Source organism: Brachionichthys hirsutus, chromosome 23, assembly GCF_040956055.1.
Source record: "Brachionichthys hirsutus isolate HB-005 chromosome 23, CSIRO-AGI_Bhir_v1, whole genome shotgun sequence".
Lineage (NCBI taxonomy): Eukaryota > Metazoa > Chordata > Actinopteri > Lophiiformes > Brachionichthyidae > Brachionichthys > Brachionichthys hirsutus.
Genome location: NC_090919.1, coordinates 4,467,393 through 4,591,154, shown reverse-complemented (window position 1 = coordinate 4,591,154; position 123,762 = coordinate 4,467,393). Strand labels below are relative to the sequence as shown.

The window sequence follows — 123,762 nt, the reverse complement described above, 5'->3', positions numbered from 1 at the left end:
GGTAGCGGGGTAGGCCCAGGGCCGCCTGGGCGGGGTGAAGTGGACCGGTCCAGTTCACCCCGCCCAGGCAAGGCCCCAGGCCTACCCTGCTACCCCCACTCTACCCCACTCCCACAGCGGGACTCGAACCCAGGGCCTCCGACACGGCAGTTGGTAACAATACCAACCACCCCCCAGTGCGGGGTAGGAAACTCGAGGCATTAACAAAGTCATACTCGTCAGATAATGAGGTGCTATTTCAGACCACGGCGTGTTGCACTGGAGCTGTGCTTTTTCCTTATGTGACGTCGTACTGCATTCTCAGTGGTGCAGTGGGTAGCACGCTTGACTCCCAGCCGGAAGGTCCTGGGTTCGAAACCAAGGGGTGCGGCGTGTAGTTTTTTTTTTACAAGAATTTGAGGTTTGTTGTTTGGTCCTCGGCAGCTGTGTTGGATCAGTCGTTCTTCGCCTCTGCACTTTGTGATGATGCTGGAGAGACACTGATTTTGGGTGTGAGAGTTATTATTGCGTGTGGATTTTGGTTCATGGGTTAATGTGGCTTCCAGTGTGTGTGTCTCTAGTTCAGCTTTTCCCAACCGGTGTGCCGCGAGAGATCGTCAGGTGTGCCGTGAGAAATTTTCCAAAAATATATATATATATATTTTTTTTTTATAATATCACGTAATTAACATTGTCGGGTGTCCGCGCTGTAATAAAGTGTGTGTGCCGCCCGTAGATCGCTCTTCAGACTTTGAAGTGAACGACAAGAGCTGGTTTCCGTCATTGTGAGCCCAAAAAAAAGTCTGTTAAAGTCTAACGTGATTGGTCGAGATGTGTGTGTGGGCGTGTGCGTGTCCACAACGAGCAGGGGGTGGGGGGTGTTTACGCACACGCAGCGCAGCGAGCGGACGAAACGAAAGGGAGGCAGGGAGAGAGAGAACTTTAGACCAGAGACAAACGAAACGTAGAAATCTGGACACATTTTAATGCGGTTGACACAAAGGCAAAATTAAATAAAGTAAGATCGTATCTTGAGGAGCCGCTTATCCAAAGAAGTGCAGACCCGCTGAGCTGGTGGGAGTCCAGGTGTTCAGTCTACCCACGACTTACACACGGAGATTGAGACTGTATCGTGGCAACATCTGTCCCCTCAGAGAGAATCTTCTCCAGAACAGGACAGATGATAACAGAAAGGAGAAACAGGATCAGCCCCTCCAAGCTGAGCCACTTGGTTTCCTTTGATGCCAATCTTCAGTAAAACAGTAGAACTGTTACCTGATGCTGCTTTATCTTTTGCACTTTTTAATTTATTTGTTTTCTTGTTGTGTTGTTTGAGATTTAAATGCAGAGATTTGACCTTGTTCTCTGTGAGATGTGTTTGGTTTGGTTTTGTATTTTATATTATATAATATGTTTTTTGTAGCTCGCAGTGCAAAAAGGATTTAAATAAATACATTTAATAAGCATTTGATACATTGTATGTTTTTACATTAGTAGCTCATGTTAAACAATGCACATGATTTGGTATTAAAATAATTTTGTCAAAAACAACAACAACAAAAAATCTGAGGAGCCACTTGGGAGCCAAAAGAACCGGATCTCTGAAAAGAGCCGGAATGCCCATCACTAATGTCGGCTGCTATTTGAAAAAGTTAAGTCATTTCTTTCGCTTCTGCTCGATTCCCTCCCTTTCCCGGAGCAGTCATTAAATGTTGCATTCTATAATGTGGGTGCAAAGCGTTGATTAATATAAAAAAATTATAATAAATAATATTTATTATGCAAATGATGCAGAAACACCACTGCTCTATTCGGGGTTTCTCACTGGTCCTGTCGCTCCCTCATGCTTTTCTAACCAACACTCGTGCTCTGAAGACAGACAGCCTTTTACAGTTGGGCCTGGAAAGAAACAGCAAAGAGCAAATGTTTAATTTGGACGTTTACTGTCATGCTGTCACGCATGATCTGCTTCTCTGACACTGTTTTTTTCCATGTCCTGCAGTGTAGGCGTGGCTGCGGGAGAGTTGGCGGAACACCTGGAGACACCTGTTGGTCTTTTTCAAAAATAGAATTGTTTGTTACTTAAACCGTGCCCTGCTGATGCTGCTACCGGATTATGATAGTTTGTTTTTTGCCTTCTCTTCTGCGACCATAAGATTGTATATTATGTATTTTGTTTTGGCAGTGTTTTGTGTTTTTTTTTTTTTTTTTTTTCTGGTACCTCGGTGAATCCAAGCCTCCGTGATATATATGTACGTTAGAAGAAACTCTAGTGGACTTAACTTTGTTTATGTTATATAATGTAAAAAAGAAAGAAAGAAAAAACTGAGTCTAAGCTTATTTACAGTAATTTAACTGGTTTTCAGAAGCCTGCGGGAGACCAACGTTTTTCCATCTCCCTGAAAAGTGATAGTTTATCCTGCTTTTCTTTTTTTTAAAACCATTTCATGATGTAAAACTGTCTCTTACTGTGTCAAATAAAAATTTGTTCTACAAGGCCTCTCCTCAGAAGCAGCTCATCATTTCATGTGTCGGGTGAATTACATTTTAAGGCCTTAACTCCAGTTAAAAGCGACCTTCAACTCCCTTTGGGGGTCTTTAATTCTCTTAACTCAGGCGTGACTCCTCAGAGAGAATTGGATGACTTTGTTTTATTGGTGTTTCCCCCACATCCGGACTGAGTTTAAGAAAATAATGACATTAAAATAATGATGAGAAAAGCTTGAAGGCAATTATCATTAGTAAAATCCAATGGAAGCTGGTTGCTTTGGCTCAGACCTCATGCAGTACTTCTAAAGTCAACGTTCAACTTTTAAATTTTCATATTGAAGCTCCCCTCCAGTGTAAATAATAAAATGTAAAGCAAACTTGTGACCATTTCTGAAACAGGAAAACACACATGTATCCCTGGTCACTGTATCCATCCATGTCAGGGATGGGGGTAAGAATGTAAAAGCAATTGCAGTGAATAATATGCAAATAATACTGGAATGAAAAGGATCTGCTGAACAGATGAAATGATAAACTACCGATTTTACTAGATTCAATGAGTTGTTTGTACAATCTCTGGTCAAATCATCCGCACAGATGGCTATAACTGATGCAAAGATGATATTCAAAAAAGTCACTTGACCTCTCTTGTCGCACGGTAGTATGAATACTACATCTACCGGCTGTGATTTATTGCAAGAAAAAGAAAATGTTTATAGAAATCTGAATTGCAAATAGAAACCACAGCCTGGCGTCACCCACACAGACACAAATCCACCGGTTCATGTGATGATATAATTCACATCAGACACCAGTGAGGCAGAGTTTGGAGACACCGGAGGAAGATGATGAGCGAGAAACACTGAGGTTAGTTTTGTTCAAACCCATTAGTTGAAGATTGAATTAGACAGTGCTCTTTATTTATGAACTTTCTTTTGATAATAAAAAAAATAGTTCCATGGTGAATTTAAACTTGTGAGTCATGTAGAGCATTTTACAAACTACCTTTTCTAATCATTTCTTCTTTTGCTTCAAATTCATGAAATTTTGAATAAAATATTTTTTTTTTATTAACTATTGGTTAATTTTCTCCCAAAATTAATCTGTGATGAGTGATTTCTGAACAATCTTTCATCTTTGTTTTTCTCCTTTTCTCCCCACCCCCCCCTCTCTATCACTCTTCACCTCCTTTGTTCTCTCTGACTCTTCACCTCTTCAGACCTCCCTATCTCCAGTATAAACATGCCACTTAACTCCTCTTCACTCTCTGACACTTTCACTCATCCTTTGAGCGTCTCCTCCTTTAATACCTCCTTACAAATTCTCCCAAACTCATGTTTCACGTCTGAAATTGCCATCTCGATCTTCTTTACTATTTCCGCCATCTACATCCTCATGCTACCTTTTCCCATCCTAGTCCTCTGCCTGGGTTTCCGACAGCGGAGGAAACGTCCCTCCGCATCCACGTCTGCAGCGAATCTCTCCCAGCTCTTCGTCTATCACTCCGTCCTCATGCAAACGATTGAGATCTTGGGGTTCGTCGTCTACTTTTGTGGCGGCTACGTGGATCTTCCACAGATGATGAATGCGGGGATCTGCGCCTGGTCTGTCACCTCTGTCGGACATAGTGCGTTCCACCTCTTGACCTGCATGGAGCGCTACGTGGCTGTCGTTCACCCCATCACCTACCTGAACCTCAGGCAGACACGTGGGCTCATGCTGAGAAACGTCAGCACCGGATGCGTTTGGGTCCTCAGCTTTGGGTGGCTGGCTGTGTATTTTCTATGCAGCCAGCAGTTCAATTTGATTTTATATTTCTGCTTTATGGCTGTGGCTTTGACTGTCATCTCATTTTTTAGCATTTCGGTTCTCTGTGCCCTCAAGCGTCCAGGGCCAGGAGAGGCGGGTGGGAACAGGGAGCGGGTCGACCAATCAAAACAGAAGGCTTTCCACGCCATCATGGCTATAATGGTAATAATCATGTTTAGGTTAATGGGAAATCTGCTTAACACAGTAGTAGAATATGTCTATGCAATGAATGAGCTCTGTGTGGTGACTCTGTCCTCAATGTGGTTCGCTCTGCCCAGCAGCTTCGTGCTGCCTCTGCTTTTTCTACACCGTGAAGGAAAATTCAAATGTTGTGTATGAAACAACTGAATCATTGTGAGGATTAGATTTCACTGTGTGTGTGAGAGAATCGTTTGGTAAGCTCTAAATGAAAAAAAAAAAAAAAAAAACATTTCAAATTAATTAGAGTCACTGATAGAAATTCTGCAATCAAATTGCGTGCCAGCCTGAATCCGTTCTAGATTGCGTGATGTATAGTTGCAGACTTTGTAATTTGTGAGGGGAATTTAATGTCAAGGGATGCAAAACAGTGATTTTGTATTTGTATTTATATATTTTTGTTATGCACATCATTATTTTTTTCAAACAATAAAAAGAGTCAAAATGAAAACAGAAATTAAACCACTTAAAATTATGAAATGATGCGCACATTGATCTGTACACTTACAGTATATTTTCATGTTTCTACTGTAATGTAGTATCCTGCGTCTCTTGTGTGTGTGTGTGTGCAACCACTGTTCAGGTGATGTACACCTATGACAAACGGATGAAAAGTTATTTGATTTGGCATTCAAATTGTGGTGCGGCTGACCTCCGTTCTGACCTCCCTTGGGCACAATCTCACAAGTGCTACGTTTACCTGATGTCATTTACAGGCACAAATTATCATAAAGAAAATCTGAATTGCAAAACATTTTGGATCTCTGCATGTGTTGTCAAGCTCCAGGGAAGCATGAGAAGTTGAGGAGCCGGTGTATTTTACTATTCACTGCCACATCAGCCTAATGTGGGATGCATGGAAGGAGATGGATGGATGTTTGATGGAGATTTATACTAGTGTAATTAATTTGTAATCTCTCCTCTATCCGATTGGAAAAGAAATTGGGCCGAGATATCTGACTGGTCGCACTTCAACAAGCTCAATCCAGGAATCTGTGACACAAGATCATTCTATTTACTTACTTGTGGTGCTAATGAATGTCATTTTTCAATTATTCATTGCAGGGAAAATGGAATAACACAAATTTCTTCAGACACTGCCTTGTTTATGAGGTTTTTTTTAAAGATTGTATTATTTACAAAGTCTCTAAGTTCTCCATTACTGGCCTCAATGCAAACACTGCATCTGTGAGGGGCCTGACATTTCATAAGTACACAAAACGTGTTTGCATTGGAGGTTGAATCTCTGTAAATGGTGAAACCCCGCCCTCATGTGGCTTTAAAAGGATCGAGCATCAAGTTAGAATGAACAAAAAGTGAATTCCATAAAGCCTTCGAGAAACCACATGGGGGTTTGTTTCTTGATTTAGTCAAAAGAGTTGAAATTTCTCCCTCTAATGTCCTTTACCATTGAAGAAAACAGAGTTCAAACTTGTATGATCGACATAAATAATAATAATTGGTCAATAATTAAAAGTCATCAATAATCAAAGTATGAATAGATGAGGCAGAGGGGAAACAGAAGTTGGAAAACAGAAGAAATAGCAAACATTTCCATTGGAGAACATCTTGGAAGGAGATTTATTTTGCCAGATCGACAATATCGAGTGATTCTCTTTCAGAAGAAGAATGTTTGAGACAGAGTTGGTGAAAAAAGAGACTCAGTGAAGAAGAGCTACAAAACAGGAGCAAGAACGTGCACTTCTTCTCACATAAAATTAATTTCAATATGCAATTCTTGTTGATTGTCTTTGTTCTTAACTAAAATGTCATCTGATGATATTGGCAGGACATCAGCAGGTCTTCAGGGCACGACCGTTAGCTGAAAATGTGAGAGAACGAGCCCTCAGAGGAGCAGTGAGTTGCTTTTCCTTTCTGCCTCTTTTATATGATACAAATAATAATATATTGCATTATTACATTATTATATTAAGATGCTGCATCTGATCTCATTTATTTGATCACTTAATTCCCCCTCTGGCTTCCAGGTCCGTAGTGCTGTCAGAGTTATTGATCCCTGAGTCATGCGTCCTGCTGTGGGAGCTGCTGCCCTGCTGTAGGTGTGCTGTCTGGCCACCGTGAGAGGTAGACTCATGGATGCAGATATGATCAATGATCAATGATCAATAGAAACAAAATCTGTTTATGAGACCATTATTATTATTGTTTCCACAGCCGGGTACGACAATGGCATATGTAACCCACCTGAGGCATGCAGAGACGGATGGAGCCGCATTGATATGAATCGCTGCGCTAAATTCGTCAAAGAGCTGCACACCTTCAGTGAGGCAGAGGTGAGACAAACACTAACAAACATCAGGGAAGGATAATGAATATTAATTTGTACAAATGTGATGAAGTAAAGCTGAAGACTATAATTCTGGCTTCTCCTTTTTTTTTCAGGACCACTGTCACGCCTTAGAAAGCGACCTGGTGTCCGTGCACAACAATGATGAGATGTTCAATGTCCTTTGTTTGACCTTCACTATGAACAGGGCTCCCAATCCTATTTGGATTGGAGCAAAATTATCAAGCGATCAGGTAAGTCTGGCAGGAAGCAGGCGAGAGGGTTGGGATCGTATGCGTAATGGTGGATGGGTTTTTTGTTTTGTTTTTTAGACTGAATGAACATGTATCACTTCATGTTTTTTAGAGACAGATCCAATGGACTGATGGCTCATTATTTGATTACACCTCCTGGCATGAAGGTTTTTCTTTTTTGCACATTTTCAGGCTATGGAAAATGGAAGGATGCCAAATGCTCAAAGGAGAATTATTTTGTGTGTGCAAAGGAGATGTGATCATCACCAGCTGATTGCCTTAACAATAATAGCAGGTGGAGCAGTGTGTTTGAGGATCTCTTTTTTTTTTTTTGCATCACAGAAATGCTTCTTAATCTCTGGCAATAAATGCTTCAGACACTGCTTCGTTTGTGAGTTGTTGTTTTTTAGTTCTGTTAAAGGCTCAAAAGAAGCTGTGAAAGAACGACTGATCTCAAACATGATGATAGCATTCAGTTAGCATTATCATTATTGTATTATTTACAAAGTCTCTAAGTTCTCCATTACTGGCCTCAATGCAAACACTGCATCTGTGAGGGGCCTGACATTTCATAAGTACACAAAACGTGTTTGCATTGGAGGTGGAATCTCTGTAAACGGTGAAACCCCGCCCTCATGTGGCTTTAAAAGGATCGAGCATCAAGTTAGAATGAACAAAAAGTGAATTCCATAAAGCCTTCGAGGAACCACATGGGGGTTTGTTTGTTAATTTAGTCAAAAGAGTTGAAATTTCTCCCTCTAATGTCCTTTACCATTGAAGAAAACAGAGTTCAAACTTGTATGATCGACATAAATAATCATAATTGGTCAATAATTAAAAGTCATCAATAATCAAAGTATGAATAGATGAGGCAGAGGGGAAACAGAAGTTGGAAAACAGAAGAAATAGCAAACATTTCCATTGGAGAACATCTTGGAAGGCGTGTTTTTTTTCCAGATCGATCATATTGAGAATAATGAAAAAAGAGACTCTGTGATTAGATGAGCTAAAAAAAGAAGCTAAAATTAAATAAGAAGAGCTACAAAACAGGAGCAAGAAAGTGCACTTCTTCTCACATGAAATTAATTTCAATATGCAATTCTTGTTGTTTGTCTTAGTCCTTAACTAAAAAGTCATCTGATGATATTGGCAGGACATCAGCAGGTCTTCAGGGCACGACCGTTTGCTTTAAATGTGAGAGAACGAGCCCTCAGATCATCAGTCAGAGGAGCAGTGAGAAACAGAACACACCAGCGGTGAGTTGCTTTTCCTTTCTGCCTCTTTTATATGATACAAATAATAATACATTGCATTATTACATTATTATATGAAGATGCTGCATCTGATCTCATTTATTTGATCACTTAATTCTCCCTCTGGCTTCCAGGTCGGTAGTGCTGTCCGAGTTATTGATCCCTGAGCCATGCGTCCTGCTGTGGGAGCTGCTGCCCTGCTGTTGGTGTGCTGTCTGGCCACCGTGAGAGGTAGACTCATGGATGCAGATATGATCAATGATCAATGAGCTATAGAAAAGAAATCTGTTCACGAGACATGTTTTCACAGCCGACAGTTGTAAACGACCACCTAAGGAATGCGGAGACGGATGGAGACGCATTGATATGAATCGCTGCGCTAAATTCTTCAAAGAGCTGCACACCTTCAGTGAGGCAGAGGTGAGACAAACGCTCACAAACATCAGGGAAGGATAATGAATATTAATTTGTACAAATGTGATGAAGTAAAGCTGAAGACTATAATTCTGGCTTCTCCTTTTCTTTTCAGAACCGCTGTCACGCCTTAGAAAGCGACCTGGTGTCCGTGCACAACATTTATGAGCTGGTCAATGTCCTTTGTTTGACCATCATTTCCAAGAAGCCTCGCAGGCCTATTTGGATTGGAGCCAAATTATCAAGCGATCAGGTAAGTCTGGCAGGAAGCAGGCGAGAGGGTTGGGATCGTATGCGTCATGATGGATGGTGTTTTTTATTTTTGCTTGCAAATGCAAGTTTCGAGTTCAGACTGAATGCACAGTAGACGTTTTGTCCACTTAAAACAGATACGAGAGAAACTCGAGGGAGTCTATACTTCTGCATGTGCCATTGTTATTAAAACCTGTATGCTTGGAAGGAAGATCGTTTTGTGAATTGTCCATGCCTTTTGCCTCGTAGCATATTTTGGACGATACCAGACGCAAAGACGTAAACGGTCTTCATCATTAGCGCAGACATGATCTTTAGAGAATACACAAAAAACCATAAAGCATGTTAAATGGTGGAGTATGCGTCACATGTATCACTTCATGTTTTTCAGAGACAGATCCAATGGACTGATGGCTCTTTGTTTGATTACGCCTTCTGGGATAAAGGTGAACCAAACAATGTTGATAACATGGAAGAATGCATTGAAATGAGCGTCAAAAGTAAATCAAAAGAAAAAGCTGGAAGAGGTAACGGTTGATAAACTACCGACAGGCTGTTTCCATAGTAACTTCTGACACTAATGAGTCCCGTTTTTCTTTTTTGCACATTTTCAGGATATGGACGATGGAAGAATGCAAAATGCTCAAAGGAGAATTATTTTGTGTGTGCAAAGGAGATGTGATCATCACCAGCTGATTGCCTTAACAATAATAGCAGGTGGAGCAGTGTGTTTGAGCATCTCTTTTTTTTTTTGTTGCATCACAGAAATGCTTCTTAATCTCTGGCAATAAATGCTTCAGACACTGCTTCGTTTGTGAGTTGTTGTTTTTTAGTTCTGTTAAAGGCTCAAAAGAAGCTGTGAAAGAACGACTGATCTCAAACATGATGATAGCATTCAGTTAGCATTATCATTATTGTATTATTTACAAAGTCTCTAAGTTCTCCATTACTGGCCTCAATGCAAACACTGCATCTGTGAGGGGCCTGACATTTCATAAGTACACAAAACATGTTTGCATTGGAGGTTGAATCTCTGTAAATGGTGAAACCCCGCCCTCATGTGGCTTTAAAAGGATCGAGCATCAAGTTATAATGAACAAAAAGTGAATTCCATAAAGCCTTCGAGGAACCACATGGGGGTTTGTTTGTTAATTTAGTCAAAAGAGTTGACATTTCTCCCTCTAATGTCCTTTACCGTTGAAGAAAACAGAGTTCAAACTTGTATGATCGACATAAATAATAATAATTGGTCAATAATTAAAAGTCATCAATAATCAAAGTATGAATAGATGAGGCAGAGGGGAAACAGAAGTTGGAAAACAGAAGAAATAGCAAACATTTCCATTGGAGAACATCTTGGAAGGCGGTTTTTTTTTCCAGATCGATCATATTGAGAATAATGAAAAAAGAGACTCTGTGATTAGATGAGCTAAAAAAATAAGCTAAAATTAAATAAGAAGAGCTACAAAACAGGAGCAAGAACGTGCACTTCTTCTCACATAAAATTAATTTCAATATGCAATTCTTGTTGTTTGTCTTAGTCCTTAACTAAAAAGTCATCTGATGATATTGGCAGGACATCAGCAGGTCTTCAGGGCACGACCGTTTGCTTTAAATGTGAGAGAACGAGCCCTCAGATCATCAGTCAGAGGAGCAGTGAGAAACAGAACACACCAGCGGTGAGTTGCTTTTCCTTTCTGCCTCTTTTATATAATACAAATAATAATATATTGCATTATTACATTATTATATGAAGATGCTGCATCTGATCTCATTTATTTGATCACTTAATTCTCCCTCTGGCTTCCAGGTCCGTAGTGCTGTCCGAGTTATTGATCCCTGAGCCATGCGTCCTGCTGTGGGAGCTGCTGCCCTGCTGTTGGTGTGCTGTCTGGCCACCGTGAGAGGTAGACTCATGGATGGAGATATGATCAATGATCAATGAGCTATAGAAAAGAAATCTGTTCACGAGACATGTTTTCACAGCCAACATATGTAACCAACCTGACGAATGCGGAGACGGATGGATCCGCATTGCTCAGAATCGCTGCGCTAAATACTTCAAAGAGCTGCACACCTTCAGTGAGGCAGAGGTGAGACAAACACTAACAAACATCAGGGAAGGATAATGAATATTAATTTGTACAAATGTGATGAAGTAAAGCTGAAGACTATAATTCTGGCTTCTCCTTTTTTTTCAGGACCGCTGTCACGCCTTAGAAAGCGACCTGGTGTCCGTGCACAACATTGATGAGATGTTCAATGTCCTTTGTTTGACCTTCATTTTCAACAAGCTTCGCAGGCCTATTTGGATTGGAGCAAAATTATCAAGCGATCAGGTAAGTCTGGCAGGAAGCAGGCGAGAGGGTTGGGATCGTATGCGTAATGATGGATGGTGTTTTTTATTTTTGCTTGCAAATGCAAGTTTCGAGTTTAGACTGAATGAACAGTAGACGTTTTGTCCACTTAAAACAGATACGAGAGAAACTCGAGGGAGTCTATACTTCTGCATGTGCCATTGTTATTAAAACCTGTATGCTTGGAAGGAAGATCGTTTTGTGAATTGTCCATGCCTTTTGCCTCGTAGCATATTTTGGACGATACCAGACGCAAAGACGTAAACGGTCTTCATCATTAGCGCAGACATGATCTTTAGAGAATACACAAAAAACCATAAAGCATGTTAAATGGTGGAGTATGCGTCACATGTATCACTTCATGTTTTTCAGAGACAGTTCCAATGGACTGATGGCTCTTTGTTTGATTACGCCTTCTGGGATAAAGGTGAACCAAACAATGTTGATAACATGGAAGAATGCATTGAAATGGACGTCAAAAGTAAGTCAAAAGAAAAAGCTGGAAGAGGTAACGGTTGATAAACTACCGACAGGCTGTTTCCATAGTAACTTGTGACACTAATGAGTCCCGTTTTTCTTTTTTGCACATTTTCAGGATATGGACAATGGAATAATGCAAAATGCTCAAAGGAGAATTATTTTGTGTGTGAAAAGGAGATGTGATCATCACCAGCTGATTGCCTTAACAATAATAGCAGGTGGAGCAGTGTGTTTGAGCATCTCTTTTTTTTTTTTTGCATCACAGAAATGCTTCTTAATCTCTGGCAATAAATGCTTCAGACACTGCTTCGTTTGTGAGTTGTTGTTTTTTAGTTCTGTTAAAGGCTCAAAAGAAGCTGTGAAAGAACGACTGATCTCAAACATGATGATAGCATTCAGTTAGCATTATCATTATTGTATTATTTACAAAGTCTCTAAGTTCTCCATTACTGGCCTCAATGCAAACACTGCATCTGTGAGGGGCCTGACATTTCATAAGTACACAAAACGTGTTTGCATTGGAGGTTGAATCTCTGTAAATGGTGAAACCCCGCCCTCATGTGGCTTTAAAAGGATCGAGCATCAAGCTAGAATGAACAAAAAGTGAATTCCATAAAGCCTTCGAGGAACCACATGGGGGTTTGTTTGTTAATTTAGTCAAAATAGTTGAAATTTCTCCCTCTAATGTCCTTTACCGTTGAAGAAAACAGAGTTCAAACTTGTATGATCGACATAAATAATCATAATTGGTCAATAATTAAAAGTCATCAATAATCAAAGTATGAATAGATGAGGCAGAGGGGAAACAGAAGTTGGAAAACAGAAGAAATAGCAAACATTTCCATTGGAGAACATCTTGGAAGGAGATTTATTTTGCCAGATCGACCATATCGAGTGATTCTCTTTCAGAAGAAGAATGTTTGAGACAGAGTTGGTGAAAAAAGAGACTCAGTGAAGAAGAGCTACAAAACAGGAGCAAGAAAGTGCACTTCTTCTCACATAAAATTAATTTCAATATGCAATTCTTGTTGATTGTCTTTGTTCTTAACTAAAATGTCATCTGATGATATTGGCAGGACATCAGCAGGTCTTCAGGGCACGACCGTTTGCTTTAAATGTGAGAGAACGAGCCCTCAGATCATCAGTCAGAGGAGCAGTGAGAAACAGAACACACCAGCGGTGAGTTGCTTTTCCTTTCTGCCTCTTTTATATGATACAAATAATAATACATTGCATTATTACATTATTATATGAAGATGCTGCATCTGATCTCATTTATTTGATCACTTAATTCCCCCTCTGGCTTCCAGGTCCGTAGTGCTGTCAGAGTTATTGATCCCTGAGCCATGCGTCCTGCTGTGGGAGCTGCTGCCCTGCTGTTGGTGTGCTGTCTGGCCACCGTGAGAGGTAGACTCATGGATGCAGATATGATCAATGATCAATGAGCTATAGAAAAGAAATCTGTTCACAAGACATGTTTTCACAGCCAACATATGTAACCAACTTCATAAATGCGGAGACGGATGGAGCCGCATTGCTACGAATCGCTGCGCTAAATACTTCAAAGAGCTGCACACCTTCAGTGAGGCAGAGGTGAGACAAACGCTCACAAACATCAGGGAAGGATAATGAATATTAATTTGTACAAATGGGATGAAGTAAAGCTGAAGACTATAATTCTGGCTTCTCCTTTTCTTTTCAGAACCGCTGTCACGCCTTAGAAAGCGACCTGGTGTCCATGCACAACATTGATGAGATGTTCAATGTCTTTTGTTTGACCTTCACTATGGACAGGGCTCCCAATCCTATTTGGATTGGAGCAAAATTATCAAGCGATCAGGTAAGTCTGGCAGGAAGCAGGCGAGAGGGTTGGGATCGTATGCGTCATGGTGGATGGTGTTTTTTATTTTTGCTTGAAAATGCAAGATTCGAGTTTAGACTGAATGAACAGTAGACGTTTTGTCCACTTAAAACAGATACGAGAGAAACTCGGGGGAGTGTATACTTCTGCATGTGCCATTGTTATTAAAACCTGTATGCTTGGAAGGAAGATCGTTTTGTGAATTGTCCATGCCTTTTGCCTCGTAGCATATTTTGGACGATACCAGACGCAAAGACGTAAACGGTCTTCATCATTAGCGCAGACATGATCTTTAGAGAATACACAAAAAACCATAAAGCATGTTAAATGATGGAGTATGCGTCACATGTATCACTTCATGTTTTTCAGAGACAGTTCCAATGGACTCTTGGCTCTTTGTTTGATTACGCCTTCTGGGATAAAGGTGAACCAAACAATGTTGATAACATGGAAGAATGCATTGAAATGGACGTCAAAAGTAAGTCAAAAGAAAAAGCTGGAAGAGGTAACGGTTGATAAACTACCGACAGGCTGTTTCCATAGTAACTTGTGACACTAATGAGTCCCGTTTTTCTTTTTTGCACATTTTCAGGATATGGACAATGGAATAATGCAAAATGCTCAAAGGAGAATTATTTTGTGTGTGAAAAGGAGATGTGATCATCACCAGCTGATTGCCTTAACAATAATAGCAGGTGGAGCAGTGTGTTTGAGCATCTCTTTTTTTTTTTTTGCATCACAGAAATGCTTCTTAATCTCTGGCAATAAATGCTTCAGACACTGCTTCGTTTGTGAGTTGTTGTTTTTTAGTTCTGTTAAAGGCTCAAAAGAAGCTGTGAAAGAACGACTGATCTCAAACATGATGATAGCATTCAGTTAGCATTATCATTATTGTATTATTTACAAAGTCTCTAAGTTCTCCATTACTGGCCTCAATGCAAACACTGCATCTGTGAGGGGCCTGACATTTCATAAGTACACAAAACGTGTTTGCATTGGAGGTTGAATCTCTGTAAATGGTGAAACCCCGCCCTCATGTGGCTTTAAAAGGATCGAGCATCAAGTTAGAATGAACAAAAAGTGAATTCCATAAAGCCTTCGAGGAACCACATGGGGGTTTGTTTGTTAATTTAGTCAAAAGAGTTGAAATTTCTCCCTCTAATGTCCTTTACTGTTGAAGAAAACAGAGTTCAAACTTGTATGATCGACATAAATAATCATAATTGGTCAATAATTAAAAGTCATCAATAATCAAAGTATGAATAGATGAGGCAGAGGGGAAACAGAAGTTGGAAAACAGAAGAAATAGCAAACATTTCCATTGGAGAACATCTTGGAAGGAGATTTATTTTGCCAGATCGACCATATCGAGTGATTCTCTTTCAGAAGAAGAATGTTTGAGACAGAGTTGGTGAAAAAAGAGACTCAGTGAAGAAGAGCTACAAAACAGGAGCAAGAAAGTGCACTTCTTCTCACATAAAATTAATTTCAATATGCAATTCTTGTTGATTGTCTTTGTTCTTAACTAAAATGTCATCTGATGATATTGGCAGGACATCAGCAGGTCTTCAGGGCACGACCGTTAGCTGAAAATGTGAGAGAACGAGCCCTCAGAGGAGCAGTGAGTTGCTTTTCCTTTCTGCCTCTTTTATATGATACAAATAATAATATATTGCATTATTACATTATTATATTAAGATGCTGCATCTGATCTCATTTATTTGATCACTTAATTCCCCCTCTGGCTTCCAGGTCCGTAGTGCTGTCAGAGTTATTGATCCCTGAGCCATGCGTCCTGCTGTGGGAGCTGCTGCCCTGCTGTAGGTGTGCTGTCTGGCCACCGTGAGAGGTCGACTCATGGATGCAGATATGATCAATGATCAATGATCAATAGAAACAAAATCTGTTTATGAGACCATTATTATTATTGTTTCCACAGCCGGGTACGACAATGGCATATGTAACCGACCTGAGAAATGCGAAGACCGATGGATCCGCATTGCTATGAATCGCTGCGCTAAATACTTCAAAGAGCTGCACACCTTCAGTGAGGCAGAGGTGAGACAAACACTAACAAACATCAGGGAAGGATAATTAATATTAATTTGTACAAATGTGATGAAGTAAAGCTGAAGACTATAATTCTGGCTTCTCCTTTTTTTTTCAGGACCGTTGTCACGCCTTAGAAAGCGACCTGGTGTCCCTGCACACCAATGTTGAGATGTTCAATGTCCTTTGTTTGACCTTCACTATGAACAGGGCTCCCAATCCTATTTGGATTGGAGCAAAATTATCAAGCGATCAGGTAAGTCTGGCAAGAAGCAGGCGAGAGGGTTGGGATCGTATGCGTAATGGTGGATGGGTTTTTTGTTTTGTTTTTTAGACTGAATGAACATGTATCACTTCATGTTTTTCAGAGACAGTTCCAATGGACTGATGGCTCTTTGTTTGATTACGCCTTCTGGCATGAAGGTGAACCAAACAATGTTGATAACATGGAAGAATGCATTGAAATGAACTTCAAAAGTAAGTCAAAAGAAAAAGCTGAAAGAGGTAACGGTTGATGAACTACCGACAGGCTGTTTCCATAGTAACTTGTGACACTAATGAGTCCCGTTTTTCTTTTTTGCACATTTTCAGGATATGGAAAATGGAATGATGCCAAATGCTCAAAGGAGAATTATTTTGTGTGTGCAAAGGAGATGTGATCATCACCAGCTGATTGCCTTAACAATAATAGCAGGTGGAGCAGTGTGTTTGAGCATCTCTTTTTTTTTTTTTTGCATCACAGAAATGCTTCTTAATCTCTGGCAATAAATGCTTCAGACACTGCTTCGTTTGTGAGTTGTTGTTTTTTAGTTCTGTTAAAGGCTCAAAAGAAGCTGTGAAAGAACGACTGATCTCAAACATGATGATAGCATTCAGTTAGCATTATCATTATTGTATTATTTACAAAGTCTCTAAGTTCTCCATTACTGGCCTCAATGCAAACACTGCATCTGTGAGGGGCCTGACATTTCATAAGTACACAAAACGTGTTTGCATTGGAGGTGGAATCTCTGTAAACGGTGAAACCCCGCCCTCATGTGGCTTTAAAAGGATCGAGCATCAAGTTAGAATGAACAAAAAGTGAATTCCATAAAGCCTTCGAGGAACCACATGGGGGTTTGTTTGTTAATTTAGTCAAAAGAGTTGAAATTTCTCCCTCTAATGTCCTTTACCATTGAAGAAAACAGAGTTCAAACTTGTATGATCGACATAAATAATCATAATTGGTCAATAATTAAAAGTCATCAATAATCAAAGTATGAATAGATGAGGCAGAGGGGAAACAGAAGTTGGAAAACAGAAGAAATAGCAAACATTTCCATTGGAGAACATCTTGGAAGGCGTGTTTTTTTTCCAGATCGATCATATTGAGAATAATGAAAAAAGAGACTCTGTGATTAGATGAGCTAAAAAAAGAAGCTAAAATTAAATAAGAAGAGCTACAAAACAGGAGCAAGAAAGTGCACTTCTTCTCACATGAAATTAATTTCAATATGCAATTCTTGTTGTTTGTCTTAGTCCTTAACTAAAAAGTCATCTGATGATATTGGCAGGACATCAGCAGGTCTTCAGGGCACGACCGTTTGCTTTAAATGTGAGAGAACGAGCCCTCAGATCATCAGTCAGAGGAGCAGTGAGAAACAGAACACACCACCGGTGAGTTGCTTTTCCTTTCTGCCTCTTTTATATGATACAAATAATAATACATTGCATTATTACATTATTATATGAAGATGCTGCATCTGATCTCATTTATTTGATCACTTAATTCCCCCTCTGGCTTCCAGGTCCGTAGTGCTGTCCGAGTTATTGATCCCTGAGCCATGCGTCCTGCTGTGGGAGCTGCTGCCCTGCTGTTGGTGTGCTGTCTGGCCACCGTGAGAGGTAGACTCATGGATGCAGATATGATCAATGATCAATGAGCTATAGAAAAGAAATCTGTTCACGAGACATGTTTTCACAGCCGACAGATGTAAACGACTTAAGGAATGCGGAGACGGATGGAGCCGCATTGCTCAGAATCGCTGCGCTAAATTCCCCCAAGAGCTGCACACCTTCAGTGAGGCAGAGGTGAGACAAACGCTAACAAACATCAGGGAAGGATAATGAATATTAATTTGTACAAATGTGATGAAGTAAAGCTGAAGACTATAATTCTGGCTTCTCCTTTTCTTTTCAGAACCGCTGTCACGCCTTAGAAAGCGACCTGGTGTCCGTGCACAACATTTATGAGATGGTCAATGTCCTTTGTTTGACCATCATTTTCAAGAAGCTTCGCAGGCCTATTTGGATTGGAGCCAAATTATCAAGCGATCAGGTAAGTCTGGCAGGAAGCAGGCGAGAGGGTTGGGATCGTATGCGAAATGATGGATGGTGTTTTTTATTTTTGCTTGCAAATGCAAGATTCGAGTTTAGACTGAATGAACAGTAGACGTTTTGTCCACTTAAAACAGATACGAGAGAAACTCGAGGGAGTGTATACTTCTGCATGTGCCATTGTTATTAAAACCTGTATGCTTGGAAGGAAGATCGTTTTGTGAATTGTCCATGCCTTTTGCCTCGTAGCATATTTTGGACGATACCAGACGCAAAGACGTAAACGGTCTTCATCATTAGCGCAGACATGATCTTTAGAGAATACACAAAAAACCATAAAGCATGTTAAATGGTGGAGTATGCGTCACATGTATCACTTCATGTTTTTCAGAGACAGTTCCAATGGACTGATGGCTCTTTGTTTGATTACGCCTTCTGGGATGAAGTTGAACCAAACAATGTTGATAACATGGAAGAATGCATTGAAATGAACGTCAAAAGTAAGTCAAAAGAAAAAGCTGGAAGAGGTAACGGTTGATAAACTACCGACAGGCTGTTTCCATAGTAACTTGTGACACTAATGAGTCCCGTTTTTCTTTTTTGCACATTTTCAGGATATGGACGATGGAAAAATGCAAAATGCTCAAAGGAGAATTATTTTGTGTGTGCAAAGGAGATGTGATCATCACCAGCTGATTGCCTTAACAATAATAGCAGGTGGAGCAGTGTGTTTGAGGATCTCTTTTTTTTTTTTTTGCATCACAGAAATGCTTCTTAATCTCTGGCAATAAATGCTTCAGACACTGCTTCGTTTGTGAGTTGTTGTTTTTTAGTTCTGTTAAAGGCTCAAAAGAAGCTGTGAAAGAACGACTGATCTCAAACATGATGATAGCATTCAGTTAGCATTATCATTATTGTATTATTTACAAAGTCTCTAAGTTCTCCATTACTGGCCTCAATGCAAACACTGCAACTGTGAGGGGCCTGACATTTCATAAGTACACAAAACGTGTTTGCATTGGAGGTTGAATCTCTGTAAATGGTGAAACCCCGCCCTCATGTGGCTTTAAAAGGATCTAACATCAAGTTAGAATGAACAAAAAGTGAATTCCATAAAGCCTTCTAGGAACCACATGGGGGTTTGTTTGTTAATTTAGTCAAAAGAGTTGAAATTTCTCCCTCTAATGTCCTTTACCATTGAAGAAAACAGAGTTCAAACTTGTATGATCGACATAAATAATCATAATTGGTCAATAATTAAAAGTCATCAATAATCAAAGTATGAATAGATGAGGCAGAGGGGAAACAGAAGTTGGAAAACAGAAGAAATAGCAAACATTTCCATTGGAGAACATCTTGGAAGGCGGGTTTTTTTTCCAGATCGATCATATTGAGAATAATGAAAAAAGAGACTCTGTGATTAGATGAGCTCAAAAAAGAAGCTAAAATTAAATAAGAAGAGCTACAAAACAGGAGCAAGAAAGTGCACTTCTTCTCACATAAAATTAATTTCAATATGCAATTCTTGTTGATTGTCTTTGTTCTTAACTAAAAAGTCATCTGATGATATTGGCAGGACATCAGCAGGTCTTCAGGGAACGACCGTTAGCTGAAAATGTGAGAGAACGAGCCCTCAGATCATCAGTCAGAGGAGCAGTGAGAAACAGAACACACCAGCGGTGAGTTGCTTTTCCTTTCTGCCTCTTTTACATGATACAAATAATAATACATTGCATTATTACATTATTATATGAAGATGCTGCATCTGATCTCATTTATTTGATCACTTAATTCTCCCTCTGGCTTCCAGGTCCGTAGTGCTGTCCGAGTTATTGATCCCTGAGCCATGCGTCCTGCTGTGGGAGCTGCTGCCCTGCTGTTGGTGTGCTGTCTGGCCACCGTGAGAGGTAGACTCATGGATGCAGATATGATCAATGATCAATGAGCTATAGAAAAGAAATCTGTTCACGAGACATGTTTTCACAGCCAACATATGTAACCAACTTCATAAATGCGAAGGCGGATGGATCCGCATTGCTACGAATCGCTGCGCTAAATACTTCAAAGAGCTGCACACCTTCAGTGAGGCAGAGGTGAGACAAACGCTCACAAACATCAGGGAAGGATAATGAATATTAATTTGTACAAATGTGATGAAGTAAAGCTGAAGACTATAATTCTGGCTTCTCCTTTTCTTTTCAGAACCGCTGTCACGCCTTAGAAAGCGACCTGGTGTCCGTGCACAACATTTATGAGATGTTCAATGTCCTTTGTTTGACCATCATTTCCAAGAAGTTTCGCAGGCCTATTTGGATTGGAGCCAAATTATCAAGCGATCAGGTAAGTCTGGCAGGAAGCAGGCGAGAGGGTTGGGATCGTATGCGTAATGATGGATGGTGTTTTTTATTTTTGCTTGCAAATGCAAGATTCAAGTTTAGACTGAATGAACAGTAGACGTTTTGTCCACTTAAAACAGATACGAGAGAAACTCGAGGGAGTGTATACTTCTGCATGTGCCATTGTTATTAAAACCTGTATGCTTGGAAGGAAGATCGTTTTGTGAATTGTCCATGCCTTTTGCCTCGTAGCATATTTTGGACGATACCAGACGCAAAGACGTAAACGGTCTTCATCATTAGCGCAGACATGATCTTTAGAGAATACACAAAAAACCATAAAGCATGTTAAATGGTGGAGTATGCGTCACATGTATCACTTCATGTTTTTCAGAGACAGTTCCAATGGACTGATGGCTCTTTGTTTGATTACGCCTTCTGGGATGAAGTTGAACCAAACAATGTTGATAACATGGAAGAATGCATTGAAATGAACGTCAAAAGTAAGTCAAAAGAAAAAGCTGGAAGAGGTAACGGTTGATAAACTACCGACAGGCTGTTTCCATAGTAACTTGTGACACTAATGAGTCCCGTTTTTTATTTTTGCACATTTTCAGGATATGGACAATGGAAGAATGCAAAATGCTCAAAGGAGAATTATTTTGTGTGTGCAAAGGAGATGTGATCATCACCAGCTGATTGCCTTAACAATAATAGCAGGTGGAGCAGTGTGTTTGAGGATCTCTTTTTTTTTTTTTTGCATCACAGAAATGCTTCTTAATCTCTGGCAATAAATGCTTCAGACACTGCTTCGTTTGTGAGTTGTTGTTTTTTAGTTCTGTTAAAGGCTCAAAAGAAGCTGTGAAAGAACGACTGATCTCAAACATGATGATAGCATTCAGTTAGCATTATCATTATTGTATTATTTACAAAGTCTCTAAGTTCTCCATTACTGGCCTCAATGCAAACACTGCATCTGTGAGGGGCCTGACATTTCATAAGTACACAAAACGTGTTTGCATTGGAGGTGGAATCTCTGTAAACGGTGAAACCCCGCCCTCATGTGGCTTTAAAAGGATCGAGCATCAAGCTAGAATAAACAAAAAGTGAATTCCATAAAGCCTTCGAGGAACCACATGGGGGTTTGTTTGTTAATTTAGTCAAAAGAGTTGAAATTTCTCCCTCTAATGTCCTTTACCATTGAAGAAAACAGAGTTCAAACTTGTATGATCGACATAAATAATCATAATTGGTCAATAATTAAAAGTCATCAATAATCAAAGTATGAATAGATGAGGCAGAGGGGAAACAGAAGTTGGAAAACAGAAGAAATAGCAAACATTTCCATTGGAGAACATCTTGGAAGGCGGGTTTTTTTTCCAGATCGATCATATTGAGAATAATGAAAAAAGAGACTCTGTGATTAGATGAGCTAAAAAAAGAAGCTAAAATTAAATAAGAAGAGCTACAAAACAGGAGCAAGAAAGTGCACTTCTTCTCACATGAAATTAATTTCAATATGCAATTCTTGTTGTTTGTCTTAGTCCTTAACTAAAAAGTCATCTGATGATATTGGCAGGACATCAGCAGGTCTTCAGGGCACGACCGTTTGCTTTAAATGTGAGAGAACGAGCCCTCAGATCATCAGTCAGAGGAGCAGTGAGAAACAGAACACACCAGCGGTGAGTTGCTTTTCCTTTCTGCCTCTTTTATATGATACAAATAATAATACATTGCATTATTACATTATTATATGAAGATGCTGCATCTGATCTCATTTATTTGATCACTTAATTCCCCCTCTGGCTTCCAGGTCCGTAGTGCTGTCAGAGTTATTGATCCCTGAGCCATGCGTCCTGCTGTGGGAGCTGCTGCCCTGCTGTTGGTGTGCTGTCTGGCCACCGTGAGAGGTAGACTCATGGATGCAGATATGATCAATGATCAATGAGCTATAGAAAAGAAATCTGTTCACGAGACATGTTTTCACAGCCAACATATGTAACCAACTTCATAAATGCGAAGGCGGATGGATCCGCATTGCTACGAATCGCTGCGCTAAATACTTCAAAGAGCTGCACACCTTCAGTGAGGCAGAGGTGAGACAAACGCTCACAAACATCAGGGAAGGATAATGAATATTAATTTGTACAAATGGGATGAAGTAAAGCTGAAGACTATAATTCTGGCTTCTCCTTTTCTTTTCAGAACCGCTGTCACGCCTTAGAAAGCGACCTGGTGTCCATGCACAACATTGATGAGATGTTCAATGTCTTTTGTTTGACCTTCACTATGGACAGGGCTCCCAATCCTATTTGGATTGGAGCAAAATTATCAAGCGATCAGGTAAGTCTGGCAGGAAGCAGGCGAGAGGGTTGGGATCGTATGCGTCATGGTGGATGGTGTTTTTTATTTTTGCTTGAAAATGCAAGATTCGAGTTTAGACTGAATGAACAGTAGACGTTTTGTCCACTTAAAACAGATACGAGAGAAACTCGAGGGAGTGTATACTTCTGCATGTGCCATTGTTATTAAAACCTGTATGCTTGGAAGGAAGATCGTTTTGTGAATTGTCCATGCCTTTTGCCTCGTAGCATATTTTGGACGATACCAGACGCAAAGACGTAAACGGTCTTCATCATTAGCGCAGACATGATCTTTAGAGAATACACAAAAAACCATAAAGCATGTTAAATGATGGAGTATGCGTCACATGTATCACTTCATGTTTTTCAGAGACAGATCCAATGGACTGATGGCTCTTTGTTTGATTACGCCTTCTGGGATAAAGGTGAACCAAACAATGTTGATAACATGGAAGAATGCATTGAAATGGACGTCAAAAGTAAGTCAAAAGAAAAAGCTGGAAGAGGTAACGGTTGATAAACTACCGACAGGCTGTTTCCATAGTAACTTGTGACACTAATGAGTCCCGTTTTTCTTTTTTGCACATTTTCAGGATATGGACAATGGAATAATGCAAAATGCTCAAAGGAGAATTATTTTGTGTGTGAAAAGGAGATGTGATCATCACCAGCTGATTGCCTTAACAATAATAGCAGGTGGAGCAGTGTGTTTGAGCATCTCTTTTTTTTTTTTTGCATCACAGAAATGCTTCTTAATTTCTGGCAATAAATGCTTCAGACACTGCTTCGTTTGTGAGTTGTTGTTTTTTAGTTCTGTTAAAGGCTCAAAAGAAGCTGTGAAAGAACGACTGATCTCAAACATGATGATAGCATTCAGTTAGCATTATCATTATTGTATTATTTACAAAGTCTGTAAGTTCTCCATTACTGGCCTCAATGCAAACACTGCATCTGTGAGGGGCCTGACATTTCATAAGTACACAAAACGTGTTTGCATTGGAGGTTGAATCTCTGTAAATGGTGAAACCCCGCCCTCATGTGGCTTTAAAAGGATCGAGCATCAAGTTAGAATGAACAAAAAGTGAATTCCATAAAGCCTTCGAGGAACCACATGGGGGTTTGTTTGTTAATTTAGTCAAAAGAGTTGAAATTTCTCCCTCTAATGTCCTTTACCGTTGAAGAAAACAGAGTTCAAACTTGTATGATCGACATAAATAATCATAATTGGTCAATAATTAAAAGTCATCAATAATCAAAGTATGAATAGATGAGGCAGAGGGGAAACAGAAGTTGGAAAACAGAAGAAATAGCAAACATTTCCATTGGAGAACATCTTGGAAGGAGATTTATTTTGCCAGATCGACCATATCGAGTGATTCTCTTTCAGAAGAAGAATGTTTGAGACAGAGTTGGTGAAAAAAGACACTCAGTGAAGAAGAGCTACAAAACAGGAGCAAGAAAGTGCACTTCTTCTCACATAAAATTAATTTCAATATGCAATTCTTGTTGATTGTCTTTGTTCTTAACTAAAATGTCATCTGATGATATTGGCAGGACATCAGCAGGTCTTCAGGGCACGACCGTTAGCTGAAAATGTGAGAGAACGAGCCCTCAGAGGAGCAGTGAGTTGCTTTTCCTTTCTGCCTCTTTTATATGATACAAATAATAATACATTGCATTATTACATTATTATATGAAGATGCTGCATCTGATCTCATTTATTTGATCACTTAATTCTCCCTCTGGCTTCCAGATCCGTAGTGCTGTCAGAGTTATTGATCCCTGAGTCATGCGTCCTGCTGTGGGAGCTGCTGCCCTGCTGTAGGTGTGCTGTCTGGCCACCGTGAGAGGTAGACTCATGGATGCAGATATGATCAATGATCAATGATCAATAGAAACAAAATCTGTTTATGAGACCATTATTATTATTGTTTCCACAGCCGGGTACGACAATGGCATATGTAACCCACCTGAGGCATGCAGAGACGGATGGAGCTGCATTGATATGAATCGCTGCGCTATATACTTCAAAGAGCTGCACACCTTCAGTGAGGCAGAGGTGAGACAAACACTAACAAACATCAGGGAAGGATAATGAATATTAATTTGTACAAATGTGATGAAGTAAAGCTGAAGACTATAATTCTGGCTTCTCCTTTTTTTTTCAGGACCACTGTCACGCCTTAGAAAGCGACCTGGTGTCCGTGCACAACAATGATGAGATGTTCAATGTCCTTTGTTTGACCTTCACTATGAACAGGGCTCCCAATCCTATTTGGATTGGAGCAAAATTATCAAGCGATCAGGTAAGTCTGGCAGGAAGCAGGCGAGAGGGTTGGGATCGTATGCGTAATGGTGGATGGGTTTTTTGTTTTGTTTTTTAGACTGAATGAACATGTATCACTTCATGTTTTTTAGAGACAGATCCAATGGACTGATGGCTCATTATTTGATTACACCTCCTGGCATGAAGGTTTTTCTTTTTTGCACATTTTCAGGCTATGGAAAATGGAAGGATGCCAAATGCTCAAAGGAGAATTATTTTGTGTGTGCAAAGGAGATGTGATCATCACCAGCTGATTGCCTTAACAATAATAGCAGGTGGAGAAGTGTGTTTGAGGATCTCTTTTTTTTTTTTTGCATCACAGAAATGCTTCTTAATCTCTGGCAATAAATGCTTCAGACACTGCTTCGTTTGTGAGTTGTTGTTTTTTAGTTCTGTTAAAGGCTCAAAAGAAGCTGTGAAAGAACGACTGATCTCAAACATGATGATAGCATTCAGTTAGCATTATCATTATTGTATTATTTACAAAGTCTCTAAGTTCTCCATTACTGGCCTCAATGCAAACACTGCATCTGTGAGGGGCCTGACATTTCATAAGTACACAAAACGTGTTTGCATTGGAGGTGGAATCTCTGTAAACGGTGAAACCCCGCCCTCATGTGGCTTTAAAAGGATCGAGCATCAAGTTAGAATGAACAAAAAGTGAATTCCATAAAGCCTTCGAGGAACCACATGGGGGTTTGTTTGTTAATTTAGTCAAAAGAGTTGAAATTTCTCCCTCTAATGTCCTTTACCATTGAAGAAAACAGAGTTCAAACTTGTATGATCGACATAAATAATCATAATTGGTCAATAATTAAAAGTCATCAATAATCAAAGTATGAATAGATGAGGCAGAGGGGAAACAGAAGTTGGAAAACAGAAGAAATAGCAAACATTTCCATTGGAGAACATCTTGGAAGGCGTGTTTTTTTTCCAGATCGATCATATTGAGAATAATGAAAAAAGAGACTCTGTGATTAGATGAGCTAAAAAAAGAAGCTAAAATTAAATAAGAAGAGCTACAAAACAGGAGCAAGAAAGTGCACTTCTTCTCACATGAAATTAATTTCAATATGCAATTCTTGTTGTTTGTCTTAGTCCTTAACTAAAAAGTCATCTGATGATATTGGCAGGACATCAGCAGGTCTTCAGGGCATGACCGTTTGCTTTAAATGTGAGAGAACGAGCCCTCAGATCATCAGTCAGAGGAGCAGTGAGAAACAGAACACACCAGCGGTGAGTTGCTTTTCCTTTCTGCCTCTTTTATATGATACAAATAATAATACATTGCATTATTACATTATTATATGAAGATGCTGCATCTGATCTCATTTATTTGATCACTTAATTCTCCCTCTGGCTTCCAGGTCGGTAGTGCTGTCCGAGTTATTGATCCCTGAGCCATGCGTCCTGCTGTGGGAGCTGCTGCCCTGCTGTTGGTGTGCTGTCTGGCCACCGTGAGAGGTAGACTCATGGATGCAGATATGATCAATGATCAATGAGCTATAGAAAAGAAATCTGTTCACGAGACATGTTTTCACAGCCGACAGATGTAACCAACCTGACGAATGCGGAGACGGATGGGGCCGCATTGATATGAATCGCTGCGCTAAATTCTTCAAAGAGCTGCACACCTTCAGTGAGGCAGAGGTGAGACAAACGCTCACAAACATCAGGGAAGGATAATGAATATTAATTTGTACAAATGTGATGAAGTAAAGCTGAAGACTATAATTCTGGCTTCTCCTTTTCTTTTCAGAACCGCTGTCACGCCTTAGAAAGCGACCTGTTGTCCGTGCACAACATTTATGAGATGGTCAATGTCCTTTGTTTGACCATCATTTCCAAGAAGCCTCACAGGCCTATTTGGATTGGAGCCAAATTATCAAGCGATCAGGTAAGTCTGGCAGGAAGCAGGCGAGAGGGTTGGGATCGTATGCGTCATGGTGGATGGTGTTTTTTATTTTTGCTTGCAAATGCAAGTTTCGAGTTCAGACTGAATGAACAGTAGACGTTTTGTCCACTTAAAACAGATACGAGAGAAACTCGAGGGAGTCTATACTTCTGCATGTGCCATTGTTATTAAAACCTGTATGCTTGGAAGGAAGATCGTTTTGTGAATTGTCCATGCCTTTTGCCTCGTAGCATATTTTGGACGATACCAGACGCAAAGACGTAAACGGTCTTCATCATTAGCGCAGACATGATCTTTAGAGAATACACAAAAAACCATAAAGCATGTTAAATGGTGGAGTATGCGTCACATGTATCACTTCATGTTTTTCAGAGACAGATCCAATGGACTGATGGCTCTTTGTTTGATTACGCCTTCTGGGATAAAGGTGAACCAAACAATGTTGATAACATGGAAGAATGCATTGAAATGAACTTCAAAAGTAAGTCAAAAGAAAAAGCTGGAAGAGGTAACGGTTGATGAACTACCGACAGGCTGTTTCCATAGTAACTTGTGACACTAATGAGTCCCGTTTTTCTTTTTTGCACATTTTCAGGATATGGACAATGGAAGAATGCAAAATGCTCAAAGGAGAATTATTTTGTGTGTGCAAAGGAGATGTGATCATCACCAGCTGATTGCCTTAACAATAATAGCGGGTGGAGCAGTGTGTTTGAGCATCTCTTTTTTTTTTTTTGCATCACAGAAATGCTTCTTAATCTCTGGCAATAAATGCTTCAGACACTGCTTCGTTTGTGAGTTGTTGTTTTTTAGTTCTGTTAAAGGCTCAAAAGAAGCTGTGAAAGAACGACTGATCTCAAACATGATGATAGTATTCAGTTAGCATTATCATTATTGTATTATTTACAAAGTCTCTAAGTTCTCCATTACTGGCCTCAATGCAAACACTGCAACTGTGAGGGGCCTGACATTTCATAAGTACACAAAACGTTTTTGCATTGGAGGTTGAATGTCTGTAAATGGTGAAACCCCGCCCTCATGTGGCTTTAAAAGGATCGAGCATCAAGTCAGAATGAACAAAAAGTGAATTCCATAAAGCCTTCGAGGAACCACATGGGGGTTTGTTTGTTAATTTAGTCAAAAGAGTTGAAATTTCTCCCTCTAATGTCCTTTACCATTGAAGAAAACAGAGTTCAAACTTGTATGATCGACATAAATAATCATAATTGGTCAATAATTAAAAGTCATCAATAATCAAAGTATGAATAGATGAGGCAGAGGGGAAAAAGAAGTTGGAAAACAGAAGAAATAGCAAACATTTCCATTGGAGAACATCTTGGAAGGAGATTTATTTTGCCAGATCGAGCATATCGAGTGATTCTCTTTCAGAAGAAGAATGTTTGAGACAGAGTTGGTGAAAAAAGAGACTCAGTGAAGAAGAGCTACAAAACAGGAGCAAGAACGTGCACTTCTTCTCACATAAAATTAATTTCAATATGCAATTCTTGTTGATTGTCTTTGTTCTTAACTAAAATGTCATCTGATGATATTGGCAGGACATCAGCAGGTCTTCAGGGCACGACCGTTTGCTTTAAATGTGAGAGAACGAGCCCTCAGAGGAGCAGTGAGTTGCTTTTCCTTTTTGCCTCTTTTATATGATACAAATAATAATATATTGCATTATTACATTATTATATGAAGATGCTGCATCTGATCTCATTTATTTGATCACTTAATTCCCCCTCTGGCTTCCAGGTCCGTAGTGCTGTCAGAGTTATTGATCCCTGAGCCATGCGTCCTGCTGTGGGAGCTGCTGCCCTGCTGTTGGTGTGCTGTCTGGCCACCGTGAGAGGTAGACTCATGGATGCAGATATGATCAATGATCAATGAGCTATAGAAAAGAAATCTGTTCACGAGACATGTTTTCACAGCCGACATATGTAACCAACCTGACGAATGCGGAGACGGATGGAGCCGCATTGATATGAATCGCTGCGCTAAATACTTCAAAGAGCTGCACACCTTCAGTGAGGCAGAGGTGAGACAAACGCTCACAAACATCAGGGAAGGATAATGAATATTAATTTGTACAAATGTGATGAAGTAAAGCTGAAGACTATAATTCTGGCTTCTCCTTTTTTTTCAGGACCGCTGTCACGCCTTAGAAAGCGACCTGGTGTCCATGCACAACATTGACGAGATGTTCAATGTCCTTTGTTTGACCTTCATTTTCAACAAGCTTCGCAGGCCTATTTGGATTGGAGCCAAATTATCAAGCGATCAGGTAAGTCTGGCAGGAAGCAGGCGAGAGAGTTGGGATCGTATGCGTAATGATGGATGGTGTTTTTTGTTTTGTTTTTTAGACTGAATGAACATGTATCACTTCATGTTTTTTAGAGACAGATCCAATGGACTGATGGCTCATTATTTGATTACACCTCCTGGCATGAAGGTTTTTCTTTTTTGCACATTTTCAGGCTATGGAAAATGGAAGGATGCCAAATGCTCAAAGGAGAATTATTTTGTGTGTGCAAAGGAGATGTGATCATCACCAGCTGATTGCCTTAACAATAATAGCAGGTGGAGCAGTGTGTTTGAGCATCTCTTTTTTTTTTTTTTGCATCACAGAAATGCTTCTTAATCTCTGGCAATAAATGCTTCAGACACTGCTTCGTTTGTGAGTTGTTGTTTTTTAGTTCTGTTAAAGGCTCAAAAGAAGCTGTGAAAGAACGACTGATCTCAAACATGATGATAGCATTCAGTTAGCATTATCATTATTGTATTATTTACAAAGTCTCTAAGTTCTCCATTACTGGCCTCAATGCAAACACTGCATCTGTGAGGGGCCTGACATTTCATAAGTACACAAAACGTGTTTGCATTGGAGGTGGAATCTCTGTAAACGGTGAAACCCCGCCCTCATGTGGCTTTAAAAGGATCGAGCATCAAGTTAGAATGAACAAAAAGTGAATTCCATAAAGCCTTCGAGGAACCACATGGGGGTTTGTTTGTTAATTTAGTCAAAAGAGTTGAAATTTCTCCCTCTAATGTCCTTTACCATTGAAGAAAACAGAGTTCAAACTTGTATGATCGACATAAATAATCATAATTGGTCAATAATTAAAAGTCATCAATAATCAAAGTATGAATAGATGAGGCAGAGGGGAAACAGAAGTTGGAAAACAGAAGAAATAGCAAACATTTCCATTGGAGAACATCTTGGAAGGCGTGTTTTTTTTCCAGATCGATCATATTGAGAATAATGAAAAAAGAGACTCTGTGATTAGATGAGCTAAAAAAAGAAGCTAAAATTAAATAAGAAGAGCTACAAAACAGGAGCAAGAAAGTGCACTTCTTCTCACATGAAATTAATTTCAATATGCAATTCTTGTTGTTTGTCTTAGTCCTTAACTAAAAAGTCATCTGATGATATTGGCAGGACATCAGCAGGTCTTCAGGGCACGACCGTTTGCTTTAAATGTGAGAGAACGAGCCCTCAGATCATCAGTCAGAGGAGCAGTGAGAAACAGAACACACCAGCGGTGAGTTGCTTTTCCTTTCTGCCTCTTTTACATGATACAAATAATAATATATTGCATTATTACATTATTATATGAAGATGCTGCATCTGATCTCATTTATTTGATCACTTAATTCTCCCTCTGGCTTCCAGGTCCGTAGTGCTGTCCGAGTTATTGATCCCTGAGCCATGCGTCCTGCTGTGGGAGCTGCTGCCCTGCTGTTGGTGTGCTGTCTGGCCACCGTGAGAGGTAGACTCATGGATGCAGATATGATCAATGATCAATGAGCTATAGAAAAGAAATCTGTTCACGAGACATGTTTTCACAGCCAACATATGTAACCAACTTCATAAATGCGAAGGCGGATGGATCCGCATTGCTACGAATCGCTGCGCTAAATTCTTCAAAGAGCTGCACACCTTCAGTGAGGCAGAGGTGAGACAAACGCTCACAAACATCAGGGAAGGATAATGAATATTAATTTGTACAAATGTGATGAAGTAAAGCTGAAGACTATAATTCTGGCTTCTCATTTTTTTTCAGGACCGCTGTCACGCCTTAGAAAGCGACCTGGTGTCCGTGCACAACATTTATGAGATGTTCAATGTCCTTTGTTTGACCTTCATTTTCAACAAGCTTCGCAGGCCTATTTGGATTGGAGCCAAATTATCAAGTGATGAGGTAAGTCTGGCAGGAAGCAGGCGAGAGGGTTGGGATCGTATGCTTAATGGTGGATGGTGTTTTTTATTTTTGCTTGCAAATGCAAGTTTCGAGTTCAGACTGAATGCACAGTAGACGTTTTGTCCACTTAAAACAGATACGAGAGAAACTCGAGGGAGTGTATACTTCTGCATGTGCCATTGTTATTAAAACCTGTATGCTTGGAAGGAAGATCGTTTTGTGAATTGTCCATGCCTTTTGCCTCGTAGCATATTTTGGACGATACCAGACGCAAAGACGTAAACGGTCTTCATCATTAGCGCAGACATGATCTTTAGAGAATACACAAAAAACCATAAAGCATGTTAAATGGTGGAGTATGCGTCACATGTATCACTTCATGTTTTCCAGAGACAGTTCCAATGGACTGATGGCTCTTTATTTGATTACACCTACTGGTATGAAGGTGAACCAAACAATGTTGATAACATGGAAGAATGCGTCGAAATGAACTTCAAAAGTAAGTCAAAAGAAAAAGCTGGAAGAGATAACGGTCGATAAACTACCGACAGGCTGTTTCCATAGTAACTTGTGACGTTAATGAATCCCGTTTTATATGCGTGCACATTTTCAGTATTTGGAAGATGGAATGACGCAAGATGCTCAAAGAAGAATTATTTTGTGTGTGCAAAGGAGATGTGATCCTCACCAGCTGATTTTATTTTTTTTTTGCCTTAACAATAATAGCAGGTGGATCAGTGTGTTTGAGGCTCATTCATTCATTGTCCCAACCGCTTAATCCGTTATCGGGTCGCGGGCCAAGCTGGAGCCAATCCCAGCAGTCAATGGGCGAGAGGCGGGGGACACCCTGGACAAGCCGCCAGTTCATCGCAGGGCAACACAGAGACATACAACCAGCCACACACACTCACACCTAGGCTGCATGTGTTTGGTGGCGGGAGGAAGCCGGAGAACCCGGAGAGAACCCACGCAGACACGGGGAGAACATGCAAACTCCTCACAGAATGGCCACAAGTCGGAGACGAACCCACGGCCATCTCGCTGTGAGGCAACAGTGCTGACCACTGCGCCACCGAGCCACTGTTTGAGGCTCTCTTTTTTTATTTTTTTGCATCACAGAAATGCTTCTTAATAGACGGCAATAAATGCTTCAGACACTGCTTCGTTTGTGAATGTGTGTTTTTTTTTTTTTTTGTTCTGCAAAAGGCTCAACAGAAGCCGTGAAAGAACGACTGATCTCAAACATGATGATAGCATTCAGTTAGCATTATCCTTCTAATAACATTAGCCAGATGCTGACAATGCCCAAGTATCCATGTGATTTCAAATTGTGATGTATGAACTTATTTGGAGGCCAGGATCACTGTAAAATGGGTTGGTCTGATTTGTAAGTGTCCCAGATGTGTTGCTGTATAATGTGGACTTTATGCCCCACCCTGTGGATCCCTGCATGGACAGCACTGGGCGTGGTCCCAGACGCGATTCAGGTGTGGGAGCAGACGCACCTGCTGGTAATCACAGAGAGTGAGATAAAGGAGAGTGACGCACCAAAAAAATGAGCCCTTTAAATGCCCCTTATTTGAAAAAAGTGGGGGAAATGAGTTCATTATTTGCCACTTAAGGGTTGCACAATATTGGAAAAACTGTTAATATGATACTTTTTTTCTTTTCTATATATTTAAATATTAGGATTGTCATGCAAATGGGGGCTCGTCCGGGAATCTGAACATGAACTATGAGTCATTGGAACTGTGAATGACGTAACTGTGACGTGGACTGTTTATTTCTCTGTTTTATCTCAACTTTGATGAACTTTGTGGGTGGCCCTTAAGAACATATAAAGAAAGTATTGACTTTCACGTTTTGTCTCCTGCCCCGTTCTTGTTGTGTTACGTTGTGACTTTATCCGTAACAAAATAAAAAATCAAACTGTATTATTTACAAAGTCTCAATTCAGAAAATCCTATTGATCCTGTGTCATCATCACGTAGACGGACATGAGGTCGGTCAAGGAAACACACAGTATTTCTCACATCAATACCGAAAACTACTGGGTAATACTGGATAAGATGAACACAGTTAAAGATGTGCTGCTGATAAAAGAAAAAAAAATCATTGTGTGAATTCACAGAGGATAATAACAATATTCTCACCTTTACAAAGCTGATTCAAAATGCTCGAAGAAGAATTACTTTGTGTGCACAAAGAAAATGTGATCATCATCAGCTGATGTGACGGGACGGGATGTGCGCGTTAGCCTCTTCGAGAGATACGTGGAATGAAGTTAACATGTGCTTGCAATGCTCTAAATATGTGTGGCATCAAATCAGAATTTGACGTTGTAAACACAGGAATGTTTTACCAGATAGATAAGAAGTCTGAATTTATTTAAAGTCTCATTAAATCCAACAAATTATACAATGAATGCATGTTGTGCAAATGGAAGATTGCAAACAGAATAAACACGATTCCAAAAAAAGAAACGGCTCCATGATATTTGTCAAAGCATTGCCATGGTAACAGCAGCCTCGCACGCTACGGCATGACTGTAAAGCATATTTAAATACAGTTTTTAAATTGAACATTGTACAGAGATTGTTTTTCTCTTACAGTTTCATTGGAAACGCATGACCATGCAATCAATTTATACATCCGCCCTTAGAGTTGAAATAACCGAAAAAAAAGATTCTTGGCAAAATGAATAGAACAAACGAGAGGAAGTCCGAGAGTTAGACCGCAGCTTCCGTCACAAGGTGGGTCCTCGTGTGCGTTTTCAGACAGTGGCTCTGAGTAAAGGCTTTGTCGCACAGGACGCACTTGTACGGCCTCTCCCCGTTGTGGGTCCTCATGTGGACCGTCAGGTACGTTTTGCGTGCGCAAGCTTTCCCACAAATCCCGCAAACAAACGGTTTACTGCCCGAGTGCACTCGCATGTGGTTGTCCAAATTGGCCTTGCGCTTGAAGGGCCAGCCGCAGTCCGGGCAGCGGTACGGCGTCTCCCCGGTGTGGACTCGCGTGTGAATGGTCAAAGGCCCTTTGGTGGTGAAGCCCTTGCCGCATTCGCCGCAGTGGTACGGCTTGTCGTCGGTGTGCGTTCTCATGTGGATCTGCAGCTGCTTGCTGGTCAGGAACATTTTGCAGCAAACGTCGCAGAGGTACGATCGCTCCCTGGCTGTGTGAATCTTCTCGTGTTGCCTCAGGGTGCCCGGGAGTTTGAAACGCCTCCCACAAACCTGACAACCGTGCGGCCTTTCCCCAGAGTGGGTCATCTTGTGGCGCGTTAGCGACCTGTAGTTGCTGAGGGATTTGCCGCACACGCCGCAGAGCAACCTCTTGACGCTGCCGCGAGCCCCGCGGTGAGGTTGCTCTCCGGAGTGGGCGGCCACGTGCTCGTTTAAGCCGAGGACGCTGAAGAAGGGCTCTCCGCAGATGTCGCTGGTTTTATGGCGACTCTCGAGATGATCCTTCAACGGCTCCACGGAAATCTCTCCACACAGCCCACAAGCACTTCCTGGGTCGTCCGCGTGATTCCCGGCGTGTTTAGCAAACTCCCGTTCGGATTGCTGAGGCGCGCCGCAGACTTTGCAGGAGAGAGCAGCGCTGCTCTGAGCCTTTGACTGGAGTTCAGGTTCACTTCCTCCCAGCTCATTGCTCTCGTTCGGTTCCCGCTTGTCAGCGCTGATATTCTCCTCTTCTTCCTCCCTGCCAACGCCATGGTTACCCTCAGCCACAGATTCCGACGTCCTCTGATCCTCACCGTCAACGTGCGCCGTTTCTGTGCTGTGGAAACCGAACACATAAAGATTTAGGATTTAGTCAGCCAAAAGGGCACAAATCCCATTTGTTTACAACAGGCTAGCATTTTGGCATCAGTCTGAACAACTCCAGTAGGATTTTCAGACAGTTTCCTCTGTCCTTTAGCTGTCTAATTATATAAAAACTACAGAATAAACATTTCGGTTCACTTTTGTATCACCTTGTTTCGTCACACAGTGCCCCGGCAGAGTCTTCGTTGTGCTTTGACTGATAAATATCTTCCTGATCTTCCTTTGGCGTCTGCAAAAATGAGGAAGGGGGGGGGGGGGGGGGGTATAAGTGATGCAAAACCTGTCAAACAGCAGGAAACTAAACTAATTCGTGATCTTTATAGGCCAGAAAATAAAACAAATTACCCTCACTCTGATGTAGAGCGTCGCCTTCCCCCTCCTCGTGGCGCTGATGCTCCTGTGGATTTCCTCCGGCGTCGTCGTCTTTATGTTCAGCGGCCGTAAACGCCGACTCTTGTCGGCAGCCAGCATGTCGAAATGCTTGTTGCCAGCCAGTTGAGGGAAGGTGGACTTTAGCAAGTCGAGAAACTCTGCCTCCTGCAGGCCTCGAGCGCACTTCAGCCTCAGAGTGGGCCGTTTGTTGAGAACTGACAGGGCAGAACGACAGACAGAATATCATGAAAGTGTGGCGGAACACTTGGATACTACTACTACTACTACTTGGATTCATGAATCCTTCTCACTTTCCAATAATTCATTCACACTTACTACGGTTTGAGAGGACATCACTCTGGGAGTCCGGCAGGATCCGGATCCTGAGATCAAGATGAGTCTGGGTTTCACTGATCTGAGGTCTGGCAGTTCTCATCTTCACACGCTGAGCAGACCTGAAAGAGGAAGATCAACTGCCGCTTAATTAACGAACAACACAATAACGGAATCGCAGTAAAATTCTTTCCACTTGTTGTTAAGGAGAACCTTGGCTGAGTTTGGTCAGTCGAGTCTTCCAGAGTCTGGGCAGACCTCTCCTTATCTTCCTCTTCCTCTTCCTCCTCGGGCTCGAGGCTCATGCGACACGTCACACCTGAAAATGAATGCGTGAGACATCGTGGAAAAAAGATTTAAAGAGCTTCCTTAAAAAGAATCACGATTCAACGGGCCGACAGGAAATTACTCAGCAGCCGTTTTACAATCTGTCTTTTTGGGCAAAATTCTACAATTTATCTGCAGATAAGAACCTTCAACATTTCTAAAACAACACAACCCAAAATTATTGTTTAATCAAAACCCAAGTGGCGACTGTAGCGTTTTTGAGAGCTGAATTATTTTGGAGATTCTCGGTTGGCTTTTTTTTATGTAAAAAATAATACTTGATTAATCCAGAGGGGAATTCTATATGAAAATGTCTTTACTCCATGTAAATATTAAATAGATAGAACAATAGCCGGACTGCCTCCTTGAACCGACCCTCCAGCTGCTTCCTCTGCCGCTCGATCTCCCGTCTGAACCCCAAAGCCTCCTCCTCGTATCCGGCTACGATCCTGTCCACGGCGCCCAAGATGTCCTGCGTGGCGGCAGCGAGTCTCTCCGTGACGAATCCTCTCAGCAACTCACCTTTAGACATTTTATTTTCAACTCGTTTCGCTTTAAAACGATCGCGCTAGTAACAGTTCAAGCAAAGAAGGATCTTGTCATTTTGTTTACGAGTCGCATAAGCGTCCGTGCGTGCATATCGCCCGAGTAGAAACTGAGACCCCAGACAAAGGTTCCGCCCACGTATAATTATTCTTTTTTTAAAACGTGTAAATGCTCAATTGCAAGTAAAACTCAAAATCCTACCAAACTAAAGGTATGACGGAGGTACTTTCAGTTTGTAGCTTTAAAAAAAACTTTTATTACAGCTGTTATTGAGCAAGCATACAAGAAACATGGAGGGGTTTGGTCAACACACATTTATTAATTCAGAGAGAAAGTGATGGTTGGTCAACAGTGATTGTATATAAAATGCACAATTACTGTTGTAATTAAAATTACAATATTAAAGAGCAGAAGAGGAAATACAAGTTACCTAAATTAAACAAACAAACTTTTTGAACATGCAGAGTAAAAAAAAAATATCTTAAGGACAAAATCGTGCATATTTTTAACAGCAGATCTTCAGTCCTCCTCCCCTTCCTTGTTCCCTTCCTCCACCTCCTTCCCCTTTTCAATTTTGACTGGCATGCTTGACTTTCTGGGCTTCTTCTTTGGAATAAGATCATAAAACTCCCACTGCCACTGCTGAGCGGTTGGCGGACTTGAGGAGGCCTCTCCCATGTTTTCATCGGTGACATTCATTGAAACCGGGATATGGCTAGTGCAATGAAGGGAGTCAGGCGCACCTTGTCTGGCCGAAGGCCAAGCAAGCTTTGGCAGGGGTTGGGTTTCTCATTTGCAGGATCTACCAGAGGGACGAGGGAGGGAAGTGAGCCCAGCGAGGAAGCATAGACTGGGATGAGTGAAGGAGCTAAGGCTTGGTTGTGCAGGACAGAGCTGGAGTCGCTCCAGGCGAAGCTCTGGCTGGCGCCTTGACTTGAAGTGGAAGGTAGAGATGGTGGAGAAGGAGCAGGGGCATCAGTTTGAGGCAGTGCCATCTCTTGGGAGTCATAATGAGAGGTTGCATTACCATTAAACCCATTTGTCTGAGTGCGTGCGTGCCCTAGTGTCTGTTCCCTGCCCGCATGCATGTTGTGTATGATTTTGCGAGCACATTTGTCCTTGTGTGTCTGTGTGTCCTCCGGGCGTCGACCTGTGTGCGGATCGCTGTGGGTACGTGCGTCCCTGCCGGCGACCGTGTGCAGCCGCGGGTTTGGGTTAGCGCTGTGTCGGTTCCGGCTGCGCAAGGAGCTGAAGACCACGGCGCAGCCCGCCACCGTGCAGCGATGTTTGATCTTCAGGTGAACAGCATTGTAGTGGATCTTCAGCGTTCCTGCAGGAAAAAGAGAAGCATTGGGATTGTCAAGATGGGCGCCGAATTTACTGACTTTCACAAATCAGGTCCAAAGCAGAGCTGTTAGGACAGGATATTTGAAATGAGGCCTCCGCAGACTGAGCCAAGCTTGATTTGAAAGCTGTCGTACCCCAGATCAGGCCTTAAACTTGTCTCGTGTGTAACAAGACGAGCCCACGTGCACCCGAATGAGGCGTTGGCTCTACAAAGCGGACGTGAAGGCAATAGTCCTACCTTTGTCATAAAAGCTTTTCCCGCAGATGCCGCAACTCACCCTCCCCTTCCGACCTGCGGGTGAGAGAGGGGGGGGAGAGCGGAGGGAAGAAGCGAGAGGACGCAGGGAGGACAAAAAGGGGGACGAGGGAAGAGGACAGATGAAGGAGGAGGAGAAAGAGGGCAGAGAATTGAGGGAGTAGGAAGAGGAGCTTTGCGCCGTCTGGGAAAACTTTGGAGAGGGGAGAGGGGAGGAAGTGAAAGGATGAACGGAGGAAGCCGTGGCGAGCGTGGAGTTTAAGAAAGAAGCGAGGGACGACGGGTTTTCCTGTGGGGCCAGTCCCCTGTGAAGGTCAACCTCCGTGTCTTCGTTGAACCGAGGGTTCTGACGCCACATTGATGGAGCTGGGTTTGGCTTGTCAGGGTCTGCTTTGATTTCTAAAGACAGCTTGGACTCGGACCGAATGGGATCCTTCTCTTGTTCTCTTCTTTTTCTTCTTCTTCTTCCTTCCTGCCGGCGACTCTCAGCCGCCTCGGGTTTCTGTTGAAGCTGCGATGGCATTCTGGAGTGAACAACCTCCTGCTGGGAAAAACAAGAAACCAACAAAGAGGTATAATATCAGATGCAGGACGCTTTCTGTGTTTCCTTTCAATGGTTTACGCTGGAATAAAAGTTCCTTCCATGTACCTTGGCGAGAGGAACCAAAGAGTGGAAGTCAGAGCTGGGAAAGTGAAAAGGCAGAAGCAAAGGCTGTCCATCGGGGACGTTCTCGGCGTGGTGGACCAAACGTGGGCTTCCTTGACGTCCCCCGTGCTGGTCCATGAATGTGCCAGTGTTTGACTGAACGCTCTTTGGCGCAGGGTCTCGGTCGGCATGGGGAAGGTGATTGACAGCTTTCAAAGCCTGGACTGCCATCAGCTCGACGATGGGGCGGGTCTCACCGAAGCGAAGGAACTGTTTGAGGACGAGCAGCTCTTCTTCGCGAGTCGCCATCGCCCAGCAGTCTAACACCTGCCCGCGAGGGCACTGGAGAGAAGTGATGGAACTTGAGTTTTTATTTCAGACAACATGGTGAAATAAAGCAAAATGCAAAAAATATGTCCTTTGGCTTCTACATTGTGGGACGGGACAAAGGGAAGATGAACTTAAACACATTCAGCTTTTTGCTCGTTATAGATTTAGTTAAAATCTTCCTCTTCATATATTCAGCACACATTTGTATTGCCAGAACAGCAAAATTGAAATGCAATGTTATATATGTATGATTTACCTGCAGCATGTACCCTCTAACATAATCCCCCAAACTCCAGCCCAGTGCGTTCAGTATGTGGCTGACCTAAAAGTGACAAACGGTAATATTACAGATCATGTCATTTATAGCTCCATTATTACAACCATGTAGTCAAGTGAACTGCTTATTATGGTTATAGGTTGTCAAATTAATTTACTTAAAAACCTTTCCAGCGGGTCTCGATGTGCCGCACAGACCTGCTCTGAGGAGAGGACGCTGTAGAGACGGTCCAGCAGAATCTTTAGCTGAACAGGAATGGCCTGAGTTCCGTATAAGACCAGGGAGCTCAGCTCGAACACTGGCCCAGGAAGGGCCGCCTCCACTGGCCGGCAGCTGGAGGCCTGCTGCGCTGGACAACGGAGCTTTTCCATGGCTGGAAAGGGAAAGGATGCATTTGCTATTTGATATATGATTTGAAAAAAAAAATGTTTTATTAAAACTAAAAGGAAAACAGGGCTAAAGCCAAAATGTACATTGTAGAATAATGTCTGTGGATGATAGCTGAGTCATGCAAATGAGGTTTGAGCTTCCAGGGGAGGGAACCCAAAACTGCTTTTGAATACAGCTGATGCAGTTGATGCAGATGCAATACAGTCAAATATGTCCTCCTCTGTTAAGGGAGGGCCTTAACAGAGGTTTGACACAGATGTCTTCCTTGACCAAGATGTGAAAACAGATTGTCCCTTAAGTTGCCGATGGACTGCAGAGTCCTCCCCTCAGGGGTTTTACATCTCCAGTGTGGTTTTGTCTCCCCAGTTTACTTGTCTGGGCAGTCCTCACTGTGCTGAACTGACAACAGGCGGGGGCGCATGTGTGCGTGTGCAGACGCTCCCTCCAGATGCTTTTTGGTGATGCCATGACAACGTCAAACGACATCCTGACTTCATGTCACAGCAACACCTGAGCACATCTGCAGCCTCCGTGGCTGAAGTCCAACATCAGCGTCATTATCAGCCATGCAGGAGTGTCTTTATGGCTTCAGGAGTCAGGACCTCAGAGCTACCGGCAAGGCTTTGAACATTTTCACTGTTTGGTTGAGCTTTAAGAAGAAAGCTGTGCGTTGTGTGTCGTAGATGACCCAAGAGTCACAAAGCACCGTTGTACTGTACTGTGTGTACAAATGACACATCGAGAATTCAGTGCTGTCAAAGGTTAGAAGATAAATGTGACATTATCATCAGTTGTATTATTATTAATGTTAGCAATCTAACAAGTTAATTTATTTTATTTGGTTTATTCGATTTATAGTAATTGGCATAATACCAACATTTCCATTCGGGTGAGGAATGCTGGTTCAGTTTTAGCACGTTGAGTCGCCGTGTTGCAAACACCGATTAGCAGCTGTAGCAATCTACCTTGTGTGTGTGGGGGGGGGAGGACAAACTTTGAACGGCATCAGTGGAGGCTTTTTTTAATTTTAATTTTTATGTTTTTAAATATCTTTAAAGACCAAAACCAGCTATGAGTTCAAAGTTGACAAAGCCACGGGGAGAGTCAATCAAAACGACACGCTTGTCTTACCGTGCGCCACCCAGCCATGGCTACAGAGATCACATGATCTGGTTCGGACTCTTCCTGGCTTGAAACACAGACAGCTGCAGCCCGATGCCGTACACCTGACAGACTGGTAAACAAGTTTGCAAAAATATTAGTTCCTATAGTGAGACCGATTATGTGTCTCACACACATACACACACACACACACAAACACACAGACAAAATATAAATGACGTATTGGGTACCTCATCAGGGCCTGGAGTCATCCTCATGTCTCTATCCTGCAGTGAGGACAAAAATATCAACCTGATTGGTCAAATAAAACTACATTTTCCACTGATTGGACTTTTTGAACAGATCATATATGCATGATGGTGATCGCTTGACCAATCAAAACAAAGATAATGATCTGCTGCACGCCTTGTATGAAATCTTTGCAGGTCTGCAGCTGTTTGAATAGTTTGCTTTAACATTTAAGACGTATTTTGTAATATTTCTCATCGTTTTATATTCAATTGTCGAGATGTTAACATGCGATTTCACGCGGCAGCAACTCCTTCTAACGTTACAATTGATAATTACCAGGATTTTTCATCATGAAATAACTGATATGTTCATATTTAGAAAATATGTGTGCTTTATAGTCCTTGTTTTTCATGAATAAATATATAATGCATGTGTTTTGCTGTGTTTATTTAGATGTTGTCCAATACTCCCTATCCATTTCTGAACCCTAACCCTTTCCTCATCCTTTCTCTCACCAGATCTTGTGCGACTCACAGGAGGACAAAAAGGGCTCTTGACATGCTCGACATTTGTAATCCAGTATGCGGATTATTGTGCTCATTCATTGAAAGATTTGTTGAATTTACCATCGTACTCACTTTTCATTCGCCCACATCCATGAAGCAATATTGTGTCAGAACTCAATTTAATATATATATTTTTTTTTTCATTTTCTAACCGCTTATTCCGCTATCGGGTCACGGGCCAAGCTGGAGCCAATCCCAGCAGTCAATGGGCGAGAGGCAGGGGACACCCTGGACAAGCCGCCAGTTCATCGCAGGGCAACACAGAGACAGACAACCAGCCACACACACACTCACACCTACGGACAATTTAGGGTCACCAATCAGCCTAGGCTGCATGTCTTTGGTGGTGGGAGGAAGCCGGAGAACCCGGAGGGAACCCACGCAGGCACGGGGAGAACATGCAAACTCCTCACAGAACGGCCACAAGCCGGAGACGAACCTGCGACCATCTCGCTGTGAGGCAACAGTGCTTACCACTGCGCCACCGAGCCGCCCAATTTAATATTATATTATAGTATTTCTGCAAAAAATAATGTGAGAGATTTATATTTTATTTTATTCTAATATTCTGCCACTTCTATCAGCTTCAGACTTTGTTGAGTCCAAATCAAGAACCAGAACCAATTTATACATATGAACAATAACTGTAAAAGAATTTCACTTTGGAGCAAACTGTCTCTTTTTTCAATACTCTGAGACAAATCTTCAGATTGCTGTGGCTGTGCTGCGATACTTCAGTATCAGGTTCTATATTGGTCTCTGTACCTACTAGTTAGATTGTTTTTAATCTTTATTTCTTGCAGATAAAACAATGATGAGCTGCTGATGGGTCAAATATAAATGTTTAGATTTCAACTTAACCTAATGTTAACATGAAGTAAATGTAATGCTGGAACTTTTCACAATATTTGATTATTATTATTATTATTAATATTATTAATATAAAACCTCACTGACCTGTAGGTTTGCTGTTAAATTCAGATGATTCAGCACAGATGAAGAAAAACTTAATTCTTCACTTCTTCTATCTCCTTTTTTTCTGGATTTCTTCTTTTTTGCCTTGGCTCATCATCCTCGGTCTTCTTGAGCTCTTTTTCATTTCACCATGTTTATTCTTTTTTCCCCAAAAAGATAAAATTGCTTCGCTTGTTTCAATCCATCTCTCATCTCTTTTCCTCCTTTATATATGTTTATGCATATAAATACAAGCAGTGATATTTTTTTTCTTCTCTTCTCAAGATGCGCCATCCTTTGACTCCTCCCTCTAACAAGGGTACATCGATCTGATTGGATGAGCATTAACGTGTGTATGAAGGTTGATGTTCAGTATCTTCCCTTGTTTATTTAATGCCCACATGATCCACTTGTTCTATGAACAAGGAGGAACAACAGGGAAATATTAGAGGGGAGCACATGTTTGCTTTGCTTTATGTGTAAACCTGTTCCTGTCGTGTTTCTCAAAGTTTTAGAAAGTTTTTAAAAGCAGCCAGTTTGACTCCTATATATTTACAGTGATGCAAAAATGTAATTCTAACCAAGAATAAATATTAGTTCTATTATTTACATTGTACATTTGGCTCCTTTTATTTCATTTCATATCATTTTTGGTAAAAATGAAATGACTCTATTTCCATGATGATCACAAAAGATAAATAGATGCTGGATTTAAAAACAACCACAGATTATCCTGTGCAGTGAAGTTTTGTAAACTTGGGAGGCGTGCATTATTGGAACCCTTAGGACAGGGCATTAGAAATTCATGCACAAATCTTCGTGGAGGGGTACGGCATCGGTCGTGCAAGATAAACAAGCAAGTGCTGAGTGCTGCTGAAGGTGAGCGATAACCATTAGGTTTTCCTTTTTTTTAAAAAAATCCACCACCTTCTACGACTGTGTGCAAAAAAAAAAAAAAAAACTTTATGCATTAAGAACAGCCGTGATGTTTCAGAGCACCACTCACTCTGTGAGGAAGGTTCCCCCTCTGAGGGCAATGTCATATCAGGGCGACAGTCGGGCACCTGGCCTGCAGCCACACACACACACACAAAGGAAACACAAGGTTACATGAACGATCGCATCAATCACGTTTTCCATCATGTGGAGGATTAAGGAAATGATCCACAACATTTAAGTGGAGCTGCAGACGGTGTTATTTAGATACCAATTTGATGTGAATTGCCATTTTGGTGACATTTCTATTAATTCCTTGGTGATAAACATCATAGAAATGTGTTTTTAGCTTTTCTAATTTGATATAAGACAGTTGTTGTTGTTTTTGTTGTTGTTCTATGCAAGCGACATAAAAAAAGATGAATTAAAAACTGTGACAGCAGAAGTTGCTCTAAAGGTCTCATGGACAGTCGGCAGTAAAGACTCATAACTGACTTGAAAGGAGAATAAGGCCTCATCGTTTCTGCCGCAGGTTTGATTCCCGACCGCCACTGCCAAAGTGTCTCTGATTGAGCAATGAGCAGTGGGTCCTGATGTCGGAGAAAACTTCCCAGCTTTCTCCCTGAAGCAGGAATGCGAGGTATAGTGTAGGCAGGGCGCTTGGACGGGCTTCGTGTCTGCGGGGAGCTGCTGGTCCTCTTTCCCGTTTTTGATGTTGTACTCATTAGAATATCAGACGATAACGTTCTGTCAGTGTGTGAGATCCTCGCTCGTTGACACACTTCCCCAAAAAGATCGTCTCAGAGGCGTCGTGTTTGGAACGCAGCAGCACTACCACCTCCTCGCTGTCCTGAATATAACTCTGTGTGTGTGTGTGTGTGTGTTCCAGTCCTGAATTGTTTCACGCATGCTCGATTTGCTCATATTTTGGTATGAGTGCTGCTGCAGGAGTTTCCCACAGGTCCTGCCATTGCAGCTTTTAACTGGTTCCCAGTTGACCCTGACCGCAGGTTTGTGTCTCTGTTTGCAGGTTTCACAATCGTTCAATGGCAGCAGAGTGGAATCCCTTTGCAAACGTACCACCAGGAGTATTCCCCCCTCCCTCACTTTTCTGTCATTTGTCATGACAAGCTCTGAGGCTCCAGATGTGAATTTTACATGATACTAAAGTCTCTGAGTGTGCGCCGAATATTATGCATTTAACAGGACATCTGGGGCTCTTAAATGTGTGTCCCCTCACATACGGCTTGACTGAATGTGTGTGTTCTCTCGTTCTACTCTCCCACTCTCCTCATCCTTCCTTCCTTTCAGTGGCTTATCCCACCCTCCCGAGCATCTGTGCGTTCCCGCCCCGCTTCAAATCTGTGTCGTTACCCCAATTCTCTTTGTAGAGAGTCCAACTTGGAGCGTGTTTAAGTGTGTGTTGTCACAGGTACAACTAGGACACCAGGCAGGGAGGAACAAGGACTGAGATGAAACATGAAGTTTTTGACATCCCATCAGCGGTGAATATTCATAAGGGAGAGCAAAAAAAAAATCAGGACACAGGCATTTTAAAATGTTATTCTTTTTGTACTTGTTTTCTTTGGCATTTATTTTTCCATTTCCAAATGATGTCGGAAAACGAGTTTTCCAAGCATCATCGCAGGGACCGTGATGGAAAACTTTCAGCCTGTGTGTCCACTGCTCTGCAGCGGCCTGACTCTCAATGGGGGGATGCCACAGCTATATTAAATCCTGTTAGGATTAACAGCAACAGTATAAAAATGCAATGATGGAATTCTCTTGGTGTCTGAACGCATCACATAAGATTATGTTTTTGCTGCTTTTTTAAACGATGTGGTGTCAAAATCCAGAGTCCACAAGGAGACAATATCCGACGGAGTCGGTGACATTGGTGAAGTTCTTCCTCCGGCTCACTCAGTCCTGCGTCGCAGTCAAAAACGTGGACAGTTCCATTTTATTATAGATTAATTCTGTCTTCAAAGGTGTATAAAATATTCTGATCCCCCCCCCACGACACTGTTGCCATGTTCACATCCATCGTTTTCTGTGCTTATTGAATTTGTCTGAGTCCTAATTTGTTGTACCTTTATCACAACAACCTCATCGCATTCTCACCTGTGAGGCTTGAATTGAAAATCCTTAAAAGCTAGAAGAAAATTTAATTAAACCCTAAAAGTTTAATAAAAAAAAAAAACACACACACACAACAGCAAATATTTAAATATCAGACCAGATCCTAAATACTTATGCAGAATGTAAATATGAGTATCAGCATCAGACACCAGAATTTAACACCAATGGCAACCAGAACTCAGTTCTCTGCTCATTAAACTAAGGCGCATGTCAGCCAACCTGATCAGGGAGAAAACGTTGGGGTATTTTGAAAAGTACATCCAAGAGGCAGCAATCTTGCTGCGACACCGGGTGCTGGAGCTCTTCTTTGTTTTGGGATTATGCATTTTTTATCCCCATCACTTGTCACAGCAGGATGAACAATCTGAGAAGATGCCGATTCAGCATGAATTAAACTTAATCTCTCATTCAAGAGAGGGACAAACTCTTAAGCAGCGGACGTATCCCGTGGACAGAAATGTCATGTATGTGACGCTTGCGCTAAGATCGCTTCCCAAAGTTTCTTAGTTAGAAAATAAATTGCGTTTTATTACATTATTTGTACAAGTTATATTGTGATCAAAATTTAACTGAGGTTTTTGGACTATATGTTGTTTACTTCTGAAAATGTAAAGATTTTACAGCTTCACACAGAAACTGAACACGCTCACTCTCCTGCTTTGTATTTAACCCAGAAAATAAAGGCAATTTGACAGAAATGCAGTTTTAGTGTCGTAAGTGTAAAAGGAAGAGAACAAAAAAAAGCAACTTGAATCGGAAATCTAAAGGAACGAGGGAGGAAAGCGTCTCAGGAGGAAAAAGAAGGATCCGGTGTGCTGAATCAGCAAAAAACATTTTTATAAAAGGGACTTAATCTGCTGTCACACACACACACACACAGGGCCTGAGGGTGTGTGAACACAAGGACGGTTTTCCGATGGAGAAACAGAAATACACACACACATAATGCTGATCCAGCAGTTTTTTAAATGTTTGTCGTGTTTTTCTTCTTCTGGTTGAAAACTTTTCTCACTTTGCTCAGGCATGTTTCTTCAGCTCCACCGACGATTCCCAAGTGTCTCAAAACAATCCACAGCAGATCTCTCTCTCTCTCTCTCTCTCTCTCTCACTCTCACACACACACAAGACAATGATGGGTAAAAGTGGCCTCCTCTTCTAACATGACATCACTTTTTGAAGTGGATATGAACCCTCAGCTTTTGGCTGAAAAGGCCCTTTTTCTGCGTCTCATCGGTCCATCTATCTCCTTCCTCCTCTGTTCTTCCTTGCGTTTTTCTTCTCCTTTGTCCTCGCCTGGGAAGATTTGGCGACGGGCGACAAAGGGACGAGATTCAGCTCAATTGGGGCGGGGTTTGATTGAGGTGGGGTGGCGCTTATACCGAGTGGCGGATCTTTGGGCAAATCAGAAAGCGTATCAGCTTTAGGGATTTCCATGAACAGATCGGGCTCAGGATGGTCAGCCGCCTGAAGGACAAACAAAAAACAAGGCGGGTTTGTTTTGGTCGTTACCGTCTTCTACATTTTTACCTCTATTTTCTTTAGCGATAGCATTCAGCTAATCAGTGAATAGATCAATAAAAATTATCTAAATTCAATATTAATCAGAATGCAGATTTAATATTAAAGCATCTCACAGGGACATAGTTGAAGTTGTCACGGAGACAGACATCCTGCAGCTCATTGCGCAGTGTGGTCACGTGACAACGGAGGGCGGAGACCTCTTGTTCAAGCCAGCCAATCCTGGAGCAGCAGGTCTGATAGAGCTGAGAGAAGGTGAAGAGGAGACTCTGCAGAGATGAAGACAGAGAAGAATTGTTGACGACGATGATCAACTTCAGGATGAGAAGGTCACAGAAACGGAACAGAAACGAGCGGCTCTCCCCAAGAAGGAGGGAAACTTCCTCTCATGCTCTCAGCGTGCGCAGCGGAAAAAAAAGAAAAAAAACAGACACAAAAAGACAGAGAGAAAGAAAGTCGTGTTATGTTACCTGGCAGGCTGCCATCACAGGAGCTCCCATGATGCTCTCTGCTCCACTCGGCTGCAGGTGTTCTTTGGGTACCGGCAGGGGGCGAGGCAGTGCTGATACGGTGTAGTGTGATTGGACTAGAGTTTCTCTGACCTACAGACAACACAGCCTGGTGTGAGTGTGTGTGTGTGTGTGTGTGTGTGTGTGTGTTTGTGTGTGCGAAGGTGTTTGCGGGTCTCGACCTGCTTGTAGCTCGTCTCTGCAGCCCTCATGTTGCTGATCAGGCAATCTTGGCAGCTAGGAATAATAAAATGTGAAATTAAGACCTGATTGTGGTTCGGGTATGTTTAAACTAATCAGAAATCACCTCACAAATGAATCTGAAAGCCAAATAAATCCGTTTCTAGGCCTTAAGATGAATCGGCAAAAGGAACCGGTGTGTGTTACCTGGCAGCGTCCCTCAGCTCAACCACGAGTCGCTGCGATCTCTCCTCCAGCTGCCTCCTATCCCTCTGAACACCCGACAGGTGCTTACCCAGAATCCTCAGCGAGCGCTCCTTCCGACTCACTTCCTGCCGCGCTTCTGTCAGAGACTACAAAGAGAATGTATGAGAACACAGAGACACCCTCAGCAGACTTTCATTAGAGCGCTTGGTATTTCTGATAAGTGAACTGTTTAAGTAATTAAAACACAAGTAAGTACCTTTCTGGTCTGGATCAGCGCATGTTGTCTGCTCATCTGCTCCGTGGTGTGTGTGTTCACACGGAGCTGCAGCGTATGAAGCTCTTTGGCGTGTTCTTGGATTAGAATCTGAGCTTCCTGTTCCCTGCTCAGCGCCTGATGGAGCTCCTCACACACGCTGTGGAATCGCTCCGAAGGCACCTGCAAGCACAAAAAAACATGCGGTCAGGTGTGTGTTCATCAGACACACAGGACTGATGTGTGTGCGTGTGTGTGTGTTGAGCCTCACAGTTCTACAGGTCTCCTCTCTTGTCTGCAGCAGCTCTCTCTTTAGATTAGCCACCTCCACCCTCAGGCTCCGCCTCTCCACCTCAGCCGAGTGCAGCCTCTGGCTGAAGAGCAGGAAGTGCTGCTGGAGGGTGGACACTAGGGCCTAAAGGGGAGGACAAACGTAAAAGGTCGGTCGCTGAAGGTCGACCCAAAATGGTGTATTTGCGCCATTGCAATAGTTCAGTTGAAGTACTCAGAACTCAGCAGTACTCAGTGTGTGTATTGCAGCTACTTCCTACAGAGTTCGCACCTCTGTGTTGGGCCGTGGAGGCGTCAGTCTACTCAGGCCCCGTCTTAGCCGGCTGGTCAACGTCTCCTCATCCAATCTGCTCTCAGACAGACCAGAAGTCGCTTCCGATTGGTCAAGAAGGTGATCCACGAGGCGAGACAAAGCACGAGAGGCTGACGTCATGTCTGAAGGGGAGGGCCCTGGAGAGTGTCAGAGAGGTGTCATGCTGGCAGAACTGACCACGTGTGTGTGTGTGTGTGTGCGTGCGTGCATTCTTCTGTTTACCAGAATGTGCTCGGCTCTCCTGAAGCTCAGACATGGAGGAGAGAATGACGGCGGAAAGACGCTCGGAGCGCAGCCAGTGAGAACTCACATCTTGATCACCATTATCACCATTGCCTTTAATAAAAAACAAAAAACAATCACAATTCACAACACACACAAACACAAGACGAACTAGAAAAAAATGACTGAATAAAATGTGGGTGGTCCCTGATGCTTAATAATATTGGCATTAATAGCATATTGTTGTAGGTGGAGGTGTGGTAGTAGAAATAGAAGCAGCAGTATTAGTACTAGTACTAGTACTAGTGCAGGGATCAGCTTGACACTAAAACTAAATACTTGCTTCGTAGTTCTAAATGTAGCAGTAATATAAGTAGTAACCAGCTAAAAAAAAATATGAATGAACATGAATGGACCCAATCAGAGCAGAGCACACACAGCCAATCAGCATGAGCTGTGTGTAGCTGTATCTGAGGCACACAGAAACGACGACCTTTAAGAACCACTGGAGTAAGAGCGGGCCAAAAAAAAAAACAAATCGGTTTAATGGACTTCCTGTTGCTCTGAGCCTCCCTGAGCCGTGAGTGTCGTATTTCACTTTACCACACACCTGTGCTCAGCGTTGCCGTAGGAGACTCTCCACAGACACACACAGCCGGCCGGTCGCCTCTCATCTCCAGCCGAAACAACACGGTGGTCTCCCTGGCGAGTTCGCGCAGCCTCCCCACCGCCAATACCACACACACACTCCTCCTCCACCGCCGCCTCGCTGCCCTCCCTTTCCCCTCCGTCTCCTCTTCTCCCTCTCCTCCCAGGGCGCCGGCCAGTCTCCGCACCTCCTCCTCCAGCACCTCCCTCCCCGCCAGCCGTCTGGACAGCAGCACTTTCTGTCTGCAGAGCGCCAGCCGGTGGCGGTGAGAGTGCCTCAGTGCCCCCGACAGAAGGGCACATGCTGCGAGGAAGGAGGCCGACTCCCCGCGGGTTTTAGAGAGGAGACCTCGGAGCCGAGAGAGGTCAGAGGTCAGGGATGAACCGCGGCGCTTCAGAGAAGAGACGTCGTCGTCGAGGGCGTCGCGCCGAGAGCGGCACACCTGAAATAGAGAGCAGCGTTACAAACATGGCGTCTTCTATCAGTCTGAAGCCGCCAGTTATGTCTTTAGAATCTTTTAGAAATCCTCTTTACAAGCATCCGGAAGCTCCTTCTGCTAATTCAGCTCTGAGCGTCTGTTGCCTTTAGAAGAAACACCTGATAGAAGTGTGTGTGTGTGTGTGTGTGTGCGCGCATGTACCTGCAGTTCCTTCTGCAGCTGTGTGTGTTGGAGGGTCCAAGCCTCCTCCCTTGTCCTCGCGCTCTCCTCCAGACGAGACAACACGCGCTCCTGTCTGCGCTGCAACTGACGGACACACGCGCTCTTCTTCTCACACGCACTCTGCAGGTGGGCGATCTAAAACAGAACGCACGCACACACACACACACACAAGACTGTGATTAGGGACGGTCGTCATCGACTTGCTGTTGGTGTACAAATATACAGGCCATAGTTTTTTTTATATCTATATTTATATACCGGTAATATTTTATATGTTTTCTACATTTTTTAGAAAACAAGAATCTACTGGTTCTTATTTTACCTTTGGCCATGTGACATCACAGACGCTCACCAACACAGCGGTTACCTTGTCATTGGCCTTCCGGTGGTCGGCGATCACGTTGTCGACGTGCTCGTCGATGACGTCACGCAGCTCCACCCAGGTGAAGTTTCCCACAATGCTTTGGGGCTGGTCAAGGGGGACACAGCCAGCCAGCAGCCGCTGGTAGACGGAGTAGAGGAAGGACAGACGGGCCTGGCGCAGACAAACGCAGGCTCGGTGTGAAGAAACATTTTACAGGATTTACTCAGCATCATTTAAAGTGTTCGATTCAATGTTTCCAACATCATAATAATAAAGAGAAATGTAACCTAATCTTCCAAATCACATTTGTACTACGAGGAACTGTATGTATGACGTACTTATACTACTGTTGTCTTGTTCAGTGAAAGTAAACAAAGGCGGTGCAGAGGCGTGTCTTTTGTGTCTTTGTAAAAAGAACCTGAGACAGTAACAGGACTAAAGAAATTCATCTAATCCACCTTTGACTCCTTCTGGCAGTGCTCAGTCATCTTCTGGACTTCAAGCGTCCTCTCCTTTCTCTCTGCCTCCAACTCAGCCTGCAGACCGCCGCGCTCTGTCGACCAATCAGAGCATGCCTGGCGGAGGCGAGCCACTTCTTCCTCCAGTTTGACCAGCGCTTGCCGCAACTCCTGAACAGGATGGACACAACGGGGATGCGGCTACATTCAAAATAAATGTCCTCTCCCATTGAGCTCTGGTCTGGGATCAGGTGGGTTTACCTCCGTCTGTCTGCTCTGATCTGAGGTCAGCTGTTGAAGAGTCTGGTTATCCTCTAGGAGCTTCTCTGTTGCAAGGAGGAGATCCCGGACCTGGTGGCATGAATGACATGAATATAGTGATAGAAAGAGTGCAGAGTTGTGCGTGTGTGGCTGTGTGTGTGTCTGTGTGTGTGTCTGTGCATGCCTGTTTGTTTGTCGCTTCAAGCCTGTGTTGGCCTGTGTCGAGTGTCGCCTTCAGCAGCTGCAGGACTTCAGCGGGACTCCCATCATCCCCTGCTTGAGAAGCCATTCCTGCACACACACACACACACACACAAGCTGATGAACATGGGCCGGGTGTTGACAGCAAATGCGTTTCGAGTCTAAGCACCTGCGCCGTTGTGTTGATGCAGTGTTTCTCTGAAGCCTTTTACGCAGCTCCCAAAGGCCTCCTCTGCGTCGCGCCGTCTGTTCGCCGCCTGAAACACAGAAGAGACCCAAAGATCACTTCCTTCGCAAACAAACACCCTCACCGATGTTTCCGGTGCATCTACCTGCTCCAGCAGCGTCTGCGAGCTGGCGTGCCTTCGCTTCTCCTCTTCCAGCCTCTCTTTGAGATGAAAGTTTAGCTTTCGCTCCGTTTCCAAGGCGACGCTCAGTCCAGACTTGCACTGCTCATGTTCGTTCTGCAACCTATGCACATTTTTTTTTTTTTTTTTTTAATCAGAATACATTCTGGCTGTAAGCTTTGCTAAAGATAGAAAGTACAGTCGCAAGTTACTAGTGACATATGAAAAACAATAAACATTATTACAAAACGTATAAATATAAAATCAATAGGAAGTGCTACTGCGACCGCACCATAATATTAACTTAAATTAGGGTAACGACACTTTATATTCTCAGTTCAGATTAAATGCGCTTCTTTTAATTTGCATTTCACCACAGAAACGCGACAGCGACTTCCACGCTGCGTTTGCTGGTGTGAACGCACACGAAGCGAACTCTGCTGAGATGGAGACTTTCTCCGAAGACAAATCGCTGATGAATCATCTCACTGCTCCAGAGCGTGCTCAGTGCTGCAGGCCCTCTCTTTCTCCCGGCTGTACGCTCGCTCCGCCTCTCGGAAGTGAGTCCTCAGCAGCTCCAGGCTGCATTGCGCCTCCTGCTGGTCGGAGCGCTCCACTGCCAGCGTTGCCTCCAGGTCCCTCACCTGCAGCTGCTCCAAAGATAACAAGGATGCACTTTTGAGGCGACCTCAATTTTTCTTTGCTTAATTATAACATATACTCTTACAAGCTTGTCAAAACAATGCTATTTACTGTTTTTTTATATAAAGAAAGACAATTAATATTATGCAGAATTGAGTTCAGCCTTTTGGCCCTGCCCTCCAGAATATTTTCTGTTTCTCATGTGGCCCCCATGGAAAAAACAATTGCCCACCCCTGATCTGACGTGTTACCTGGATGACCTCAGAGTTGAACTTGGACTCCAGGTGAGCTGCTCGAGTCTCCTCGATGCTCGCCTCCAGAGACTTCACCCTCTGGTCGGACGCCTACAGAGATAGAGTCACACAGCTGCCGTCTCCTCACCTCCGTCATCTCCTCCCTCTTCTCCTCACCTCCATCTCTCTCCTGTTCCTCTCCTCGTTCTCCATCAGGGTCTTCAGCTGGCATGCTTGCTGTCTGTTTACCTCCGTCTCCTTTTCCCTCTCCCTCAGCACCGCCGCCATCCTCCTTTCTGACTCCTCCAGAGCCGCTTCCCGATTCTGGAGGACAAAAGAACTTCTTATAATCTGCTCGTAACGTGTCCTCCTGCGCATTCAGATGTGCTTGCCTGTGACCTGCAGCAGTCGGTGAAGTCGTTGGGTTTCTGAGCTGAAGCGCTGAATTAACCTATCGCGCTCCTCTCGGTCCTGCTGCAAAGCATGCTGGTCCGCCTCCCTGGCCCGTCGGATGATGTCCAGAGATTTCTGCAGCTCCTGAACCGAGTTCTGGAGCTCTGCAGTTCGCTCTGACAAAAAAAAAAAACACACACAAAATCTTTCACAAACAAAACTACACAATACGCTGGGATGCAATCAAAGATGATCTTAAATCAAGGAAAGAGAGCTAAAGCTAAAGCTAAAGACGGAATTCTTTTTAGTCTGTTTTGTCATAAAGTTATTCTCTGGATGTACACATGTCTAGCACCTGTGAGGATTTGTTTGTCTCTGCAGAGCTCTGCAGCTCGGTCAGCATCTCTCCTGCTCACGGTCAGTTCGTACTCGAGCTCGACCCGCTGGGCTTCTCCTCGCTCTACTGAAGACCTCAGTCGCGTCAGCTGTGCCTGTAGCCCGCACAGCTGAGAGGAAAAATGCAACGAAAGTTCAACAAAACCATGAAACTAGTCCAAAAACAACAACATAAAACCTGCAGACTCAAACTCCACAAACCAACACCCACACATTACGTAGAGCTGAAGCTGAACGGTTCTTCGTTTCTCACCTCCTGGTTGTGGTTAGACATCAGCTCCAGCTTTTCTTTCTCAAGCTGATGGACTCTCCACCTCAGTCTCTCCATCGGCTCACACCCCTCCGACGCCACCCTCCTGCTTCTCCCCTCCCTACTCCGTCCATCCCCTCGGTTTGCCTTCCTATCTCGCTCCCCCTTCCTCTCGTCTTCCCTCTCCACTCTTCTTCCTCGCTCTCCTGCCATCTTCTCCTTTTGCTGCGGGGGGGGGGAAGGGGATGGGGTGAGAGCGAAAGTTTAAAACACAAAAGGTGACCCTGGATGGACCTTTGTGATTTTATCTTAAACATGGACATGTCGGCTGTTTCATTTATCAGTCAAATCTGAACGGTATCAGCAGATGGGAAAAATCCATCTAATTTTAATACTAAAAAGAGGGATCACTACAAATGGTAAGAGGTTAAAAGCTTAAGGTCTGTGTACCTTGATAGTTCCTCCACTGAGCTCTTCCTGGCTGCACCCCCAGCTCTGCGATGGTCTCCTTCCACTCTGCTAGCTGGCTAGAGGAGGCATAAGCTCACAACTGCACAGCCTTTAATGACCCTGGGGATATACATATATATATATGTATATAAATATACAAAAGTGTCCGTGTATAATCTAATCCAAGCAATTGAAAACCAAAATCCTTTCTGGGCTGATAAGCTATTAAAGATTTATAATTATTAGAATGTTTCAGCTTTGTTCGTCTTCAGATGAGAACAATTAGAGGCCGTGCAATTTGTTTGGGAGAACAGGTGCAGCTGGTTGCTAGGCTGCTGGGGTTGCCTTGCCAGCGAACGCACTCGAACCACACGAGGCAAACGCCGCATAGAGAAGATGCTGCAAATTCTCAATTCGATATCACCAGAGCAACAGATTTTGCGACGCGCAAGGTATTAATTTGTAAATCAAATAAATTATACATTATTAAAAACAAAAAATGTCGCATATATCTATATAATTTGCATAAACATTTCACAAAAGGGAGATGTGCAATTAAGAATTTAGTCAGAATTAGAGCACTATGATGGATTCACGATTTGATATATGTACCAGTACCAGCTCGTATTACTGCATTCTGTAAATGGAAGTCTAACACAACCCGAACAAGGACCTGTTTATATTAAACAATAAAATCTCAGTGGTCTCCAAAACGACGACGGCGTGGACGAGACGGTCTAGTTAAACTTTTTAGGGAACAACATTGTAGATAAATATTGGAAATATCTTCTATTGCAGACTTACCGCGACACTTAAGAAAACAAACAAAAACTGTTTGAATCTGACGCCATCTTGAAAGTCCTGACGTCATTTCCGTTCTGCTTTTTTCTTTTTTTTGCACACACTTTATTTTCGAAAATTATTTTATCCTGGAATACCCGAAATTAATTCGAATAATATAATTTCCTAGGAAAATAATTAATTATTGATTTATTTAAGAAGCGGGTGCAATTTTAACGTCACAACCCACGGTCCAGTCCAGTTTTTAGGCGGAAATGCACTAGGTTGTTGTTTATCAACCGCACACGAAGAAGAACAATCAGCGTAGAAGAAGAAGAAAGAACGCAAACAATATGGCAACCACTACAGATCACGCTGAATTGGCATCAACAGATACAGAAATTGATCAAAAAGTAGCTCCCGAGACCGTCAGTGACCCGCACACCTCAGACTCAGAACATGTCGACAATAACTCAGACTCGCATCCGGATGACGATGAAGACGAGTCGCCAGGGCCGCAGATCCGAGACACTCCGGAGGACATAAAACTGGAAGCGATCGCCAACACGGTTGCGCTTCACCCGAGCCGGGACATTCTGGTGTGCGGGGACGTGGACGGGGACGTGTACGCGTACTCCTACTCCCGTACGTTTGGCGAAAACCGGGAGGTGTGGTCGTCCGGACACCACCTGAAGTCTTGTCGCCAGGTGCGCTTCTCTGCTGACGGGCTGAAACTCTACAGCGTCTCTCGGGATAAGGCCGTCCACATGCTGGACGCCGAGCGGGGACAGCTGGTCACCAGGATCCGCGGAGCGCACGGGGCTCCCATTAATAGTCTCCTGCTGGTGGACGAGAACATCCTGGCGACCGGCGACGACCGCGGCACCCTCAAGGTTCGGGCGAGTTGCATCTGGAGCTCGTCATTTCCATTTTTAGAAATTGTATCAGGCTGCTTTTAATTGTCTCATATTCAAAAAATATTGGTCGTAGCTGATCTTTATATGTTCTTAAATTGTATTTTAATGATGACGTTTTTCCTTTGTGATGTACCAATAACCCCTTAATGATTTAATCCTGTTTGTTAATGGTCCAAAACGATTTTAATAGTACGAGCTGGCTCGTTAAGTTTAAGGTAAACTACCTTTTGCCTTAGACTTGAACCGTCTAAGGATGTCTCCCGTAGACTCATCCTGGATCATTCTCATTCCCATTCATATTTTTTTCAGGTTTAAGTCTAGGTTTAAATCTTTTGATGGAATCATATGCGGTCACGTTTCAAAAAATAACACAATGATGATTCTTATTATTTATTGGAAGCAAATAAACACACCCCCACTCCCCCCCTTCCCCTCCAAGCTGTACATTTACTCTTTCATATATTTGTGAAGGTGTGGGATATGAGGAAGGGAGTGGCCGTCATGGACTTGACACACCATGAGGATTACATCAGTGACATTGCTGTGGACCAAGCCAAGCGGATCCTCCTCACTGCCAGGTAATAATAATAATGATGAATAAAAGGTCTGTATTATCATTATGTGGCCAATTAATGCTATAATATCAAGGTTTGTTTTGCGTTAGCCCACAAATCACATTTACTTTAACACTACGTTGACATCATCACTCCCATCGCTGCATTGGTTGGTTTACTTTGTATTTTCTGATCGGTATATTTGCAATTGTCAGATATCTCTAAATCAAAATGAGCATCCAATTGTGTCACGTGATCACCCATAATTATTTTTTTTCGTCAGCTTTATTTTCTGCTCTTTTTTCCAACCAGTAATCCATTCCATATCTGAGCATTCTGGAATCCACTAACAAGTAGATGGTCCAAAAAAAAGGTCTGTTTTTAATCACAAGCTCGACTCCCACTTTCTTAAACCGCAGCGGTGATGGAACCATGGGCATTTTCAACATCAAGCGGCGGCGCTTCGAGCTGCTATCGGAGTATCAGAGTGGCGATCTGACCTCGGTGGCTCTGGTGAAGCGGGGACAGAAGGTAGCTTGCGGTTCCAGCGACGGGACCATCTACCTCTTCAATTGGAATGGCTTCGGAGCGACGAGCGATCGCTTCGCAATCAAGGCCGAGTCGGTGGAATGCCTAATCCCCGTCACTGACAGCATCATGTGCACTGCCTCCATGGACGGATACATAAGGTGAGCTGGTCGCTCATTGTCTGAGGCTGCTTTTGAAAAGGTCAATGCTTGTCTTTTTAAATTCCTAGTTTGATATTTTTGATGTGTTTTGATGTGGTTCAGTCAGATATTTTTGGTTTGAGAGCAATTAAATGAGCATTAAAATGCTATTTTGATGGTCTGGTGTTCGATTGGACAGGACAATGTGGTCTAACGGTTCAAAAATAATTTTTTGGAATGGTTTGTAATTGTTGTAAAAATGGTCCAAGACGATTTTTAATAGTCTCTGATAATCTAAGATAAGTTTTCATTGGTTTTAAAATAATCTTTTCATCACTGAAAATGTCTTTTTGACTGTTTCATCCATCGTAAAATGATCAACCTGGTTCTAATTACCCACGTGTACATAATCTAAGATGAGGCGAGCACGTCAACACGTTTCAAATGTGTTTTTAAGGCCTAATATGTCTGTTCATCAGAGCCGTTAACCTCCTACCCAACCGGGTCATCGGCTGCATCGGGCAGCATGTTGGCGAGCCCATCGAAGACCTTGCCATGTCCTGGGACTCCCGCTTCCTGGCAAGCAGTGCCCATGACCAGCTCATTAAGTTTTGGGACATTTCCAGTTTACCCAGCACAACTGTCAAAGAATACCGCAAGAGGAAGAAGAAAGATGCTCGAATGAAGTCTCTCACCAAGAAAGCCCACGGAGACAATGACTTCTTTTCAGGACTGTTAGAGGAACCAGAAAAGAAAGAGGAGGCTGAGGATGATGAAGATGAAGACAGTGACGGGGACAGTGGCAGTGATTGAAGCAAAGCAGGACTTTGTTTCTTGTTTGAAATGTCTGCACTGTTTTTAGCACATCTCAGTCAATAAACCAACACATTTCATCTTATGGTCTTCATCGGGGTCGTCATAAATCAAATTGATAAATTTGTTCATCATGCTGCAAGTATTGGCTAACATGTTTTCTGTACTGGGACTTGAACCGGTAACTCTTGGTTCCCAACCCACTGAGCCCATTGCTCATTGGAATTATAAAAATATTGAATGTCATTAAGATAAAATAGTCTCAACATAAAGGTAAATGTGGTGACTGTGAGGTCAGGAAAAACTGATAGATCATATAATTGTTTTCTCTGTCAGAAATATGAAAGAATAAAAGCATTTATTTATTTACATTTCTGTGAGGAGTTACCATGTTTTGCTTGTGTCTGCGTGGGTTCTCTGGCTTCCTCCCACCACTAATAATCCATAGGTGTGTGTGTGTGTGTGTGTGTGTGAATGATTGGTTACGGATACAGCGGTTGAAAGATTTTATGGATGAGAAAGACATTTAGAGCAAAAATCTAAGGAGAATAGAAGTACGGGTAAATCTACAAAAATAACTCATAATATACTATCACATTATTTTAAAATAACATTTGATTGGGGCCGGCTATATTATGCTTCATAATATAATTCAGTGGTAATTTAATTTATATTAATGCGATTCACACTCCAGTCCGATAGGTGGCGGGATTGCACCAGTTAGTTGTGGTTCTCACCGACAATTAAATACACGAAGAAGAACGAATTCCTCGTTTGACATGGTGTCTTCTTGCTCCGGGGAATAAACTGCTTCTTTATCGAGGAAGCGTCTCTGCGGACGTCGTAAGCAGGTTTTATAGTTCCCGTTTTCGGTAAGTGTTTACAATCCCGCAAGCGGCGCAGCTGACAAAAGCAACGGAAGCCTCGGGGTGTGAGTTCGCGCAGTTCATCCCATCCATTGTCTCGTTGATGAGACGATCGCCTCAGCTAAGGGACACTTTTCCGCTTTTGCGAGAGTCACGGGAGTTGCTGGGGTTGCTTATCCCGGGTCGCAAACACCGCGCGGATAGGATTCGAACCCGTTACCTACTCGCCGTGAGGCGGCGGCGCTAATCGCTAACGCTCGCACGGTTCACAGGAGATGCTAACGGAGGTTAGCCTGGGTGGTAGCATTCTTGTGTTTATGAAGAGATGCTGCTCAAAACGAGGCTGTTGCATGAAAGACAGTTTTATCGACACGCCGTTCGTTGAGAAGTGCGAGTGAACAACTAGTTAAGTCGTGTCTGATAAATAAAGCTATAGCTGATCGATACTTTGGATCTCTTGACTTCTAAAAATCGATACCAGGGGGGAGATTTGGGTTTGGAGGAATAAACCTTCCTCGGGGTAGTTAGTGTTTAAATTACCTTGATTGATTGATTGATTGGCCTGGATTCTTTACGGCCCTTCATTTGTTCAATAGAGTTACAGAAATGTTCTGTCTATTAGGCCTCTCTGTGACGCAGCAGGATGCCACAAAAAGGCGACAACTTCAAACCGGGAGATCTGGTGTTCGCCAAGATGAAGGGCTTCCCTCACTGGCCGGCCAGGGTATGTTCACAAATCCACACGAGCGTGCCGAGTTCCACCAGTCGCTGCTGTGACAGTTCCATCATGTGCTCTTTTCGTTGTGCATCTTCAGGTCTGTAAGTCAGAGAATGGATACAAGAAGCGGGTACCAGTTTATTTCTTCGGCACCCATCAGATGTATGCACACACACACACACACACACACAAATGGTGACGTCACTCGTTTCATAATCAAATCAACTTGACCGTGAGTTGCGTTCTCTCCACAGAGGTCACCTCCCTCCGAAGAACGTTGTTCCTTACGCTGGAAACAAGATGAAATATGGCAACAGCGTTCGTTTCAACGGTTTCTCGGAGGGCATGTGGGAGATCCAGAACACGCCGGGGATTGGAAGCAAACTCAAAGCAAGTGTCGGGAAGTATAACGGAAAAACGATGTGGAAAGGCACTCGTTGGTTGGACTTTAGAAAAGAGAACCCGCATGCAAATGTGTAAACTGAAGGGGAAAAAGAAAGCATTTCAAGGAGTCTTAAGTTGCACCAACAGAGAATAATGAGATTAAATAGTTCCAAGTTTAAAGTAATGCAATTCGGAATTCATAGAAAAGCCGTGACTGAACAGAACCTGGAGTCAAAAGACTTTTCTTGGCTGTTTTGCCAGATGTGAACATCATAAAACGCATATCTTGCCACTATCAAATCATTCCAGATGTTTTTACAATTGAAGCATCCGCTGATCACCCATAACATCACAACCGCTGACAGGCGGCGTGCTGATGGAAGCAGGAATAATGTTCAAACTTCAGAATCTCAGCGACTTTTAACAAGGGCCAGATTTTGATTTGATTTGAAGTCTGAGAATCCTGTCGGTCTTGTTGGGTGACCTCCGTCCGTGTGCCGCTAGTAGCGGTGCCGAGCCAAAGTAGTACGAGGAGGGACAAATGGTGAGTCATAGATGCCCGGCGCGTTGTTTGGAGAGGCACGCATTAAAATACTCTGACCAAATTCACGCTGCTAAACGAGAATCACGAAGATCTGAATGGTACCAGGCCAAGAGTAATTTCTTGGAATTTGTCTGACTGTGTTAATTCAATGAACTTCTCTGTCTTCAGGTACTGCCCACACCTGCTAAAGTGAAGCCTGCCTCTAAAGCCGTGCTCGCCAAAGCCACACTTGCCCCGAAAGCTACACCTGGCAAGCGGGTGACAAACGGCAAACCCCAAAATCCCGTGACTGCAAGTGAATCTGCTGCTGCGAAGCCCGACGGTAAACCAGCTGCAAGCAGGACGGCTCCAAATGAGAACGAAACTGCGGTCGTGGCAAAGGCTCGGACGACGAGCGCCTCGAGTTCTGCTCCGGAGAAAGTGGCTCGCTCAAGGCGGTCTCGCAAACAAGCCGCGAGGGCGGTTGCTGCAGAGCCTGCTGCGAGTACAAGAAGCAGGACAACCGCCGCGAGTGGGGGTCCGCCTGCCCCCGAGAACGCAGAGGAGGTAAGGGGGATCGGGCTTTCTGTCGAAAAGTCATGCAAGTTGGTCAGAGAGGCAAAGCAAGGGGATTCAAATGGACAGCCTTCCATCCAAGGCGATGTTACTACGACTACTAGTACCCTACTTTCAGCTTGTCCCGTGAGGGGTCACCACAGCGACCTTCTCCACTTCACCCTGTCCTTTCCAATGTCCTCCCCAACACCAGCCACTCTCATGTCCTCCCTCACTACGTCCATGTATCTTCTCCTGGGTCGACCTCTAGCCCTGTTCCCTGGCAGTTCCATCCTCAGCATCCTTCTACCGATATAGTCCCTGTCTCTCCTCTGGACATGTCCAAACCATCAAAGTCTGGTCTCTCTGACCTTGTCTCCAAAACGTCTAACCTTCACTGTCCCTCTTATTGTCTCGTTTCTAATCCTATCCAACCTGGTCGCTCCCAAGGAGAACCTCAGCATCTTCATCTCCTCCACTTCTCCTGTCTTTTCCTTAGAGACACTGTCTCTAAGCCGTCCATCGTGGCTGGCCTCACCCGCGTCTGCTTGGGTTCTCTCCGGGTTCTCCGGGTTCCTCCCGCCATCAAAAAACATGCAAATTGGGTGAATTGGTTACACTAAATTGCCCGTAGGTGTGAATGATTGTCTTGTCTGTCTGTGGCCCTGCGATGAAGTGGCGGCTTTATTTATATTCGTCATTTCACCTTCTCAATGGATTCAACATCTCGTGTGTTTTTCCACAAAGTTTGATCCAGCACAGATATTTCTCCTAGTTCGTTTTAGGGAAGGGAATAAACCGGACACCTCCTCCCAGTCGTTCAGGGTGCCGGCCGTCGCTGTTACACAAGCCGTGACTGCAAAGTTGAACCCTCACTCACCAGAGTAGATGGGTTTGTCTGAGGCAGTGTTTTACCACGAAATGTACACGTGCATGTCTCGACCAGACATGCCGTGTAGCGTAGTGATTGGTCCGCTGAGTCATGTGGACGTGTTTTACGAAAAAAAAGGTAAATTGATGGAGAGAACAGACTCCATATAGAAGCGCGATGATGTTTTTAAAACCAAAACGGCAGCGTCTTTTTAGTAAAGTATACTTGATGTAAAATGAATGTTTGTTTTTTATTCTTAGGGAAAAAGAATAGCAACTGTGTATGACTTCTCTCCTCCTCTTTCGCCTCCTCCTTTTTTTTAATCCTCATTTTGCGTGAATCAATAAATGCCGAAAAAGCAGTTCTAAATCTTTTCACAGGAAATAATGGCATTGCGTCCAGTTCTGCAGACAGCTGTGATGTTTTATCTCATTTCATCTGACTGTTGGGCTGTTTTTGTTCTACCCCTCCTCCTCTCGCTTCTTTTATTTCTCGTCATTAATCTTAAATAGATAAATCTTCAAGCAGCAGTCCCTGGAGAAAAAAAAAACCATGCCGCCACATCCAGTCCTGCAGACAGCAGTAATGTTGTTTTATCTCTTTTATTCTGACTGTAGGGCTGTTTTTGTTCTACCCCTCCTCCTCTCTCTTCTTTTCTTTCTCCTTATTTGTCTTGAATGGATAAATCTTCAAGGGCATCACCTAAAAAAAACAACGCAACCATGTCCAGTCCTGCAGACAGCAGTAATGCTATGTTTTTATCTGAAATTTTGTTCTGCGCCTTCTCCTGATTCTCTCTCTTCCCCGTTCTGTTATTTTATACGGCTTCTTCCTAATCTCGGTTCCCCCTCTTGCCGAGGTGGTCCTTGCATGACGACGGAGTTACGTTCTGAAGACCCCGCGGCTAAACAATTTTGTCGTTTAATCTATTTTAGATGTGCAAACCATGCTGTTCCACTGAAGCTTCTCAGGAGAATGGAGATCATTTAATTATTTTTAATACACTATTGTCCAGTTAAAAATCAGTCTTTGCTGTCCGCCAGGCAACGTCAGTCATTTTTTGGTGTGTTTCAGGTTGTTGCTGAACAGCAGAGAAAGAGACCGGTAGCTAGTCCTGCTGTGGCCACTCCAGGTAACAAACACATGCTGCCAGTCAGCAGTTTTTTTTTTTTTTACCGTTGCAGCGATAAAAATGCAACATTCAAGCTTTGAGGTGTTTTTGTGCCCAACAGTCAGCAAGAAATTGAAGCCCACACCTTCAGCTTCACTGACACAGAAGCCCAAGAGTGAAGAAAAGAAAGAACCGGAGGAAGAAGAGAGCCAGGGAGTGAAAAGGAAGCGAGAAGAGCAGGACCATCAGGATGTTCAGAAAAAGACTTGTCAGGATGGCAGTGAAGGGAAAAAAGTAGTAGTGGAGAAAGACGAGATGGAATCAGAGAGCCAAGAAACAAAAAGAAAGAAAGGGGAAGATGTAAATTCAGAGGAGGAGAAGCGGGAGAATTCAAAGCAAGTTGAAGCTGTAGAAAAAGCAAAAGAAGTGACGACAGAAGTGAAAATGGAAGAGAAGAAGCCAGCAGAGGAAGAGGACCAGAAAGAGAAGAAGCCAACAGAGGAAGAGGACCAGAAAGAGAAGAAGCCAGCAGAGGAAGAGGACCAGAAAGAGAAGAAGCCAGCAGAGGAAGAGGACCAGAAAGAGAAGACTGAACTAAAGCAAGATGTCAGCAAAAAAGGGACAATGAGAGAAAAGGGACGACTGGGCAAAGGTAGAGAGAGAATGAAAAGAAAGGGGGCAGACCTGAAAATAATAGAGGGCACTACTGAAGGAAATAAAGAAGTGACAATGAAAAGACGAGTGCAGGAGAAGATGGGAGAAAAGGCTAAAGATCGAGAGATGCACCCGAGGAAAGCTGGGAAAGAGAAGAAAAACGCAAAGAATGCTGGTGACGATGCAAAATCCGAGGCGATGGCAAAAGAGGATGGCCGAGCAACAAAGAAGAGGAAGGTGAAGGGATGCCAGCGAGAAGAGAGAGAGGAGGAAACGGAAGAGTCCGAGGGTAAATTTACAAACGTCAGGAAACATGAGACGGGTGAAGAGAAGATGAGCAGGAGGGGAGAGGGTGAGGAAAGTAAGAAAGAGGAGAGCGTAAAGAAGATGGAGAGGAAAGAAGAGGAGGAGGAAAGCAGTTCTGTTGGTGAGGAGGTAAGGAAATGGATGAGTTAATCTGTCACATGGAGATTAGAGCTGAGAACAAATCATTTAAGTCAAAGAAAAAGTAATGGAGCAAATTACTCTCATGGAAAACCTGTTGCTTTAAAAAAAAAATACAAAGAAAAAGCATTTTAATGTTGATTAGCACAAACCAAACGTTACCTTGCTAAACGGCAAGGTAAGGATTGCACAGAAAATGAGTCTCCAGAACTTGGGAGGACGGTGAAAGAAACCGTTTAATCGTCTTATTTATTATTTGTTTCGTGTGCAGCGGCAGCAACGCCTGGCGTCCAAGAGAGACAGTTTGCTGACATCTCTCAGAGGCCTGCTGAAAGCGGGTAGAGGAGTAAATAAGAGGGAGGCGGTCAAGAGCACCCAGTAAGAAACGCACCAACACACACACACACTCATTTAAAGTGTTGAATGATTAATATACATTTTCAACCAGGAAAACTGGGGATAGAGGAAGGAAGAAGGCCGAGATGAAAAAGACAGGCAGTCAGAAGAATACGGTCAAAAGTACTGTCAGAGATTCAGCCGTCAAGAAATCCGACGTTAACAGTAGAAAACTCCTCAGTCGGAAAAAGACAGAGAAAAAGGACGACAAATGTGAGTCCAGAACGGGCCGGAGTACGACGAAGGTCACACGGAAAGAAAGCACAAATAAAGGAAAGGAGGGGAATGAGCGGAAGAACGATCAAACCACGACGGCTGAGGTGAAGCCGAAAGAAAAGGAGAGCAGGCCGAAAAAGAGAGAGGAGACGAATGGCGAGGGAAAGAAAGATGAAGAGGTGAAAGAGAAGAGAGTCGTGGACGTGGCTGAGGTGAAGCCGAAAGAAAAGGAGAGCAGGCCGAAAAAGAAAGAGGAGACGAATGGCGAGGGAGAGAAAGATGAAGAGGTGAAAGAGAAGAGAGTCGTGGACGTGGCTGAGGTGAAGCCCAAAGAAAAGGAGAGCAGGCCGAAAAAGGAGACGGATGGCGAGGGAAAGAAAGATGAAGAGGTGAAAGAGAAGAGAGTCGTGGATGTGCCGAACGAGGAAACGAAGCAGCAGAAAAATGACAAGAGAAACGAGGGTAAGATTATTGGGAAGATTGTGAAAGCGACGGCTGGAACCGGGGCGAAGGTTCAAGTAAAGGCGATGATGGGAAGAACGGCGGCTGCGGCGGAGGATGAGAAGAGGGAGAAGAAGAACGTGGAAGACAAGGCAGACGGCAACAGGATGGAAGTCGGCAAAAAGACCTCTGAAAAGATCCATGAGAAGAACAAGAGAGGGGGCAACGAAGAGAAGAAGGTGGGGGATAAAAAGGTGGATAAAAGCGCAGAGGGGGACGCGAGAGACAAGAAAGCAACGGTTGTGGAGAAAAACAAAGCGACCGTGGTGGAAGACGAGGAGAAAGGTGCGAGCGGCAAAGACCACGGCGCGCTGGGAAAGAGCCGGGCGGGGCAGAAAGTCCGGAAAGCGAGAACCAATGAGCAGGAGAAGAGGAAGGAGAAAGAGGTGGAGAAAGTTGTGACCAGAGAGCAGAAGAAAAGAGACGAGAAGAAAGACCAGGGATCGCAGAAGGACGACAGAGTCACGGCGGAACCGTCGAAGGAGGCGAGCGCGCCGTTTGAGGAGGAGGGCAGCGGCCGGACCGAACCGCCTGCGGGCTGCGCCGAACAAGAGCGATCGGCAACGGGCGGCGCGGAAGCGGCGGGGGAGGAAGAGAGCCAAACCAAAAGCGCTTCCTCGGACGGAGGGGCGGCGGCGCGGGCCCGGGAGACGAGCGTGACGATGACGCTGACCGACTCCACGCTGCACCGAATCCACGGAGACATCCGGATATCGCTGAAGGACGACAAGCCCGTAAGACGGCGTTCACGGCGACGGCCGCGCTTCGTCGGCTTTTGTGCCGCTTCTCCGCGTGGACTCTCGTGGAACAGTGTGCTCGTGTGTTTCAGGACGTCGGGAAGTGCGTGGCGGCGTTGGATCAGCTCGCCATGGTCTACGTGACGTCGAAGCTCATCCAGAGGCACAGCGAGCTCGTGGCCACGCTGAGAAAGGTACAAACGGTGGAAAAGGAGAAGACGCGACTGGCGGGGGGGGGAGGGATCCTCAGATTTGACTTTGTAGCGTGTTTGTTTGTGTGTGTGTGTGTGTGTGCGTGCAGCTGCGCTACTACAGGGCGAGCCAGGACGTCATGGACAAGGCCTCCATGCTGTACAACCGCTTCAAGAACACTTTCCTGGTGGGCGAGGGGGAGGAGATGGTCAGCGCCGCCTTCCTGCGCTCTCTGCTGGAAGAGAAGGAGCGGGAGGAGGCTCAGCGGGCGGCGCAGTGCCGGGAGAGGCTGGCGAGGGAGGAGCAGCGGCTGCAGGAGGCGCAGAGGCGCGCGGGCCCGCTGAAGGAGGCGGCGGCCGGCGGAGACGGGGCAAAGGGAGAAGGGGAGGAGGAGGAGGAGGAGGAGACGACGTAAGGAGGGAACGGAGACGGCGGAGAACAGAAGGTAATCGAATGATGGCGCTTCAGGAAGCTGCTCGCATCTCGAAGCAAATCGTAGAAGGTCAAAGGTCAAAGTCGCCCCAGGTTGTTTGTTTATTCTCTGTCTTTGTTCTGCAGCTGCAGTGGACCCTTCCTGAAGATCCCATCCTCATCTGACGGGGGGGGGGGGGGGGGGGGGGGGGGATGACTACACCTGATCAGGTGCTACTCACAGCCCCGTTGGATCCTTCATACAGTCGAAACCGGCTTCGTTATTTAAAGTTTCCGTCTCAAACTTGAGCATCATCTGTAAACCCCCGACAGGAGCGGGAACCCTCGCCGACGTCGCTTTAAATTTAACCCTGTTAATCCAGGAATCGCCTCACCACATTTGTCTGTTTGACGTGGCCCGGACAGGCAGGCAGGCAGACAGACAGACAGACGGACCGACGGACCGAACTGTTTACTCGATTGAGGATGAGTTATTTTGGCATAACCTTAACCTACCTCTGTTAAATTACCTTCAGCATTTTTATTTAACAAATCTCAATTTATCGCTGCCCTTTAGTTTAAAATGTTTTTTCCCCGTCACTTGATTATGCGTAAAGTTAAAAACCTCCTGTGAATTTTTTTTTTTTTTTTTTTGCTGTCAGATTTATATAAAAAAAAAAATTAAGCATTTCATAAAATCAGTTAACTCCAGTTTTCCTTCCTCTCCTGTCAGACAGGATGCCTTCTTCAAAGGTACAACAGCAGCACGTGTACATGGGACTGTTTTCTAATTGTTGTACAGGAAGCTATTTTATTGTGAAATGCTGTTTTTATGAATTTAATTGTTCATTACAGTTCTTCTGTAAATGACTCATTTATTTTCTCGTCACTATTTTTTGCTCAGAAATTTTAAAACACTTTTGCAAACTTCTTCATGGTGTAAGGTTGAATTATTCAAGAGTGTGGAACAAATCGTGTAAAGATATTACAGTGATTCTGCGAATCCCGTTTTTATTTTATTTTGGAGTTATATCTGTAGATGTTTAATAAAACTGACACTGTAAAAGCGTTGTTTAAAACAGAAACCCTCCAATTTACTAATCAATTTGATTCTATAAATTACATTTTCCTAAATAATCACATTTTAAATAAATGATGTAACCTACTTTATTACTTTAATAGAATTTGAAGTTGAATTCAATCTGCATCAAGATTAACTCTCAATTGGTAATATAGGTCAGAATTGAAAAAGTAATTTCAAAACACTGACCTTTAATTTATTGCCTGTCTCGTAACAATTTCAACTTTTCACTTTTCTATTTATTAGCTATAAATCGGATGAACGACCATCGAGATTATGAAACTAACACGTTTTATTTTTAGGGTCGTCCTGACATTTGCCTGCAGAAAATGATTTACAGAAAATTGTTCCAAGTTTTTGTATCAAAGAATTTGTTTATTTGGTGAATAATAAACACTTTATAATGAAACCTTGACCTGCCCTCTAGCAGCGGGACAACATTTCAAATAAGTTAATTTCTATAATTAATTTATTGAAAAGAAAAAAATAGAAACTTGGGAAGTTCCTTATGAATGATGAATATTTAAAGGACTAGTGTATCTGGGAGTTGAAGGGTTATTTTCTAGTCTGACTTTATAAACTGTCATGGAGCCATTGAACATCTCCCCCCCCCCCCCCACACACACACACACACACACACACACACGAGAAGCTGGGACTGCCTCATGACCTACAAAGCCTGCCTTCTGGAGCAGATGTTCCATTTCAGAGCTGAAGATGGAGACACGTCTGGTCTGGAAGAGAGGAAGATCCATCTCTAGGATTGAAGTAGGAAGTAAAGGAACAACGAGGGGAAACGAGGAGGAGAACCATGGAGCCCTTTGAAGCGTTTGATCTTCACTAGGGTGGATGAACCGAGATGCTGCAGAACGTTAGAGATACATTCATAGATGCACAAAACGGTGCTCGGTGAATCTGGAATACATTTTCCGAGCTGGGATTGTTTTATGGATTATTTAATGTGGGTTTCAGGAAGTGTCTGGACGTGCATCACATTAACAGCTGAAGGATCTGGAGACGCTTCTCGTCAGAGGTTGGACGCAGCAGCAGGAAATAAAACGAGACGTTTATTAATCCATGGCTGATCAATCAGATTTGATCAATGAACCTGATATAAAACAGAGCCGTCATTTACTTTCATCTGTAAAAGTCCCCCCCCTCTCTCTCTCTCTCTCATTTTCTGTCTGTCTCTCTCTTATTTTCACTCTGTCTCTCTCTCTCATTTTCTGCCTGTCTCTCTCTCATTTCCTGCCTGTCTCTCGCTCTCTCATTTTCTCTCTCCCTCTCTTTCTCTCTCCCTCTCCTCTCTCATTTTCTGTCTCTCTCTCTTTCTCTCTCCCTCTGATTTTCTCTCCATCTCCTCTCTCTCTCTCTCTCTCTCTCCCCCTCCCCGCTGTGGGTGGAGAACAGGAAACTCGGTAGGTGGGTTTTTTTTCGGTGCGTGCGTGAGAGACGCGTAGACTGAGCGCTGTCTGTCTGTCTGCCAGTCTGTCTGTCTCCAGGCAGGAAGCGAGCGGAATCAGTGAGACGGCGAATAACGGAGGGATCAGGAGGAATCGATACGAGATGTTCTCCTGATCGGAAGAGAACAGCAGCGGAGCGGAGCGGGCGAGGAGCGCACCTTGAGCCGACATCATGGCACACGTCGGCAACGGAGCGACCGCCGAGGAGGAGGTGGGGAGGAGGAGGGGGGGTCGCACCTTTTACCGCCGATCGTGATCGATACTGATGGGTTCCTCCGGTGGAACAGCTGAAGCGGCTCCGACAGAACGTTCTAAGAACGTCTGGAGGGTCACAGGTTCGATGTGCTGCGTTGTGTTGCTGTAATCCGCGTACCGAGGAGCAGATAGATAGATAGATAGATAGATAGGTAGGTAGATAGATTCCAAAATGACAACACATTAAAATGCAACATAGAGCAATCAGTCATTGGAGATGTAACGTTTAAAGGTTATACTTTTGCTCTGTATTTCCTGTAAAGCCTGATGCTCAACCCTGGTTTTTATAGCTTGTCTTATAAAAGGTTCAATAAAGTTCACTCTGAAGCTCATTCCAGATGTGCCTTTAAGAGTTCTAAATATAGACGCGATTCTGCATGCTCTTTTGTGGATCTTTTAAGTTCTTTAAGACATTTTAGGGTTTTGGAGTTTGTCTCCCGAGAACCCTGCCGGAGGTTCTTTCGAGGCTCTGACGAGTTCGGAGGAGTCCAGAAAGGGTCAGTCTGGAGATGTCTCTGTGTCATTCAGAGTTTCGTTCAGATGCTGGAAGGGGAAGAGGATCTTTGGAATTCCGAGCGGTTGTTGGGACGCTTTTTAGGGTTAGCGAACTACCCAAGTCCAAATTTTAAGATCTATTTGAGCTGCATGTATACAGGTCATTACATCAAAGGGGTTTTCAGCGTTGTTTGTAGAGGTCTAAGGATCATTCTAGATCAGAAATGGGCAAGCTAAGGCCATACACGGCCCGTTAGGCTATTTAATCCGGCCCACCAAACTTGTCCAAATTATATAATTAAATTACATTTTATTATAATTAAACCTCTCATTTGACCTTTTCCCTGTAATGCTACCTGTAAAAGGCCAAATCCTTTCATGTAATGGCTTTTACATGTCATTTATATTAGTTCACACAAACACTCCAGCCTGGCCCGGCCCCTCTGTCAAATTTTAGAACCCATTGTGGCCCGCGAGTCAAAAAGTTTGCCCACCCCTGTTCTAGATCAAGGCAAATCTGTAGGAAGAAGTTCGAGATGTTTTTGAGGGGATTAGAAAATACCAAATGAGTTTCGTACGTGTCTGAAAAGTCTTCCAGCGTTCCGGTCAAAGGAGTCAGTGCAAACATACATTATTTAGGCGTTGGCATGTTGAGGCTGTCCATGCGTCACACACCTCACCAGTTCATCTCCTCATTGGAGCTCACAAAGTATTCTTTGTCAGCAGTCAGCCGATCTCATCACATTATGAGAGGAATTCTGCTGACCTTGGTTGAGCTCCGAGGAACGCAAGTGGAGCCTTGTTTCAGATGCTAAACCGAACGCTTGTCGTCCAGCAACGCGACAATAAATAAATAAATGAGCACGGACAGGACGCAATCAGCTCAGTGCTGACAACATCCTGCAAGGAAAGTCAAGTGGGGTTTTATACCCGTGAACTCTTTTCACATCGATCTCACGCTGAGCAGTTTTCACAATAGAAGCCTGAATATTTTCAGAAATTGGATTCTAAATGTTCAGGTTAAGTTAAAACAATCTGTTTTCTCAATGTTAAACGAGAAGCGAAGTGGAGCGCCCACAAACGCAAGGGTCTCCTTTGCTTGCTGATTTCCCCGCTGTTGACTTTTCATCTGTATGTTTAAAAACGTAAATAACGTTTTGCATGCCGCTCATGCGCAGGTTCGAAAATACTTGTATTTATTTTTTTGCATCCTTCTATTAGTTAACTTTTTTTTATTTAGGAAAATCCTTTTATCTTTATGGATATTCATTATGACAGGAACTCCCCATCTTTGGAGCGGATTCTAAAAGTCCGCTGTATTTAAATGGATGAACTTAAACATTCTACATTCCTACCGACGTATGTATGGGAGAAAGAGAGAGTGGTGAATGTGTGAAAAGCGAAGCGTCTGTTCGCATTCACACGCAGATTTGTTTGCCTGTGACTACAACATGGCCACCGTGTATCATCTCCCACTTCCTTTTTCTTTGGCTTGTATCGTTTCTATCGCTCGACGACCAACTGCCACTACTAGTCGACTCAAGTCAGAGTAATTATAAGACTTTCAAAACAAAATAACTCATTTTAGTGTCTGTTTCCCTGTCATTGACAGTCAATTTTAACACACAAGGATCAGAAAGAAGACTCTTCTATACTCATTACCTTTTTTTTAAATTCACTCATTCCAGCTTTTGCGACTTTTATATATATATTGGAACATCGAGGCACAATAAAGCCGCAAAAATCCGACCATGACTATTCTATAATAAAAACCGGCTCGAGCAGTTTGTATGAGCGTAGCCGCCTACAAGTGAAGCAGCGGTTACCTTTCAAAGTCACACTGCAAACACAAAGAGACTGTATCGAAGGAGAAAGTCAAATGAAATGAGAAATGAAGAGATGCATTGTCAATCCTCGTGCCTGACAAATAATGCATTCCTGCTGACCTGGAGGACTCGTTGCCTGGTAAAGACTGGTGTGATCAGTGGCTCAGGGGAAAAACATATCAGCTCATTTTTCGCGATTCACGGATCAACAGTTTAGACGTGTTTGTAGTTTTGTAGTTTTTGCACACTGTGAGCTGGAATGGCTCACATTGACGTTGTACTTTTCTCTCAGTGGGTCAGACAGAGAGTCTCTCCGTGGAGCTCTGACTGTGTATGACTGCAGCTGAAAGATATTATGTAAGAAACCACAGGGAGGCTATTATTAGCCTGCTAGCGCTGTGTGTGTGTTTGTGTTATGACCTCAGACAGAGTTGATGCCTTTGAAATTATACAGAGACACGAGTGAACCAATCATCTGCCTCCACTGCTAAGGGACATTGGACCCTATTGAAATGACCTTTAATGCATCGGATTAAGTTTATTATTATTATTTTCTTTTTTAGGGTGGATCCAGAAATTGGGCGTATTTAATTCGGCCAATCAGAGTTCATTTGCCCTTCCTTTTTAAAAGCCAGGCGTGTCTCACCCGGAGCATTGGTATTGAACCAGCAGTACCAGTATTTTCTGGAGGGACAGGTATCTGGTCCCTTGGGCAGTCACCCTCTGCCTCCACTCTTGCCAAACCCTCTGTACCATCGGCATTTCCATACAAGCAAAGCCAGCTATATTTAACCCAGGAGGAGGAGGAGGAGGAGGAGGAGGAGGACTGCGCATATGTTTAATAGATGATGCATGATGATACAGCAGAATAATTAGCATTCTGACTCATAGTTGATTATTTAACCACAGTCTGGACTTTGCACAGAAATCTACAGTATATTGAAAAATATACTGTATATTGAGAAATATACAGTATACTGCTTTTATCTCCACAATAACCGGTTTGATGAGATAACCAGACTGTCTCTGTGGCTTTCAGGACTCTTTTGAGGATGCCTTTGACAGAATACCTGCGTGAGTACACACACATACACACGCCCATTGTGTCTGCATGCTGTAAGAACTGATTACATGTCTGCATGTGTGCAGGGCGTGTCAGATGGACCTGCAGACGGCCATCCAGGAGACTCAGTGTGCTCTCAGTCTCGTCCTCAACAACAAGTTCTCCGATGCCCTGGACCTTCTCAAGCCCTGGTAACCATAGTAACAAGTTTTTATTATTATTTTTTTCATAAATGCTTTTTCGATCCCTGGAGTGGGAACGTCTATCTGCATTCGAGGAGGTGGGTGAGGTTAAGTTGGAGCATCCTGGGCTTAAGGCTGGACTTGAACCACCGACCCACCGAGAAGTCAACTACCCAGTAGTACAAATAGTGTGTGTGTGTGTGTGTGTGTGTGTGTGTGTGTGTGTGTGTGCGCGCGCGCGCGTGTGCAGGTGGAAGGACAGCATGTACCACGCGCTGGGTTACAGCAGCATCCTGGTGATGCAGGCCGCGATGACCTTCGAACACAGAGACATCCAGATTGCCATGGCAACCATTAAACAGGCATTACAAACCTGTCAGAGGTGAGAGGACGGCATTTTCTCCGAGCTACCTCGGGAGATGAGGGCAATGCCCTCGCCTAAACCACAAATATCTTCGCATGATTTTTTTACGACTCTGACATCGCATCATCTCGCAGATTTGTTACGTCGTCAGCAAACACAAATATTTGAGGCACTTTGTTCCATATATTTGATTTACTGCTCTGTATATATAATCACATTAATTAAAGAGGGTTTTTTCCCCAGACATGTCACACAATGAGCGCCAGAGCACAGGAGTACATGCACGCCTATGCTCTGTGTGTACTCTCTATGTACTCTGTATACATACGGTGTCTTCGAACTCCCTGCAGGTTCAGGAGGAGGAACTCCGTGGTCGGATCTCTGTCCAGTCTGATCAGCAAGCAGTCAAACCTGCAGGAGGGTACGCAAAGACACGTCTGTCCCGACGCTCTCAGCTCAGCCCAGAAATGGGAATTGAAAATATAAGCAGTGGAAACGTATACCAGGGTGTGTTCATTTGTTCACAGAGGAGATGCATGCAGAGATCTGCTACGCTGAGTGTCTGCTGCAGAAAGCCACCCTGACCTTTGTACAGGTCAGACCCGCTGTCTCTCTCTGTATGCCTTTAAAAAACAACAACAACAACATTGTTTCACTTATGGCGGCCTCTGAAAAGATAGCTTGGAATTCTTGTCGGTTCTATTTGCACAACAGCTCATTTCCATCCTAGATGTATATGTTGTGCCTTTTATTGAAGGGCAACACTCGGTCACTCGGTGGGTAAGACAGACAAACAAATGGCAGCGATTACATTACTGCCGCCTCACCTAGAAACCTGAGACTCTCTCTCTCGCTCTCTCTCTCTCGCTCTCCCAGGATGAGAACATGATCAGTTTTATTAAAGGAGGCATCAAGATTCGAACAAGCTACCAAATCTACAAGTGAGTGACTAAAAAAATATTAATTTTATAAACTGTTGGCTCATATCAACACTTCCAAACATAGTTTCCTTTCCTTATTTTACTCCTTGTCGTCCTGTAGAGACTGTCAGAATGTGCTGAACGCCACTCAGGACCTGACCGGCCAGCTGGAGTCCTTCAGACAGTTTGAGGGCGGTGTCAAACTGGGCATTGGCTCTTTCAATCTGGTGGGTTTTTCCAGATGTTGTTGATTGATTTGTGGTATCTGTGAATCCCAGACTGTTGGAGTTGAACTGCAGTAAATGTTCTCTGGAGTCCCATCGAAGTTCTTATTCAACATAGGAGCCATGACGATGGGCTGCTCCTCATAAACTTTAATTTAACTGAACGCCCATTTAAAATCCAACATGCTGATTATTAAACAGTTAACGGTTTCATTCTAATTTCTTTCTTTTTTTTTTTCCCCCTGTTTGTCTTTCAGATGTTGTCTCTTCTTCCTCAGAGGATTTTGAGGTTGCTGGAGTTTATCGGATTCTCAGGAAACAGAGTAAAAACTGTCCCTTTTTTTAAAAATGCGAATCCTCCCCAAAAAGTATTTTCCCGTTGTAGGAACATCGATAGCAAAAATCCCATCGTTGTCTCTTTCCAGGGGTTCGGCCTGTCCCAGTTGAGAGAAGGCGCCTCCGCTTGTAGTTTGCGTTCGATCCTTTCGGCGCTGACTCTGCTCTTCTACCACACATACGTGTCACTTATACTTGGTAGGAACACCCAAACGCACCGTTCTCATTTATTGCAGATGTACGCAATGCGTATTTTGACCTTGACATCATTTTTGATGCCTATTTTCCAGCTCCAAGCTGCATAAACCTGAACGCTTCGTTGATTTAAGAGTATCAGGCGTATATTTGTGTAATGGGGGGAGGGGATGGTCTAAAGAGATCGACGCCCTATAATCAAGGTGTGCAGAGTTATTAGGCGAGTTATTTGCCTCTGCAAAAAATGAGTCGCGAAAGAGAATTAACTGACTCTGAAAGGACAGGGGAAAAAAAGAAAATAAGTCTCTTAAATTAACGGTTTGAAAGTAAGCACATGGACAGGCTCGAATCTGAGACATACTCAATATTTGTTGCTGCAGAAAAGACACGCTAACAGCTAATTTAGAAACACATTGCCAGGTAGCTTTTACACTGTTTGAATTTCTTAACCAGCCATTAAATGTTAAAATAATTACCTTGCATTCCTTTATTACATTAATGTAACTCAATGCATTTCTTCATGTTAAATCATATACAAGTATATCATATCGTTAAAATAGACTACTGCGCTTCAGGTATTTCTCATTGATCCTGTGAAAATTGTGACCGAAGGGATTTACGTTAATGTTTGATCAGGAACTGGAGAGGGGAACCTGACGGAGGCCGAAGCTCTGCTGGAGCCGTACCTGCACAAATACCCCAAAGTAAATCCACATCTTTGGATTCGTTTCAAACTGAAAAGCTTCTGGACTGCAGTTGGACTGACTTTGTGCTGTTGTTGCTGTTTTGTGTCCTTCTTTCAGGGCTCCATCATTCTTTTTTACAGCGCTCGCATTGCCACGCTGCGAGGAAACTTTGAGAAGGTGTGAAGAGAGTCACACTGTATTGCAAATAAGACACCATAACCCACTCGCTTTGGACTTGTGTTTGTCTTGACAACGTGTGTGTGTGTGTTTCAGGCACGCGCAAGGTATGAGGAGTGCATCGGCAGCCAGCAGGAGTGGAAGCAGATCCACCACCTGTGCTACTGGGAGCTCATGTGGACCCACTCCTACCAGCAGGAGTGGCAGCAGGCGTACCGCTACGCCGACCTGCTCTGTCAGGAGAGCCGCTGGTCCAAGGTGAAGCCACGCCTGCAGCCATTAGACAAGGTTGGACTGCAGCTATGGAGACGATGTCTTCTTTGTCTTTTATCCCTCCAGGCTATCTATGTGTACCAGAAGGCAGCCATCCTCAGTATGATGCCAGAGGAGGACGCGAAGAGGACAGGGGAGGACATCGCTGAGTTATTTAGGTGATCCGTTTGATTAGAGCGCACACCTCCACCTCCGAATCCCATCTGAGCCGTTACGGAGTTTAAAGTGGGCCCTTCACTGGCCCCAAAATCCCGCCCCTCGTCTTAAGTTTCATGCAAATCAATCCAGTACTTTTGCATAATCCTGATAGCAAAATACATGACGACAAAACAAACCGTTGAGTCAAGATGCATGATGGGAGTATTAAGGTATGAAAGAAAGGGTCCTGCTGAAGTGTAGGAGTGTAAAATGCGTGCTGTGTCTGTGCAGGCAGGTGGAGGGGCTGAAACAGCGTCTGGCAGGGAAGTCGATCCCCACTGAGAAATTTGCAGTGAGGAAGTCCAGACGCTACAAAGCTGCTAGCCCCATTCCCCTGGTCATCCCTGCACTGGTGCAGTCATATTTTAATGTTTTTTTTCCCCTCCCATTTTGTAAATAAATGTTAATCATTACTCGTCTTTTTTTAAATGATCACCAAATGAACGGCAGCGTGTCGAAAGCAGTGATGGGAATGTCTTTTTTTTTTTCCTTCTACAGGAGATGATGTATGTGTGGAACGGTTTCACCATCGTTGGGAAGAGAGCCGACTGTACCGAGTCCTTGCTGGTCACCATAGAAACAGCTGAGAAGCAGCTTCACAATGAGCCCAGTAAGTTTGCAAAACTCTGCGGGCAGCCTGTAACAGGCGAGGCTGTTGCACCTCGCGGTTTCGTATCGAATCAAGCAATCTCGTTTTTTAAAATTGAGCTGTGAACGGAAAAAAAAGTTTCTCAGAACATCTTAGGAGCAAAAATCAGCAGGATCTTGGATTGAGCTGAGATTTTTTCAAGATGGCAGCGCTTCCTAGCGCACTCTAAAACTAAAAAAAATATATCTAAGAAGTGTTGTTAAAAAGGGCAGCATGGGGTAGAACTGCAAGATGGTTCTGGGTTCGATTCCTATCTGTGTGGCTTTTTGCATGTTCTCCTTGAGTACTTCAGTATTATCCAGCCCTAAATCTGTAGTCCGGAATGAATGAACGTCCCACTTTGTAAAAAAAAACAAAAGTTTTCTGTGAAACATGTCCGCCTAACAAACGACACGTCTCACGGCGACCCCGTTTTTCCTCTCACTTAGACCCATCCGAGTTTCATCCGGACGACAGCTGCATGCTCCAGATGCTGAAGGGCCTTTGTCTGAAGCATCTCGGCCGGTTGCTGCAGGCTGAGCTCTGCTTCACGCAGGTCCTGTCCAGGTAACAGTCCCGAGACGGACGCCGTCGTTGTCGAGGCATCCGATAGGAACTGCTTGCCTTCTGAAAGCTGCGAGGAAGACGAAGATCAGCCTGTGCTTTGTGTGCTTACAGCGAGTGTCGTATCAGATATGATCACTACTTGATTCCGTTCACTCTCTACGAGTTGGGCCTGCTGTATAAACAGCAGGGAGACCTCACTAAGGCCGCCGCGTACATCGAAAATGCCAAGTAAGTCTTGCACAACTCTCCACGCGTGCATGTATATTTAACCCTTGCAGACCACACATCGGACTCGTTGCGCCGCCGACATCACCTGACCATACCAGCAGACTGCTGAACAGCATCTTGCCTCAGGCTGAACTGCTGCTTCTCATTGTCTTCTCTCCACACGCCTTTATATCGCTGCATGTTAACACGGGTTGGGCAGCGTCTTTAAACATCCAAGTTTCGATTGCCCAACCCTGATCTTTACAACACCCTACACGTTTTTTTACATGCTGCTTTTGTATTTCAATAAACATTTATTTGTCTTGTATACACAGATTTGTCATCGGGTACGTTTCTGTAGTTTTAATTTAGAGGATTTTGTTTTTGTAGCTGGTCTTTGGGAGAAATGCGCCATTAAATTGCTGTGATGGTCTTCAGGGCTACGTTTACATTCATGAGGGTGAAGTGTGGAGTCTGCCTTAGTGAGTGTAATTCATAGAGCGCCCTCTGCTGACCACACTCAGCGTAGCAGAAGGAAAAGCACCCATTCAAGATGCATTCATGTTGAAATACTGTACTTAAGGATAAACTGCAGGTTTCACTCAGTTTAAAAATGAATGGAGTGATTTCATTTCTCTTTAGGGTTTAGGGTTTAGGGTTCTACATGCTGCCACACATTTAGAAAAGCTTTATTTACCTCCGTGTTCTGCACATCCCCTTAACTGCAGATCTCTTCTAAACATGCGTCTTATGATGCCCACCACATTTATCGGTTGTTCTTTATCTATCCATTTGAGATTCTGAGATATGTGTTTCGTTCTGCATCAGGATGAACTACAAGGACTATTCCATGGAGTCCAGGCTGCACTTTCGGATCCACGCAGCCCTCAATAGCCTCAGGGGTTCGCCTGTCGGGACGCCATAAAGTAACGGGAGCTGCAAGCAGGAAACGAACTGTGTGTGTGAAACGTGTTCGTTGAAGTGAATCATCCACCTCCAAATACTGGTTGATGGAGAACCGCGGTCGAAAGCTAAATGTCATTTCAATCAACACATCGATCACTCCTTTACCGTTAAATAAACACCCTAAGTGCTTGTTTGTGCAGAGACACTTTGCATGAATTAAAAGCACAACATAAGAAAAGGGTGAATGCATTTGAGCATCCGAGCAGACGCAAGTCATCTCTCCTGCAGCTCTCTGTCTGAACGGGCCCTGAAAGCAGATCTCTAGCTGTGAGAAAAGCTGAGCTCTACAACGACATTCGCATCAGAAGCCACATGGTTCAGTTCTAAGTTTGTTTGCAGCTGACTGCACGCGTTTGTGTCTTTGTTTGTGGACTTATTCTCTTTCAAGTCAAAATGACCAGAATCGGATCAATGCATCCGATCGAGGACCACATAAGTCAAGCTGCGCGCTCTGTGCTGTCTGTGCCCCCCCCCCCCCCCCCCCCCCAGACTGTATGTCTGTATGTTGCCATTTCCCATGAATATCAAATAGAGGCCTTTGCTGATTCACACATATTTTCATGCTTTATATTTTCTTTGCCTTTATTGATTTCCTATTAATGCATCATGCACGGTCAAATGCGTCTGTGCACGTATACTTGCAGCCTTCTCACCGACCGTGACTTGTGTAAACACACACACACACACACACAATAGACCCATTTCAACTTTGCACATACTGAGTTCAATGAAATACCGGTAATGCAGCGTTTGATGCTTTTCTGCTTGTCCCCAAATTAATTATTGGAGTAACTTGCGCACATTTATAACTCCATCTATATAGTATGGAAGCAATTGCTGTTTTCCTTGTTTAGTGCTAAACACCAGAACAACTTAATAAAAAATAAATAAAAGATTCCATTTGAAATTCAGTGATGAAGGATGTCCTTTTTTTATGCATACTCGATTGTATTTCAACAAACAGCCTCCTCCTTAATATGAATGTATCAACCAAATTCTATGTGAATCTTAAACATCTTATTTATTTATTTTTTGTGTGTAACTTGTGCCTGTTTTGAGTTTGGGTGTTGTTCTGTTCTTTCGTTTGTGTGATTGGAACCTTAATCCTCCCAAGTTGCAGGAAAAATTCAAGGAGCTTGTCTGAAATTATTTTTGAAACAGAAGTGTTAGAATATTTAGAAGAAGCGTATTCAGAACAATGCTTTAGAATGACAATGACGGAAGCCGCCAGAGGAATATTTGGTCAGTGTTGCATGTCCTCGTAGCACAGGGATAGTTAAAAGCCAGTTTGTCTACTGAAATAGCATAGTTCTGCTTTAGCTTTGCCACCTACAGCGGTAGCACAATGCTTATTATCACTTTTTACTATTCCTTATAATGTGCCTGAATAAAAAAAATAGTCATGCATGTTATTTAAGTATTCCACAGACAATGATGGCAGCTGAGAATCTTTGCTATTTTTTTTACATCACTAACATGCAAACATGGGGGTTATGTTTTCAGCTCTTTCCAATGGTTGTTGTTTTTTAGTAGCACTATTACCTAGAAATTACTAACAGAAGGTTCGAGCAACAACCTGTAGATGTTTGGGGGATAAAAAGGAGGGCACAGGAATGTATTTCCCACTTTAATATTGTAAGACTCAACAATTAATTTTTTCTTTGAATTTCAAATACAGAAATGATTGGCGCAAAATCTTCTGGAGGATAAGGAAAGGATTTTTATTATTATTATATTTAGAAATGCTGAACTGATAAGTACGAACCTTTGTGCATGGCAACTTGGCAAGGCATATGACTGGCAAGCTAAACAGTTATTTATGATTGTTTGCCTGTGGAGATACTATATATACTCCCTTTAGCGCTATTCTAGCTATGTATGAAATTTATGTAACATATTGAATTGTCAGTACGACATTTTCATTTTTCTTTTTGCAGCACATGATTGGGTAAACAATGTATTGCTTTGTTTTTGTCAATGTCCCAGAAAAAATAAAAGTGGCGGATGTGTTTGTTGTCAAGAGAAGTGGACAAAAGTGTGTGTGTGTTTGTGGATTTTAAACAATTTGCGTCTTTTCATTGTCACATTGTAACTGTAAAAGATTCGGACGCTGTGTTAAATCATAATTCTAAATAGGTTTTGCTGTAGGATTTGCATGACATGCTTGTCTTCATTCAGTTTAATCTTTCCCCCTTCAAATATGACCCATCAGTATTTTGCGTTACAATATTTACAGGCTGTGTGGTGCAATAAAAAAAAAGGAAATATAGGTTTTGTTTGAGATTTTTCTTCCTTATTACCGTTACCATATTTGCTAAAATAGTTTTTCAAATAGTGGTGGACTGATGTAAAGTATAAAGATGACAAATGAGAAGTTTTCTGCAGCAATTCTTTGTTTGTTTTATGGCTGGATTCCTACATAGCAGTGCTTTAAAATAAAAAATATTGATGCAGTTATTATGCATTATTTAACGTCTCAAATTCCATGACTTTTCAAATTGGATCCTTCCCCACCGCCTGTTTTTTATTTTTTTATTTCTTCACTTCACCCGTTATCGATTGTGATTCTGCAACCAGGTTCTCAAATTTTGACATACATAAAACATTTCCCTGAACAATAAACTCACCCTCAAAGAGTTCAAACTGTGACCTTCGGCGTTGAGTCACTTTTGTGTTTGTTTTATTCCTGGACTTTGGATTTTCCAGATGCACAAATAGTCTCTCTGCTTCTCTTTGACTGCTGTGTGAAATGGCAGTTCAGGTGAGTCACTGTGCAGTGATTCAAACTGTGCGTGTGTCCACATTGACAAGACAAGCTAATGATTGATTGATTGATTGATTGACGGAATCATCACAAAGTCATTCCCTTAAGAGCAAAAAAAAAACAACTCTTCAGTGTAAAAACTTTCTTGCTGTCTCTTTATTTTGTCCACTTCCAAGTGTAAAAAGCAGAAAAGGTTTTTTTTACAAGCGGTTGAGGAAGGTGTTCTTTGCATCAGAATGAGAACCGGAGTTTCTCTTTTCTTCCTTCTTCTCTTCATTCAAGCTGAAACTGTAAGTTCACTCTTGTTGTCCCTTTAACCAAAAACCATTCCCTGACTTTCTTTTGCTGTTTCAGTGGGGGGGCTGACTTCACTACGTATGTTTTTTTTTGACCATTTATGTCTGTTTGATGTTGACTAGTATTGACTGAAGGTAGGAAATTGTTGTTTTGCAAATACATTTAAGGGTCACATTGATCAATATTATGCATGTCTCTAAGTATTATGGAAAATCTTTAGCATCAGGCACATTGCAATGTACATATATTATAGTACTTGTACAGCATATAGCCTGTAGTGGTCACAGTATAGCATACATACATACATATATATACCATCTATATAGCATATTCCATGATACATAATTCAGTCATATGATCTATCTTTATTGAAAATTAGTTTGAACAAAAGAGGATGAAGTTATTTGAGACAAAATGTACATTTTTCCACTGGGATTTTGTAAATTATTAAGCATAATCCCGGTAAATGTTTTCCTAATGATGAGTCTGCACCAATTTTGGTTGACTTATAACTTGATACATCTTAAATACATGGAGTGACTCTGAATCTACATGATTTAAGTGACAGGATTGATGACAGCATTTGACAGAAGACAATGTGGAGCTGTAAATGCCGTTTGCTGCTATATTAATTTCTCATGATTTTTTTAGAAATGTATTGTTTTTCCAATCGCTCCTCTCCAGCAGTCAGATTATGGGAATCAATCATCTACAGACCAGCAGAAGTCAAGGTTAAAAACCCACCCCCCAACCAATGTGTCTACCCGTCTGGTCAGCAGTATCAACCAGACAACCCCTGAACCAATTGAGAAAGATGGGTTTTTAGGTTCAAACGAATGTCTGAGCAAGAAGTAAGTGCCCTTGTCCTTTGCAAAACATTAAAAAAAAACTTTTTCCACATCTGCTTATATTCTCTTCGCTTAATATTGTTTAATATGTGATGTAAGGATAAGTAATGACAGGCCGAGCGCAACAAATCCAACATAGAGAACGCTCCTTATTGTTTTATTTTTGCTTAGTGTGATAATCTGTGAGATTAATCTGCTTTAATAAAATCTGAATGATCTCTTTTTCATTTATCAGATACACTCGAGCATCGTGTGACCTGGTTTTCTGTCCGCCGTGGGAGCGTTGCATTGATAAAGAATGTTCCTGTAAACCCCCGTATCAGTGTCTGACTCAGAATGCGACGGCAGTGTGTGCAGTGAACAACAGAAAGTACAACTCCTACTGCCAGGTAACTCGGGTCGGGTGAAAGGGTGCATATCAACAGGTGGGACTAGAACTAGTTCTATCAATCACAAACAATCAGAAAGAAATGATCAAAAAAAAAAAATACCCAGGGTGCAAATGGTGCAGCGGCTGTAGCACGTCTTCAGCTGTCCTATCAATTGAAAGCAAAAATGTCCCCCAAGAGATGTTAAAGTCGCGAATCCATTTAGAGCTAATCTTGACTTAATTTAATTATTACGTCACCCTTTTTTTTGGGACATTTTCATATATACAATTATCTGTTTTCCAGACAATGGCTGTCTCATGCCGGACCAGGAAACCCTTTATGTCCCACTTTGGGGAAAACTGTGATGGTTTGATCTTGGTTTTACCTTACAAATACTTAGACTATTGTTGTTGTCTTGTTAAAAACAAATAATCCTAACCTTAACCTCTATCTTTGACTATAGATGGCCAGCCAAAATTTGGAAGTTCAATAGACCCGGTCACAGGATTGGTGAAGGTCTTCATTCCTGACGGAAGGCAGAATAATGGAGAGGAGTTCCTGGTGTGTTGGAGGACTTGGAACATGGCGTCTGCTAATGTGGCTTGCAAGGAGCTTGGGGAACCACTGTGAGAGGAGATACAGCTAACAATAATTCATGCAATCTCTAGTTATCATGGAAAGGATTCATATGAACGACTTCACACTTGGCAGGTTTATTGCTGGTGGTAAAAAAGACAGGCAGTGCTGCAAGTTGACTTGGACCTACCTTATGTATTTCACATTCATATTTATAAGCTTTGAAAAAAAACATGCACACTTTTAAAACACCATAGATAGATAGAATAGAAATAGAATAGAATAGAAAGCCTTTGTCATCGTACAACAAGTATGCAGTGAGATTGGGAGTGCCGCTCTATTTGGTGCATTTTAAAAGGTAATAAAAATAGAAAAAAGTAAAATACACTTTCTAGGATAGTGAGGTAATTCCAGAGGCTAAGAATTGGCATTAATCATGCAAAATCAAAAAATTTCCTTTCATGGTCATTTTGGGATTGATGGACAGCGTGCTTTTACACTTTACACAGAGGTGCCAGAGCGACTGGACACCGGTCCCGCCAGGCTGACCACGGCATGCGCGTCCCAAGCTACTGTGTTAGCATCCGTTGCCAAGGTTATGAAAATTCTCTCGCTGAATGTGTGATCCATGACAAGGTCTTAATTGGAAACAGGAAGGTTGCCACGGTGAACTGTTATGCAGCATCAGCAACACCAAAAGGTTAGTATGCACTTTGGTTTATTGACTTTGGTCTTAACTAAAAAAAAAAGATTACCGGTAATTATTTCTGTCATTGCATTTCTACCAATGTAAAGAAATTTTCTTCAAAATCATCAATATTAGTTAAACACTTCATGTGTTATATTTCCTAATGCATCAATGAATTGTACAAACCGCTCCGTAATGAACGGGGAACTTTTTTTTTTGTTTCAGAGTGTGACTTCACATGTGTAAACAGCAAGTGTTTGTTCCTGAATCAGACTTGCGACGGAATTGACGACTGTGGTGACCGTAGTGACGAGATGTGCTGCAAAGGTGAATAAAACATAGTCATTTTAGTAGTAAATAAGTTATTTGATAGAATTGTATGTAAAAATCAATGTTTTTTTTCAGAATGCAGGAACGGTGCTTTCCGCTGCAAGAATGGTGTGTGTGTGTCTCAAGAAGCACTTGGTGATCGACAGATCGACTGTCTGGATGGAGAGGATGAATCGTGGTCACACGTTAAGGGCAACAGTGAGATACACTTTTTTAATGTTAATGAACTTCATTCAGGATTTTTTATTCTATGTATGATTCCAATTTTTTTTCCTGAAAAACTAAACAGGCACAAAATACAATTTCTCCACAAAAATCAGATGAAATTCTTTTCACATATAAAATTCCACCTTTTCATGTGTGATCTGCAATTTTTAAGTACTGTGAAAATTAAAATTAAACAGTCATGAAAAAAAGCAATATGGTAAGAAAAAGCACACTGTTAATGTACGTGCGTTTGTATGTTTGTGTGCGTGTATTTACATACATGCCTGTGTGTGTCTTTGTGACATTTTGATTGCTTTTCTGTGTCGATTTTCTAGATAAAACAAAGGTGGTGCACCCACTACTCAAAAACACAGGTATATGCCATATAAGTGAGATGTAAACGAAGTGGGCTAAACCCTACGTAGGACCCTTCTCTCTGGTGGATAATGCATAATGACGCTTGTATCTTCCTTTATTTTAGAGTACGTTTCTCCCAAACAAGGTAAGCGGCTTAAACACTGACACTTTGCAGCATACAGTAGGAGTATCATAAGTTGTAGTACTAATATTGGTTAATGTGAAAGGAAAATAATCTATAACCAAATCATTGTAATGCATACTTTTGTAAAATTGATATTTATGTGTTTTACTCATGCGGTTTTGGGCAAAAAAATTATTTTAGCCTATTATTTTGTCATAGCAATAACAGGCTTGTGTAGAAGTATACCCTTGTGTTTCCAAGAGATTCCTGATCAAACTAGACATCTGAATTTGCAGCTGCAGCCAAACTGCTGTGAATCCAGACGGTTTCGTTTGCCAATGTAAAAATATCAATGATAATTATCCTACCTATAGATACATTATATGATGATGACAGACATCCCACTTCCTAGACAAATGATTTCAACCTCTACCTTTCATAACTCTGTTTTGAAGGGTACATTAAAAAAAAAAGAAAATGCGAGGGACACTCAATAAATATGTTTGTCTAGAAACAACAGTCAGCAGGTTTCATTTGGAGTCCAGGCTGCTCTGTGGAGTCCCAAATATGACCACTGTGGACAATGAGGAAATGGCGGCGCGAGGAAGTGGTCACCGAGTCAAGAGAGTAGTGGGTGGAGTCGAAGCAAACCCGGTCAGTCAAAAATACATACAAAATCAAATGTTTAAAGTTCTCAACTTATTTCCTCACAGCTCTCTCCACACACTCCCCTTAATATATTGAATTATGATTCTGATTGTTATTATTATTAATATATTTATTAATACACAAAATAAATAAACTAGTGGCTGAAAAACGGTTTCTGAAAAGCATTCCTGTTCCGCAGACTCAGATCCAGTGGCAGGTTGCGCTGCAAGAAAACAGGAGGATTGACTGTGGAGGAGCTTACATTGGCGGGTGTTGGGTCATTACTGCTGCTCACTGTGTCAGGTTGGTTTTAGCGCGAGTAAATATTGATACAAGCCTCCTTATTTGTCCTGGCAGCAACACTAAAATGCAGGAGGAAGAACTGAACAACAGTGTTCAAATACCTTGGGACTTTTGACAGATAACAGTTAAACTTCTATGTTATTCCAGAAATGCTCTGTTAGAATCTTTTGATAAATTGTACGCTGAGTATCATAATCTTGAGGAAGATGTATTTGAATTATATTGAATTCAAATTTTATATTTTTCCTAGGGATGCTGTTTCTTTCATAGTATACAGTATGTGTGTGTATATATGTATATAATGTGTCTGAATAGTTGCGCTGCAGTTGTCCTGTACCATGACTTCAGTGTCCCATACATTTATTTATGTACCCCTTTATTAATATTTTTGTTGTTGTGGTTTTGTTGCGCAATCTGAAAAAACCCCCCCCCGCAATATTGTGATTTTCAAAATAAAGGCCTCTGTCTGCTAATTGTTGCATACAGCATGAATGTCTTTCATTGTGTCTCCTTAACAGGCCCAATCCCTCTGCGTTCATGGTGAAATTTTCACTGTGGAAGAAGAGAACAGCTCAGAGCACAACTGACATTGTTCCTGTTGAAAATATTCACATCCACCCAAAGTATGTATCCACGTCCCGTCTGTCTGAATGTACATGCATATATACATACATACATAGATAATATACATGGACGTAGTGAAGGAGGACATGAGAGATGCTGGTGTTGAGGAGGACAATGCAAAGGACAGGGTGAAGTGGAGAACGTGCACAAGCCGAAAGTACGGTAGTAGTGCCGAACTCTATTACGTCTGCTTACACGTTTATTTGCATCCCCGCCGTCCTTCAGGTTCAACCCACAGACCTATGAGAATGACATTGCTCTGGTACGGCTCGAGAAGCTTCCATACAGTGACAAATGCTTGGTGGACAACCCAGCTGTAAGCGCAGTCTGCGTTCCCTGGTCGAGCCAACTGTTTCGAGCGAACCACACATGCAGCATCTCTGGATGGGGACGAACTGCACGTGAGTGCTTTACACTCCAGCCATTTGTTTAGCTTTGCTCTCGCTTCTATTTTCATATTTATAAATGGAAATACAAAAACGTGCAACTTAAAACACAAGATTTCATCAAAAGAATTGCGCAGGTAACATTTTAATTGAATTTCAGTAGCAAGTATTTCCAATTGATTTGGAGTTTGCCCAAACCTCATATAATGCACGCATCACAAAAATTGAATATCATTCAATTAAATCATTAAATCAGTCAAATATACTGTATATCTGAGTATAATTGGCTCTTTGTAGAAGGCAAATCAAGTAAGGTGCTGCTCTGGGCCAACGTCTCCCTCATTGCCGACTGTGAGCGATTCTACAAAGACCGCTTCAAACCAGGCATGCTGTGTGCAGGTGAGTGTGGATTTTCCATCATCTATTATTCAGACAAATGTGTCCACCTTTCTCGACATTGTGCAGGGATCATTTCTGTGCATGTGCAGGTGATCTGGATGGTAGTGTCGACTCCTGCCAGGGGGACAGTGGAGGCCCTCTAGTTTGCGTGGATGAAGTTGGTGTTTCCTACTTGTGGGGCATCGTAAGCTGGGGAGAGAGGTGCGGTCATTCAGGATTCCCCGGAGTTTATACAGAGGTAATATTATTATTTTTTAGATATTGTGTTAACTAACCAACGCAGCCTCAGAGGCAGCACGGGTATAGCGTCTCCCTTGAGCCAGTCCCGAGCCCGGATAAATGCAGAGGTTTTTGAAGCAGGAATGTCATCCGGTGTAAAGTGGAACTGAGTTAGACAACTTTTCAAACATTACTCCCCCCCCCCCCCCCCCCCCCCCCAGCAGAGAACACTGCAATATTAAAAGGATGTGAAAAGCAAATGCAATCCTGGGTGTGGCCTTTTGATCTAGATCTGCAAAACCAACCTTCCACCAAAGTTCAAAGTATAATTTTGCTGACAAACCAACAATTCCTGTTGAAAAATGTGTGTCACAAATGAAGATATAGAATTAATATTGTATTATTAATATTTATTCTCTATCCGACAGGTTGCTCATTACTTTGAATGGGTCAGACATCACACGGGATGGCCTGCTGTTACCAAGTTCAACTCCTGATACTTCGGGGCACATACATGACCAACAATGATACATTATGAAGAGAATATACATTGTTGTCCCCCCCCTACTGTGTATATTATATATTTTTTTCAAATAAAATGTCATGAAAACATATTTTCCAGTTTCCATGCATATAACCAGCAAGTTCGGCCAGCGGTTTCTCAAAGTGTCAATGAGATACGGCTTCATGCGTTCTGCAGAATAAATGTGTTTCTTCAAATACTGTTGCGATCTGGATTTTCCTATTTACTTATAGTGGAGGCTTTTTCAAAACACCATATCTTGTAAAATATGTATTCAATTTTCTCACCAACAATTACAGCCGTAAAGGGGTCGGATACGCACCATCGTGCTAAATGTGTTCTGCATCTGATCCAGAATGAGGTCATGATGTTTTAACATTAAAACCACCATTTGTGAGGGTTGCTATGGCAACTATTGCTGCAGGTCGATTTCTGTCCCTGCACAGCTGGGCATTATTGAACTGAACGAGACGCACCTGTTACACATCTCACCTAATCAGCTCCTGCCTCTCTGAACATTTCTCTGCCCCAACATCCCCCGTTTCCTCAGTGTTTTCAGACTCTCTCGTTCTTTGTGTTGTCCAGTATTCCCTAGTTCTATCTTTAATACCTGAGGAAACTGAATTTGGGGTAAATTTTCACAACAATACAATTTTGTTTTTGGACATTTTAAATAATCATATCAATGTGAAGCCAATTTCTAAAGGTTTGTCGGTCTGTCTTTCTGTCTGAAAATCAATGTGAATCTAATGACAACAATTGTCTCATGTTCATTATAGGAGATGCAAATAAAGCACACAAGAAAGTTTTTTCATTTTTTCCCCCAAACCCATTTTTCTATTTTTTTTATTTGCTTTGTATGCTACCAGTGACCAGTGACCAGTGACAATAAAGAGATCACAGCCCATACATACTGATGTGTGATAAAGGCATTTGGTTTTTGAATCAACTGACATTCATTTCAAAGAACATTTTTTAAAGTTTTCACACACACCCCAAAAAAAGTTTTTTTTCCCTGATTGGCGCCTCTTATTAGAAAAGCTGCCAACCGCTTTGAGGTTGACAGCAGGATCCAGTGTTTTTACATTTTTGAAGAAGAAGACCCAATTAATTAAGCTGATAGGACCATTTTACACCAGTTAACTTCACAACATGAATTACTGAGTAAAGCGAAACTACTGAATACAGTTAAATCTTGATCCCACCTCGATAAGTTTATATCTACAAATTGATCACTTTGCTGAAGGCTGGTGTTTTTCAGGAGGTGGGGTGTTATTGAATGGCTCATTTGAATCGTTTCATTTGTCCTCACCTACATGCAGGCCTCTGGTTTATCAGTACAGTGAGCCTAACACCAATCTGAACAGCTCCAATGTGCACACAGAAAGAATCCCGATAATCATTAGACACCCTGAATAATAACTGATTATTGTCATTAGCGCGAGAGATACACCCCAGATATCAATAAAAGCTTTAACAGCAAGTCTTGATTTGGTGATTGGACAACTCAAATGTCAGGAATCCTTGTGAAGGTGGACAGCCCATCATTCAATCCGAGTCAGCATGTTCGCAACCTGCCAAGACAACCAGAGCCAAGTGTTACTGATGTCTTTTCTCTATAGTTGACTCCTGACGCCATGTTTGTCCTTCTGATGAGAAAAACAAAAACAAAAAACACACCTTTCTACTCACATCTCAACATTCGCACATCATTTGTTTCAGTCAGAGGGCACCACGCAACACAGCAGCAATAAAACACATGAGGCACAAAGAGGGAACAGAGATTTTGCAGCTGGACCCGACCAACGCTTTTCTGTGCTGACATCAAGATATCGCCACGCCAGCAGAAAAACTCACCTATTTAATCCAGATCATGGAGAGGACGGGCGGTGTATCATCTAAATATGCCAACTTGTTAGCGCCGCGGGCCATATTCGTGCAATTCTGGAAGGCACAGACAGAGATGAAGTCAAGGTCTCGGAAAGACCACAACTGGTCCTGTGTCAATGTCCTTTGATTTGATCATCAACACGATTCATAATGGAACCCTGAACAGAAAGGTCTTTCATTTTTCAGACAGCAATGTATATATATTCAGGCATTCTGATTGGCTGATGGCTGTCGGGAAGCAATTTTGAACAGCCAATCTTGCCTGTGCAATATCTCAGCTTCAGACTTAATTTATCCTGTTGTTGTTGTTGTTGTTGCTACGCCACGTCCAGGTGGAAAAAGTCATCAAAGCTTTCTGGATGATTGAACTTTGATTCATTGTTTTGCACAAAGTTGTTCAGGATTTGACTCAGAATAAATCAAAGATCAAGAGATAGAATTTCAGCAATCAGACGGACAATCTGTAAACTATTCTACTTGCATCAGGATGAGACAGTTCATCATTTCATCTAAATTAAAAAAGAGAGAAAGGGAATGATGTGCCTTCAGCCGCTTTTAAACGAGTGCGTGTGTTTTTAGGATTACCGGGAGGCAATCTTTGATACACAGTCTGGTTTGGCAGTGCAGGTAGATGCTTCCAGGGGATCCAACGAATTGGAAAAATCTATAGCAGAAGGAGTTGGATGTTCCTATTCCATTGCCCGTCACTTCCACCAAAACTTCCTCAGTTGACCCACAGCTGCCCACAAAAATGAAAATAGATCATGTTAGAGCAAACTTAGAGAACCACAAACGATCCCATACATGCAACATACAAACACTTGGTTGCTTTTCTTAAGCACTATAGTCTCCACATGTCTGTTTTTATACATGTTGCATGCTACTATCATTTTTTTTTTTTACTTTTACTTATCTATTTTCAAAAAAGGATATTTTTAATTTTTATTTTGCATCATTGTGTGGTTTTTTTCCCCATTCATACTTCTTCTTACAATGAAGGGCATCCAGATGTTCTGTTTCTCTTGCTAGTTTGTTTGAGTTTGTAGCATACATATGTAACACATCAAATAAAAAAAAAAATGAAGATGTTGGGAGAATCGTTGATTTCTTATGACATGAGGCTGAATTAGGTTTGTCAACAGAAATATGATTTAACCCATTGGCTCCTGGCCGCTTTCAGAGCAGGGATCCCCCATACTGCCAGAGGTTTTAGAGCGTTGCGACCGATCTTTTAAGACCCACAGAATATTGTATTCTTTGACTATGAAACTAAGGAAAGAAAGTAGATATCTTCTTTCATCGGGAAAAATGTGTTTCTACCTTTCGTTATTCTTTAGTTATCGACAGTAAGCTGGTTTAATCAAAAAACACCAGTTCTGACTTCCAACGTTTCCCCTTCGTCTTTCTCATCGCCTCCTGCCTTCTTCTCAGACTATACATAATATACATAATATTCATAATATACATAATATACATAATATACAGCACTGCTGCCACCTCCTGGGGTGTGAAAGTAAGCTATTGATAGAGGAATGTCTTCCGTGCATTTCAGAGCTTGTATTTCTCCCACATTTAATTGAGTTGATTCTCCTGCTTTGAGCTAAGTCCTTATTTGACCAGTTGTGTGACTTTTTGACCTCTGGCCGCTGCCGATGCAATCTGCGTTCATCTCACCCTCCTTTGATCAGGTCGAATCTTGTGCTCGAATTGGAAGAGGGCTCACTGGTTGCCCAGCAGGCATCAGAAACCAGATTAACCAAATCCTCGTCCAGCCCCAAAGTGGAGATCCTCACACAGATCAAATCATTCAGACTGATGCTGCCATCTGCTGTCACAGGAATTGTGAGGTCAGCATCAGTGAAGGCCTCCATCCACAAAGTGTAAACCCATTCTCCAGATGCGAGGGTCATAAAAACAGAGCTGTAGAGAACACACACACACACACACCATTATATTTAAAAGCTTCCCGTGACTTATTTTCACAAAACAAATTTAGACAGACATTAACACTCACTTTTCAAAGACTCTAAAATCTGTTGTCTGGACATCTGGATTAGCAAAGATGCAGGAGAAGTAAATTCTGAAGACGTCTTCTGTAGTGATGACTGAAGAGCTGTTTGTGTCAGTGATGACGTTTGTAAAAACCAAGTCTTGGTCTTCATTCATCTGCAAGGTCACAGGGATTCAGAGGTTCAGTTGTTGTTTCCTCTCAATACACACAATAGAATGTCTGGAATATTGTTGGGTGTTGGGGAGTCAGCTGATAACATGAAAACAGAGCTAAACCGCCATCAGCATTTGTTGTATCACTTCATACCCAAAAGTCTCATGTCTCATGAGAGGACCATAGACGTCTTTTTTTTTTTTATGATTAAACCTGAATTAGTGACTGGTTTAACAACCTGGGCCTGATTGATCCTCTCGTGTGAGAGAGAGTCCCAAACTGCCACACTGAGAATGTGGAGGGAACAAATAATGTCGAATGTGTTGAATAAGTGAATAATAATAAATAGTATTGTTAAAATATTAATGGATATGTGTCGGGAGGACACAACTTAGCTCCAACAAAGATCTGAGCATCTGTTTTTTTTTTTCAATGCTCGCCAAATAAATCATGTAAACAAAGAAAAGAACCGCTCACTGACGGACAAGACAAGGAAATGAGGACCCACCGTGATTTCCGTTCCACAGCGGCTGTTGTCGTTGTGGGTCAGCGTCACAAAGTTGTTTTTCTCGTCCACCACACCAACGCAGCTTTCGTCGATGAGATGCAGGGCTCTGAAGTTAAAGTCCTTCTCCGTCAGGAGGCAGCCGATCACAGTGACTGTGGCTGAGTTTGTGGTATTGTCACACACCGGGCCAATTGCTGAAAATCCAGCAGCACGGAACAAGTTAAAATGATGCATGTATCACCGACCTTGTTGTTGCAGAGGAGACTCTACAGATATTTACACCACGCAGCTCTCCTGACTCTCACTAAAAACATGCTCTGGCAGTGGAATGACTTGCTCTTATGGAGTGGTAACATCATTGTTGTGTCGCGTAGCTGTCGTACCGAAACCATTTTCTCTGGAGACTGAGGCCCGACATCTGCAGCCTCTCATACCAGATTCTGTGTCCCCACAGAACTCGGAAGAAATACAGGCCTCTTCTAGACAGAAGAGATCGTGGGGAGCTGACAGATAGACAGACGGAGATACGAAATATCAGGTGAAAGACTCCAAAAACAACAACAACAAATTTGCTGTTAAACTCCACTGTTCCTAGTAGACAATGAATGCTTTTTTTTTTTTTACACATTTTGATTCTGTTCTTAACTTCCAGTAAGTAAAGTTTAAAATGTCAAACATTATTCGATTGCATTGACTGGGGGGGGGGGGGGGGGGGGGGGGGGGGGGTCTCACCGCAGCCGATCTCTGACCTCCAGTCTCCCAGCGTGTGACCGTTCAGGGTGCAGGCCCTTTCATAGGCCTCGTGGAACGGACAGTTGAAACCATCCAGTTGAGGGTATTCGCACAAGATTTCGCTGCACAGCGTTTCATAAGGCGTTGGGTCAAGCGAGGTACAGTCGAAAAAGCTGGTGTCGCTTAGCGTAGAGCAGCTGCTCCACAAGACGGAAAGAGAGAAAGACGAAATGCATTCAAGTCTTTCCCCCTACAACTGGGAATCGGCCTCCACCTATGGGAACGGCTGGGGAAACTTCCCTTCACACAGATTTTATGCCCAACACATGCCCCCCCCCAAAAAATGAAAATATGGAGTTGGAATATGAAGGTCTCACGTTATATTCAACATGCAAATGTACCACAGACACAATTTCTCCATCTACTTACTCATTTTCCACAACAGTGCAGTTGATCTCGGCAGGATCTTGACCTACCACGTCCGTACAGCTAGAGGGCGACACACAACACAATGGTCTAAGACTATTATCCTGCCCCGACTTCTGCCCGTGAGCAACAATGGCATTATTAAAAGTCAAAAGGACAGGGGGAAGTTGACGAGACGACGGACGGCTATTTAACGCTGAAGCAGTGGAAATGTTGACGGCTGTGAGGTGGAGAATTAATATGCATGTTGACGCTGCAGATGATAATGTCAATGTCAAGTTTATGAAGAAGAAAAGAATTCTTGTAAACTTTACAATCGACAGCATGAATGGTTTAAAGGGTGAAGCCTCACCTATCTGGAAGTGACTCAACCCTTGAGGCACTTAGAGAAGTGGCATCGTTACAGAGGCCAGTCACATTTACTGCGTTGCCTCCTTTACACATCAAACAACAAAGTGCGAGTCAGATCAGGGTCAACAGTCGACATGAATTGGCATGCAAGTTCACTGAAGGGCATTAGTTTACATTCTCAATGCCGCAGGAGATCAAAGGCTGACTTTTTTTTATATTTTTATTATTGTTAAGTGGTGAGTAAGGGATTTGAGTGTCTGTACCTGTGTGGAAGATCTGAGCATATTGGCCATCGTAGAAAACAACAAAGGCGAGTTGATTAATCATGATTTTAACCTTGATACCAGAGGCAGGCTTTGAGATAATCACATTCCCAGGTGTATTGGCGTCACGTAGCACTGCGCCATCAATCTGCATTGCAGCAGATGGGACAAAGAAGGAAACGCAGATTATCTCCTTCCAATGTCACAGAGAAGAAAGATGAGGGTGGATCACATGACTGTGGCAGTATAGCTTACCAGAACTCTCCCATCATGTAGGAGATAAATAGTCTCATTAGTATCAATGAGCTCCAGCGTCAATTTGTCCAAAAGGGGTGTATCAGTACGTCGTCGTATATTGAATGCCCCGATTATTATTATGTTGGGAGTTGACAGCAGGGTGTACGCACAGACGTCCTCAACAGAGTCATGGTTACCGAGGAAGTCAATGACGCCGGGTCCGATCACATTGCAAAATCGATGGAAAAAACAGCTGATGAAGGGGACAGACACAGAAACATCATCATGAACTTGTAGCGGACAAATGTGGCCACCAGGGGGCTCTCAGGTAAATTATGATATTGCTCTCACTGCTGACAAATCTCGCATGCTTTGAGTTAATAGTATACTGGAACAATATTTATTTTAGTATGTTTTACAGGGTTTTTTTTGTTTGTTTTTTTTAAAACCTAAAAAGCAGTTCTTTGTGAAGATTCATTAAAAAAAAGACTGTAAGTTTCAGAAGTCCTCATCACTCAGCCTTCATATCATCACAGGCCAGTTCGTCATTTCAGCATGAAGGACACGTATTTACCTGCCGGCATCACAGAACTGCTGATTATCACATGACGTTTCCACGACTGTAGCAGTACCATCGCACGTTTCCGTGACGCAAGTCGTTGGGTCCGGTCCAGAAATGATTTCACCGGGACTAAAAAGTTGTGTATCTGTGTCAAATGTGTGGAAAGATTACTCCAGATTAAACAGTCATCATTCACTCTTTAGCATATAAATTGTACAAAATGTGGCCTGACTAAAAAAAGCAATAATCATTTTTTGAAGTTCCCAGAGCTGATCTGTGGGGTAAGTAAATGTACTAACCATTTACAACACACATGGAGATCTCTTTTAATCCTCTCATTATCTCGTTTGCAAACACTTGGCCGACGTTAATTCCCCTGGTATTTAAATTCAAGAACTAGAAGACACACATAACAAGTGTTATACGAATTCATCAAGACGAAGATAAAGAACACAAAAGCCTCGTGAACTGAACCTGACCTGTTCAGATCCTCCCATACAAACTTTCTTAAAATATAATTCACAACATTCACACACACACACACACTTGATCTATTACTCACATATGTACCAGTGGCGGTAACATCAAGTGACAGACCTGACCTTGAGCCAAATTGACCAAGTCTGATATCAGCCTGGAAAGAGTCAACATACAGACACCATCAAGAGTCAAGCTGTGATTTTGTTTTGTTGCGTGTTTAAACTGTTGATTTTATATGCATCTCATCAAGAGACTGAATACTCACAGGTTGTGCATTTATGGTGAAGTCGATTACCTCCATGCATTCAATTTGGATTGGTTTATTATCTTCATCAACGATGCTTGGGAATAAATTGGTGTACATGTTTTGAATGGCATTATCAGTGATGTTTGCGTTTACCCTATATGTAAAGTTAGTATTCCCAAAAACGAATGGCCCCTGTATACACTCTTGAAGATTGGTTGTATCGCCATCAAAACATAGGAAAATCCTTCTTAGGTTGTTATTAACCTCCACAATAGCCACCTGTTAAAAACAAAGAGGTACAACAAGTTACAAACAATGACTATTATGTCAGTAAATTTACATGTTTTTTTATTTTTTTTTATTTTATTAATTGAAGAAATAATTAGCAGGTCATTCAGGGTAATATGCCTAAAAACATCCTTCAACCCTCCATAACCCTGTTCAACACTCCACGTCGGGCTTCTTGTGGATTTGGCATTCACTATAACGCTGTGCACAAAGCTGCTATCGAAGCTGGAGACGAGTGTGAAAAATGACAGGAAATGGAAATAAAGATATGATCAAGTTTACACACTTACTTGAACAGATGTGTATGGTGTTCCAAAATAGTTGATGTGACATGTTAAATCTAGATTTTCGGATATTGTCTGAGCCCTCGTCACCACACCTGTAGTAAATAGAGCCATATGAGGGGTCAGAGTTGGAATCTCTTAGCTGTTTTGAAAACAGAAAACACTGCACATTCACATTTTGAATTCATGGACGGCATTAAGCGGCGTTTGTTCAGAAAAATGTCAGATGATCGGCCATGTTTAGTTAATTTGTTGCGCTGAGGCGGGTTTGACATGCGCTCTTCAACACTGTTTGAGGGTTGGTGGTGGTTCAAAATGGCTGACTGTGTGTGTGTGTGTGTTCTTACATGTCACCAGCCCAAGAAGGGACAGGATGAGCAGGTGGCGGGGCATGTTGGCAGTAACCAATCAGATGGAGACAGAGCTGGAAGACGTACAGAACAACATATTTTGATTGAACAGGAAGCTTTTTTTTTTCCTTCTCTCTCTCTCTCCCTGCTCTGTGGAAAATAAAGCTCAGCTTTCAATGTCATCTTTGTAAGTGTCAAAATAGGATTTTAAAAAATGGTCACATTCATATTAGTGACTCTGAGTTAGGCTCACAGAGGCAAGTTTTTTTTAATTTTATTTAGAGCATTCACAGAATACATGTAAGTAAAGAAATTCAAATCATTCATTTACGCTCGAAAGGCAGTGGGAAGAAGAAAAACGTATTTAGTCCCACCCCCGAATTCTCATCATCAAATGACTTAACATATTAACGTTTTAAATACTCACTCGTGTCCTTCGACTTCAAACCAGAACAAAACAGGACAAAACAGGAACAAATTTAGAATCAACTCAATCGAGAGTAATTACATCGTAGAACCAAAAATGCGTGTGAAAGATAAAAACAAGTAAGTGCCTGGTGGCGTTGCCACGATAACGATTAAATGTTAACTTACATTGCCACTACATTGGTAAGAAAAAAAAAAAAAAAACTACAATACCACGAATAATAAAGAACAGCGCATGCCAGCGATAGTAAAAACAATACGAACAGGTAATGGACAACAACAACAACAACAACGAACTGGATGAGGAACAACAAGGCACACACAACATTACAAAAGACAATATTGATGTAGCATCAGTATTAAGACCCTCTGTTTTTATAATATGACCAGGCCTTATGTTTCAATCTGTGGATATTTTGGCATTGAGTTGGATGCCCAGTCTGTTCCAGAGTGGGTAATGTGAGTACTCTCCCAAATTATGACAAGGTTTTCTATGTTACTTGGTAGTAGAATCTTGAATGCTTTGAATAAGATTATTGATGTATAATTGACTTTTTTAAAAATAGTTTTGAACGAATAAACAGATGGCGAGCGTGATCTAGAAATCCAACCTTGAGTATGATCCGCAGCGCTCGCTTCTGTAATATGACTCATGGATTAATGGCGCATTGGTGAATGCCCCCCCCCCCCCCCCCCCACACACACACACATGTTAATACAATATGTGAAATATGGGAGCACAAAGGAGCAGTATGCAAAGTATAAGTACTGAGTTCAATTTCATGAAGGTATGGTTTCACTTGATTTGTTATTGAGAGGCCTTTTGGTAAATCTTTGGTCTTTCCATGATAATTTACTGTCCATTATAACTCCTAAAAATGTCATTTTATATTCAATTTGAACTCGATCAATCATTGTCTGTGTAGTTCTGAATTGGTTTAAAGGTTTCCATACATCATTGCCTTCGTCTCATTTACGATCAGTGATCATTTATTATTATCCATCCACCTTTTCCAGTTTACTTAGTTCATCAGTGCTTGCAAGTTCATTTTGACAATCACTACCGTAGAATATAATGTTAGTGTCATCTGATTTAACCTTTAAATTCAATTCAATTTGGTCGGACAGAACCAAACCAGATGCAAAATATTGTGTTTTAATGATTTCTCTACATTTGAAATTGAAAATTAATGGATCAGTCAAACATAATTGGTGTTACTGCTTAATATAAATGTCCTCCATACGATTTTTTTTTCAACATGCGATAAAATCAGTTAAAGGTGTGTTGAGAAGAAGAGATTGATGAGGAGGGCGCAAGTTGTCTTACCTTCTGAAAAGTTTGCAGACACACGATGAAGCTGACGGTCTGGAAAGTATTCAGGCGGTAGAATGATTTTTCCTCTTGCTCTCGTCCTGTGTTGGAGGAATGCTACTTTCGTTTTACCTCCCTGTTTTGTTATATTGCTCTTGACTGAATGTGAGAAGGTATGGAGGGTGGAGACAAAATCCTCCACAGCCATTTCTTGTACGCTTTTCCCACATATTCTGTGAGTTATAACTTTGTATTGTATTATTCAGATGATTAATATATATATATATTATTAAATGTTATTATCTTTGAGAAACTTGGCAGAAAGTGACACCCCACCAGGTCAATAATAAACAGCAGGCGAGTCTAATGCAGTTGCGAGTTGACAGCTGTTTGACAGCATGCTAGGGCGTGGCCCATTGACATCTCTCTTCAGTCTTGCTTCAGCGAAGCCACAAACCAGTCATACGAGAGTGGCTCCTAGATGTTTTGGCCCCTTACACAGAACATACTCTATGCCAAACTGGATGCCTGAGAGACAGCTCATAAACTAGACGCGCAGAATTCCCGGTTGAGTACGTCCCTACAGTGTCGAGTGATAGCCAACAGACTCCTTTGTAAGTGATAAATGAGCATGTAACCACTTGTGACGTTTAAAATGGGATTATGATATAAGAAGGCGTGGGCCGATAGCTGAACTATTTTGTCCCTCTGTGCCCTCTTTTTAATCAACCCGGCCGAGATGATCGAGCTGGTGGACCCCAGGATGCAGAGGCGGCGGCAAGGAATAAAAGTTCGAAACGGCTTTAGACAAATATGCGCAGAGAAACACAGAAACTAAAACACACGATGCTAAAAACAACTAAAGTTTGGACTGGCTGAGGGCCAGGAAAAAATACGACTGTACTTTCGGCTTGTCCCGTATGGAGTGGCCACAGCGAATCGACCTTCTCCACTTGACCCTGTCCTTTGTATCGTCCTCCCCAACACCAGCCACTCTCATGTCCTCCCTCACTACGTCCATGTATCTTCTCCTGGGTCGACCTCTAGCCCTGTTCCCTGGCAGTTCCACCCTCAGCATCCTTCTACCGATATAGTCCCTGTCTCTCCTCTGGACATGTCCAAACCATCAAAGTCTGGTCTCTCTGACCTTGTCTCCAAAACGTCTAACCTTCAATGTCCCTCTTATTGTCTCATTTCTAATCCTATCCAACCTGGTGCTCCCAAGGAGAACCTCAGCATCTTCATCTCCTCCACTTCTAGCTCCGCCTCCTGTCTTTTCCTCAGAGACACTGTCTCTAAGCCGTCCATCATGGCTGTCCTCACCACTGTCTTGTAGACCTTTCCCTTCATCCTCGCTGACACGCTCCTATCACAGAACACACCTGATACTTTCTTCCACCCATTCCAGCCTGCCTGCACACAATTCTTCACCTTCTTTCCACATTCTCTCCATCACTCTGCACTGTTGACCCGAGGTACCTGAAGTCCTAACACTAAATACTGCCACAACAACAAAACAAAATACTGACACTAAACAGCGGGCAGGTGATGGAGAAACAGAAATCAAAAATGCTGCCAAACAAAATGTACAATATGCAAATCTTATGGTCATGGATGAGCAGGGAAAACGTATAAACTGTGGAGGTAGTTTGCAATGGGAGATCAGCAGGGCAGGGTCTAAATCGCATGTTTTTGGAGGTGGGAGGAGACCGGAGAATCCTGAGAAAACTCGCACGGACTCGGGGAGAACATACAAACTCCGCACAGATAGGACCCCAAACCTTCTTACTGTGAGGCGACAGCGCTAACCACTATGCCGCCATGCCGCCCTGCAAATTCCTGTCCTTTCCAAATGATGTTGATCTGTATGGGTTCTGAACCCAATCGGAGCAATCAGTGGAAAATTAAGTGAAAAAAAAATCATGACAAATTCTGTTGAAGAGTTTGCAGATGTTTATCTGCTGTGTAACACTTTTGACAACCTGCCAATTCTGGGTGTGTCTGAAAACATTTTTGGTTTGTACTTTCCGCATCTTATTGCCAAAGCTGCACCTTTGAACGAAATCCATCTACCGGCAAGTTTATTTTTACTTGTGAACGTGTTTTCTTTTCTGCCTTGCATTTGTGTGTTCAGGTCATTAAAATGTTGACGCATATCTGCCAGACATGCCAGTCGTTTCTCTAGAACAGGGGTCCCCAAACTACGGCCCGTGGGCCGGATCCGGCCCTGTTGTGTCCCGTAGGGCCAAGGAGCAGAGCAAGACCCCAAAAATGCGGAGACAGAGTTGGGAAACCAAAATAGAGTCTTTAATTGTTCCCAAAACACAAAACACTCAGTCTAAACTGTACTGAGGGGTGGACGGGCTGGAACGTCCGAGTAAGAAACCAACACAAAATCGCAGCCAAACAAAAGTGCAGAAACAACAGCTGGTTGGGAAATAAACTCCAACAAACAAAACCAAAATACTCAGCCGGTTCCGGTAACTGGCAGAGAACGGAACGACTTCTTCCAAAAACGCAGGGACTGGAACGGGAACTGGACCGAGAAACACGCACGGGAGGCATTCAGGTGATCTGGTAACTGACGGTGGAGACGGAGGGATTTTAAGCAGTGGGATAATGGGGATGATGGGTTCCAGGTGCGTCTGTTACTGCCGCTCCGTTCTCTGCCACGCCCACTGTCAAGAAAGAGAGGGAGAGGGAAAAAACCAAAACAACCCTGAACCCCAACAGGCCCATTTCCACATTTGGCCTGGCCCCCTGAACAATGCCAGAGACCCAAAATAAAATGTACTTATTTTCCTTTCCATACAACATGAGTAGCCTCCCTTTCATTTTTAATGGTGGTCACATACGGCCAGAAAGTTAATGTTCCAATGTTCTGTAATATCAACTTATTACGTAGTAATTACTTCGTAATAACAGGGCGGGTTTCCTCACCTCCACGGTGGCATGGTTGGCAGCATTGTTGAGGGGGGCAAAACGGCCCCGGTATCGAATCCCACTACGGGAATGAGATGGAGCAGGGGCAACAGGGCAGGTCCAGGGCACACCTGAGCGGAGTGGACCAGTGGCCCAGTTCACTCCGCCCAGGTAAGGCCCTGGGCCTACCCTGCCGCCCCTACTCCACCCCCACTCCCACAGTTGGATGCGAACCCAGTTCCTCCGGCTGTGAGTCGGTAACCCTACCGACTACGCCACCGTACAGGTGAGGAAACTTGAGGTATTACTAAAGTCGTACCTGTCAAATAATAAGTTGATATCTCAGACCACAGCGTGTTGTTATGTTCTGTGTTGCTATGTTGTTGTGTTGTGCTTTTTCCTTTTGTGTTATGTGGAGTGGGCGTGTCTCAGACCAGGTGACGTCGTACTGGATTCAAAACCAGTGCCCCTGGTCTAAAGTCAACAATGCTACTGTCTATTTATCCTAATGCCTGATAGGGTGACATCTAGGTGGTGTAGTGGGTAGTGCGCTTGACTCCCTGCCGGAAGATCCTGGGTTCGAAACCAGGGCGTGCAGCATTCAGGTTTTTTACAATAATCTGAGGTTTGTTGTTTGGTCCTCTGCAGCTGTATTGGATCAGCTGATTGATCCAGTCGTTCTTCGCCTCTGCACTTCGTGATAATGCTGGAGAGAGACTGAGTTTGGGTGTGAGAGGCATTGCGTGTGTGACACTTGATTCATGTCACTGTGTGTAGTTGTGATGGTGAGATGAACCCTAAACTACAGCCTGCCTCCGCATTCGGTCCCTAAATGTTTAGGCACCCCTGCCATCATCACACTTTTCCTGTACAAACTGACCCCGGCCCTCCATCAGAGAAGGGAAAAAGTTTGGGGACCCCTGCTCTAGAACCTCTTTCTGTTTTTATTATTATTTATGTTCAGCACTTTGCTTCAGATTTTGGTTGATTAAAGTGCTTCATAAATGAAGTTGAGTTGGGTTGAGTCGCGTTAGGTGCAGCTCAACATTAACATCTCACCTGAGAGGGAGGGGGGGGGGGGGGGGGGGGCATCTCTTGGATGAGAGATAACACATCTTCAACCAATGGGATTCTTGCTCGGGTACATACCTGCCTCAAGGCACAATAGTTCTCCAGTGATACTTTGTAACCTTAATGATTAAAAATAGAAAACACAGTTCTTTGCCAAAGTTATGCGTGTGAGCGCACACGCATACTCAGAAACTGTCATGGAATAAAGAACAGATGCCATTGCTTTTTTGTGTAGTGTACACTAAAACATGATTTATGTACCAAGGACTTTCAACGGAAACAAGACTGCAAGGGCTTTTTTGAAATGCTCCTCTTAGACAGGTTATGTTTGACTGTATTTGTACTGTAATACATGCTACAGTGTGACTGTACTTGTACTCTAACATTCTATCTAATAAATATATTCATCATCATCATCAACAATTATTAACTGAATATCAAAATCTTTATTGCAGACACAATGGTCCAATTAAAAAGCACACATAACATTTACAACGTTTACACAGTAAACACAGTAATCCTATAATAACATCAGGTACCAATGACACCAAATACCCGAGTTAAACTTCACAGCACTTAGGCTTGGCTGAGTCAGTGTTCTGATGATGTCATTCCCTGAGTCATGCAGCCGACATATAAACCTGTATGACAGGTGCCTCAGCTGAGCATTAAGGGTGTTAACCCCGACAACACAGAACATCTCACTGGCGCTGGACCATCTTGGCTTCCTGAGAAGTATCCGCATGCAGTCATTGTGTGCCACCCTCAACTTCTGCATGCTGGCCTGTTTGTACTTAATCCACAAGGGGGCAGTATGGAGTGGCGTACAAAAGGCCCTGAAGAGGGTGACTTTGACCGCTTCAGAGCAAAAACTAAATTTCTTCTTTAGCATGTTAGCCTGCGCATACAGCATCCGCCGCTGTCTATACATGTCATCATCATCTCCCAGCTGGTCGTTGATGATGTGGCCCAGATATTTAGTTCTGCTGCAGACAGACAGCACTTGCCCTGACAGATAAAATCTTGGGAAGTCCAAACCCTTATCCTCTCTGGTTCTGCAGACCATGACGGCACTCTTCTTGGCATTATACTTTACATCAAACCTGATACCATAGCCAGTGCATATGTCCAGGAGCTGCTGGAAGCCAGCACTGCTCGGTGACAATATGGCCAGGTCGTCAGCATACGTGAAGTGATTGATCAAGGTGTCACCAAGCACACATCCAGTGTTACAGCTGTTGAGCTGCACAGAGAGATCATGCATGTAGAAGTTAAAAAGTACCGGCGAAAGAAGCCCACCCTGGCGGACACCGTTCCCCACAGTAAAAGGAGGAGAGACCACATTACCCCACCTAACCTGCATGGTCTGATTTGCATACCAATATGCCAGGATTCTAAGGAGACAGTTTGGCACACCTCTCTCCCTCAGCTTCAGGAACAGCTTCCGATGGCTCACACGGTCAAATGCCTTAGAGGCATCGATGAAGCCCACCAATACAGAGGAGTTTTTAGCCTTATACATCTCAATCACTTCTTTCAGACCATAAATATAAATGGGTTTTTTTTAATGTGGAAGAAAAATGATATTGGGACATTATTTTCGGCCATTTCACATGTTTTAAGTTCGTTTGAGAGATGATGCATGAACTATAAAGCGTGTTACTGACTTTGCATTTTCACTGTGTGATAATAATAATAATTTAGAGTCACGGATCCAAAGTGAAAAGATTCCATGACGTGTTTCCAGTCGGACTGTTTTAAAGGATGGAACGGTGTACCTTTGAACTCAGTCTGCTCTCTTCGCTCATTTTCTTTCGCTTTAAATACATTTAATTATTATGACGTCTAATTTCCTACGTCTCCTCCGTCACAGAACCTCGGGAAAGTGCGTCAGTTTGAGTTTTAACTTCACGACTTGGCGAGTTAGCTCGTGTGCTAAGTGTTCACCAAGCACTTCACACGACATTAAACGCAGCTCGAGATGTTACACGAGTTCTGCCCGGACGAACCCGGTCCGGATCGGCTGTGCCTCCGGGTTCTGGGGGGACACGGCTACCTCGGGTAGGCTACGGCGGTGCGTCCGGTGTCGACAACGTTCTAGCATTAGATTAGAAATGCTAAAAGAGCTTGACATCTGTCAATATTCCAATGGGAAACATCACGTTTCCATTTGCTTTAAAAAGTGGAGGTTATAAAAAAAAAAAAAAAAAACAGTCAGCGTACACTTTGTGTATTTTTTTTTTTACAATTATTTCATTGGATCTACAGAAACACATTTAGCATTCACTAGTGAGCAGTGAAGGCGGCGCAGTGGGTCGCTGCTGCCTCACAGGATAAAAGCGGCTGGAGACGATCCGATTGAAGATGGATGAATCAGATCATTCAGTTGGTACTTTCCTCCAAAGTACCTCATTATATTCGTTTTACTGCTGCTAATACACACAGATCTGTGGATTCACTCCTGATGCTGCTGTTTTTGTGATGTGTTCTGTACTTGTATGTTTTTTTTTGTAACTTAGTAACTGTTTACATGTTGAGAAAAAAATCCTAGTCTGTGAACCCTCATTGACAATAATAATAATAATACGTTTTATTTATATAGTGCTTTTCTGGAAACTCAAAGTCGCTTTACGCAGTGTACATAATGTAAAAGCAGCAAAGAAATACAGACAATAAAAAGTGAACGCGGTTTTAAATTCAATAAACGGTTTTAAATTGTCACAATTGCAATAAACCACTTTCTGATTCTGATCATCATCATCATCATCATCATCATCATGCTATTGTACTTTTACTCTCATTGACATCAAAATGTTTTGTTTTTGTTTTTACAAATGGCCGATGTACCAATAACAAGCCACTATTTGTCCAATGGACTGTGTTTGTGTTTGTTTTTTCTCCAGTGCCTCAGTTGATCCACGGCGGGAAGCTGGACTTCCTGGTGTTCGACTACCTCAGCGAGATCACGATGTCACTGCTCGCTGCTGCCAAGGCCAAGATGCCGGTGAGTCCCCGCAGGTTTGTGTCTTTGCCGGCCGCGTGACTCCACCCTTCATTGTTGATGTCTGGCAACAAATTGAAAGGCTGATTTTCTGGTTCCCTTTAGTTCACGGAAAACGCTGCCAAGACAAATTAGTTCAGTCACGGCATCTGTCACGACCTCTTGCAAAAGAGTTGAAAGAACGAAGGACATTATTCTAATATGTGAGGATCTGATAAATGATTGTGGCTCCTGTCTGTTTGTAGAATCTGGGTTACACTCCAGACTTCGTCCAGGTCGCTCTCGCTCCGTTTATTAACGACATCCACAGGAAAGGTGAGCGACTCCTCGGGGGAATGTAACTTTCAAGCCATCAGACACTTCACATGACTTGTTCTGCCACCTGCTGGTTTCATGTTAACGGTCACGAGCTCTTCCACCTCCTCCATGATGAGCTGTCTCCTTTATTTGCCTGTTTTTTTGGGGGGGGGATTTTTAATTTTTAATTTATTTCTTGAGAAAGTCTTTTCTTTTTTTTTTGTGAGTGACCCAGGATTTATTTATTTTTTAAATTGTAATATATATATTTTTTGCTTCTATTTCTCGGGAAATTGTCACTTTTCAATAATTATTACAGTTCTGAGTCTAATAGGTCATTTTTATAATGTGCAGTAGGCTCTTTCTTCAGACAGTTCCCTAAACCATTCTCAAGCGTACTGAACCTAATTGCTGACCCCCGTTCTGTAGGAATTCGTGTCATCAGTAATGCAGGAGGTGTAAACCCTCTTTCTTGTGCTGAGGCCATTCAAGAAGTCATTAAAAAGGCCGGCCTGGACCTCAAGGTTGCTGTGGTGACCGGCGACGACCTCATGCCTCACGTAAGACCTCAAGAACATGACATTCACACATTTGCTTGTATTTGGCACTTGACCTCTTATCCTTCTTCTCCTTTTCCCTTCCTCTTCCCAGAAAACCAGCCTGTCTGAAGTAAAGATGGCGGACGGCCACAGCAGACAGCGGCTGCCCAAAACTGTCCATAGTATGAACGCTTATCTTGGGTACGAACACCCTGACTTTCAATTTTTATGTGCTTTTACTTAAAATAACACCAAGGAAAGTAAAAAAATCTGGAATTCTGACGTTTTTAAATTTACGCTTTCACCTCCCTTTTTCCTCTCTGTCTCAGCGCTCTCCCTATCCGTCACTGCCTGGATCGAGGGGCAGACATCATCGTAACTGGACGCTGCGTGGACAGTGCGCTCGCTTTAGCGCCGCTTATGCACACCGTATGTCCAATATAGATATGTATATCTGTCCCAGCCATTAATTCCAGGTATTGGCATGCATTGAATGTAGCTTTGACTTTTCCCGAAGACAGATAGATATGAATCTTTCCTTTTTTAGATTGTACCTGCCCCCCCCCCCCCCCCCCCCAGTCTGGATTGCCTGCGTGTGTTAATGAAGAGGCTCTGGTCAATAACTCATGTCTATTATTATTGTTATCTGGTGCAGTTTGGATGGGAGAGGACGGACTACGACCTGCTGGCGGCTGGGAGGTACACACAAACACACACACACAGCAAATATATGCTTCACGTCGATATTGTTGCGGCCCGATGAATAGGAGAGCGATGAGTTGATCAAATCCTCTGAAAGGAGCTCCTGCCTATTGACTGACTTGCTGAAATTCATTCGTTTGTGACATTTCAACCAGTCCTGTAGTCCAAGACTCCGCCTGCTTCATGTTTGTTAAATGGTGTGTGGGCGTGTCAGTCTCGCAGGCCACCTGATTGAATGCGGAGCTCAGAGTACAGGAGGAATCTTCACCGACTGGCACAAAGTTCCGGACTGGTAAGACTCGGGGCTTCCCACACAGGTCTGCAGCCTCAGTGAAAGGTTTTTGAAAATCTGATTTGTCCAGGTTTTGAGACGAGGTTTAACCTGTAGGTTGTCCCCAGACAAGGAGACAAGTTTTACCACCTGTTGGTTACAGACGGACCTTTAAATGTGATCGGACGTCCCAGGTCTCCTTCACTGACAAATGAGCCTTTTGTCACTCAGCATTAACTCAAACTCGGAGTGAAGGAACCTTAAATCACAGTAAATTATTTGATATCATCCCGACTTCTGGTTTAGATCAGAACCATGTTTGGTTTCCTTTTGCATCATGCATTAATGAACTAATTTATTTATACTTCTCCTGAACTTTCAGAATCAGGTGCTGATTCAAAAATAAAAATGAGTCGAAGGAAAATATTTTGTTTCATGCCAGCATGATCCCTGGATATGATGTGCTTCAGAGCAAATATGTGATTATTCTTTTTATCCTAAGGGACAACATGGGCTTCCCAGTGGTGGAGTGCTCCAGTGACGGCTCCTTCATCCTCTCCAAACCGCCCAAAACTGGCGGCCTCGTCTCCTTCGGTACCGTGGCGGAGCAGCTGGTGTACGAGATCGGAGACCCGCGGCGATACCTGCTGCCTGATGTCACCTGTGACTTCAGCCAGGTGGTCATCCAGGAAGTACCAGGTGCCGCGCGCGCACACACACACACACACACACACACACAGACTTTAGTGGTATTGACCACAGGCTGAACTGTTGACTGTTTTCATAACCTTTAAACATCCATCTTGCAGCCTTAAACAAACCCCAATTGAACTCTTCCATAAACCCTGATAAGCTCTTAATCAGCAGTTAGTGATTGATACTCCTCTCCGTCAAAACTAAACAGCAACCCACCCCACCAGATTGAACCCATCTCGAGCTCCGCTGCAGCGTCTAACCGCCACATGAACTCCAGAACCGCCCCCTGATCCTCTGCTCGACTCTCTTTCACAGATAAGAAACTCTTTTCATAGCTGAGAGGATTATTATTATTATTATTTATTTTGGGAGAGGGGGGGGGGGGTAGTCATGCTTTTCGTACAGAGTGAGTTCAATATCTCCTAAGTTTTGAATTCAGCTGGTTAAATGATTGCATTCATTCATGTCATTTCAAATATATAAAGACGATCACATCATAAAGGTTTCCCTAAATGACCTGCCAATAATAGAAAAGCTGTTTTTTGTATTTTTTATTTAGCAATTCTGTAAATGAAGTATTACATTAAGATTCATGTGATTTTTTTTTTGTCTCGTGTAGGATAGACAAGTTCTGGATCAGGATCCGGACCAGAGTAGAATTTCCTTCTTTTAAGAGATGTGAACTTTAAGCTCCTGTTTGTCTCCAAAAAAAAAAGTCAATTCTTCAGTATAATTGAAGCCTCTTCAGCCTTTTCTTGACCGCTGCTCTTCCAGTCGTGCTTTATGTTTTAACTGAGACTGAACCTTATCTGAGTCTGGAGGCCGGTTCTAACTAGGCTGAGTGAAAGGCTGCGGGATGTTTTCCAGCACATCCAAGGAGACAACAGGAGGTTAAAGGGAGACGATGGCGTCGGAAGAATGTGAGAGGACAGAGGTCGGACTCCAAAATATTGCTTGAATGCTTAAGGATGGCAGAATCTCACAGCGGTGGGAGAGCTAGCGCTTCTTTCTGCTCCATTTCAACTTCTTTGACTCCCGTTTGCTTTTCAGGCTTGACTTAAAATGTCTTTCAGTTCTTTAGAGTTGAACTGACCAGCTGTCCCAAAAAAAGTCTCGCTGAGTATGATAGATGAATAAAAATAACAATGGAAAAGTATGGCTGTTTCATTTCCTCAAAACTCTTTTAGGTGTAGAAGGAGGCGCCGTCAGAGTGACTGGGGCTAAAGGCTTCTCTCCATCCCATGACTACAAAGTAAAACGTCAAAATGATTTTTGTCATTTTTAATTTTGCCATGAAACCATTTTTGCCATATATCTCCCTAAATTGAAACCCAAATCAGATGCGGTTTAAGTCTTCCTCTCCCCACCTGAACCAGGTGTGCGCTACCTACATGGATGGATTCAGGACGACTGCAGTGTGTCCGGTCGGAGGACCAAGAGCAGCAGAGAAGGCCCGGCGGACCGCCGACAGCATCGTCAGACGGTGAGTAAAATCCCGGGTGGAGATGCGGCTTCCAAATGGTTTTCGTTTTGTTTTTTTGTTTTTTGTTTGCTGCAACTCTGTTTGTGCGCAGGACGAGGCGCATGCTAAAGCAGTTGGAGCTGGACGACTTCAGTTCGGTCAACATCCAGGTCCTCGGCGCCGAGGACACGTACGGCGCCCACGCTCATACCAAGGTAGCGCACGCGCAGCAGCGCTGGCGCCAGTTTGTTCCAAGCACGCCAGCCTTATTTATTTACCGAGTTGATTTGGCGATAGAACTTTAAAGGTACAGTATCGTAGGAAATATTTGGAGGACAGGATTTCTCTGCACATATTAAAATACTGTATTCAAATCAATAAACAAACAAACAAGCAGTGGTGCGTGAAAACAAATGCTCCTTTGCAGAGGTAAGGACACAAAATATTAGTACATATTCAGCTTGTAATCCCCCCCCCCCTCTTTAATCCTCTGTCTCGCCTCTCTTTTCGTGTTTTTAGAGACCTGGATATTCTAGAGGTCCCTCTCATGGCATCCCTCTCGTCCTTTCCTCCTGGGACGTCCCCCAGAGAACCACGAAATCAAGCGCTCCACCTTTCCACGTATGTTTTGTTTCTTGTGTGTCTGCAGGGCTCCAGAGAGGCAGTCATCTGGATGGCCGTCCACCACAAACAGAAGAAAGCTCTAGAACTCTTTTCCAGAGAAATTGCCCCCGCCGGGACTGGCATGGGTAGGAGTGCCCGTTTCATTTTTGCCAAAGCCTTGCTTCTGCCGCCCACAATGCATCTCACTTACAGACATTTATATATACGTGCGCTTTCGGCCTGCAGCAGAGCTGGTGAGCAGCTGCAGAGCTCTGGTCCTCTCTTGAAGTTAAAAGTTTTGCCTCTGTTGACTCTAGAAATGTCAATATTGCAGCTTAATAACGAGCCTCTTCTTGACTCCTTCTCTGTGCCGCTTTATTTATCTTTTTCTCAATGTAAATATACACTATAAAAAATATATGTAGTATATATCCTGTAATGTGTGCCCAATCACGTCTGTTCACAGCAGTAGAATAGCAAGCAGAAGAAGAGTTTCAGCTTTGCCTCCCTTGGCCTAAATGTTCAAGTAAAAGTAAAAATCAGAATCCCTGGGTCCGGGAATGTTGTTTATTTTTTTCCACATGTTTAGAACTGAGGGATTTCCAACCATTAAGGGCCAAAAAAACAACAAGAACAACGACTTGATGGTTCCACATCTGACGAATGTTGTGACATTTCCTCTTTTAAATCACGACACAGAACAGAGCTGTGCTTTCTGACTTCCTGTTAATTCGGTCCCAGGTATTAACTGGACCTCATGTAACATATTAGATCCATTCATCCTGGCATCATCAATACATTTGACTGTGACCAGCTCCCACAGAGGAGGCAGTCTTCTTCTGGAAGCTTGCAGGCCGTGGCGCTGTGGGATAAGGAGGTTCATTGCCTCCTCTTCCCACCAGATAGACTTTTGTTTACGGTGAAAAGTTCAAATCGACCACACGCTCAGCGTGAACTCTACACGACTCCGACTGATTCCTGCTGCTGAAAGCAGAGCAGCTAGCTAACGCTACGCTCTGTAGAACTGTTAGGATTGCATGTCTTTGTGTGCTTTAAAGGTGAAGCGGAAAACTTTTACTTCAACCTTTTCCCACACTCACAGCTCCCGGACTGACTGGCATTGTTGGAGGACGGCCAAGAGTGTGAGTTTTTCATTTCAACGTGTACATTTATTCCCCATGAGTTTAGATTTGACGTTATCCTCATTTTAAAACAACAATATATATATATATATATATTTTTAGCTTCTTAATTTTCTACATAAACATAAATAACCACGCGTGCCTTAGGTCGCCGACCCCTGGTCTGCATGAAGATGACTGAAGTTAGTTTCATGTAGTATTCGTTCTCTCTCTCTCTGTTGTTTTCAGTTCTCCTGTCCTCAAGCCGTTTTTCTTTCTACACCCAAAATGTCAGCTGAAGGTAAAGTTTGATTTGAGCTGCCAGGAGAAGAAAAAAAATAGTTTCAGCACTTTGTGTGCTCTAGTAAAGTCGGTGGAACTTGGATGAAACATAAAACACTGTGAACTAAGAGAGACTGTTTTTCTAGGTTATGTTGCTTTACTAGCTAAATGTGAAAGTAAGCGGAGAAAAAAAAAAACATCTTTATGGTATTATATTCCAAGTGAGACCTGATTACTGCTTCACATATTTTGTTGATATCGCTGCAGGTGGACATTCACGTCAGTGGAGAGCTGGTGGAGTCTCTCGTGGGGGCGGGGCCTGAAGCAACAGAGCATTGTGCTCCTCCCACTCCAAGAGAGGATGCACCTGACGCAGGTAAACAAAGGACGCAACCATGTGGTGTCTTTATTTCAGATATTAGAGAGGAGCCAAACCTTTTGGATGGAGCCACAGGACTGAAATTTTCTGCGATGGGTGAGTGAGGTCTTTGCGGTGTGGTACGGGTTCTCCCAAAGCTGATTTGGTACCAGGAGACAAGACTCATGTTCTAGCACTGAATTAATTTCGAATGGACCTTCAGGGAACTCCAGGCCACTTTAAAGTGTAGCAGTCTCAAAGCTACACACTGAAGTTAAGGAAAGGAGATCAAAATCAAATTTTCACTGCAGCCTCTTCGCAGTAACTGATTCAATACAGGAAAGGCGTGAAGTTCCAGTCGTTCACCTGCAGAGGGCGACACATGACCATTTACCTCCAAATAGCAGCAGCACAGAAACAAACGCTCTTAAAAAAAGTCACATCTTTTTCCAGAAAGAATGCTAATGGTTAATGTTTTAGCTGAAGTTAAATTGCAAAAAAAAAAAAAAATGCACATAAAGAAAGTTCACTGATCTGAAACACACCAACATCAAAAAATAGGTTGGTGGGAAACAGTTCAGATGTCTGTGTGTGGTCTCCTCACAAGCGTAAACCTTTTCACTAACACTACATTCAGTCCTCAGACACACACACGCGTACCTGCATACTTGTGAATACTCCTGCTGCTTCCAATTACAGTGAATTAAAACACATCTAGGAATAAATCCAGTCATTCAAAAAACAAAAAAAATCTTAATTGCACAACTTTGTACCAATTACACTTGTAACTAAACACGATTCCAACTCACCTCGTATACAATTAAAATGCTTCCAGACTTCACTTGAGTGGCAGAGGGGAACAACAACTGGGAGGGGGGGAGGGGGGTCAAAAACCTGGCCCTGTTTCTGTGTTTGACGGCTGTTTGCTGAACCGAAGTAACACGTTGTGAAACATGAAAGTGTCTGTGCTGTCTACCCAGAGCTGCTCAGTGGACCCCACAGCTACAGACTGGAGGAGCTGGCCTATACCCGGAGTGGAGACAAAGGAGATTCAGCTAACATCGGTGAGAAACACGTCACAGCCTATCGTTAGGATGTGGCACAGCCAAGGACCTCTGCGGGCTAGCTAAAGGCGCTAGACGTCCTTCCTGAATTTGAATTTCAGCATTTAAACATGTGAAGAATCCATTTCCATTCAACTTGAGAGGATGTGTGCATGCGTTCGATAAGAACCTGCTGAATTAACATGTTTGGTGGAGCTCCAGGAAGTTCTGTAAATGTGGGATTGCTGAGTTTATTTTTAATTGGACAGAAAAAAAAAAACTTTTTATTGGGCTGAGCATAAGAGCTTTCTCTGTTTCTCATCAGGGGTGGTATCTCGTCATCCCCTGTTCTTCCCCTACCTGAAGAAACACCTGACTGCTTCTGTGGTGGAGGAATACTTCTCCCACCTCATCCAGCCTGGGTTAAAGGACGCTGTCACACGGTGAGCGAGAGAGAGAGCATGTGTGTGTGTGTGTGTGTGAGAGAGAGAGAGAGAGAGAGTGGGGGGGAGGGAAAGCGAGAATGCAGTAATGATCATGTGGTTCATGTAATGATAGTCAGACATTAGCCGTTAGCAATGAGACACAAATTAGCCCAAAGATTAAAAAAAAAACAGATGTCGACTCTGCAGGTGAACAGATGTGAGTCAAAGCCCCGTCCTTAAGTCATTATCCTGAAGTGTCAGTCAGGTGTGGGATTCTGGTAAAAGTCCGAACATGCGTGTGTGAGCGATGACTCACGGCGCGGTGTGCTAACGATTAGTGCAGCGAAGAGGCGGAGGCTGCAAGCCTCACCGACCCGCATCTCCTCTCGCACCCCGAAACGCCTCCGGGGCCGCCACAGATGCTTCATTAGTGCGCCGCCGCCGCTCGTTAAAGCCGAACAGGCGCACGCTTAAAACGGCTCGCAGACACAAAAGCTTTTTACGGATAACGACTGTTAGCCTTAACCCCGGAAAACGGATGTAAAACACGCGGCGTGCTTTCAGCCGCTAACCCTGCTTCGTCCACAAACCACTTTGTCCCCCCACATGAGAAGAACGTTATGTCCCCCTGTGACATGTTACAAATCTGAAGGGACAGAGTGCGAGAAGCTCCTCCGCCTTTACTGAAACGAGATCAGTCAGGAAGTCGATTCCAATCTGAACCACGATGAGTGGCTAAAGGATGAATGCAATCCTGGGAATTAGAAGTATTATAAAAAAAAAAAAAGATATTTATGAGAAAATATCTGACGTATTTGAATTTGATATCTGTGAAAGTGTGTGTGTGAAATGATTTTCCACCTGTTCAGGTGATCTTGGTGTGTTTCACATGTGCGTCGTCATGGTTACAAGCATCTTTTGTGTGTGTGTGTGTGTGTGTTTCTCACCCGTAGCTACACACTGCCGGGAATCCACGGCCTCAACTTTGTCCTGCAGAGTTCACTGGGAGGGGGAGGGGTGGCGTCTCTGCGCAGTGACCCCCAGGTAAAACACACCTGTGCAGCATCGGCCAGTTATTGTTTAACTGAGCGTATTCTATCAGGTTATTGATGACGTTTCAATCAAGCGAGGGTCCACGCAGTCAAACGTTTGATGTCCCGGAGGACAGAGACAGACAGGCGTCCCTCTCTGTTCCCCTTTCTCATGTCTGGAGTCTTCCTCTTCCTCTTTCTGATAACTTTAATCATCCGTGTCTCTGTGTTTCTACAAAAATCAGCTCAAACTGAATCAAACGGCTCCAGATTGCTCCCCAAACATTACTTTGTACCACTGAGTCCACCTCCGTCTCTTTAACCATGTTGTCCTCCTCTTTCTCTCCACCCTTTGTTCCAAAGCGGCTGTAAAGTTTTTCTTCTCTTTTTTTTTTATCACCTTGCTGGAATCCACAGTATTTCAAATAAAACTCCTCACAAACTGGATGGAAACGTTTACACTGTGAGAACAAATGCAGTTTTTACACCACTTCTGCCTCTCTCTCTCTCTCTCTCTCTCTCTCTCAGGGTAAAGCCTACGGTCAGATGCTGCTCGACGTAGAGCTGAAAGGAATGCCTGATCTCAAGACACTGGTGGAGTGAGACAGACAGACAGAGAGGAGAGAGAGTGTGAGTGAGTGAGAGACAACTAAAGAAGGAGAAAACCAGTGATCTGAGGAAAATGGCTGTAAAAGAATCTTTAAAAACCACCTTGTGATTTTTTTTTGTAGCGTCTCTGACAATTTCAAAGCGCATTGGATCTGTCTCAAAGTTGAATCTGCCCATTCATTGGAGGGTTACGGGTCCCAATGTTCCCGTTTTAATTCAACCCTTAGCTGAATTCTAATGATTAGGACGACCTCCTAAAGTCATCCATGTTGTAACTGGGTGATGCTGGCCTCTATTTGTAACTGAAATATCACCCGAGCAATGTTAACGAAGAGATGCAGAATAAACATGTTCTCGAATGGAAGTCAAGTTTGGATCATTAATGAGCATGCGAATGTCTTTTTATTTTATTTTATATCACATTTTCCCTCCTTCCACACAGTTTCACGGTCAAGTCTCAAAGTGTCCGAGACGAAGAAAAACATGAAACCCCTTTTGTCTGCATTCTCTTCAGAACAATAACCAACCATCCCTTTTATGAACTACACTATAATGCAGAACCCAAAACAAGGCTGTTGTTGTTTTCCCATAAATCCCTGTCTTCTAAACCACTGAGGATAATCAGATCAATGCGTCGCCTTTTGTGACTTTCTGTGAAAGACCGGTTGTGGCTTTGGGGAACATTCGTGGTGGGTAAATGAAAACATAGTCACAATGTGGACTTGAGCTCAGTACCACCCTTGGGCCGTGGGGGGGGGGGCTAGCCCTGACCTCTGTATGAGCGGTGGTTTGGGTTTCCTTCGGAGGGTAAACAAATATCTGCCATAGCTGCAAGACACTGATGTCAGACTTCACAGACGCCTGCTTGCGGCTCGTTCACCTCAACGGGACCCGGCTCCGATGTTTGCTGCCCCCGTAGGAATGGTGTCCCTCTCCACCGGGCCGGCAGGCAGGCAGGCAGGCAGGCAGGCTGTAATTGCAAACAGACTGAAGCCGCAGCAGTAAATCCACAGCTTCTGAAAGTCGCTCTCACCCACCTTCTTTTCCCCCCAAAACCTCCAATTCTACACTCATCAAGTTAAAAGGAAAAAATGCTTCTTACTCATTCCCTCTGAATTCATTTTTGCTGTGCCTGCCCCCCCCCCATACCCCCTTTTTCCATTCAGAGCTCAAGGAAAGCTGTTAACCAATGAAGCGCTGTCTCTTTGTGTGTTTGTGGATTGTTGGAAATTCATCCTTCCATAAAGTGATTCAAAGCAGAGTTGCATGAACGGAACAAACTTTGAAATCAACTCTTTGATATGATATAGATCATTCTAATAAGGTTTGAAATCATTTCAAATGTGGGAAGAACCAGCAGTTTACTGGTTTCCTTCGCTTGGACTGCTGCTATTTCGGCTGTTCTCTCGTACCCGAATCGTGTACTTCTGCAATATCCAGGTCAAAACACAGCTTTCAGAACTAGCAGGAATTATCATTGAGTAAACAAATTCCATCCGACATCTTGACACCATCTGAGACGTGCTCATCACAGGACAAATCGGTTTCTTTGAACAGGGACTGAACGGACAGAAGAGGCCATCGTGTTTTTCTAAGCCACATTTACGTGCATGTTTTTTTTTTTATAGTTCTATCTATATTCAAATATACAGCTGCCTTATGATGATGATAATAATTGTAATGATGGCTGATCGATCTCCTTTTGCAGATTGTGTAGGGAACATTACCCAGTTTGGGAGTGGGAGCGCTTTGCCTGTGATCCAAAGCCTGCACTTGATTGGCCGGCTGCTCTTCCGACGACGATGTTGGTGAGCGGTAAAACTTCTCGGCTTTAAACCACGGTTGAAATGTAACAACGCACGAGGACACGGCTTTTATCACAAGCTTATCAGAAGACGGCTCTTTATGTGGAACGTGGCCCATCAGCAGCCGCTTGGATTCACAGTCTTCATGCTGCAGCTGGACGGGACAAAAAACTTTTATGAATATATTCCACTTCTCTTTTTTCTTTTATTTTTCAAACGTTACATTTGAAAAACACGCTTTCTGTTTTTAATGATTTTGATGTGAATAATTTGATGATCTTTGTATTATGAACGGCGATGCCTGCCCTTGCCAGACTTTTCTTTGATGCTTAAATAGATTTATTAAACCGATGATAAAGTATTTGAGTTTTTGTTTTATTAGGTTTCTTTTGTGAATCGATTTCCTTTTTATCTCCTGTTTAAATCAAGATTTAAATTTCAATATTTTAATCATGATTTTTTTTTCCTGGTTTTTCCTGGTTTCTGAATTTATAGATTTTATCAGGAATAACTTCGTCCCCTTTTCCCCTGTTGATTCAAAGTTTTTACATTTTTTGAATCAACTGATTCCTACCTTAAGCCTTCTTTTCAATATTTTCAGAAGCCGAAAGGGCTTTAAAATGGTTCTTCTATATACCGTATAGGTGGCTCTACCTTGAGACCTACTGTCCAGGTCACTAAATATATTCCTAGGAGAAAAAAGGTATCCTGAGTGAGAAGAGAGAATCTTACTGGGTTTGGTTTCCGTGATGAAGATGAAGATTATCCACACGGGGGGGGGGGGGGGGAACTAGCATGTTCATTAATCAGTATCGGGCTCTGCTCACTCGTTTGTTGTTGTCTTTGTGCCGCGCAGACCGAGAGGCGAAACAACTCCAAGCGTTCCCGCTGTCATGGGAGGATAAAGGGAGATAAATGATGCCATCAACCTTCATTGTGTCCATTCTCTCTTTTTTGTCTGCAGTCTCAAACGACTCCTGAAATCCTGGCCCGAACAGCAGCTGACACAAACAAGGTTTGACCTGTGTTTGGCTGAAGGAAGCCGGCGACATGACCAAACCAGTGGCGAGCTGACAAGCTGAGAGAGAGGATTCTGTAAAATCCCTGTAGCATCACTCGTCACCTGCAGTGAGAAGGATGCCAATTTAGGTTTATCCTCCTGAATATTCAACCTCCCCTCACTGCAGGAGAGCATCAGCACCATGCAGGGCAACACACACACACACACACACACACAACATTCAGATCTCATCACTCAGCTCTTTCACCTTTTCACTGCGACCTGTTGGATCCTGTCAACACACATTCAGCAGCTGAAAGCTGATCCTTCTATCGTCAGTTGACATGAATGACAGTCCCTCAGCGGGGGGGGGGGGGGGGGGGGGGTTGACAGCCCAGGGCATTTGTTCCCATAATCTACCCTCGGATGGATAAAGTGATGTTTGTGCACAATTTGTGAGAGAAAAAAGAAAAAAAAAATCACATTTGGCTCTTTGCACGTAAAATATAAAATATGGCAAAAACACCAAGAAAGTTTCCCGTTGCTTCTTCGCGCCGACTTACCGGTTTCTGAATGGTCTAATTGGGAGGCTTGTATTGCCGTCGCTACACAGAGGAAGCTCCACGTCACACCTTTTCTAACGTTTACACAGGACAGTGAAGCGCATTAGAGGATCAGCCGTCCTGCCATTAGCAGGCTGTGTAAACAAGACGAGAGAGACGGCCTGTCAGAGTATAAGTCATAGTTCTTGGAGCTCATTCCAAGGACTTTTATATTTATATACAGTATATATATATATATAAAGGGCTCATTAAAATGTGTGTGGAAATGAGAGGTGGACTTGGAGAAAGTTTCCAGGGCATCATGACCAGTGACAGTCTGTGGTGAACATCTATAATCCGTCAGCGCTGTTTAGCCAAATAGCTGAGGCTGCAGTTCACATGCGTGTGTTCAACGGTGTGTTTGTGTGTCTGTGGAGCCGTTTGGCGTGTGTGTGTTTTGTTTTTTTCGTTCTTTTTTTTGGAATCAAGAGTTGTTCCATTTGAGTGTCAACGGCTCGCTGCAGTTTTCCCATGATGCTCCACACTCATGTACCGTACTCTATTTGTGCGTTTCCAATGACAACCATGCATGTTTTGTTTTGATTTTTAATATTTGATTTAGGCCTATATTTTAAAAATACACAAAATAAAGAAGGACTTTTCAACACTTGCAGGCGTTTGCGACCCAACATGGCACAATTAAAGTGTTTTTTTGTTTGTGGATAAAGTTCCTTTCCCTTGAAGGACACAATCAAGTTTGACTTTGATGGGCTGGAGTTCAAACCACCAACCTCGAGGTTATTGAATAACCCGCCCCAACCTCTTCCAGCCACTGAGGACATCCAGAGGAACCGAGCCCACAGCATCCTCGAGGACTCGTCCCACCCATGTCTGTATAGTCTGGTTGTCCTCTTGCCCTCCGGCAAGCTGAACTGCGTTTTGTTTAAACGTGTACTTGTACATGTACAATTTGAAACCTATCCTAAGCCAAGTGTGAGATTTTTCAATTAATCAATTTACAGCTTTTGTATCAACTTATTATATCACGTGAAATTCAAAATGCAAACCCCAAAGATCTTGTCTCCGTCCCTTTTCCTGCTCTTTTTTTTTTTTTTGGACAACGATGGGCGAGCAGAGACCAGAACGGTTCACAAGCAGCGTCCTGCTGTCTCATCCATCCAGTCCCTCTCACTAGAGACATGACGTCACGGAGTCCTCCTCTTTCCTCCGTCTCCAAAATTTCTGAGGGAGGCAAAAAAAAACCCCCCAAAAAACCTTGCCGGGAAGACTGAGACGTAAGACGCGTGAATGTTCCACAGCCATGCTGGACACGCTCACCTTCCTCCTGGAGAGACTCTTCCTCCTCGCCCACCTCAAGTTGTCCAGCCTGCTGCCTCCTTTGCGCGGAGAGCCGCCGCTCTCCAAGCGGGACGGCTGCCCCCCGCAGCCCGCGGAGGCGCCCCAGAGCCTCCAGCGGGGAGACCTGCTGGAAGTCCCGAGGACGCTCTTTACGCACTTCGGCATCTACCTGGGCAACAACCGGGTGGCGCACCTCATCCCGGACCTCCTGCCGGCGCTGACGGCCGACCGGCTGCAGATCCAGGCGATGGTGACGAACACGCGCTTGCTGCTCGGGGTGCTCGCGAAGCGCGCCAGCATTCGCGTGGACTCGGTGGAGGACTTCGCGTACGGAGCCGGGATCCTGCGCAACGCCACGGACCGCGCCGCGCCGCAGAGGCCGCTGCCCGGAGAGGAGGCGGCGGCGCGGGCGGAGCGGCTGGTCGGCAGCGTCTCCTACAGTCTGCTGTGGAACAACTGCGAGCACTTTGTCACTTACTGCCGCTACGGCACGGCGCGCAGCCAGCAGACAGACAAGGTGAGGATCGGGACACGGCGGGCGCCTTTTACGCACCTGGCAGCAATCTTTACGCGAACGCTTTGATGTTGCTGCGTAGGCGTGGAGGCTGATTCTGCTTTACACTCGGAGTTTGGTTGGTGTGAACAGTTTTGTTGGGCTGCAGAGGACAGATGGGAGACTTTACAAGCAACGCGGTTTTAGTGCCACGAGAGACGAACCCAAAAGCCAGACAGATACTCCATCTGTCGGGACACAGTAGCTTCATGAGCAAGATGAAAAGTTAAGATGGGTTCTAATCTCCTTTCAGTCTGTATATGTAGATTAATCTCATAGACATTGAATTAATGAGCCCTTTAAACATTCTGGATCACCCAAATCCAGAATATTGTTTTGGATCCAGATCAAACTTCAAGCGTGTGCTTTAGATCTGGTCCGGTTAGTGTATAAGTTAGAAAATACATTTTGTAATTCTCAAGACCTCTTTGAAAACAACGTTGGATCCAGGAATGATGGCGATCGTCACCAAAGTCTGATTTTCATCCTAAACCAATGCAGCCAAAACGTCCTGCTTATGGATGCAATGATCAATGACTGACAAAATGACCAAAAGCCCAAATGAAGCGCATCACAGAAAACCACGACTCGTCAGTAAAAAATGTGCAGAACTTAAAGATGTAATCATCTTCTATAAAATTCTCGGTTTTCAGAAAGTATCCTTAACAGGCGAACATAATCCAAGGTCTTCTCAGAGTCTTTCATTTTATTCTTTACACATAGTTCTGAACTAATAACGCGGCGACTTCTCCCACCGTCTCGGCTTTGAGTTACACTGCAGCTCAAAGACAAACGCTTCAGCGTTTCAGCATGTGCTTTTAAACCGGAGGGAAAAATCTGGGTCACCACCACCACCGCGGAAAAGTCCGGAGAACAAGAGCTGCATTCAGCGCAGAGCCAGAAACCGAGCGGCGGCAGTCGGTCCACGCAGATGATGATGATGATGATGATGATGAAGGAGGGCAGCAGAGCCTCTTGTGCTCCTCGCCCCAGTCTAAGCCTCCGCATTAGCATTCGCTCAGATCGCAGAGGCAACCATCAGTTTCCCGTCTGCACAGAATAAACGCCGGGCTTCCTCTGTCCTTGACGGCTTCCGGGCTGCCTAGCTGGCCACAGAAAAAGGTGCGAAGATGGTCAAAGATGCAGCTGCTCTGTTTACGAGTCGTTTGGCATGCCATTTTTGGCATTTGAATGAAATTCAGGACAGCTTCATATCATTGTTCCTGAATGTCTCATTGGGTTCTGTCTGTCCGTTAGGGAACCCAAATAATCCCGAATATCAATGTAAACAGAGTGAAGGAGGTCCTGACAGCTCAGGGTCAAAGTTCAACTGAGATTAAGTTAACCAAAATGCCATGGACGATAGTTCATTCCAACCAGAACCTGGCCTGATGTGTCACGTTTAACAGTAGAACATGGTGTTACATATGTCAATTGGACATTTGACCCTGATAACCTTTTCAAGTGTAAAAACATGGACGCCGTTGGGGGGGGGGGTCGTTTATTTGTCCATCCGGATTGTGTGGTTCCGCTTCCTACAGCTCAGAAAGCTTTCCCTTGATCCAGTTCCACTCCTGAAACTAAACATTTGACCTGGCTGCAGCCTGATATCCGACCCGGCTTCTTACTGGTTCATTAAGTGGGGGGGGGTGACCATCAGGGGTCATAGGGGCCCCCCAGATAAATAAACAACAGGTCAATTAAATTCTTGATTCTCTAACTAGACCAGTGAGAGAAGTTATTGTCTTTGTCGTCTTTATATACTGAGTTTTAGGACTTGTTGTCATCAAATGTCTATGTTGACCTCGGAAAATAAAACTTGGAGTAGGAGGCTATTGATCAGGTAGGAGGCTTTTGATCGGGTAGGAGGATAAAGTGGTTGAAGACGAGACGACTGAGGTTGTCACGTCTACAAGAAAATGGACGGATGAATGGATAAAATCAAGGAAATATTCTCCTTTTTGCTCAGTCGTGACATTTTTGGTGAAGTAAATTGTTGGTCTTATGATTTTTGTCTAAAATGAACGATTGATAGATTTAAATGCAGTCGGTTCATTTATTGGCTGGTCAGAAATATCACCAAACATTCCAATTTGTCCAATGTGAATATTTATTTAGCGCCCTCTGACCTCTTCACTGACAGACTAAGTGTGACTTCACAGCTGAACTGATGCCATTTCTCCTCCTCTAGTTTTGCGAGTGGCTTAAGTCCCTGATCCGGGACCAGCGTAGCGTTCTCCTCGCGGCACTTCTGGGACTTCTATCGATGGCGTGTTTGGGAATGTCCCTCAGCACCGCTCTGCCCTCGCTCCTCATTACCTTCACCCTGTGGATGGCGAGTTGAGAAGCTTCTGGAACATGGCACCATGTTGGAGACAGACAGGAAGCAGTCATCTGCAAACATGCGTATTCAAGTTTATTATTGGGGTACTACACTACATCGCTAATAACACAACGGGGACTGAAATGACATTGTGTCTGAATTTAGCATGAGCATTATTAGCCACCAGTGTAAGACTGCTGTTAAAGGAGACCAAAGATCATTTAATAATTCCTGCATTTGATCAAAGCTGCGTATTTTATTTTGAAGGTGTGATTGAGAACATAATGTGATGGGTTTTTTTTATTACATTTGCTAACATTTGTAACCATTTCCCCTACAGAGGGTAAAAACCAGGCTAAAAGTGAGTATTGCACAGATATGTTTTGTCTTTATTCGTCCAATCAGACCTGTTTACACCATTTAAAAACTATAATAGCCCCCCCCCCAGTTGTTGGCTGATCTTGCCCATGTCCCTGTTTTCCACAAAGGTTTCCAGAAATCAGTTGAGTAGTTAATGTTTATTTTTTAAAAACCTTGTCTTGTATTTTTAAATGCTGCTAAAAAAAAGAAAAAACACTTTTACTACGACTCTGGCAACATGCGATATA

The 123,762-nt window shown here is 43.1% G+C and overlaps 17 protein-coding genes and 1 pseudogene across 17 annotated transcripts; 15 read left to right on the top strand and 3 right to left on the bottom strand.

Moving 5' to 3' along the window:
* Positions 1-8,242: 8,242 nt before the first annotated feature.
* LOC137911628 (C-type isolectin Sp-CL4-like) lies at positions 8,243-9,742 on the top strand. Its single transcript, XM_068756011.1, has 6 exons — positions 8,243-8,273; positions 8,405-8,501; positions 8,581-8,690; positions 8,800-8,937; positions 9,328-9,463; positions 9,551-9,742. The coding sequence occupies exons 2-6, from the start codon at positions 8,441-8,443 to the stop codon at positions 9,616-9,618; spliced, it is 513 nt and encodes a 170-aa protein (XP_068612112.1). The 5' UTR covers positions 8,243-8,273; positions 8,405-8,440; the 3' UTR covers positions 9,619-9,742.
* Positions 9,743-10,587: 845 nt separating this feature from the next.
* Positions 10,588-12,073, top strand: LOC137911636 (C-type isolectin Sp-CL4-like). Its single transcript, XM_068756021.1, has 6 exons — positions 10,588-10,615; positions 10,747-10,843; positions 10,923-11,029; positions 11,138-11,275; positions 11,666-11,774; positions 11,889-12,073. The coding sequence occupies exons 2-6, from the start codon at positions 10,783-10,785 to the stop codon at positions 11,954-11,956; spliced, it is 483 nt and encodes a 160-aa protein (XP_068612122.1). The 5' UTR covers positions 10,588-10,615; positions 10,747-10,782; the 3' UTR covers positions 11,957-12,073.
* An 849-nt stretch (positions 12,074-12,922) lies between these two features.
* On the top strand, positions 12,923-14,407 carry LOC137911637 (C-type isolectin Sp-CL4-like). The gene is made up of 6 exons (XM_068756022.1): positions 12,923-12,952; positions 13,084-13,180; positions 13,260-13,366; positions 13,476-13,613; positions 14,004-14,112; positions 14,227-14,407. The coding sequence occupies exons 2-6, from the start codon at positions 13,120-13,122 to the stop codon at positions 14,292-14,294; spliced, it is 483 nt and encodes a 160-aa protein (XP_068612123.1). The 5' UTR covers positions 12,923-12,952; positions 13,084-13,119; the 3' UTR covers positions 14,295-14,407.
* A 1,015-nt stretch (positions 14,408-15,422) lies between these two features.
* LOC137911642 (C-type isolectin Sp-CL4-like) lies at positions 15,423-16,342 on the top strand. Its single transcript, XM_068756026.1, is given in 5 exon segments — positions 15,423-15,483; positions 15,574-15,692; positions 15,802-15,939; positions 16,052-16,160; positions 16,275-16,342. Coding segments are annotated over 5 exon segments (495 nt in total).
* Positions 16,343-17,310: 968 nt separating this feature from the next.
* On the top strand, positions 17,311-18,798 carry LOC137911640 (C-type isolectin Sp-CL4-like). Its single transcript, XM_068756024.1, has 6 exons — positions 17,311-17,339; positions 17,471-17,567; positions 17,647-17,753; positions 17,863-18,000; positions 18,391-18,499; positions 18,614-18,798. The coding sequence occupies exons 2-6, from the start codon at positions 17,507-17,509 to the stop codon at positions 18,679-18,681; spliced, it is 483 nt and encodes a 160-aa protein (XP_068612125.1). The 5' UTR covers positions 17,311-17,339; positions 17,471-17,506; the 3' UTR covers positions 18,682-18,798.
* Positions 18,799-21,986: 3,188 nt separating this feature from the next.
* LOC137911593 (C-type isolectin Sp-CL4-like) lies at positions 21,987-23,456 on the top strand. Its single transcript, XM_068755977.1, has 6 exons — positions 21,987-22,017; positions 22,149-22,245; positions 22,325-22,431; positions 22,541-22,678; positions 23,069-23,177; positions 23,292-23,456. The coding sequence occupies exons 2-6, from the start codon at positions 22,185-22,187 to the stop codon at positions 23,357-23,359; spliced, it is 483 nt and encodes a 160-aa protein (XP_068612078.1). The 5' UTR covers positions 21,987-22,017; positions 22,149-22,184; the 3' UTR covers positions 23,360-23,456.
* A 1,031-nt stretch (positions 23,457-24,487) lies between these two features.
* Positions 24,488-27,669, top strand: LOC137911750 (galactose-specific lectin nattectin-like; annotated as a pseudogene).
* A 1,061-nt stretch (positions 27,670-28,730) lies between these two features.
* On the top strand, positions 28,731-29,311 carry LOC137911749 (C-type isolectin Sp-CL4-like). The gene is made up of 4 exons (XM_068756130.1): positions 28,731-28,791; positions 28,871-28,977; positions 29,086-29,223; positions 29,303-29,311. Exons 1-4 carry the CDS (start codon positions 28,731-28,733, stop codon positions 29,309-29,311), a joined length of 315 nt encoding a protein of 104 aa, XP_068612231.1.
* Positions 29,312-30,648: 1,337 nt separating this feature from the next.
* Positions 30,649-32,700, top strand: LOC137911748 (C-type isolectin Sp-CL4-like). The gene is made up of 5 exons (XM_068756129.1): positions 30,649-30,709; positions 30,822-30,895; positions 31,004-31,141; positions 31,532-31,640; positions 32,600-32,700. The coding sequence occupies exons 1-5, from the start codon at positions 30,649-30,651 to the stop codon at positions 32,698-32,700; spliced, it is 483 nt and encodes a 160-aa protein (XP_068612230.1).
* Positions 32,701-33,610: 910 nt separating this feature from the next.
* Positions 33,611-36,532, bottom strand: LOC137911747 (zinc finger protein 485-like). The gene is made up of 6 exons (XM_068756128.1): positions 36,376-36,532; positions 35,887-35,992; positions 35,677-35,795; positions 35,314-35,555; positions 35,118-35,197; positions 33,611-34,921 (listed from the first exon to the last, which is right to left on the bottom strand). Exons 1-6 carry the CDS (start codon positions 36,530-36,532, stop codon positions 33,871-33,873), a joined length of 1,755 nt encoding a protein of 584 aa, XP_068612229.1. The 3' UTR covers positions 33,611-33,870.
* A 10,447-nt stretch (positions 36,533-46,979) lies between these two features.
* Positions 46,980-54,301, bottom strand: ccdc171 (coiled-coil domain containing 171). Its single transcript, XM_068756127.1, has 23 exons — positions 54,092-54,301; positions 53,798-53,948; positions 53,449-53,618; positions 53,227-53,373; positions 53,068-53,160; positions 52,664-52,824; positions 52,160-52,298; positions 51,997-52,084; positions 51,811-51,917; positions 51,627-51,716; positions 51,366-51,536; positions 50,911-51,078; positions 50,523-50,678; positions 49,844-50,324; positions 49,234-49,347; positions 48,970-49,148; positions 48,679-48,822; positions 48,411-48,590; positions 48,155-48,300; positions 47,950-48,004; positions 47,729-47,860; positions 47,375-47,527; positions 46,980-47,204 (listed from the first exon to the last, which is right to left on the bottom strand). Exons 1-23 carry the CDS (start codon positions 54,299-54,301, stop codon positions 46,980-46,982), a joined length of 3,660 nt encoding a protein of 1,219 aa, XP_068612228.1.
* A 1,370-nt stretch (positions 54,302-55,671) lies between these two features.
* On the top strand, positions 55,672-58,620 carry wdr55 (WD repeat domain 55). Its single transcript, XM_068755942.1, has 4 exons — positions 55,672-56,211; positions 56,707-56,813; positions 57,209-57,478; positions 57,937-58,620. Exons 1-4 carry the CDS (start codon positions 55,672-55,674, stop codon positions 58,268-58,270), a joined length of 1,251 nt encoding a protein of 416 aa, XP_068612043.1. The 3' UTR covers positions 58,271-58,620.
* A 409-nt stretch (positions 58,621-59,029) lies between these two features.
* LOC137911745 (hepatoma-derived growth factor-related protein 2-like) lies at positions 59,030-66,853 on the top strand. The gene is made up of 11 exons (XM_068756126.1): positions 59,030-59,142; positions 59,759-59,860; positions 59,952-60,016; positions 60,109-60,244; positions 60,951-61,328; positions 63,262-63,319; positions 63,420-64,387; positions 64,668-64,774; positions 64,845-66,243; positions 66,339-66,440; positions 66,548-66,853. The coding sequence occupies exons 2-11, from the start codon at positions 59,780-59,782 to the stop codon at positions 66,851-66,853; spliced, it is 3,600 nt and encodes a 1,199-aa protein (XP_068612227.1). The 5' UTR covers positions 59,030-59,142; positions 59,759-59,779.
* Positions 66,854-69,565: 2,712 nt separating this feature from the next.
* LOC137911334 (tetratricopeptide repeat protein 39B) lies at positions 69,566-78,914 on the top strand. Its single transcript, XM_068755693.1, has 19 exons — positions 69,566-69,604; positions 73,009-73,043; positions 73,119-73,223; positions 73,465-73,596; positions 73,929-73,999; positions 74,106-74,173; positions 74,455-74,519; positions 74,620-74,725; positions 74,980-75,045; positions 75,148-75,256; positions 75,890-75,957; positions 76,057-76,116; positions 76,213-76,374; positions 76,456-76,547; positions 76,819-76,939; positions 77,086-77,197; positions 77,665-77,782; positions 77,894-78,010; positions 78,818-78,914. The coding sequence occupies exons 1-19, from the start codon at positions 69,566-69,568 to the stop codon at positions 78,912-78,914; spliced, it is 1,743 nt and encodes a 580-aa protein (XP_068611794.1).
* Positions 78,915-81,955: 3,041 nt separating this feature from the next.
* Positions 81,956-88,654, top strand: cfi (complement factor I). Its single transcript, XM_068755770.1, has 17 exons — positions 81,956-82,009; positions 82,701-82,867; positions 83,100-83,253; positions 83,539-83,602; positions 83,699-83,861; positions 84,321-84,511; positions 84,725-84,826; positions 84,905-85,027; positions 85,372-85,410; positions 85,518-85,538; positions 86,029-86,171; positions 86,365-86,468; positions 86,987-87,091; positions 87,318-87,493; positions 87,776-87,877; positions 87,967-88,115; positions 88,525-88,654. The coding sequence occupies exons 1-17, from the start codon at positions 81,956-81,958 to the stop codon at positions 88,591-88,593; spliced, it is 1,926 nt and encodes a 641-aa protein (XP_068611871.1). The 3' UTR covers positions 88,594-88,654.
* Positions 88,655-89,376: 722 nt separating this feature from the next.
* Positions 89,377-97,444, bottom strand: LOC137911744 (alpha-tectorin-like). The gene is made up of 18 exons (XM_068756124.1): positions 97,399-97,444; positions 97,058-97,146; positions 96,498-96,758; positions 96,315-96,386; positions 96,052-96,148; positions 95,765-95,897; positions 95,209-95,443; positions 94,954-95,101; positions 94,692-94,773; positions 94,343-94,402; positions 93,914-94,110; positions 93,565-93,684; positions 93,182-93,375; positions 92,524-92,675; positions 92,184-92,429; positions 91,095-91,248; positions 90,477-90,563; positions 89,377-90,193 (listed from the first exon to the last, which is right to left on the bottom strand). Exons 1-17 carry the CDS (start codon positions 97,442-97,444, stop codon positions 90,477-90,479), a joined length of 2,373 nt encoding a protein of 790 aa, XP_068612225.1. The 3' UTR covers positions 89,377-90,193.
* Positions 97,445-105,113: 7,669 nt separating this feature from the next.
* On the top strand, positions 105,114-115,930 carry lratb.1 (lecithin retinol acyltransferase b, tandem duplicate 1). Its single transcript, XM_068756123.1, has 20 exons — positions 105,114-105,144; positions 106,036-106,136; positions 106,379-106,448; positions 106,860-106,990; positions 107,082-107,170; positions 107,299-107,398; positions 107,625-107,668; positions 107,886-107,963; positions 108,445-108,641; positions 109,826-109,890; positions 110,015-110,121; positions 110,213-110,315; positions 110,750-110,849; positions 111,806-111,845; positions 112,074-112,125; positions 112,374-112,482; positions 113,445-113,528; positions 113,833-113,950; positions 114,886-114,976; positions 115,492-115,930. The coding sequence occupies exons 1-20, from the start codon at positions 105,114-105,116 to the stop codon at positions 115,564-115,566; spliced, it is 1,785 nt and encodes a 594-aa protein (XP_068612224.1). The 3' UTR covers positions 115,567-115,930.
* Positions 115,931-120,237: 4,307 nt separating this feature from the next.
* Positions 120,238-123,175, top strand: LOC137911504 (lecithin retinol acyltransferase). Its single transcript, XM_068755882.1, has 2 exons — positions 120,238-120,795; positions 123,023-123,175. Exons 1-2 carry the CDS (start codon positions 120,241-120,243, stop codon positions 123,173-123,175), a joined length of 708 nt encoding a protein of 235 aa, XP_068611983.1. The 5' UTR covers positions 120,238-120,240.
* The last annotated feature ends 587 nt before the right edge of the window (positions 123,176-123,762 follow it).

What these genes read in the sequence shown, in the direction of transcription:
- LOC137911628 (XM_068756011.1), top strand. Translation starts at nt 8,441, where the DNA reads ATGCGTCCTGCTGTGGGAGCTGCTGCCCTGCTGTTGGTGTGCTGTCTG. An exon ending in CCAAATTATCAAGCGATCAG is followed by an intron (nt 8,938 to 9,327) that starts GTAAGTCTGGCA and finishes CATGTTTTTCAG; the next exon opens with AGACAGATCCAATGGACTGA. An exon ending in AAAAGAAAAAGCTGGAAGAG is followed by an intron (nt 9,464 to 9,550) that starts GTAACGGTTGAT and finishes GCACATTTTCAG; the next exon opens with GATATGGACGATGGAAGAAT.
- LOC137911636 (XM_068756021.1), top strand. Translation starts at nt 10,783, where the DNA reads ATGCGTCCTGCTGTGGGAGCTGCTGCCCTGCTGTTGGTGTGCTGTCTG. An exon ending in CTGTCTGGCCACCGTGAGAG is followed by an intron (nt 10,844 to 10,922) that starts GTAGACTCATGG and finishes ATGTTTTCACAG; the next exon opens with CCAACATATGTAACCAACCT. An exon ending in ACACCTTCAGTGAGGCAGAG is followed by an intron (nt 11,030 to 11,137) that starts GTGAGACAAACA and finishes CTTTTTTTTCAG; the next exon opens with GACCGCTGTCACGCCTTAGA.
- LOC137911637 (XM_068756022.1), top strand. Translation starts at nt 13,120, where the DNA reads ATGCGTCCTGCTGTGGGAGCTGCTGCCCTGCTGTTGGTGTGCTGTCTG. An exon ending in CTGTCTGGCCACCGTGAGAG is followed by an intron (nt 13,181 to 13,259) that starts GTAGACTCATGG and finishes ATGTTTTCACAG; the next exon opens with CCAACATATGTAACCAACTT. An exon ending in ACACCTTCAGTGAGGCAGAG is followed by an intron (nt 13,367 to 13,475) that starts GTGAGACAAACG and finishes TTTTCTTTTCAG; the next exon opens with AACCGCTGTCACGCCTTAGA.
- LOC137911640 (XM_068756024.1), top strand. Translation starts at nt 17,507, where the DNA reads ATGCGTCCTGCTGTGGGAGCTGCTGCCCTGCTGTTGGTGTGCTGTCTG. An exon ending in CTGTCTGGCCACCGTGAGAG is followed by an intron (nt 17,568 to 17,646) that starts GTAGACTCATGG and finishes ATGTTTTCACAG; the next exon opens with CCGACAGATGTAAACGACTT. An exon ending in CCAAATTATCAAGCGATCAG is followed by an intron (nt 18,001 to 18,390) that starts GTAAGTCTGGCA and finishes CATGTTTTTCAG; the next exon opens with AGACAGTTCCAATGGACTGA.
- LOC137911593 (XM_068755977.1), top strand. Translation starts at nt 22,185, where the DNA reads ATGCGTCCTGCTGTGGGAGCTGCTGCCCTGCTGTTGGTGTGCTGTCTG. An exon ending in CTGTCTGGCCACCGTGAGAG is followed by an intron (nt 22,246 to 22,324) that starts GTAGACTCATGG and finishes ATGTTTTCACAG; the next exon opens with CCAACATATGTAACCAACTT. An exon ending in CAAAATTATCAAGCGATCAG is followed by an intron (nt 22,679 to 23,068) that starts GTAAGTCTGGCA and finishes CATGTTTTTCAG; the next exon opens with AGACAGATCCAATGGACTGA.
- LOC137911749 (XM_068756130.1), top strand. Translation starts at nt 28,731, where the DNA reads ATGCGTCCTGCTGTGGGAGCTGCTGCCCTGCTGTTGGTGTGCTGTCTG. An exon ending in CTGTCTGGCCACCGTGAGAG is followed by an intron (nt 28,792 to 28,870) that starts GTAGACTCATGG and finishes ATGTTTTCACAG; the next exon opens with CCGACATATGTAACCAACCT. An exon ending in ACACCTTCAGTGAGGCAGAG is followed by an intron (nt 28,978 to 29,085) that starts GTGAGACAAACG and finishes CTTTTTTTTCAG; the next exon opens with GACCGCTGTCACGCCTTAGA.
- LOC137911748 (XM_068756129.1), top strand. Translation starts at nt 30,649, where the DNA reads ATGCGTCCTGCTGTGGGAGCTGCTGCCCTGCTGTTGGTGTGCTGTCTG. An exon ending in ACACCTTCAGTGAGGCAGAG is followed by an intron (nt 30,896 to 31,003) that starts GTGAGACAAACG and finishes ATTTTTTTTCAG; the next exon opens with GACCGCTGTCACGCCTTAGA. An exon ending in CGTCGAAATGAACTTCAAAA is followed by an intron (nt 31,641 to 32,599) that starts GTAAGTCAAAAG and finishes CTGCATGGACAG; the next exon opens with CACTGGGCGTGGTCCCAGAC.
- LOC137911747 (XM_068756128.1), bottom strand. Translation starts at nt 36,532, where the DNA reads ATGTCTAAAGGTGAGTTGCTGAGAGGATTCGTCACGGAGAGACTCGCT. An exon ending in ACTGACCAAACTCAGCCAAG is followed by an intron (nt 35,796 to 35,886) that starts GTTCTCCTTAAC and finishes TTCCTCTTTCAG; the next exon opens with GTCTGCTCAGCGTGTGAAGA. An exon ending in CGCTCTACATCAGAGTGAGG is followed by an intron (nt 35,198 to 35,313) that starts GTAATTTGTTTT and finishes TCATTTTTGCAG; the next exon opens with ACGCCAAAGGAAGATCAGGA.
- ccdc171 (XM_068756127.1), bottom strand. Translation starts at nt 54,301, where the DNA reads ATGGCAGGAGAGCGAGGAAGAAGAGTGGAGAGGGAAGACGAGAGGAAG. An exon ending in AGCTGCAGAAGGAACTGCAG is followed by an intron (nt 50,325 to 50,522) that starts GTACATGCGCGC and finishes TCTCTATTTCAG; the next exon opens with GTGTGCCGCTCTCGGCGCGA. An exon ending in GGAGAGCCGAGCACATTCTG is followed by an intron (nt 49,149 to 49,233) that starts GTAAACAGAAGA and finishes GACACTCTCCAG; the next exon opens with GGCCCTCCCCTTCAGACATG.
- wdr55 (XM_068755942.1), top strand. Translation starts at nt 55,672, where the DNA reads ATGGCAACCACTACAGATCACGCTGAATTGGCATCAACAGATACAGAA. An exon ending in ACGACCGCGGCACCCTCAAG is followed by an intron (nt 56,212 to 56,706) that starts GTTCGGGCGAGT and finishes ATATTTGTGAAG; the next exon opens with GTGTGGGATATGAGGAAGGG. An exon ending in TCCATGGACGGATACATAAG is followed by an intron (nt 57,479 to 57,936) that starts GTGAGCTGGTCG and finishes TCTGTTCATCAG; the next exon opens with AGCCGTTAACCTCCTACCCA.
- LOC137911745 (XM_068756126.1), top strand. Translation starts at nt 59,780, where the DNA reads ATGCCACAAAAAGGCGACAACTTCAAACCGGGAGATCTGGTGTTCGCC. An exon ending in CCCCCGAGAACGCAGAGGAG is followed by an intron (nt 61,329 to 63,261) that starts GTAAGGGGGATC and finishes GGTGTGTTTCAG; the next exon opens with GTTGTTGCTGAACAGCAGAG. An exon ending in GCAGTTCTGTTGGTGAGGAG is followed by an intron (nt 64,388 to 64,667) that starts GTAAGGAAATGG and finishes TTTCGTGTGCAG; the next exon opens with CGGCAGCAACGCCTGGCGTC.
- LOC137911334 (XM_068755693.1), top strand. Translation starts at nt 69,566, where the DNA reads ATGGCACACGTCGGCAACGGAGCGACCGCCGAGGAGGAG. An exon ending in ACAAGCTACCAAATCTACAA is followed by an intron (nt 74,520 to 74,619) that starts GTGAGTGACTAA and finishes GTCGTCCTGTAG; the next exon opens with AGACTGTCAGAATGTGCTGA. An exon ending in TTCACGCAGGTCCTGTCCAG is followed by an intron (nt 77,783 to 77,893) that starts GTAACAGTCCCG and finishes GTGTGCTTACAG; the next exon opens with CGAGTGTCGTATCAGATATG.
- cfi (XM_068755770.1), top strand. Translation starts at nt 81,956, where the DNA reads ATGAGAACCGGAGTTTCTCTTTTCTTCCTTCTTCTCTTCATTCAAGCT. An exon ending in TCTTCATTCAAGCTGAAACT is followed by an intron (nt 82,010 to 82,700) that starts GTAAGTTCACTC and finishes GCTCCTCTCCAG; the next exon opens with CAGTCAGATTATGGGAATCA. An exon ending in GTGGAGTCGAAGCAAACCCG is followed by an intron (nt 86,172 to 86,364) that starts GTCAGTCAAAAA and finishes CCTGTTCCGCAG; the next exon opens with ACTCAGATCCAGTGGCAGGT.
- LOC137911744 (XM_068756124.1), bottom strand. Translation starts at nt 97,444, where the DNA reads ATGCCCCGCCACCTGCTCATCCTGTCCCTTCTTGGGCTGGTGACAT. An exon ending in CTCCATGTGTGTTGTAAATG is followed by an intron (nt 95,898 to 96,051) that starts GTTAGTACATTT and finishes CATTTGACACAG; the next exon opens with ATACACAACTTTTTAGTCCC. An exon ending in GTTGAGTCACTTCCAGATAG is followed by an intron (nt 94,403 to 94,691) that starts GTGAGGCTTCAC and finishes GTCGCCCTCTAG; the next exon opens with CTGTACGGACGTGGTAGGTC.
- lratb.1 (XM_068756123.1), top strand. Translation starts at nt 105,114, where the DNA reads ATGTTACACGAGTTCTGCCCGGACGAACCCG. An exon ending in TAACGACATCCACAGGAAAG is followed by an intron (nt 106,449 to 106,859) that starts GTGAGCGACTCC and finishes CCCGTTCTGTAG; the next exon opens with GAATTCGTGTCATCAGTAAT. An exon ending in TTAAAGGACGCTGTCACACG is followed by an intron (nt 113,951 to 114,885) that starts GTGAGCGAGAGA and finishes TCTCACCCGTAG; the next exon opens with CTACACACTGCCGGGAATCC.
- LOC137911504 (XM_068755882.1), top strand. Translation starts at nt 120,241, where the DNA reads ATGCTGGACACGCTCACCTTCCTCCTGGAGAGACTCTTCCTCCTCGCC. An exon ending in GCAGCCAGCAGACAGACAAG is followed by an intron (nt 120,796 to 123,022) that starts GTGAGGATCGGG and finishes CTCCTCCTCTAG; the next exon opens with TTTTGCGAGTGGCTTAAGTC.